Below are 144,179 nucleotides of genomic sequence, written 5' to 3'. Positions count from 1 at the left end.
TATAGCAAAAAACTCGATTGATCACTGATTTTGTCCAGAATTATACATTGTCGGCGTCAAAAGTACTTATTTTCTTGCTTGAAGAATGACCTACATGCAAATTTCACTGTTTCATGGATAAAGAAACAGTACTACTTTGGTAAAATAAGATAAAATCATTGATAAATTCTCCAATTTGTTTATAGCCGTCAATGAAAGAAGATTCGGTGTTGTTCCCTGAATGTATGCATGCTTGCTTAAATTCTGTAAAAATCCTTGCGAGTTTCGTAAAAAGACTGTATGACTGTTTGTGAGTGACTTCTTTATAAAATATCGGCGTTTCCTGTGCTTCTGTAGTACTTCTTCATAATTATAATCCGCAAACAAAGTTTGAAGGAGGGTGGAATATAGCAGTCAACATGCGGTTTGTCTGTTCGGTCTGTTTATATATGTGTCCTCATATATTTGGCTGTGTAATTACTTCAATCCTATTACACCTACCTCTCTCAAATATTACGTACAAACACCGGCAATATGTACTTAATGTCCATCTTATTATTTTCCTTTTTCTTTTTAAAGTAACACCTAGAATTTCAAACCTTTGAAACCAGTATATAATCGCAACTACAATGAATAAGGTGTAAAAATATGAACAGTGAATGGGGTGATTTGGAGTGAAACGACGCCAGACTGAATCCACTAATCCTTTGTGGATCGCTTTCTTGACAGCGTCGCGCAGTAAACAGCATTATTTTAGTTATGTCTTTGTATTTGCCAAAAACACACCAACTTTAACATTAAACTTGTCTTATTGAACTGAAAATCCCATTTTACAAGCAGAAGTGCTATTAGAGGAAAAAATGAGGGTTTATTACCTCACCTGAGCAAGAAGTGCTCAAGGTTAGCTTTTGTGATCACCCTGTGTCCGTCGACCGTTGTCCTCGTCCGTCGTCAACAATTTGACTGTTAACACCGAGAGGTCACACTTTTGGTCCAATCTTAATGAAACTTGGTCATAATGTTATCATCAATAGAATCTTGGACGAGTTTGATATTGGGTCATCTGGGCTCAAAAACTAGGTCACTAGGTCAAATCCGCAAGGACAGATTCCTGACGTGTTATCACTATCAAATGTAAATTATTTCTAACCTGAGAAATAGCAGTAAATTTTGACAGGTAGTAATCATGACGGCTGTACTACTCGCGGACGGTATTTGTAACAATAACATGTTTATGTTATTATTTAGGAAGGGGGAATCGGCAAGTTAAACCATTAGGCCATTCGTGACAAAATAGTTGTACTACTTTTGAATCATGTTTACTGGTTTACCATGAAGTAAACTCTGAATTACTATTAAGGACTTAATCGACTTTTCCGGTAATGTTTTCGTTATCCTTTTCAATTTATACGTTTATTCGCAGGATACTTGCGGGTGAAATAGTTCTTTTTTAAAAAAATCAGAGGATCATTTTGTTGCAGACAGACAGACAAACGGGGGTCAACCTATAGTCCCCTCCTGTCTCATCTCATTTATTTTAAAATCGTTAGGTAACCGTGATTTCCGTAGGGAATCGACGGTTAATTTCTTGCATGAAATAGTAGGGACCCTGTTTATACTTTCAGTTTCTAATTCGTATTTTATGATAGTATATGTTGTGACAGGATGGACGTACCGCGGACTATAACTATCAGAACAAATCAACACCCATTACAATATTTACAAATTTATTTACAAAAAATGATGATTTACAATGAATAAATGAAAAGTGAAAACAAATCTTATTATAAGAAAGAAAGAAATAAATCTGAACTCAATAACTCTTTTATGAAGTATAAAGTTCTAACATTGACTGTTCGTTGACACAGATGTTTCCGTTAACTTTGAACTTTAAGTAGCACAAAAATACAACATATCTTCAAGTAAAGTACCTTTAAACCGTGAATACGTTGACTCCGTTTTGGCTCCCTATGATGTTAGGTGATTGTATCCCTGACCTGACTTCAGTGGATCACAAAAATCATTGTCTTTGCGGTTTACGGCACAACCATGGGACAAAAGCTCTGCGCTGGGAAAATCACATTCAGGCGAGTGAAGACAAATAAACCTCGGGTATTAATTGTACTTCCGGGTCGTGACGGCATCACCAGGTAGAAGTCGTCTGGTGGAAGAAGCTAAAATATATAACATATGGTAAGTACCATAGCAAAACAAATAAATAAGGGCATAAAACTGCACCTTTGGGTACACCATACCTCCGTAGGCTCCCATAAATAATACGTGCTACTTATACAAAATATATGTGCTACTAAGTTCATACGTCACGTGATTAAAATACGTCACTTATTACTTACATTATTTCTAAAATTACTAACAAGTCTAAATTTTAAGTATGGAAAAGATATGAAAAGTTTATGATGAAAAATTATAAATACGGAAATGATATATTGCAGCTATATTATTTACAATCACAAATTAATACGATGCAATGCAAAATAATCGTAATACAAAAGCTAGCATGAATATAATATCAATTTGACGTAAATCCGTCTAATGTCGAAAGTGGTGTATACTAGGCATATCTATTCCAGTCTGTTTGTAGGTTAATGTCCCGCGAAATACTAAATTTCATGGAACTCACGGCTTATGCGTGTACTCTGACTATTTGCATTTTCACGGGAATCACGATATAGCCGGGACTATATCTGACTACTTCGGTGCGGATTGAAATTTACAATTTAAGACCTGTTATAGTGGTTTTGGGGATAAAAAACACAAATTACTGAAGTTTATCAAATACCAACTTTCTTGTTACTGAACCGAATTTAATAAAACTTACATGGAAATTTAACTTATGAAATACAGAAAAACATGAGAGGTATTTTATGCGTAAAATCTGACATTTACCTCAATAACTCAAAAATTTACAAAAAGATGATGCAATACCTGTATTTACACTAAAGATACATTGAGGCCCGTATGTCAGTTTGTGACATATGTGTGTAAAACCAATACTGAATACTTGCATGTAAATGACGCTGAAGCATTCATTTAATTATTTAATTAAGTAGGGTAGCGAGTCACAGACACTCCGTCCCCACCCCCAATGGATTAGTACAAGCATCGCACGAGGGGTTCGACATTAAATGACATTATAAACATGACGACTGATCAAAAAAGTCAATTTTGTATGCATTTCTTTTTATATTTCATTTACGCCTTTAAAGGACATAAATCGCCTACTGTACTCGCAATATGGAATACAGTATCACTCGCAAATATGCGTTCAGATCAAATATCAAAATTGGCAAGTCGGCATACAGTTAATGTTTTTACACAGACTAGATAAAAATTAATTTCTTTCAAAAACGCAATAAACACGAAACATTTAATTTATATATATTTATGGAGTATGCATACATGTTACAGAAAGCAACAAGGATAATTTGATTACAAATCAATTTGGCGTGATATTCATCAGTTTCGTGACTTGGTCGAGTGAATTTTCATGCAATGAGTGTGATCAGTCAACATTTTGTAAACATTACCTGTCAGTTTCATCTATTATATCACCATATACACATATTTATGTTAGACTTATCGTTAAACTTTAATACACATACAGTGCAAAGCAAAATAATGAATTTGAAGACGATTCTTACCTTTCGCGTGTCCGTTTATTGTTTTGATCACTCGCAAGAGGAAGAGGGGGGCTACAGTCGTTTATAGGGTGTGAAAATAGCATTGCCCTGAATGATCAAATAAAGACTTGTACCCTCCGTCTTAATAACATCATATAATATTATTATCACCTAAAAGGACTTTTGGTTTAACTTGATTTGAAGGTATCTCTACCGCCTAACGTGTCTAAATAAGGCCAATCAAATTATTGTTGTGGACTTCGAGAGTACAGATGGGCTCTAGAAAGGCGGTGTTAGAAATGAACTGAATTAATTCAGCATCTATTAAATCATCCTTCAGTAACGTTTATTTACTTTCGGTCATGATTTTATTTGTAGAAGAAACTAAATGCTACTTTGTATGCAGGTCTCTCTCAAATGCCTTAGGAGAAGATTCATAAATTTACTTTTTAACAGAATGCCAAATCATTAGTTGATCCCTTTGTTATCCCCCGCCAAAGGCGAAGGGGATATTAGAAATGCTCTCCGTCCGTGCATGCGTGCGTGCGTGCGTCCGTCCGCAACGATCTTTGTCCGGAGCATAACTCCAAAAGTACTGGAGGGATTTTCTTCAACTTCATACACTGATAGAACACATTGGGAGGAAGTGCAGTGTGCAAGAACAATAACTCTACCTTGCCTATTTTTTTAGTTATTCCCCTTTATCTTATTTTCTTAAAAAATTTTGTCCGGAGCATAACTCCAAAAGTACTGGAGGGATTTTCTTCAAACTTTATACACTGATAGAACACATTGGGAGGAAGTGCAGTGTGCAAGAACAATAACTCTACCTTGCCTATTTTTTTAGTTATTCTCCTTTATCTTATTTTCTTAAAAAATTTTGTCCGGAGTATGACTCCAAAAGTACTAGAGGGATTTTCTTCAAACTTCATACACTGATAGAACACATTGGGAGAAAGTGCAGTGTGCAAGAACAATAACTCTACCTTGCCTTTTTTGAGTTATTCCCCTTTATCATATTTTCTTAAAAAAAAATTGTCCGGAGCATTTCTTCTTCATGCATAGAGGGATTTTAATATAACTTGGCACAAATGTTCACCACCACGAGACAGAATGTCAGGCGCAAGATCCAGGTCCCTAGGTCTAAGGTCAAGGTCACACTTAGAGGCCAAAGGTAAGATACAAGAATGACGTTGTCCGAAGCATTTCTTCTTCATGCATGGAGGGATTTTGATGTAACTTGGCACAATTATACACCATCATGAGACGAAGTGTCATGCGCAGTTCCCTTCTTTAGAATTACCTCCCTTTGTTGTTACTTTAAATAGCTTTTATTGTAACTTTTTCATTACTAGTCGTAGGGAAAAATCGAGACCACTTTTCTGTAGTACAACATGCATGCTACATCCAATTTTGAGGTGTATTTTGATCAATCTCCACCTGGAAAAGTTTTTGTGTGGACTTACAATTTTTTTTTTTTTTTTTTAAAGATTAACTTCCCTTAGTTGTTACTATAAATAACTTATATTGTAACATTTTTATAATTGACCATAGGGATAAACAAGACCACTTTTCTGTGGTGAAACATGGATGTTACTATCCAATTCTAGGTGTATTTTAAGATATCTCTACCTGGTAAGGAGTTTTTTGTGGACTTAGAAAAACAAAAGACTTACAATGATTACTAAACAACCACAAAATTAAAATTCCATTTGCAAATACAGCTGCTAGAGTAAAAAAATTTGCTGTGACGGGCATATATTGTGATATTCTGGCACTCGTGTTCCCTGTTAGCTTTCCATTCCTTCTTTTTACAGTAGCCATATAGAAAAACATCATAGCTATACTGTTCATGAAAATTAATAAAATTTAGCAGTAAACCACCTCACCACTGATTTATTATTTCTTCCACATCTTTAAAACCCCTGATGCGGACCACAACTAAATGGTCCTTCAAAGCTTTCCCCGAAATTAATACTTTCAGACACTAACTTGCCAGGAACTTTAGCCTTCAATTATAATATGCCCGGCGGGGGGGGGGGGGGGGGGATTGGCCATGTCTAACATGGCTCTTGTTACGTTTTGCGTGGCTATGGTTTAAGGCAACCAATATAGTTGTACAACTGCAGTTTATTCAAACAATCAAAACCTGGGTCATGAGCAACTGTATGGCGGCCAAACAGTGTCTCCCTTTACTTGGACTTAGTGCTTGGATTATTTTCTACCAACATAAAATTTCTTTTTTGTATTCTTCGGAAATTACCTTTCAGAAAAATATTACGAAAAAGAAAACTAGATGCTAACGGGCAACATGTCGAGCCCGCCAGATGTTAAAAGGACTAACAGCACCACGTTTTAACCTTTGACCTCTAAGTATGACCTTGACCTTTGAGATAGGGGTCTGAGGGTTGCACGCGACACTCTGTCTCATTGAGGCAAACATTTATGCCAAATAAAAAAGACTGCTTTATGCATGGCAAAGTTATAGCACGGAGAAGCTCTAAAATGAGTGTGAACTTGACCTTTGAGATAGGGACCCGGGGTTTGTGCACAACACTCCGTCTCACAGTGGTGAACATTTACGCCAAAGAAAAAAAGATTGCTCCATACTTATCAAAGTTATGGCCTGGACAAGCTCTAAAATGACCTTTGATCCCTAACTGTTACCTTGACCTTTGAGATAGGAACCTGCGGTTTGCACATGGCACTCTGTCTCAATGAGGTTAAACATTTTTGCCAAATGTAAAAAAGATTCCTCAATGTATGTCAAAGTTATGGGCCGGACAAGATGTGACATGACATTTGAACTCCAACTGTGACCTTGACCTTTAAGACAGGAACCTGGGGTTTGCACATGACACTCCGTCTCAATGAGGTTAACATTCACGCCAAATATAAATAAGATTGCTCCATGCATGTCAAAGGTATGGTCCGGACAAACAAATCCGGACGCACGCACATACACCGAACAGCCTTTTGGACAGTTATGTCTTCGCATCCGCATGCGGGCACGACAAAAATGAGCAAGTTTGTTCTTGTAATACCAAGGCTGCAGAAGTAATGATGAGATACTTGTTCACCTGGTCTATATACCAGACATCGAAATTAAATCCACTTAAATGTGAACAGAAACTATTGAAAGCCAATCTTTGTAGTGGGCAGTTGGCAGGGAAACTGTTCTTACTTCATCTAAAACTTCTGCAAAATTATTTATAAAACTTGATATAGGTGCATGTGGATCCCATTATAGTTTTGGCATATGAAACTACAGGTTTTCTTCTTCGTTCACATAATTATTTTAGATATATCCTTTTTTTCTAGTGAACAGAATTTTGATGGGGTTTTTTTTTGCAGAAAGCTACTACACTAATATGATAACGAAAAGCAAAAATGAGATTGTGGGACCTGTTTTGAAAACACAGGACACTAAAATATAACATTTGTAGAATAACAATCCCGCAACAAAGCCATTTCTTATAGAGAATATGTTTAAAACGCCAAATTCGCGAATGATTACATTAAACAGTCAGAAGAAAAACCAACAAGACAAACGTAACCGAATTAATCGCCATGTTTAAAGCCTAGATTTTAGATTAACGAGTTCTATATTTTGAACATATGTTTTATATATATATTTTTTTTCGCATAGTGTGATGTTCACCACTGTTTTGCTATATCTTGTATTATGTAAATTATATGTCATCATGGGTTTTTGTAGCCTATATGAAAGTAATAAAGTTATCTATCTATGTAACTTAATTATATGAACATTGCAATATTCCGAATTTTGACACTCAGATTTTCTGAAATAAAAAATAAAATGTTGTACACAATCGTACCTGAACAAGTATTAAATAACACTCTTTCTAACCGTTAACGATTACGGCGTCCTAGAAAACTGGTATTTACGCTACAAAGACGCTCTGTCTGCAGACAGCAAGTGACTTTCATGTACTTAGAACATAAATTACAAAGTTATTAAGTTTATCTAAAACTACTTCAGCATCATGTTCTTTTTCGAAGTACACAATAAATATAGAAATGCATTGTTCATCTAATAGTACACATTATGATTAGAGTCTGATAACTCGAATATTTTACTAGTAATTTTATATATTTATAAAATATCTGTTTGTAACACATCATTTGATTTCTATTCTATAATCCTGCGCAATAGACACCTTTTTCAAAATGCCACGCATCAAAAGTTAGCCAGTCGCTGATAGAATATTTTTATTATGTGTAAGTTCCAAAACATAATAACCTATAATCTTTATCTTTGACGCTCGTGATTCACTTTAGCGTCTTTCCCGTTCCATAAATTATATTCTCCATGATAATCTTGTTCAGTTCTGATCATTGTTTGCTCGTTTAGGGCCAACCCATTTCTTTTTAACTGGGGGTCATATGCCGCTTTTCAAGGAATTGCACTCTGTGCATCATTGAAGGTTCCATGTGCATCGCCGTATGAATACATTTGCGGATGTCTCTAAATTATATCCTGGTACTTATAACATGTGTAAATGTTGAATTCTACTCAACCCGGGGCTAAAGGGCGTAGACGGTAGCTTGCATTTCCACTGCCGTCCATGAACAGTCTCAATCAAATCGAGTCTGCAACATTTTCGTTTATGTCGTGTTGGGCGACCTGTGGTTTTCCACTTTTTCTATTTCATGTATTTCAAATCCTGTAACATTATCGTTGCGTACTAAGATTTCTTTCATATGAGAAAACTTTTCGGCTTAGTTAACCAAAATTCGTATTTTTGTGCCCCAACACCCACCAAAGTCAAATGCTATCAGCTGTGAAACAACAAGGTTATGATTCGTCTGGTCAAAAATTTTATACACTCAACGTCTTTTCTAACTCCACACCTGGGTTTCTGTTAATCTCTGCCAACTTCTGACGTATCTAAATGAAAATTGGCCACTTTGTTTAATGATCAGTTCTGTTAAATAGAACGTAACAACAACAGCAACAACAACATCAATTGTACGTAGATTCATTGAGCCATGACAGTTGCAATAAATCAACCTCAAAATCGAAAGACATAAAATGAGTGCACTTTTGTGCTTGTCTCTAGGCGGCAAATAGAGCCATCTTTGGGATCAAACAATATTGGGGCCAACATTGCACTCAAGTGATAGAATATGTTCTTACCTTGATATCGGATACCATTCTGTAAGTGTGAATTACTAGATTTCCAAATGTGTATCTAGAAACATGCAGAGTTCTGCAGTGGATATTTTGCGCGACATCAGCGGTGCAGTATTATTCCGTAAAAAAAAATGATAAATTCAAATTGTACTGCTGTCATTTGAGATTTACTAATTATGTGTCTTTTGATTTAAGGGTTACTTTATTGTTACTATTACGACTGAATGAGTTTACACCCGATTTGTATCGTTGTTACGTTTTATTATAATGAAACAATCATTGAACATTGAGACCAAATTTCATTCAAATCCATCAAAATTTAGCAGAGATATACACAAAACAAACACAGATGTGGAGTTAGAAAAGCCTTTGAGTATGTAAATATCGCAATAAGCGGTGATGTTCCATTTAAAAACCACGCCGACGAAACTTTAAAATAACCGTTTTGTTGGACGTATCTCATTTATATAAATAAAGATTATTGCTTTTCAATCAAGTTCTGTGATTCAGTTTATTTTTCTAACAATTCATATGGGAAAAACATTGGGAGGATAATCTATTACAGAAGGCCACACAGAATACTAGTAAGATGTTAGAAGCGGCCAGAAACGGAAGCTTCAATGGATATCCCGTTCTATGGTTTAGAGTTCATACTAGTTTACTCATACTAGATTAAGTCAAACACACGGTTACAACCGAAATAAACTGATGGTCTGAATAAGTTCAAGTCCATTTTTACTGACACACTTCAGCTCGTCAACAATTATATAAATTGAATTACTTGACTTAAGGTTTGAATATTTAAAAGTTTTATCGATTTTTGGTCTCTACAGCTTTTTATCTCCCATAGTTCTTAACTCAACTTACAACATTGTAGTAATGTTTGTGTTACAAAGGACACATAGATTTATAATAAGTATTAATGATACTTTCTTTGTCTAACATTTTATCAATATGGTTGTGAAATTCGATAACACAACTACTTGAGTTGTATATTAGAAAAATGCACTAAAATGAAGTAGAAAACATTTACAAGCCAATCATGCACACAGTCCTGCAATGTTGAAAGTGTCATCTGTCTATTACAGACCTGAATCATATATGTCAAATTGTGGTGCTTGCACGCGATCACTGTGCAATAAAATTAATTAATTTCTGACTAATTGAGCTTCTGAATCATTAGACAATCGATTGACACCAGACTGTTCAAATTTCAGGGTACATAACAGTTTTTCATATGAGAGATTTACTTTGCTTTGCGCTTGTATCATTGCGAAAATTGAATATAATGAGTAAATAAGCGGACAAGTTGCATAGAAGTAGCAATTGATTTTTTGTCTTACAGGATGAAATGTTGTAAGTGAGATATAAACGAGGAAACAATTATCAAGCATAAAACGCATAAACTGTCATGAAGTTTACAATTTGATCTACACGACGTTTTAGAAAACGCTTTACACTATTCAATCAATCATTTTTATTATACGCACTTTCATGCACCCGGATAAGACAGGGCATGTAATACAAAGTACCAGACATCCGAAATTTGAAAATAGATTTAATTCACTTTAGCATAAACGTAGAAATACAAAGCTGCATGAAATGCAGATCGAGATACGTGACATTTGAAATACGGAATATTGAGCGAATCTTTCGTCTAAAGGAGTGAATTATGCTCCGACTCCGATAAGTTAAGCTTTCTTTCGTCCTAGACTGATCATATATTTAAGATGGTGGCACGTAATCATGAGCTCGCTCGAACAATCAAAGTGACCACATGCTTGAAATTCAAAAGTTCTGCTTATAAATGTAGGAAACAATTTGGCGTAAATTACCATTTCGTAACGTCAAGTACTTATTTGGATGGTTGCTAATTCCCGAGTTAGCTGGTGCAATTGGTTGAAGCAAGTGTTATCCCTTTTATTATTTTCAAGAAGATCAAGAGGGGATTTTTAGCTACGCCTCTTAAGTCATGTGAGGTTCAGCTGCACTTCCTGTCAACATGTTATTTGAATGGACCAAAAGTACAAAATTTAGAACAGAAAAAATATTGCTACATGTTAAATCGATAAATAAGTGTTTTAGTTCCTAACAAGACTGTTTTGCGTAATTCCCTTATTAACCATATTAGCAATATATTCTATTGACATAAAACTGTTGTTTTTCATTATTCTTTTTGTGCAGATTTCCCAAAGAGCAAATGTTCTTCCATGGTAGGTTGGTTTTACTTATGATATCATTTATTACATAATTTGTGTCTTGGGAGTGAAATAACGTTATGTCATACTTTTGTAGTGAAATAACATTTTAACGTAACGAAAAATGGAAGGTCGATATCTCAGCTGGAAAGCTAATATGTGATGAAAAGAATAATACATATGTGTCTTTCCAAATTGGATTTATATTGTATTAAACTCGTTAAATAAGATAGTAAAATACTTCGTACAGTTTCGCACTTCATTCACAGAGTTAATGACAACTATTTACAGACATAAACACATTTCATACAGTGATGTTTGCAGGCTGTCACCGTCAAATATGTATAGATATTATAATTTTCTGAATCTGTTCCTCAGACTGTCAATTTGCGACACACAAAGTGCATAATTCAATAAACACAATATCTGTATACGCGCTGTTTCAAATGGTCTATGCCTTGTACTTTGCCTGCAGTTATATCTCGTGAGAATTGTAATCCACACCCTTACCCTACAAGGGACTAAAATGAGTAACAGACAATCAAAGTAACCACATGCTTGACCAAAACAACATGGTCTATGTTCTATGTATGGTTGCAGGTTCCCGATCGAATGATGTAATACTTGTAAAGCGTTTGTATCACTTCTTAAATCACGTATGGATTGGTTTTTGCACTTACTGACCGCATGTTTCCCTTAATATGAGCAAGTAAACATTAGTGTTTTTGTGTCAAAAATGACACGATGATTTTGCTTATTTCTCTAATTAACCCAAATTGCCATGTGCCATGTATTCGATTAGCATTATATTGCGTTTCTGTTTGTGCGCAGAAGTAAACAAGTATTTTAGCGGGATAGGCTAAGGAAGGTGCTTCCATGCTGGATAGATACATCTAAGTAATTTTGGTCTTGCTCGTTATCTCGCGTAAAGCGTTGTACAATCACAAGTTTTCAACTTAAGAAATAGTCTGTCAGGTACGGCAAGGTGGGATATAAAATTGGCTTTCTGTCCATTAATATAAATCTTATCCGTCTAGACAAGATGATCAATTTTATGAAAAAAGGTGTTGATCTCATTTAAAGATATTTGAGGGTAAATGAGTACAAGCTTTGCGTAAATCGGCGTGAATATCAAAAGAAGCTCTGTTTTCTCATCAGCTTTAACGAAGCCGAACCAAACGATTGAATATACGCAGATGTTCAGGTGTGCTTCATCTTGTTTAATGCAAACAAGAAATGGCCACGAGGACTCAACAGTTTAAAAGTTTCGACCTTAGAAAAAGACAATACCCGTTACACTCAATAATGCCTGAGTAATTTACTGTGTATGAACACAGCCTATCAAATTCGAGGATATGTGTGTTGGGAAAAACTCGTGCGCGGTTATATATAAGGATTCTTTGTATCTTAAAGTAGCTCCCTTTATTTGAAAGAAAATTTAACAAGAAGCTGATAAATAAGAAATAGTTTCAACATTTGTGGAATGTTTGAAATTTTGTTCAACAGATGCTTAAATAATTGAGATTTGATATATGTGTCAATACGTCAAGTGCTGTAACTCCAAATGATTCTAAAGATCTTAATTATTACGCCTATTGTTTTACTAAAATACATCGTAATCTGTGAAATTGTAGTATTTTGCAAGTTTTAAGGAGATAAGACTGCGAATACAAACAGAAGCATTTTAAATTTGTCATAAGTAATGGTCAAAACATATCCGTCTACGCATTCGCCCATTCATAAATCCATTACTTTATCCGTCCGTGATATGCGAAAATCCTTCGTTTGTTCTGATACAAGTGTACGAGATGCTCAAGTCCCAAACATTATCTCTCGATATTTCCTGTTCTTTTTTTTCTGTGTATATTACCGTATTTCATAGTTTTATATCAGTGCCGATCTATGTTTGTAACAAAGTTCATAAAAATATCTTCTAAACGATAAAATCAGAATTCAGTTTGGCATCAAGAACAAAAATTAAGATGAAAATACCAGAAAAGTGTGGCACTGTTTAACCATTTGATGACTTTCAAAACCTTTATCGAGATATCGCGGATTTTCTAATAACGATAAGGTAAATTTCTTGATCATTGCCAGTTTACTTAGCAGAATGATTATAAACATTTTAAGCGCACAAAATTGACAGACTGTCTTTGTTGATTTGTCCTTATTCTAAACCCAACTTCAGATGAAGAATGATTATTGAAAGTTTAACTACTCACTGTCATGAATGAAAGTACCTTTTAAGCCGTATAACTGCCCGTTTCTGTCATAGCTGTACCAGGAGTGATAGTAGTTTTGGTTAGGCATATGTTCTGAGACCTTTCAATAGACTCCACTATTAACAGACTACCAAATCGGGACAGCTTGCCCATTTTAATTGTTTCCTGTTTTTGTTGGTTTTAATGACAGACCGACACAATTTAGGTCACATGACGACCTTTTCCAGCTTTTGATGGTAGAGGAAGACATTAGGTGCCCCTCCGAACATTGTTTAAGGTCTAGGCATGCACCTGGGTAGCTGACCTGGGTAGCTGGATGACTTCCTGGCACGAAGACCTTTACAGGCTAAGCCAGTATTCAGCCCAAATTGTAGAGGGGGTAGTGAATCGAAGTAACCTTAACTGCTTTCGGAATGCATATATTCCTAGGTTTTATCCCATTTATTCCTTCAAAATATTCACCCTTGATTTTCATGTACTTCCACAGTCGAAAAATCCAAGAGGTGAACGCTGCATAGTAGTCTCCCCTTAGTCTTATGTCCATCTTAATTAACTGTAAAATACCACTCCCAAGTGCTTCATTTGATAAAATTTTTGAGCCCAGTCAGCATCTTTTTAAGCATTGGAAAGAGTAAAAGTCAAAAGGACTAAGATCAGGTAAATAAACGGGACAATTGATTAGTACCACTTTTTCATCTCTCAGAAACTTTGAACGATGGCAATTTTGTGAGCCGCAGCGTTGTCATGGATCAAGATCGCGAAGACCAATCTTGAACGCATTTAATTTCTTTTCGCAATAACTGGTCTATTGTCACATTTTCGCAACCACTGTCTGTTGTCAATGCGGCGCTGTGGCTCATCAAAGTATTTCCAGGTCTAATCTCCTGTAAGGAGCTCAGACATTGTTCGATCATCTAAATTTGAGAACTTTTTTCAGAGTTTCTTTGGAACATTTGGCCCTACTTGTCTTTTGCTCGTCGGTTAACATGTGAAGCACCCATCGGGCACAAACCTTTCTAAAACCCAAGTTTCTCACGAGTTTCATGCGATTGTCATTATCATTACATGGTCCCCCTATCTAATTACCGGGTTTGTTTGTTATTAGTGATACAGATTTTCTTATATAATACGTTGATATGATAAATATTGTAGATAAACTAAAATACATGTAGTTGTTGAAATACCTATAATATGATACTCAAAACAAACTTTATGCAGAGTCATCAGATCATTTTAAATAATCAAACACATAGTCCCATAGCTCTGCAAATGACATCAAAGATCAGGAGAGTAATGTTTGAACAGAATGTTTCTCACATACGCATCCTTTCATCTTTGTACGTAAATATTGTTTTTTGATATTCATATCAATGGGAACATAATCTGTCTTACTACCATCGGCTCATCAATTCCTATGTTAATCTTAGATAGAATCCAGAAACCCGTCATTAGACCTCTGTTTCAACTCGCTTGTAAATGCTTGAAGTAATCACTGTTTTGCGTTTTTCCTTATTATGTCAAAATGCTTATATCTGATTTTATAGATTTTATGTCAGATGGAGCTTTTAGATAGATAGAACCTTTTCAATCAAAGACTATTAATAATCTATTATTATTTATGTTAGTACTCAATACTATTTAACATAGCCTTTCAACTGCTTGTGTATGTTTTGCTCTATTACACATTGTTAGTACGATAACCCAACTACAGTTTTTCCTCCCACCTTGTCATATCAAGGTTACTCGTTAGAATATATCTTATCTTTGTTTCACACATAACGGACATCTCATATCTAATACTCAGTCCAGGTCAAAAGTGAACCGAGATCATATTTCAGTGCGCTAGCCTGCTGCTTATTACTCATTTAAATGTTAAAATATAATTCCGAATTTTATCATATACGAGCAGAGATTTTCTATCCACAGTACTGTTACAAGTAGGGATTTCATCAAATTGAAACAAATTATGTACAACGATTTAAGCGTTTTCATTTTCGCTGTTACCATTTAAATACATGTCAACTAAATCGACATTAATATGTATAGCAAAGTATATATAATTCACCTCATTATCCAACCTGGTGCACCAGAAACATACAGAATGCCACGCAACATGTCCATAAATATGAAAATGAAAAAAAATGACAACATAATATTTGTAATACAGTGTCTACAATTTGATAAATGAAATTTATAAGTATCAGAGTGATAAAAATACGACCTGAGACTTCGTAGATACTAGATACAATATAAAACGCTAAAACCATTGCGGGTAAGAAAGTATGAAGTAAAATCAAAATGCTTTTCTTACAACAAACAAAGTTTAATACGCTTCATTAAAATACAATCATAAATTACAGTTCCTTTCAAAATAAAGTGTAGGCAGATCATTTGAAATCGAATACCAAATCCTTTCGCAAATTAGGACCAGCAGTTCCCCTTGCACACTATAGACTTTTGTTGAAAACAACCACTAAGTTCACCTAGACTTAATACCTCGATTCTACGATTCTACTTAAATACAAGCAAATACCAATGTTAATAATGACCATAGTTTTCCTGCCAGGAAAATGCCTAAATACATGTTTCATATCATCTTTTCTGACTGACAGTACTTCTGAAATAAAAGAAAAATGTGTTAAATACAATAAATATTTAAACAAATCAATTGTTCAGTATATCGTCCCCTGGGTTTGGGCTAACATAAAAAACTTAAATGATGAAGTTTTTGTACGTTCGGTTGCCGTTTGTAAGCCCTGTACATGCAGATATGTTGGAAATCGGTCGGACTTAAACATACATACAACTTGACATGTAACAAACATCAGAAATGCATTACTGTTATTTACACACCACTTCCATATTAATATTGATGATATTACAGCAACTGATTATATCAAATAGTAAATAAAGGTTTGATGTAATAAACCAGACAGTGCGTGCAAAGATTAATATTTACGTAAAATTGTAGGCTCCAGCTGAAACAAAAATGTAACATAAAACCTATACATAATGCAGCATTAGAACGGTATTTTTCATGATATTTGTTTCCGTTCCTATGTGTGTGATAGAGAAGCCAATAGCTACAATGGTTTACGCAATTACAGTCTCGCGGTTAGAAAACTTGACCATGATGTTATGCCATATAGGCCACCTTGGTTACGCGGACGTCACCTCTGTCAGCCCTTCTGGTGATAACTTAGTCCAACATGTGCCAGTGCTTCGATCTCGGGTGCATCCAGGTTGTTTTCTTTCTAGCTGACAGTTGGAATAGCGTGTTTGTTATAATCAGGTCGTGTGAGCTGCAAGCTTGAAGGAGGATGTGTCCATTGCTATTGCACTTCCCTATGCTGTGCTTGCCTATGATACCGTCCCATGCCTCATGATTAGACCCAACTCTGGCATTGAAGTCTCCAAGAACGAGTAGCTTGTCAGATTTGAGAACGCTTGACATCAAGGTGTCCAGAACCTGTCCTTCGCCACATCAGGATTTGTCATGGTAGGAGCATAGGCGCTGATTATGGTTGCATGCTTCTTGTCTGAAAGTGGCAGTTGCATCGACATGAGTCTGTCGTTGACACCCTTGGGTAGGTTTGCGAGGTTCCGGACTAGGTTGGATTTGATGGCAAAACCTACTCCAGCTTCACGGCTTTCCTCCTGTTTACGACCACTCCAGAAGAATGTATAGCCAGTACCCTTCTCAGTAACTTGTCTTTCCTCCGCTAGTCTGGTCTCTGACGGTGCAGCAATGTCGGCATTGTAGCGAGCTAATTCTTTAGCAACTAGTGCCGTTCTTCTATCAGGACATTCAGCCTTGGTGTTATTTAAGAGCGTACGTACGTTCCATGTACCGATGATGAGTATTGTCACCTTTGTAGATTTCTTGTGTTTTCGACCGCTAAATGGGATCCCTGCCAGCCGCGGCAAGCTGGCCCGGGTAGGTTGAAACAGGCAATGTTTAGGACACCTTTTCTAGCCCCTTCCTCATACTGCGGAGGTGAGCAGTGCGTTCCTAAAGAGAGCTGCTCAGTTACTCAGGATGCTGCCGGGTTCCACTGCTGTTTCGGTCAATGGAAGACGACCAAAGTCCTGAGTTGCTTATGTGCATGTGTGCGGCTGCAGCTGCAAGTGTATCCACACCTGCTACGTCGTCGCTCGCCTGTCGCCACAGGACTTATGTTGAAATTTCAACTGCTGGATTGAAGCCATGACATGCGCGTGACTTAGCTTAAAGTGGGGAAGACTGGCGCAGCATCATCCACACTCTCTTGTCCAGGATCATCTGGATCCAGTGGCAAGACATGGTCAAGACGGCTGGAGATGAAGCTAGATGCAGAAGTTGCCGGAGTCTAGACAGAGTTTGACTTAAAAAACCGCCTGCGGGACTTCACTCCGATATTTCTGTCAGGGTCTTTCACTTAGCCTTTTACTATCTCTAATCATCCCCAAGGTAGTGGAACTATTTAACCCATAGCTGGGGGTGGGGACCTGTGCATGGGCATCAGGGCGTGTCCCACAGCACCGGTTGGGTCTGGCATGCCGCATGTTAAAAGGGACAGGGCCTCCTCCGTGTATACTAGTTAACCCATAGCTGGCCCGGGATCTGTTGGTGGGAATCAGGGCATATCCCACACGCCGGCGGGGCCTGGCATGCCGCACCTTTGGGGTGGGGGTGGGGGGGGGTGCATATTACACCCAAGTCCTCCGTAGTCTAGCCTTTGGCCGTAAGGTGCCCAGTTGATTCGTGCCGCAAGCGGAGACGCACTACGATAGAGCTTGTTGCGGAGAGGCTATGTACTGACTGGGCAGAGACTTACACAATCTGCTCTCCCCTACAGGGAACATGCATGCCAGCGGTGAGAGCTGAAAGCGAGAAGTGACAAGCACAAACCACCCCACTAACACACTAGACGCATCACGCAACAATTTGACAAAGATCTACTCGATCATTGGCTAGGTACCACCTAAGCGGAAGACTAATTGATAAAGACAAAGGTTATCTACATCGGACTACTTTTATAGACATATCAGAAGAAAAATATTATAGAATTTATCATGATAAGCTTTTAAACAAACTAAGTTATACGAATCTTTATTTTGTAGAAATCTAAGTTATACACCTGTGCCCAAGGTCTGAAGGACCGTGGACTAATATTTTTTACTATCTACCGGCAAGTCATTAAGTGTGTTATAAAAATGACATTTAAAAGTAATTTAAAATTGCTTTTCTTAAGATTTGACTTTAGCCAAGTGAACATCTGTCGAACTATAGATCGGCCTATAGTACAAACTATGGACAGCAATTTAAACAAAGAGTCGTGTTTAATGTGGTGTAAGGAATACATCATAAAAAGCTGTGATATTACATGTAAAAATAGCTTTAGCTAAGTATAAATTACATATCAAAAGACTGTTAAATGAGCAAAACCATTATCAGTGTTCGGAATATATACGTTGGTACATATTTTGTGTCAGACACGGAAATAATATACTCCCTAAACAAAAGACGAACTATACCTTGGCACACAATTCTCTATATAAATCCATCTAAATTCTTTAATGTACACTTTAATTTGTTCAAAATGATAAATGCTTTAACACAAAAAATACAATAGGATGCTATTAAATATTTTACTTTTTTCATGTTATATTTCAGTTTGTATTCCTCATCATTAAAATGTCATGGAATTCTTTAATTAATCTTGAAAGATGACATATTAAACGGCTTCATGTGGTAATAATATTCTTAATGTCGAAAAGAAAAGGCAGGCAGGAAAACAATGATTAGAGAGTAAATAAATTCATTTTGGATAAGGTTTAAAAGATTGGAATGACGTTGGCGTAATTAAAAACGTTTATGTATTGATTTCAAAAGGCATTTCTGATATGGCAGTCTGCCTGTTATATTTTCGGTTTCTCAATCGTACGAGAACAACAGAATGGTGATTGGTCCTGTGGCATAATAACGCTCCAACGAAATATTTATTAGAAACCTTATTTCTGACAGGAATACAAATTGATTAATATTGTAACATTTATGTGCTTAATATTTTAGAAAGCTGTAAAGAAACGTTAAAGGTACGAATATATAATCATCTTCAAAATTCGACATCATTTTAAAGTTTTGAATGTAAGCTACGGATTTTGTATTACACGAATTACAACACGAGCTCCACGTGCACCGGTGACTACTAACAGTCTCGGGCGAAAATCACCATTTTAGATCAAATTTATTTAATGATGGTGTGTATCACAATTTTTGCAAATAAGTTCCGATAAGAAACATGCCCGTAAATAAAGACCCGTGGTGACATTTCAGCTTCATTATTTTACGCTTTCTGCTTCCTGATTTCACGATTACCACTTCATGAATTCACGAATTCACGATTTCTGCTTCCTGATTTCACGATGTTTACTTCACGAATTCACGATTCACGAATTCACGATTAAACTTCACGATTTCTTCATTTCACGATTTCCACTTCAAGAATTCACGATTTCACGATTAAACTTCACGACTTCATGATTTCTTGATTTCACGATTTCCACTCACGAATTCACGACTTCACGATTTCACGATTTCAAATTGGAGAATAGAGGGGCATTTTCAGTTAAACTCTCCAGCATGTCACACTAGTGCAGTGGGAATACCTAGGACTAGCAATCTGGTGATGCGGGTTCTAATCACGCCCGTGCCAGATATTTCTGGGATGCTTTTCAGTGTAGCCTGGATCCCCAAGGTACCGATGTACTTAATGAATATGTCATGCACTAAAAAATCTAAACTTCAGCTGCACAAAATAAGAACTCCACTTCTTCACCAATATCTAATCTTTGATTTTATCACAAATTAACCCTGGATGTCGACAATTTTGAAAAATCAAGACTTTTAATGTCTACAAACAAGGCCTTATTGTTAAAGTTTTCTAGGTCAACTCCATGTAATTAGGGCCGAAACGAGTACAAATTATGTACCCGGGTACCCGTTGAATAATTACCCACGGGTACCAGGGTACCCAGGCTAATACTGAAAATACGACATGTGCCTTATAATCATTGATTGTCATCCTTATTTATATGAGGATATTTGGAGCAGACAGCCATGTTTGGGAGTAGTTTATATTTCTTCCAAATAAACACCATAAAAATGTCAACTTAGATGGCATAAAAATATTCTGTACATGAGGCAGCAGGATGCAAACCTCGTCCATGTAAATTATTCTTCTTCACCCATACACTGAACTCCTAACCACAAATTAGTTGCTTTAGTCGGAGGTTCTAGAGGCCGTGAGTGGTGTTATGCATTATTTTTTTATCTTTCCTGACCAGACTCAATCAAACATATATCTCTTGAGCCATGCTTTCTGCTAAAAGATCTTCATCGACTTATTAAATAAGACGGTGTCCTCCACCGGCATGCCACCTTAATTGCATTAACGTTTGCGTCACTTGTTCCGGTAGGAGAGTTAAATTTTGTTAGCAATTTTGTGACGGTGTCCAAACCGCAGTGGACAGGCGAATTAGCTATATACAGCTCTCAGTTGTTACTGCCGTCTGAAATGGTTTGGTAAGATCTGTCATAGAATGACTTTACTTATATTGGTTTCCGTACAAGTGGGCAGGACTTCAAGAAAACAGACATGATCTGAAAAGCCTGAATTTGAAGTGAGCTGAATAAATTTAGTATTTTCTAAATTATCATTCAATGAACATTGATTCACTTTCGGTCAATATTTTGTATATAAAACTGCCGTGAGGTATATTTTACGCGAATATGTCTTTCCAAAATGATGTTTCACTTCAGGAACTGTCGATTCATCTGCAGAATTGTCTATTACATATACGTTACAAAGTGGTTCTAGAGATTTATTACAGTTTAATAACTCTCATTCACTAGTACATTGAACATTATTATCAAGGTTTGGGTCATAGGATTAGGTTTAGGTCTAGCCAAACATTTTAACTGATTCTTTAATGATATTGTTGTTTTCAGTCATTTAACTACAGCAAGAAATGTTATTTCTCAACAAAAAGAGGAAAACTGACATAATTTTGAATTAAATGTATTTATCCTGCTAATTGATATAGTACCTAAACAAATTATACTTGCTTTTCTCATACTGATTTACATAGGGTAAAAGCAGTGTACAATGCTGAGACCCTACATGACAATTTTCAGTTAAACGTATTTTGTTCTAATTTCAACCTTGAAGTAGAATAAACTTTGAGTAACAAAACTAAAGAAATTTAAAGTTGATAATTTTGCCTGATTTAGTTTTACATGTGAAATAAATGAACGTTTCTGTATTTAGGCCTTGTGAGGTCATTGGCTGACAGTTCATGAATCTCATTCCCGAGGTCGAAAGTTCGAGCACAAATTGGAATAAGATAGTGCCTTCACATATGACACGAGTACTGGTTTGTCCAGGAAGATGGTTTGAAGTAATTCAAATAAGTTTGAAACTTTGACCACCGTCGAATTAAAATGAAGGAGTATAAACTAAACTTGCTGAAATGGCCACCAGATTTCGTACTTTATTTGATATAAATTAGACAAAACTATTCATATGGGTATATGTATATATTTGACATAGTCTCTATAATTCATACGTCAATGTGCGTATTCATAATGAAATATGCCTTGTGAGACTTCAATCATCAGATGTTATTAACTATCACAACAGCAATCTTTAATCTCCCCGTACCTGGATGTCAGTGTTGTTTTATTTTCTGGTCATTTGGGATCATGGAGTTCATTAATTATATTAAACATTACAACTAAATTAAAAACAAATTATATATGTCAATGTTTAAAATTCATATAGGTTTACTTGTACTAGGTTAGTTGAAGAATTATGATTAATGCTGCATCTATGTCTTCTTTGAAATTTAGACCTGTTCATCATTTCAAACACGCATACAAACAATATCATTCACTGATTTTTTCTAGATTCTTTTTAAGGATCTAGTTTCAAGACATCAATGATTCTCAGCTGGGATACCACTGATGTACACTTATTTATATATGGTTAACTAATACATTCTATGCTCTTCGGATTTGTAATGCTATATCACATATACAGTTAGGTTTACCATGCCTTTTATTTGATCTTTTGACGATGAGCTGTTAGGCTTATGTCTTAATAAACTATATGTTCTGTTCTATTCTGTTTTGTTCTGTTCTGTTCTGTTCATAATAACAGCGTTGACACTTGCACAAATTTTATACAGATATGTTTGCACGCTGCCAGTGTCAAATACAATTATTGTATTTTCGTGTAAGTCATTAATCAAGCAACTAAAGCTATTGTTGATCGACAGTTCAAATTTCAATGTACTGAGCAGCTCCCAATATCCCAAAGAGTTCCAAATGAATAAACAGTCTTAATTTTTTTTAGTGTTCATGCATGTGTTAACCCTGTCAAATAATGAACACATTGAATATAGCATCGAAATGGTTTCATGTTAATATGTGCGTTATAAGGATAAATAATTTAACCTTTCTAATTACAAACAAACTTATATCCACCATGTTTTGTTGTTGTTTTTCAAAATTTTCATGACTTAACTCTCGTCACCGAACATTAAGAAAACAACATTTCATCAAACCAAATCAAAGATCGGATAGGAAATGACCTTACCAAGAACTTACATATTTCGTTCGAATTTTATTGCTGTCTGTCATGGCTATGATACTACACTGATATACCTCTATGAATATATAAATGATAACAAAGGGTTCTTCAAAGTATGAAATAGAAAAAGTGGAAAACAACAGGTAGCCTAATACGACATAAATGAAAATGTTGCAGACTCGGTTTGACTGAGCCTGTTCATAAACGGTAAATGGGAATGCAAGCTTCCGTCTACGCCCTCTAGCCCCGGGTTGGTCAGAATTCAACAGTTACACATGTTACAAGTACCAAACTGTAGTTAAGAAAGACTGAATTTAAACATGGTCATGACACAGGATGTTAACTCCCTATGTAGACCTAGTTATGCACAACTTCGGCAAATAGGCCACATTAGGCTGACGCTACCAATTTTCTTGTGAACTCTCTGGTTACAACGAAAGTAGAATATTGTAACTCGCTGCTGTATGGAATTTCCAAAGACACACTGCAAAAACTTCGATGTGTACCAAACACAGCGGTCCTCATCATAACCAAGACTCCGTGATACAATCACATCACACCAGTCTTGAAAGAGCTGCACTGGCTTCCGGTTCAGCACCGAATTGAGTTCAAAATCTTGACACTTATATACAAAGCTATTTACAATGAATCTCCCAAGTACATTGTCGATATGCTGGACATGTACAAGCCTCGTACAGACTTAAGTTCGGCAAACGGCCCAGTGTCTTTGGTTGGACCGAAGAGTCGAACAGTAAAGTATGGTGACAGAAGTTTCAAGCATGCAGCTCAAAAGCTTTGGAATGCCCTCCCAGCAAGCATCAGAGATTCAAGCTCACAGTCCGCATTTAAAAAATCTTTGAGAACGCATCTCTTTCACACATGTTATATAAAATAACAAAATCTGAAATACTGTTGAAAATGACGTTAAACCCAAAACAAACAAACAAAAATAACAAAATCATGCCAGGTTTGTTTCGTGTTCAGAAAGGGATTTCTCTCCTTTAATAGTGTATGTATTTGTAATTTAAAGTTGAGGTTATGGATGATCTTGTTTTAATTACTATTTCTTTTAATCTTTTACCGATGTATTTACATGTATATATTTGTATGTATGTGTTCTTTATGTCTTTGTAAAGCACTTTTGAACGCACATATTTTGTATGAAAATAGTGCTATATAAATGTGGTATAATAATAATAATAATAATAATAATAAAGAAACCCCCATAGATGTATTCATACGGCGGTGTACATTCGACCTTCAATGATACACAGAGTGCAATTCCATGAAAAGCAGCGTATGGTCCCGAGTTAAAATAATTGGTTTGTCATAAAAGAGAAACTTAACAAACTGGAATTCAGAGAGGGGATCTACAGTTATGGAGCCTGCATATCCAAGAAACTGCATCAAAAGACAACATCAAAAAGCAGGCACCATATCCTAGGAGTAATTAAACAGTACCGAAAGCTAAAAAAGCAAGAGTATTGGGACTACCAAAGCCGAGACACTAACACAACATAAATGTCGTGCTGAATGATTTGAAGAGATCGAAATATAACAGCTCTGATTGAAGATTTGGGGAACACACAGCACAAACAACGCTGGTGAGGCAATCAAATATAACATGAGGAAAACCTGAGGTCGCCCATCACGACATAAATGAAAATGTTGCATGCTCGGTTTGATGGAGCCTATCCACAGACGGTAGTTAAAATGCAACCTACCGTCCACAAGCTCGAGCTCCCGGTTGAGCAGAACTCAACATTTATACATGTCACAAGTGCAAAACACAATTAAAAAAACGCAGATGTATATATACAGCAGTGTATATGAAACTTTCAATGATTGCGATTCCATGAAAAGCGGCGTATGGTTCATGCTGTATTTCTGACCAAATTTGATAGGTAAAGGCAATATGATATGTAGAAGCTGTTAGTTTGACAATAAATATAGCTTGTTTTAGTAAAGAAAAGCAACAATACACTGAACGTACGAGGAATTCTTAATTCGGTTAGGCTATTGAAATCAGTTCAACATAATAACGAGTTTGTGATCAATCAAATTAACAACATATTCGGCATATAGGAACTTAGCGTGCCGGAAATCATTTAATTTGATGTATTAGCATTTAATAGCATTAGACACTTCTACAGACGGTTACAATTTTTGGGTTTGGGGAAGAAAGCATATTTTTAATGTTTCAAATTCTGTGTAGTTTAAGTTAACAACTTTTAAGAAAAAATACCAGCGTTTATTATGAATTATTCTAATTATTATTTGTCAAGCGACTAAATATGTTAATTTATATTTCAATTTGTTTAATTCAAAAACAAGAAATATCCACGAGGACTTTTCTTAGCAATTCGGAACCTATCTCATGTTAAGGCCACGAGTAATGTTCGAAGAAAAGATATGGAGCTCAAGGAGGACAAGTTCTGCTTCCTGCTGATTTTCTGCATAAAGTTCAACATCAAAATTCACCTAAAGTTAAACTGCTGTTTTAAGCTTATATATCTTTATATGTATATAAAAGAAGCGAGAAATGCTTGAAATTTTGTTCCACAGATAATGAAAGATTTAGATTTGATGTTTGTCAAAATTTCGTGGGGTAGATAAGAATCATTTCAAAGATCTTAATCTCTAATCACTGGATCATGAGGTTTTAAACAAAATCTACGGTTTCATCTTGACAGCTGATAGGCCTACTCTGAAATTGTTCTAGTATGTGCGGAATGGTGCATAATTTAAAACAGATAAAACTGAAAAAAGTAAAAGCATTTAAATATAAATCATAGTAATGGTCAAAACATATCCGTCTGGTCGTCCATTCTTGCATGCATCCTTGTTCTTATTGTTCGATACGTTTATTATTTCATTCGTCCGCCACTAAGATCCTTATCCTTAATTAATCCAGAAAGTATGAACAATTCTCAATGTCTGACGTCCCACATTTTACCTTCAGTCTTCAAACGCATTTACCTGTTTTAACTTTCGCTATAATATAGTATTTCATGTGTATAACTGTGCCCGTTTAACTTTGAAACAGGTCATAAAAATATCTTCACGCTGATAAAATTAGAATTCAATTTGGCATTAAGAATAACAATTACGATGAAATATACCAGAAACATGTATTATTAGCTAACCTTCACACTGACTGCTTCGGATGCTGCGTTTTACATATAACAATAACTATAAATTTCTAGATCACTGCCAAATTTTGAATTACTTTACCTTCACAGATAGATATTGATTATTCAAAAACACTATTATTTTTCTATACATTCATTTAAAAAAACGCTGTTAATTTTTCATGCTTGAGTTTAGTCATACTTGTTCTTATTTCCGAACCGGTGTAATGAAGTATTTCGACCCCCATAGAATAACGACCCCCGGTCATTATTCTATAGAAAATGTGACTCCTTTCCTGTAAAATATTGACTCCCCTTATAAAAAACTGACTCCCTTTGAAAACTCTATAGAATAACGACCCCCGGTCATTATTCTATAGAAAAACTGACCCCTCCAAGTAAAATACTGGCTCCCTAAAGATGACACCCTTCGAATCTCATAGAATAATGACCCCGGTTATTATTCTATAGAAAAAGTGACTCCTTCCATGTAAAATACTCACTGCCGAAACTCTCATACAATATCGATTCCCGGACATTATTTCATTTAAAAAAGTTACTCTTTCCGTGTACAACACCGGCTCCTAAAAAGACTCGACGATAATATCTATAAAAAAAAAGTGATCCCGACCAAACTTAACGGACAATTTTACTAGATCTACAACTCTAATACACTTCATTGCCAATAGTTAACATTTTGATTGTACTACTACTTCTGGTGCCGCTACTTCTATTGCTATCACTACATGTACTTCTTCTTCTTTTACTACTACTACTACTACTTCTACTACTACTACTACAACTGCTACTACTGATACTACTATACCTGCTTCCACTAATACGTCTTGTTCATCTACCTCTTCTTCTCCTGCTGCTGTTGTTGCTGTCACCTATTCCTCTGCTGCTACTGCTGCTGCTGCTACTGCAACTGCCACTACCACTGCCACTACTACTACTACTACTACTACTACTACTACTACTACTACTACTACTACTACTACTTTCTATTGTTGCCGCTACCGTATTTTACTGCCACTGCTAAGTATTGCAACTTCTATTAATACTAAGTTCTATTACTTCAGAATTACTTCATACCAAAGTTTGCAAGGATTATTGACACTGGTGTGTTTTGTGAACGTATTGTGAATTGTAATTTTTCTGAAAAAAAATGTATGCACCAAGATACAGCGTCTAGAAATAGAATCCCTTTTCCCGTTGCGGAATGCTCTGATTTCTGTGTCAAGTGATGGTATCTGGGGCTAATGGTCAAACGGAAGGACGGACGGACGGACGGACGGACAAGGGCAAACTTTATGCCCCCTCCCCCTAGTGGGGGCATAAAATGCAGCAATTAGGCCTTAGATACATGAGTTATTACTAAATTTGACCAATTGATAGGGGTCGTTTTTTTTATGTGAGTCAATATTCTTCGTGAGGTTCAGTTTACTTCACGTGGGGGAGTCATAGTACTATGATCTGGAGGTCATACTACTACTACTACTACTTTCTATTGTTGCCGCTACCGTACTTTACTGCCACTGCTAAGTATTGCAACTTCTATTTATACTAAGTTCTATGCTAGCAGTTTCTTGTGCAGTTTTCTTCTGAAGAATTACTTCATACCGAAGTTTGCAAGGATTATTGACACTACTGGTGTGTTTTGTGAACGTATTGTCAATTGTTATTTACCTGAAAAAAAAATGTATACACCAGGATACAGCGTCTAGAAATAGAATCCCTTTTCCCGTTGCGGAATGTTCTGATTTCTGTGTCAAGTGATGGTATCTGGGGCTAATGGTCAAACGGAAGGACGGACGGACGGACAAAGGCAAATCTATATGCCCCCTCCCCCGAGTGGGGGCATAAAATGCAGCAATAAGGCCTTAGATACATGAGTTATCACTAAATTTGACCAAATGACCGGGGGTCGTTTTTTTATGGGAGTCAATATTCTTCGTGAGGTTCAGTTTTCTTCACGTGGGGGAGTCATAGTACTATGATCTGGAGGTCATAATACTATGACCGGGGGTCACTTTTTCTATAGAATAATGACCGGGGGTCATTATTCTATGGGGGTCGAAATACTTCATTACACCGGCCCCTATGTAACTATGATATTGATGGAATTCGCAGCTGAACCTTGATATATAAAAGTAAGTGAGGTGTAATGAAAAGCGAACAGCTAAATTTATTGAATCGTCATTATTTCGAGGATGCAGTAAGAATAGACAGCAATTACGTCTTTGCATAAAGATTTAACATCAGTTGTTATAACGATGCGTTTATAAGGAATGTTGAAAAATTGTCAAGAACCGTCGCGGATTATAATAGATTGCCGAAAGTTTCCACGGATTTGTCAGGAAAAATAAAAAGATTAACTGCGATACAATGTCAGTTATTGTTGTATATACTAGCCTAAACAGCATACAATTAAAGCAATGCAGTAGTCGACTTCAAGACTCACCCTGATCTGAGAACTATCTTCCTTTCCATTTGGCTTTTTAACAGTATCTCCATCAATTCCTTCCATAGCTCTCACGAGCCATTCCGCTCAGCTCAATAGGGTGAGCGCAGATCAGTGGATTACGAGGTCGTGTGTTCGATCCCCAAGCGGGGCGTATGTTATCCGCGACGATTTGATGAAACACATTGTGTCTGAAATCACTCGTCCTCCACCTCTGATTCATGTGGGGAAGTTGGCAGTTACTCGCGGATGTTTGTACTGGTACAGAATCCAAGAACACTGGTTAGGGTAATTGCCCACCGATACAGAACTGAAATACTATGTAAAAACGGCGTTAAATCCAAAACAAACAAACACACATAACTCTAACAGTAGAAGTAGAGTTTTTGCTTGGTGTAGTTTAAGACAGTTTTCAAGAGACGTCACTATTGGCAGACATAACTAAATCGTTATGGAAAGTTTGCCAATGTAGGGATAATAAACGTTTTTTTTGTGTATCAACGTCTGCAGAAGTCCGCGGGATTGTTTGTGAGCGAGATCAAAGGTCGAGGTCACAAACATATCCAAAGGGCTTCTGCAGACGTTAATGCATAAAACAAACGTGTATTGTCGCTATTCTTGCATAAAAAAATTACACGACGACTTAATGCATTGTTTTCATATGTGATGACTTTACGATTCCGGTACATTTTTAGTTACCATTCGGTTGTTCTTGGAAACGGTAAACATGTTCTAAATATCTATAACCAGGGCACACATATCAACAACACTACCAAAAGCGTGAAATGAAGGTTTTTGAGCATCTTATTTTTATTTCTAGTTATTACAAACGTTATATTACCCATAATTTTGCATATAACTTAAAAATTTGATTAACAGGAACACAATTTTAAGAATAATAAATTTACATTCGAATTATTTTGAGTACGAACACATTTAGATTACGGATGAGTACGAGGGTAGTGACTAGCTTTCAAGGTTTATTATATGAATTCTGCGAAAAATCTGGTAAAAACATACAGACTGATACTAACAAAAATCATAAATATAATACCTAAAAACGAGCAATAGCACAAGTTACACGCGATACTTATTTATTGACAGTTATTAACAATAACTGAACAGACGCTTTGTAAAGGGATTAAACTCTAAGAGAAGCTAGTGCGTACATTGATTGGGGCAGTACGTTTGGGGTTGTAAACTGATACAGCTAAACATACTATGGATTGCATTGTATTTATAATGGTACAAGAAGAGGTTGTTATGGAAGAAACAAGACGCAGATGCCAAATATCAGTGTGCGCAAAAATACATACATATGTCCCTGGCAAAGCCTTTCAAAAATAAAAACCATGTATTAACAGCACGTGAATCGCCTTGTTTGCACACGAATTTTTCCCCGTTTATACATGAGAGGATCCAGTGAAAAAAGTAGTGTTTATGCAAGAATGCTTTCTAAACGATTTTTAACCCTAGAATGAAATTGATAAGCACAACATGTTTTGAACACTAATCCAGGATTACGTTAACTCGCATTTTAAGAAATGTCAATACTGACACTCATGTTTCGTGTACTTACCAAATAATAGTTAGGACAGTAGTTGCGATTATTTTCTGGAACAATAATAGTTTTGGGTTGTATTTTTTTTTCTTTTTGGTGGGTGGGGGCTATGGGGTAATGTGTTACTGGTTGGGTGTTGAATTGTATGTTAGGGGATACTAACTTAAGGCACAAGAAACTGAGAGTGGGTGGGGATTTTACTGTGGGGATGTTTAATGTTTCCTGCACAATTTGGATTGTTGCGTTGCGCATTTCGTCTGAGTACAACCTACTAATTCAATATGCCAAGTTCAAAGTCAATATCTTGAATGGTTAATATTTATGCTCCGGGTACGACATATGAAAAACAGTCAGAGGAAACGGACGCGCTATCAAAGGTCCGTTTTCCAAAACCGGCGTAAAAATATTTCATTGTTATTTTCGTTGGTAGTCAGCTTCATTTCCCTCAGCGAATGCTATCTTGACTGCTGGTGTATGCTTAACTCAACCGGTCATTCGTTGTATGTCAAGTCATCCAATTGACCCCCACTCCAACATTGTTATGATCTGAAATTCGTTTACTCATTCACTCACTCCTAAATGTATCACGTGATTATTTTTCGTCTTATATCTATATGTAGAAAGTGATAATCTCTTGCTTGTTTAGGCACAGCAGTTCGAAGATATTCAAAGATATTGTTTTCCTATGCTTTAAAAACAGACACAGACTGAAAAAAACCCATAGAGAACGCACGTGCACCATGCTAGTGAAACATGCAGGTAATAAAACTGTTCCATAAATATTAGAAAATTAAATTGAAGTAAAACATACACTTAAATCACGTATTCGTTAAATATAGGACATTTGAATTGTTTTTATATTTGTGTTGTATTGTTTACAATATAATGCGTGAATGAAAGATGCAAAGAGTTTTCGAAGTAATTACAGTATGAGATGATACATCATATAGAGTTAGGCACATACAGAACACTTAGTGATAATTTGTTTATCATTCCAAAGGGTTTTGGCTAACAGGAAATAAGCGAAAAAAAAATATTTCGTTTATCTACACGTTTCTGTTGCTGTTTGTAAGTTCATTAGAAAGAAACTTACTTGACTAAATTGTGTGAATCGCTGGTTAAAACAAACACTTTTAAGCAGTATTATAATAATATTTGCCACAGATGCCATAAACGTTCCATAAGGCTTTTAATTTTTTGTTAAAAACAGAAAAAGGCCCATTTCAGATAGAGAATGTGCATAATTACTTGGATAGAAAGACAAATTTCAATACTGCACATGAACGTATACAGCCAGAGCCCTAAAGGGAGACAATAGAAAACAATGTGCTAAATAATAGCTTCCATGACTAATAATCCCATGATAATAGTAAAATATTCAAACCCGTGAGAAATATATGAGAAACATATTGATCGAAAATTTACAATTACTTATTGATTTAAACAAATAACATTTTTACCGTGCAAAGGCTCGTGTACAGTTATATTCATAATGCTTTCAGTCAAGAAGTGAGAAGCACCTGGATGCTAGATTCCGTCATTATGTAAATACCAGTGGAAAAATTGTCGCGTATTTCCCATTCAGGTTTTCTGAAATAAAGACCAAGAGAAGGCAGGATAAATCAACAATTAGTTTTACTAAAATAGTCAAAATGAATGTGAATGAAAGTATCAATACTTCGCAGACAATAATGAACGTTAATGAAAGGACAAAATATGTCATATAACTGAAAAACTACTTGGGAAATGAGTTAAAATGTTTCCTATCAAAGAAAAAGAAAAAACAAACAGCTTGGAATGTACATTTATACTTTATTACAAATTTTATGACAGACACGGAAATTAAATGCTCTTCAAATAATTGATTTATTGTATCTTGCAATTCAATTCTCTAATAAATCTGTCTAACTGCGTACCAGTAGTGTATTACTTGTTTAAAATAATGAATAAATTGATATTATATATTGTTTATTGTTCATACTTTTTCTTAGTTTGTACTCATCAAATCAATAAAATGTAAAAGAATTCAGCAAATTGTTAGATGATACATTTTATGGCTTCTAGTGTTTATAATCTTATAAAAGTCAAAACAGAAAGGTAAGGAAATGTATGATAATAGATGAAATACCTTGATTTCAGAAAACTTACGAAAGTTTGAAAAACTAGATGCTGTGCACCAGCCATTTTCGATTTCTGTTGTATAAAGTATATAAGCAATAAAATTCAAATGAAATCAATTTTACAAAGGTGTAATAAATAACACCCCTGTCATTTTTATGTAATTATGGTGTGTAAGGAACATGCGAGATATATCACCAGGTATCAAGAAGAAACTCCAAACTGCATCAAAAATGCCAATAAAATATTTAAAGCAAAAGTGAACGCCGGTGCAAATAAAGATGTAATCAGTAAGAGCCATATTTGGTGAAAACCAAGATGTAAAGAACCATTTTACTTTAATGTGCATATAAATAAAACCTTAAAGTCCATATAACTTTTATAGGTTTTGGCATCTTCCAATGATTTGTTCTAGTATGTATTTAAACGTTTTCTCTTGCGTTATTTCTAAACTGTCAGAAAAGCAAGCAAATGACTATTTTCTAACATAATAGATTGAAATGTTTTGTTGTTTGCTCAAGACTCTGTGCAGTAGAAATATAATGCATAACGTATACTGCACAAATTCAAGGTGGAAGAAACGCAGCAGGTCTTGTTATCACACTTTTAACAGGCCTCATATTTTTACTTTGTGAAACGATGAAACCGGAATACTTACATTGTTGTATGAACTTACGTTTTCTTTAAATTAACAGTGTGTACGTATATATTTTCATTCTATGGTAAACGTGTGATGTAAGACATCATGACAGCGCATCCTTGGTTTTTCGAGATTTTAAAAAATTGACTTTAGCTCCAGAGCCCACCCGCTTAGCTCAATAGGGAGAGCGCAGATCTACGGATCTCGGGGTCGTGAGTTCGAGCCCTGGGCGAGATGTATGTTCTCCGTAACGATTTGTTAAAAAACATTGCGTCTGAAATCATTCGTCCTACACCTCTATTCATGTGGGAAAGTTGGCAGTTACTTGCGGAGAACAGGTTTGTACTGGACCAGGTACAGAATTCAGGAACACTGGTTAGGTTAACTGCCCGCCGTTACATAACTGAATTACTGTTAAAAACGGCGTTAAACCCAAAACAAACAAACTTTAGCTCCAGACGGCGTTTTAATGTAATTTGACTTTTGATAGAAATTTCGAGGCGTAATAAGCTTTTGTCAATCATTGCAAAAATAAGACGCATTTATTCGGAGTTTTAGAAAATGTGTCTGTTTCATTTCGAGAGATATTGTTCAATTACAGAATGTCTCAATAAATTAATTCGAGATAAATCACTGGTTGAGATTTGTTATTTCGTTCCTACCACGATATCAAGGATTTTATATACAACCTTGACGATATCCACCAGATATGTGTCTGGTATGTGTGTGAAAGATGTGTGCATTTTTTGTTATTAGGACCTTAATGATCATAATATTAAGACATATAGCCGCATAGCTTTTTTTGAATGACTTTATTTTTGTTAGAACAACAAATGTTGTGTTAACGTTCTGCTAGCTACTTCAAAACATAAAATAGCTATTACACATAGAGGTTTGTTTTAGTTTTAGAAATGTTTATAGCATACTTTCAAACTCCAAACTCTAATGCAATTGGGCCCAGTTTTAGTTCACTTCGGTTAAGTCGAACATTATAACGTTTTTAATAAAGTTTGTACATTTTAACATTTTGTAGAAACAGTTACGATCTACGCATTTTGTGCTTTTCGTATGGTGCGCAGAACTAAAACCTGTAACTCCGCTGCAATACCTACCAAGAGATATAACATGAAAAAAAATCGTGTACCGATGTTACGAGTCGGGGTTCTTACCTAAATTACATTCTCGAAACACGGTCTTGATTTATTTGTTTTTCTTCAGTTCTATAATAAATTAAGTAAACAGTTTTAAAAATTAGGACCAGTGGAAACCCTGTAAATAAAAGTATAGTACTGGGACTTCACGCCGATAAAATTAGAATTCAATTTAGCATTAAAACAACATTTACGATGAAAAATACCAGAAACATGTATTATTAGCTAACCTTCTCATTGCTTCGAAACCAATATGGAAATACCGCACAATAACCATAAATTTCTACATCACTGCCAAATGTTTAATTACTTTTGCTTCACAGATAGATTTTATCGGCGATACAATGTCAGTTATTGTTGTACATGTATATAATATTTTATTCACAGACAGTGTCATGGTTGTGTATAGCCTAACCAGCAAAAATGTGTCAACACACAATTAAAGCAATGCAGTAGTCGAATACAAGACTCATCCTGATCTGGGAACTATCTTTCGTTTCATTTGACTTCTTAACAGAATATCAATCAAATCCTTTCATAGCTCTAACAAGCACTCCCACTTAGCTCAATAGGGTGAGCGCAAATCAGTAGATCAGTGGATGGCGAGGTCCTGAGTTCGATCCAGGAGCGGGACGTATGTTCTCCGAGACGATTGGATAAACACATTGTGTCTGAAATCATTCGTCCTCCACCTTTGAATCATGTGGGTAAGTTGGCAGTTACTTGAAGATGTTTGTACTGGTACAGATCTAGGGTAATTGCACGCCTTTACATAACTGAAATACAGTTTAAAAACGGCGTTAACTCCAAAACAAATAAGCGTAACTCTAACAGTAGAGATAGTGTTTTTACTCGGTAGAGTTTATTTAAAAGAAGCGTCACTATTGACAGACGTAACTAAATCGTTATAGAAAGCTTGACAATGCTTACTAAACGATTTTAAACCTAAGAATGAAAATGATAAGTTCAGTATGTTTTGACTACTAATCCAGCATTCGAAATGTCAATAGAGACACTCATGTTTCGTGTATTTACCAAGTAATAATGGCAGTAGGAAGTGATTGCGATTATTTTCTGGAACAGTAAAAGTTTTGAGTTGTATGATATCTTTTATGAGGATAGGAGCTATGGGGTAATGTGGCATTGGGTGGATTTGGCTTGTATGTTAGGGGATACTAAGGAACAAGAAACTTAGAGTTCTTTTTTTAAGGGTGGGGATTTTACTGTGGGGATGTTTAATGTTTCCAGCACAATTTGGATTGTTGCGTTGCGCATTTCGTCTGAGTACAACCTACCAATTTAATACGCCAAGTTCAAAGTCAATATCTTGAATGGTTAATATTTATGCTCCGGGTACGACATATGAAAAACAGTCAGAACAAACGGACGCGCCATCTAAGGTCCGTTTCCAAAACGGGCGTAAAAATATTTCATTGTTATTTTCGTTGGTAATCAGCTTCATTTCCCTCAGTGAATGCTATCTCGTCTGCTCGCATATGCTAAACTCAACCGGTCATTCGTTGTAACGATTGTCAGTCTGTCAAGTCACTCCAACATTGTAATGATCTGAAAATCGCTTACTCATTCACTCACTCCTAAATATATCACGTAATTATTTTTCTTCTTAGTGTCTATGATATGATTTTGATGTAGAAAGTAACAACCTCTTGCTCGTTTAGGCACAGCAGTTCAAAGATATTCAAAAGTTTTCTTGTACTAAACAAACGGACACAGACTAATTCCACAATTGCAGGTAATAAAACTGTTCCATAAATATTAGTAAATTAAATTGAAGTAAAGCATACACTTAAATCACGTATTCGTTATATATAGGACGTATGAACTGTTTCTTTTTGTTTTAAATTTGTGTCGAATTGTTTTCAATATAATGCATGAATGAAATGTGCAAGACCATGCTTAGAATTTTCGAAGTAATTACAGTATGAACTGATACATCATATAGAGTTAAACACAGCCACAATACAAATCTAACACCTAGTGTGAATCACAGGCACTAGTATCGGACCTGGAACAAAAAATATGGCCTTGTTTTTATTCTAAATGAGTTCAAATAGAAAAATATGTTATGAAATATGTGCCCCCTTCAAAAGATACATATGTCTACTGAAGGCCAGACTCTGAATCGAGCCTGGGAGCAATGGGTTCACTTCCCGGGCCGTTGTGAAATAAATTCTCTAGACAACTGAACATTTCCTATCACTATTTAACGTGTACATTTAGCTACAAAATGAGACCGATCCCAAGTCTCTAGCCCTCCCCGTTCATAAAATATGTATCAGAAAACTTTCTGCTGTAAGTTCCAGGTAGTTAGAAATATGGCACAACGAAACGGTACGAAATCACGGACTAAAAGATGTTTTTCAGCCTAGCAAGGGTCAAATTCATTTGCCATTAATAACAAGTATTACTAAATATGTAAATTATGGCCACTCACCACCGTCAGTAGCATCTGCTACACGCGATATTTACTTTTTTATTTTTCGTTGTCTTTCAATTGTATTTTCCGACACTGAAACAGATACGATAATATCCGAGTAATTTTGTGCGAAACGTTGCTTTTCTGTCGGAGGTGTGTCGCTATTGGCCAATCAGAAATTGCGTTTAAAAATACAAACTGAATCTGTTCAATGGCGTAGCATTCAATTGAAAGACCGTGAAAAAACTTGAAACGCCAATATTGCGTGTTTGAGATGCTACTGACGATTGTGAGTGGCCCTTGATTATGTATTTATTTATACAATTTAGTATTTTTTTATTGAATTTGAGCCGTTCTCGGTGGACAACCATACTTTAGTCTATGTTTACGTACCGATTCTTTTTGTGTCGCATTTTTATCTACCAGGGACTTTCAGCAGGAAAGCACTCGTTTCCTGACAGATATTTCATGAACGGGAAGGGCTAGCGACTTGGGGTCGGTCTCATTTTGTAGCTAAATGTATACGAGGAAAAGTGATAGGTAGCAGGCTCAATTCTCGAGATTCTGGCCTTCAGTAGACATATGTATCTTTTGAAGGGGGCTCATATTTCATTACATATTTTTCATTTTGAACTCATTTAGAATGAAAACAAGGCGATATTGTTTGTCCCAGGTCCGATACTAGTGCCTGTGGTGTGAATTAGTTTATCATTCGAAAGGGTATTTGCTAACACGAAATAAGCGAAAAGACCAGAAATTATTTCGTTTATCTACACGTTTCTGTTGCTATTTGTAAGTTCATTAGCAAGAAATATGTGTTGGAAATCAGTTGACATTAGTCTTATTTCACGTGTGAAAGCCCGAAAAGCGCATTATAGTTTTTTTACACAACTTATATAATAATTTTAGTTATCAGGTTTAACATATGTTGGTAGTCAGTAGAGTACGTGCCTTTTGCAATAAACAATTATATTAAAATAATATTTGCCATTAAAGTTTCATAAGGTTTTTAAGGTTTTGTTAAAAACAGAAAAAGCAGCTTTCGAAATAGAGAATGTGCATAATTACATGGACAGAAAGACATAAATTTCAATACTGCACATGAACATATGCCGTCAGAGCCCTAAAGGGAGACAATAGAAAACAATGTACTAAATAATAATACCATGATAATAGTACAATATTCAAATGAAAAATGTATGAGAAACATATTTATCAATAATAGAATTTAACAAGAAATTAATATATTTTATGTTCAGAACAAAAATGTGGCATCTTCAGTTTACAATAGCATTATGATCCTTAAGCTACAGAGGGTCACCTTAAGAACAACTGTCCTACTTCGAGTTCTTTATATAATGCTTTAATGGAACGTTCTATTTTCTTCAGACAGCGACAAGTTATAAATGATTTACATGTTTCTGTTATTCTATTTCGGAGATTATCGGCTACAATATGTGACTGAGTGTATATAAGTTACGCTCGAGCGCAACAAAAATTAAAATGACTTATTGATTTAAAGGTCAGGCTCTGCTATTGATTTTTCTACAGACGTACATTGTAAGAAATGATTCTGCAGGTCCTCCTCAGAACTTTCGTTGACCCAAGAGGTGTCGTTTTCCCTCTCAAATACCATTTCAGACACGAATAAATATCATTTTATATGGATAAAACCAGTCCATTGTTTTCTATTTCTATTCAAAGACAAGTACCCTCAGTTGTGAACGGAATTTAGTGATGAAATTCCCACTGGTACTTACTAAATTTACTAAATTGCAAATTTCAGAATCAAATATATTGTCAGCTATATATGCAGCTATACTTCAAATTGCACAGAAAACATTACATTTCAAGATTTAAAGATATTTTCATGATTCAAGGCAACATATTTTAACCAATCAGCTGATGTCTGATTGAAAAGTACGGGTTTCCAAACACTTTTAGCTCACCTGTCACATAGTGACAAGGTGAGCTTTTGTGATCACCCTTCGTCCGTCGTCCGTCGTCAGTCAGTCCGTCCGTGCGTCCGTCAACAATTTCTTGTCTGCACAATAGTGGTTTCATTTATGATTTTATTTTAACCAAACTTGCACACAACTTGTATCACCATAAAATCTTGATTCCTTTCTTGAACTGGCCAGATCCCATTATGGATTCCAGAGTTATGGCCACTGAAAGGGCCAAATTCAGCTATTTTGACCTTGTCTGCACAATAGCAGCTTTATTTATGATTTGATTTTAACCAAACTGGCATACAACTTGTATCACCATAAGATCTTGGTTCCTTTCTTGAACTGGCCAGATCTCATTATGGGTTCCAGAGTTATGGCCCCTGAAAGGGCCAGAATTAGCTATTTTGACCTTGTCTGCACAATAGCAGCTTCATTTATGATTTTATTTTAACCAAACTTGCACACAACTTGTATCACCATAAAATCTTGATTCCTTTCTTGATCTGGCCAGATCCCGTTATGGGTTTCAGAGTTATGGCCCCTGAAAGGGCCAAAATCAGCTATTTTGACCTTGTCTGCACAATAGCAGCTTTATTTATGATTTGATTTTTACCAAACTTGCACACAACTTGTATCACCATAAGATCTTGGTTCCTTTCTTGAACTGGACAGATCCCGTTATGGGTTCCAGAGTTATGGCCCCTGAAAGGCCCAAAATCAGCTATTTTGACCTTGTCTGCACAATAGCAGCTTTATTTATGATTTGATTTTTACCAAACTGGCATACAACTTGTATCACCATAAGATCTTGGTTCCTTTCTTGAACTGGCCAGATCCCATTATGGGTTCCAGAGTTATGGCCCCTGAAAGGGCCAAAATCAGCTATTTTGACCTTGTCTGCACAATAGCAGCTTTATTTATGATTTGATTTTTACCAAACTGGCACACAACTTGTATCACCACAAGATCTTGGTTCCTTTCTTGAACTGGCCAGATCCCATTATGGGTTCCAGAGTTATGGCCCCTGAAAGAGCCAAAATTAGCTATTTTGACCTTGTCTGCACAATAGCAATTGCATTTATGATTTGACTTTAACCAAACTTGCACACAACTTGTATCACCATAAGATCTCGGTTCCTTTCTTGAATTGGCCAGATCCCATAATGGGTTCCAGAGATATGGCCCCTGAAAGGGCCAAAATTAGCTATTTTGACCTTGTCTGCACAATAGCAATTGCATTTATGATTTGACTTTAACCAAACTTGCACACAACTTGTATCACCATAAGATCTCGGTTCCTTTCTTGAACTGGCCAGATCCCATAATGGGTTCCAGAGATATGGCCCCTGAAAGGGCCAAAATTAGCTATTTTGACCTTGTCTGCACAATAGCAATTTCATTTATGATTTGATTTTAACCAGACTTGCATACAACTTGTATCACCACAAGATCTTGGTTCCTTTCTTGAACTGGCCAGATTCCATCATGGGTTCCAGAGTTATGGCCACTTAAAGGTCCAAAATTGGCTATTTTGGCTTTTGCAGCCATATAGAGACTTCATTTATGGTTTTTTTTTTGGATACAAACTTTTAAAATATCTTCAAGAACAATAAATCTTGGATTCCATGACAAATTAGATCCAATCGTAGGAGTTATTTTATATCTGATTACCTCCCTTGATTGTAGTCAAAATGGATTTATATCAGTATTAAAGTACTTATAGGACTTATTTGAAATTTCATTGTTGTCATTAGTTGGACTGAGCCAGTCAAAGTAGATAACTATGGACTGATTTTATGTCAAATTACCTCCCTTTATTTCAAATTAAAATGGGTATATCTCTGTAACTAATGAAGATATTGATCTGAAATTTCATTTATGTCAACAGATTTATTTGGCAGATCCTTCTTTTGATCACTTACAATAATTTTCTTTTTAATTACTTCCCTTTTATGCAACTATAAATAGCTTATTTTAGTAACTTTCTTATTATTGGCCTTAGGGAAAAATCGAGACCACTTTTCTGTGGTACAACATGGATGGTACCTCCAATTTTTAGGTGTATTTTGACATATCTGTACCTTGCAAGAATTTTTTTCTTTTTGGTTTAATTTCTTTCCTATGGACTTAGATATTTTTTCTGAGGACCTTCTTGTTGACCTTCTTGTCCTTAAGTGCAATGATAACAGGTGAGCGATATAGGGCCATTTTGGCCCTCTTGTTTCAAACAATCCAAAGCCAGCATTCAAAACCGACATTTGACCTAAACAAAGTTGCGAGTACATTGGACTACTTTTGCAGACCGTATTAAGGTATAACCTATCTGCAGTACCTTTATCTGATGTAACGCAATTAACGCCAAACGACGGAAAACTCAAGACTATGTGTGCATCATTGATAAAAAACCCCCCACCAAAAATAGCTGTTTGGGCCTTGCAAATGCTCATGTGTTTTGTTTGCATGTACAGTTTCATTCATAATATCAAGATGCTAGGTTTCGTCAGTATGTATGAATCAAATAAATGAAGTAAATAAAATATGAGTGGCAAAATTGTGGCACATTTCCCATCCTGCTGTTCTGGAATGAAGATTTGGATAAACAACCAAGAGAAGGCAGGATAAATCCCCATCTAGTATTATTTCATTAAGATAGTCCGTCTTTTTCCTCTGTGTTATGTGAGTGAAGTATGAATATTTCTTGGAGGAAAATGGACGACAATGAAAAGACACAACGTGTCATATATTTATAGAGCTACCTGAGACATGCGTCTTTTGAAATAAAAAGTATCGTTAAATTCTTCTTACATCACAGGCAAGTTTTGTCGGATCATCTTTGTTGTTGTATATAATTCGGGTCGTTATTGCAAGAAGACATCGATTCTTTATTTTATAAAAAATCGTAACATACAACCGTAAAACTATCTCAGCTAAATAACATATCAAAATATCAGTTCGGAATGTACAATTTTTGAACTATATACTTTATTACAAATTTTGACAGACACGGAAATTGAATGCTCTTCAAATAATTGATTTATTGTATCTTGTAATGCAATTCTCTAATAAATCCATCTAACTGATACTAGTGCTGATTACTTGTTTAAAATAATGAATAAAATGATATCTATATCGTTTATTGTTCATACTTTATCTAAGTTTGTACTCATCAAATCAATAAAATGTCAAATAATTAAGCAAATTGTGAGGTGATATATTTTATGGCTTCTTATGTTTATAATCTATTAAAAGTCTGTACAGAAAGGTAAGGAAATATATCATATCAAAGTTAATACATTGATTTTGGAGAAAGTATGAAAGTTTGAACAGTTTGGTGAAATGATTTAGACATCTGCACCGGTCTTAGCACCAGCCATTTTCAATTCTATTTTATAAAGTTTATTAGCAATAAAATTTAAATGAAATCATTTTTAAAAAGATGTAATAAATAACGCCCAACCTCCTTTTTATGTAACTGCATTGTGGTTTATGAGGAACACGTAAGTATCAGATAAATAAAAACAACCTTAAAGTTCAAGTAAGTTATAGTCGATAGCCACTTCTAAGAGTTTATACTTAGTCTAGTGTATTTAAACGTTTTCCCTTGATCTTTTTTAAGGACGCGTACGGTTGCGGCAGTTTTGGGTAAAAAATTCCCAATAGAATTTGTTCAAAATTTGTATATGAGCACAGTGTCATGTTAGAAACAGAATTTGAAAAAAATGAAGGTCACCATGCTTGTTCAAGAGTTATCTGCCCTTGAATATGCAAAATTGAAGAAAAATCCAGTTTTAAGGGCAGATAACTCATAAACAAGCACGGTGACCTATGTTTGTCTTTGCATTTTTCTGTTTCTAACATGAAACTGTGTTCATATACCAAGTGTGCACAAATTTTATTATCGGGAAATGTTTGCCCCATCTCTCATACAAGAAACTGCAGCAAGTGTTTTAATCCCTCACCATAGGGTTTTACAAAACTGTCAGCCAAACGTTCAAGTAACTATTTGTTTACATAATAAAAATGTTCTGTTGTTTGTTCCAGGTTCTACGCAGTAGCAGATATTTTAAAGGAACGGAGTTCTATGTATTAAATTGAACGTTGGTTTTGCAAGTTAGTTAGAAAAACTACATCCCAAACAGTAATCTGTCGTTGAATAAAATCATTATTTTGAGTTCAGATGTGAAGGAATTACGTCAAGAGGGAGCATCTGAACATTAATGATTTTATTCCAGAGAAATCACTGATTGAGATATCATCCCCAGCTTTTATTATATTTGACTGGCTTATCGTAGTAGGTTGTCCCCCTTGAAAATTATCTGATAATCAATATTGGTTTCCGTATTGATATTACTTTGAGCAATAGATTATATAGGAAATTTATTTTTAATGATTAATTTCAAATACGTATTTTGGTTTGTGAATATTTTATCAGATATGTAAGTAAACTTCAATTTCTTCTCTTCAATTTGATGTAAAAATATTTATTCTAACTAAACATCTTCTTGCTTCCAATTTTGTTTTAAAAGTATCACCGTCGCTTATATTGAACATATAGTGAAAAACAGTAAACTTATCAATTTCTCTTACTTTAGAGGCAAATAAATCATATTTTCCAAAGCATGACAATTTATTATCACATATGTAGGTATTCTTGACTTTATAAACAATACAATAATATAACTTTAAGTGTAAGGGGGTAAAGGCTTCTTGCTTCCATTTTACTTCAAAGTATATCAAGAAATAAAAAACTTGTGGATTTCTTAAAGTTCTGATGTAACTTAAACCGTGTTAATTTACGGAACTGCATATATCAACAACTGACGTACGATTCAATATAGTCTTTTGAAATAATAACGTTCATAATTGTCTAATTAGTCAAAAAAGAACATAATAGAACAGAGCTTTGATATTTCCCCAAACTGTTTATGAGAACAATACGAATCAACATAAATTACATAAGTTCCGACTGAAAGCTAAATATCTTTCAAATATTGAAATATTCGGCGAAAGGACAAAAACTACTTCAAAAAATAACTTTTAATGAAATAGTGGGGGCCTCCGTGGCCGAGTGGTTAAGGTCACTGACTTCAAATCTGTTGCCCCCTCATCGATGTGGGTTCGAGCCTCACTCGGAACCCTCACTAGGGGCGTTGAATTCTTCATGTGAGGAAGCCATTACGGAAGGTCGGTGGTTCTACCCAGGTGTCCGCTTGTGATGAAATAATGCACGGAAGGGTACCTGGGGTCTTCCTCCACCATTAAAGCCGGAAAGTCGCCATTTGACCTATCGTTTGTCGGTGCGACGTTAAATCCAACAAAAAATGAAATAGTGTAATTTGCAAGTTAGGCGCTCACTAAAAGCTGGTAAGAGGGGAAAGAGGATGTGTGCATTTATTTAAAGCCCTGCTTCCCGGCTATTCAAATTATTTTGTGTGTATGCAACCCATGATTACAAAAGATAACAGTTAACGGCCACGTGCCACACTTTAGCACGCAAAACCACAGATATTTCATATAGAATTTTATATAAAATAGACTCTATTTTGATAGGCGTTACTGTTCATAGTCATGGTTTACATGCTTTTTCAGTGACAATTCAAGGTTAAAATGTTTGACGGGAGCAGAGCTTTAAACAAAAGACACAGCATAGTTTCTTTGATGTTCAAAGAAAGGGTGAAATTAACAGACGCGCAATATCATGCCTATTTTAGTAATGAAATCCAAGCTTACAAAAATTTGCACGCTTTTCATGAGTTTACTCGCACAGCAGGATTATCTCTTTAGTACGACCTACATTTTTTGTCACGGTTTTGTTCGTGGAAAGCATGAAAAACAGGCACCTTTACAGCTAACGACTTTAGTTTACACGATCAATTTGATTTAATGATAAATTGTATAGTATGTACAAACACATATCTGAATGGCATATTTGATTTATGTATAATCAAGTAACTTAGACACTATAAATAAGGAGACAGGATGAATCAGAGCTAATTGTTTAACAAAATGAGTTAGGATCTCTATGATACACATACACCAATGCTGATCAGAAAAAAAATCAGAAAATTGATTCATAATACAATAGATTCTTTCTGTCTTTGATTTCTGTGGAAAACCTTGGATCACGACCAGTTAATAAAACATGTGTGTGCGTGTTTTAGTAACATGTATGTTTTTTTTAATTTGTCAAATTACTCGGGTTTTTCTTCCCCATTGCCTGTCAAATACAGTATTGCTTAGTTTATTACTTTATTTTATCATGTTTTAAAGAGTAAACATCTAGGCATGAAAGTTAAACAAAAGTACCGTTATATAGACAAGAAAAATCAGTCAAAATGGGAATACATGTTTCATCACAAAAGTTTCGTTTTTCTCGAGGAAAAGTATTATGTATGCATGTGTTTGTGGGAAAGCTCGTTTATGAAATAATTCTCAGATTTTAATGTTTGGCAGGATTCAAAGTTTCAAAAGAAAAGAAATTTATTTAAATTTTTCATTGTCTGTTACATGACAACACGAATTTCGCAATATCAGAAGCTAACATAATGTTGTGTTTTTTTTTTAAAAACGTTTTATATCTTTACATGAATAAAACTTCTATATGAATCTATAAAACATGATTTAAATCAAAAACTGGCTACATATTTTGTTGCTGTCTATGGAGTAACATGCGACCTTATTTTCCGTGTATTACGGTTACTTAAAGCAAAATATTAGATCAATGCAAAATCCATAACAAAGAATTAAATTATTGACTTAGGTCATGAATGACACGACTTTAGCTAATGAAAGGGAGGCAGTCCAGTTTGAAGAGAATAGCTTTCACACAGTCAGCTATGAAGGGAGAGAATTCTTGCAAATTCTCGTTAAAAGCTGACCATGGTTATTTCTTTCCTACCACGATATCAAGTATTTTATCTACAACCTTAGCGATATCTACCAGATATTTGTCTCGTATTTGTGTGAAAGATGTGTGCAATTTTTGTCATTCAGACCAGCTAGGACCTTGTTGATCATTCTAAAATACACCCAAGAACTTCCTCAGAAGATAGACGTGTATAACCCTTCTCAAGTATTTCTTTCTCTGTCACTTAAGACCATTCACAGCTATAAGAAATATGCGGATAAATAAATTAGGTGTTATAGTCTCAATTATGCCTGCGTTTATTCTTGTGCTTTGGATTTAAGAGACCCAAGTCGCAGGTGAAAGTAATTATGTAAGAACAAACCAGATATTATGAAGATTCGTGGAGAAATATAACATAGTTATTTCTTTGCTGAATTATGAATGTTCTAATGCTCCGGTTGATATAAACATTATATATTGGTATCAATTAAATAAATGTATTGATTGGGTTTCTTAATAGTTTCTGGTTTCATTTGACTTGAAGACTATGTGCAACACAGTCACTACCGTCTAAAGTCCAGTCAAATTATTTTTATTATAGATTAAAATGTCTTCCGTACTACTCAGTACGGCTTTCGGAAATATAGAGAAAATTAGAAAGACTTTGTAAGAAGTAAGCTAAATTAATTCAGTATCTATCGAACCTGCCTCGAATGGACACTTACTTACTTAGAGGCATAAGCAAAAAAATAAAGAAACAAAAGCAAAGAACAAGTTATACTTGAACAACCTGTGTTGATCTTATTTCAGTTTATGGTATTTCCTAACATATCATCTGGGAGAAATATTGGCATATTCATTTATAAAGAATGCCATACAGAATATATTTACCTAATACAGGTCAGAAAATCGGAAGCTTTATCGGAAATCACGAACTGTTGTCTGAAGGAGTGAGGACTAGTCCTATATACCATATTGTCTCATGTACATAAGACCACGTACTCTCATTTATCAAATAGTTTGAGTATTCAAAATGTATACTGATTTAAGGATCTTGCTCAATTGTAGATCAGATGAATACATGAACGTTAATTAGTCAAAATAATACTTACTAGCATATCAGTGTAACGCTTATTAAAAATGAATATTTGGGCGGATGGATACTTAAATATTTTACTTATAATGCATGGAGTCCTAATATGGTGAAAAATCAGTCTATCTATAGACATAAAAGAGCTTCGTCACTCATATATATTTCATACAGATACATGTACGATGATATCATCAAATAGTTAATAAATTTACATATAGCTGTTCTATTAAGCTTCTGAATCATCGACACGTTCAAACATCAGCCCCGTTACCTCAAAGGCAAAAACAAAAATAATCGATATTCAGTATATAATTTGTAAGACAGATTAGTCTACAAGTGATTGTAATAAATAAATATGCTGATAAAAACAAATAGACCGTTCACTTGACTGACAAAATAGCATGATGTTGTACAAGTAGGTGTACAGTCATAAGCAGATTACTTGCCGCTTTGGTGGACAAGATCTTTCCAGTTAATTCTTTTCATTACAGACCCACGATTCGTGTGTTCGTGTATTATAATCATCGCAGCAGCAGACCAAATTTTGAAAATAAATTAAATGTTCTTTAGCAAAACAAGCTACATATAACCACAGATAATAACAAAGTTACCTGAATTACCATCGGACACAGTTATTATTCCATCTTATTTTGCTCCTACAAGAAAGTCAATTGTAATCAATCACAAGCGTGCGATCAATCAAAGTACTGACGTGCTGGAAATTCGGAAAGGAACAAAAATAACTGCTTAGCGTGCAGGAAATCATTTTATTACACACAAAACTATTTCATGGCATCGACAACCTCTATAGTGGTTGCAGTTTCCTAGCTATTTGGTATAGTTTGTCCCAGCTGATCACGTCTCCTTAATTATTTTCAAGAAGATCACGAGATATGGACTGTCAAACTTCACATTTTACAACTGCCTTACGAGTGTTTATGTCAAAACTGCCCCACTTCAATAACGATAACTTCAATTCTTAGCTGTTAGAGTTTATTGTTTCTGCAGAAAGTAGAATTATATCCTAGTGTATCAAGTGAGGACATTTTCACCCACAACTGTGTACACCAAATTAAATACAATGTTGAAAAAAAGATGTCTCTTAGTTTAAGTAAAACCATTAGCTGTAAGGTAGGCCACTGCTGATGTTTCTGTTTACATATAGTGTATCAAGCCCATCAGAAATATAACAAACAGTGACAACGCGAACAGGCCCTCGGATATGTTAATACAGTAGGTCCCAATACAACATATCCAGTGATTTATCTTTGTTTCTGTCCGTTCAGGCACTTGTTGCTTCGGATATACAAGCAAAGATGCTGCGATCGGCGTAATTCGGTCTTTATCGAAACGATATGGCTTTTGGGCTGTTCGCATGCCATTAAGTGTTTCAGTCATGACCTCCAGAGCGCACAATTTGTCTACACTTCTGAAGAAATGAGGAGTATGCGTTACATGTATAAGAGAAGGAAGGTTGTTGTTGGAGTCATAGTACTTGAAACATTCCAGAATTTCTAGGACGCAAGGGGACACCGCTCTGTCGGTGTGATGACATCGGTAGTGGTGGAGAATCATTTCCGTTTTTATCATGTGCGAAGTAATGATCTCGCCAAAGTGGCCGGATGTACGGATCACTCTATCTAAGATTTCACCATCTCCATTGCCATTTATAAGATATTTCAATATTCTTAAGGCTTTTCTGTGTTTTGCTGACAATACATGCCTCACAAAGTCCACTTCCGTTTCAGTGACCGTAAGTTTTTCATTTACGTATAAAACACTTCCGGTCTTTCCAAGTTCTTTATTGAACTCGTGCTGAGTGGACAAGAATCTCCATTGAATCACTGGATCTATTCTTCTAACAGAAAGAACAATGTCCACATTGATTGTGTAGTTCGAGTCCCCCTTTTGGTAGAAAAAGCACAATTTTGAAGAAGAACCAAACAATCCTAGATATTTCTCGAACCTTATTTCTTTGTCATTTTCTCTCGGATCCTTGTATACAAGGCTTTGTGATACATGTTTCGATGACAATAACGTTTTTATCAGATGATGCAGATACTTGAACTTATGTGTGTAAGTGTATCCGAATTTCATATATCCATATTTTGTATCACATTCGCAGAAAAAGGTAAAAAGTGTTAGAACAAAATCGAATTCGTTTGGATATTCATTTTTTGTTTTATCATATACACTACCAACCTTTAAAACACACTCGTCGTGCTTGTCCAGGTAAATCAAACCGGGATAAGAAAATTCATAGTCACTTTTGATACTTTCGATTTCGTCTCTACCGTGAATAAAAACAAGGGTCGCAATATTTTGTACTAAATTTTCTATTCCACGTTTTATATATTTCACTTCAGATTTTTCTATTTTGTATTTAAGCTCCTCTCGATATAAGTCTTCAAAGAATTTATCTAAGTTGTTTTTGATGTATCTTCTTTCTAGAAATTCCTTTAACTCAGTCATAACGTCTTAAATCTTAGGCATTTTATTATCAGACTTAATAAAAATGAAAAAAAAATCCGGGAAATATAGTTTGCAGATTTGTCGATAGAATATAAAATAATATAATGTACCAAGCCACTTCTGCCTTAAACGTTTTGTACTAATTTATTCGGTTATTATATTAAACAGTTCAAATAGCATTTTAAATTGTAACCTTATAATACAATAATAATTATTTGGCATTTCAGACAAAGGACGATGAAACATAGGCACACATATTTGATACTTAAATATTTGATTGATATGCTCGGTTTATTGTTTTTTTAAGCATGGCTGGATTGTTGTAAATACAGGAGATGCAATTCAATATCCAGTAAACATTTAAAAATAGAATGTTGCAGTAATAATTATAAACATCTAGGTCAAGATTATTTATTACCAAGCAAACATACAGTACCTTTTAATGTTTTAAGTGAAGGACTACAAAACGAACCGAAAATGTTAGAATATAAGTTTAAAAAGATAAAAGATTCGTTGGTTTGAACAGAACATATATGCGCTATATTCACATACGCCTGCACGTAAACCTACATAACTCCTCTGTATATCTGTAAATCTTTATCTTGTAACATAGTTGTTTCAGTTTAAACATGTTTTAAAAATCCCTCATATGCTTATGCTGAAAACCAGTGGCTAAATATGTTTTGACAGTGGAAAGGGTACTGATCCCAAGTGTCGGTTGATCAACAGCCACCTTTCCCTCGCATGTGGGGTCGAGCTCATTGCAAATGCATCGGTAAACAAAATAATTATAGAGCTATTTAGTTGATAGAGACTCGGTCAATCATTATCGGAAAACATTTTAACGAACATGTAGCGTTTACAAGCAAAGTGGTACTTAATACTCAATGATATGTTGAATCTGACACATCGAAAATGAAGGTCGTACGACAAAAAAAGTAGTTCGTGCAAATGTTTGTCGAAGTTTTTGCTTGGTTTTCTTTAAGCTGACGTTTTATGAATACAAATAGGTTTGCATTAACGTGCAAGGAATTTTTCGCGTGGGTAAAATGAAAGAATTGTCTAGTAAATTCATTTCGCGTGGGTAAAACGAAAGAATTGTCTGGTAAATTCATTTCGCGTGGGTAAAACGAAAGAATTGTCTGGTAAATTCATTTCGCGTGGGTAAAACGAAAGAATTGTCTAGTAAATTCATTTCGCGTGGGTAAAACGAAAGAATTGTCTAGTAAATTCATTTCGGATTCATCTGTATTCTCCGTATTCAATTATTTATTCGAACCAAGATGTTTTGATTTAAAAAAATTAGTTGCCAGGTTTTCTCTTGTGAACATAATATACAGAGCAATATGATTATAAAATTTATAATGTTATTTATCTAATTTATGGTAATTAAATTTACGTAGCTGTATTTTTCAGTTACTTTAGATACAGTGATACAAAAAGGAGATATTCTCAAAAACCTTACAGCTAGAAATCAATAACAGTATCAAAACGGTTAACCGATAAAGGGAAGTAACACTGTGTTGGAGTGTGCCTAATATTCTCTTTCTAACTCCCCTTTTTCTTTGTGTGAGGAGGTGAGGGGACAATTAATAAAGCGGCTTGTTCTGTGATATATATAAAACTTTTCAAGGTACCTAAAAATATACTCAATGCCAATACCTAACGCATTCTCTTGCGGTATACGTTTATGAGCATAAATGGTAGGCAGATCTATTTGCACTGCAATCTGACTAAAGTACATCTCCTATTACGCTACGCATAGGATCTGACAACGAGCTATTGATAGCCTCGTTCTGACGACCCTTCCACTAGCCAATCAAGAGCTAACTTACAACATTCTGCAAGCTTTAAAAAGCCTTGGTTTTTGATATCTACAATTTTTATGTCGAAAGATGTCAGATAGCCTGTTAGCTCAGTCGGTAGGGCACTTGCTATGTAAGCCAGAGGTCCCGGTTTCGAGCCCTGGATTGACTGCAAAGTTTTCTTACTCTTTGACATTCGAACAAGTTGTCTGACTGGTTCAAATAAAAATACATTTGTGAAAATATAAATAGCAATACTGGAAATCCAAAACATACAGAAGACGTATGTGAATGGGTCGTTTTCAGAACTTCGTTAAGAAGATCAAGTACTTAAGTCAGATTGATTTGCACTGTTACCTGTCCATGACCTTTGCATTCAAGTCATTACATGTTATTTTATAATCTCTAATTTATGGTAATTTAATTTACGTGGCTGTATCTTTCAGTTAATACAACAAACACTTCGAAATTGCATTTTAGATACAGTGATACAAAAAGGAGATATTCTTAAAATGAAGCAAAATGGTGTTTGTGCACAACTAGCCAGGTGATGAAAATTAAACTCCGATTGTCATACATCAACATCATGGTTCTAGTCTTTGGCGTAGCTATATTACAGTGTCTTGTTGTATTTAGGTTTCTAACCGACTTGTACATTTCTATCCATTATATCCCTAATTTAGGCAAGGCAAAGATCATGCGGGGCCTTAAGTGTTGGTCAAAACCTTGTTCTATATTCTGTATTTTACGGGTAACCAATGCAGCTCCTGCAGTTCGGGAGTAATATGATTGTGGCTGGACATCATAGTGGTCAAGATACCGCCTCGTTTTCTATCAGCATCGACCTCTGGCGCTTTGCAATGCATGCCACCAGCAGGACATATCTTTATTCGGCGTAATGCCTCACTCCTATGACTCAAATTAAGTCGTCTGCATAGAAGTGATGAAACATTAATTATTGCACCCACGGGTTTAGTGCATGTAGCACGGCTCCGTGCGGTAACGATATCTTATTTTATGCCCTTCTACCATTAAAGAGGTAACAGGATTTCCATTAATGTACATGATTTCAGAAATGTGTATTATTTAACAGAATTAAAGAGGGCTTGACTGCTTGACTCTATATTTGCTTAAATTAAACTTGTATGTCTACTGAGGAAAATTATATTTTCATTACATTATAATTACTATTGGTCATTGCTATTTTATGTAATATAACTGTCTAAATCAAGCAAAATGATAGGGTTGTCTTTAACAAGTTCTGGATTACAGAGGAGTGTTTGTAGGGATATTGAAATGATGGGATTTCTTTCTTCCAAGTATAGGTTAGAGAACACCAATTGTTTTCCCATAGACTTCCATTATAACATTATTGCGTGTACGACCTTCCATAAATCGAAACATGTATATCCAATCAGATTTTTTTCAAGAACTATCTTAGTTCCACCAAAATATCGGACGAAAAACATATGAATAGTGATACTTTATTTAAGTAGTTTTCGTGTGATTGAGATGACCCCGTTTACATCGTTCGCATGGCGGGAGAAATTCATCGAATAAAACTTGATTTCAATACATATAAAATGTAGCAATTTTTGTCAAAATGTATAATGAAATACTGTAAATGCAGTAAAACTATTCCATTTTGAAAAAAATCACTCCTTGGGTATGTTTACATGACTGACTAATCAGAACGGACAAACATTACCTTATACCTAGGTATACACTTACCTCATCCCCAGTAAGTTCCCTGTACGTTTTTGAATTATTATTCTTTAAACTATTGTTATTATGCCACAATTATATAGCAATCTTTTCATGCAAAATATGTGCGTTCAAAAGTGCTTTACAAAGACATAAAGAATATATATACACATAAAACAAGATCATCCATAAATAATGCTTAACGTTAAATTACAAATACATACACTATTAAAGGAGAGCAATCCCTTTCTCAACACAAAACAAACCTGTCATGAGTCATGATTTTGTTATTTTTGTTTGTTTGTTTGTTTTGGGTTCAACGCCATTTTCAACAGTATTTGACTGGGCAAGTCAACTGTTCTGAATTTAATTATATCCCTTAATGCAAACTATCTCTATATATTCAATGTATCCTCGAGATCCGGTTAACTTTCAGAGAGAGAAAATATAGCTTCTCTGGTCCCAATCAGTTAAAAAGACTAAAATGTCACTATTGAATTGTGAGACATGAAAACAGAGATTTGAGTATATATATGCAAATGTTGCACCAGTACGAATGTGTAGTACAATTCGGGCTCATATAAAAAGCAGCATCGAAACTAATGTTATTGGGTTAGTGGACTTGCTGTGGCATGTACGTGTTCGTTTGTACTGCTAAGCGCTTTACCGTAATTGGTCTGGTATTTGTGGTGGTGATTTAGTTTAGTTCGTATAAATTCTACATATATATATATATACACACACACATGTAAATACAGTAATTAAAACAAGACCATCCATAAATTATGTTCAACGTTTAATTACAAATACATACACCATAAAATCCCTTTCTCAACACGAAAACAAGAGGACCATGATGGTCCTGAATCGCTCACCTCTTTCCACATGACCCAGTTTTGAGTATGACGTCGTTTTTTCTATTATTTGACATAGTGACCTAGTTTTTGAGCTCATGTGACCCAGTTTTGAACTTGACCTAGATATTATCAAGATAAAAATTCTGACCAATTTTCATGAAGATCCATTGAAAAATATGGTCTCTACAGAGGTCAAAAGATTTTAATAATTTTAGACCTACTGACCTAGTTTTTGACCGCAGTTGACCCAGTTTCAAACTTGACCTAGATATCATCAAGATGAACATTCAGACCAACTTTCATACAGATCCCATGAAAAGTATGGCCTCTAGAGAGGTCACAAGGTTTTTTTATTATTTGACCTACTGACCTAGTTTTTTTATGGCACGTGACCCAGTTTCAAACCTGACCTAGATATCATCAAGGTGAACATTCTGACCAATTTTTATGGAGATCCATTCACAAGTATGGTCTCTAGAGAGGTCACAAGGTTTTTCTATTTTTAGACCTAATGACCTAGTTTTTGATGGCACATGACCCTGTTTCGAACTTGACCTAGATATCATCAAGATGAACATTCAGACCAATTTTCATACAGATCCCATGAAAAATATGGCCTTTAGAGAGGTCACAAGGTTTTTCTATTATTTGACCTACTGACCTAGTTTTTGATGGCACGTGACCCACTTTCAAATTTGACCTAGATATCATCAAGATGAACATTCAGACCAATTTTCATACAGATCCCATGAAAAATATGGCCTTTAGAGAGGTCACAAGGTTTTTCTATTATTTGACCTACTGACCATGTTTTTGATGGCACGTGACCCACTTTCAAATTTGACCTAGATATCATCAAGATGAACATTCAGACCAATTTTCATACAGATCCCATGAAAAATATGGCCTCTAGAGAGGTCACAAGGTTTTTCTATTATTTGACCTACTGACCTAGTTTTTGACCACACATGACCCACTTTCGAACTTGACCTAGATATAATCAAGGTGAACATTCTGACTAATTTTCATGAAGATCTCATGAAATATAAGGCCTCTAGAGAGGTCACAAGGTTTTTCTATTATTTGACATACTGACCTAGTTTTTGAGGCACGTGACCCAGTTTCAAACTTGACCTAGATATTACCAAGTGAACATTCTGACCAATTTTTCATGAAGATCTTGTGAAATATATGGCCTCTAGAGAGGTCACAAGGTTTTTCTATTTTTAGACCTACTGACCTAGTTTTTGATGGCACATGACCCACTTTCAAATCTGACCTAGATATCATCAAGATGAACATTCAGACCAATTTTCATACAGATCCCATGAAAAATATGGCCTCTAGAGAGGTCACAAGGTTTTTCTATATTTGACCTACTGACCTAGTTTTTGACCGCACATGACCCACTTTCGAACTTGACCTAGATATCATCAAGGTGAACATTCTGACCAATTTTCATGAAGATCTCATGAAATATATGGCCTCTAGAGAGGTCACAAGGTTTTTCTATTTTTAGACCTACTGACCTAGTTTTTGACCGCACATGACCCAGTTTCGAACTTGACCTAGATATCATCAAGATGAACATTCAGACCAACTTTCATACAGATCCCATGAAAAATAAGGCCTCTAGAGAGGTCACAAGGTTTTTCTATTATTTGACATACTGACCTAGTTTTTGAAGGCACGTGACCCAGTTTCAAACTTGACCTAGATATTACCAAGGTGAACATTCTGACCAATTTTCATGAAGATCTTGTGAAATATATGGCCTCTAGAGAGGTCACAAGGTTTTTCTATTTTTAGACCTACTGACCTAGTTTTTGATGGCACATGACCCAGTTTTGAACTTGACCTAGATATCATCAAGGTGAACATTCTGACCAAGTTTCATGAAGATCTTGTGAAATATATGGCCTCTAGAGAGGTCACAAGGTTTTTCTATTTTTAGACCTACTGACCTAGTTTTCGAAGGCACGTGACCCAGTTTCGAACTTGATCTAGATATCATCAAGATGAACATTCTGACCAACTTTCATAAAGATCCCATGAAAAATGTGACCTCTAGAGTGGTCACAAGCAAAAGTTTACGGACGGACGGACGCACGCACGCACGGACGGACGACGGACGACGGACACCGCGCGATCACAAAAGCTCACCTTGTCACTTTGTGACAGGTGAGCTAAAAAAACCCTGCCATTGTTTTGTTTGTTTGGGATTAACGTCAATAATTGGTGGTCTCTGACCTACATGTTCATTTCCCTTACTTGAAATAGTTTAATCCTTTTTCATTTCTATCTTAAGTACATATGTTATGTACAGTGTTCCGTTAGGACAATCCTGACATTTTATTTAATACTAAACCGCGATGCACGATGGTACGATGGCGAAAGCGCGATGGCACGATGATGTAACAACGATGGTACGATGGTGAAAACGCGATGGCACGATGATGAACTCGCGAAGGTACGATGGTGAAATGTCGATGTAATATCGCGTTTTCATCATCGTACCATCGCGTTTTCATAATCGTACCATCGCGTTTTCATAATCGTACCATCGTGTTTTCACCATCGTACCATCGTGATTTCACCATCGTACCATCGCGTTTTCACCAACGTACCATCGCGTTTTCACCATCGTGCCATCGCGTTATCGTACCATCGTACGTGGTTTCACCATCGTACCATCGCGTTTTCACCATCGTACCACCGCCTTCCGATTAGAAATGCGTAGTCCCGTGCACTTGTATTTTTGTCAACAATAGATGGATGTATCTCAATACATTTTGTGAGAAGAAATTTACCATTTAGTCTCTGCTGCTTTATAAAATGTTTTACAAAATGTTCGGTGTTCAGTTCATTAAAACTATAAAATCTTCAAGGCCACGTCTTTATGCATGAAAGTAAATAAAAAGCTGGGTGTAATAGTCACATGGTATTATTCAAACTCAGCTTAGTCTTGTTAGGATGTAGAATGTACACAGTGCAATGTGAAAATGAAATTGTATCAAGCATGTATTTTACTGACACATATACTGTACCACTGCACATGACCAACGGAAGGCGATGGTACGATGGTGAAAACGCAATGGTACGATGGTGATAACGCGATGGTACGATGGTGAAAATGCGATGGTACGATGATGAAAACGCGATGATACGATGGTGAAAACGCGATGGTACGATAATACGATGGTGAAAACGCGATGGTACGATGATGAAAACGCGTATTACATCGACATTTCACCATCGTACCATCGCGATTTCATCCCAGGAAGCACAATAACGTTGTGACAATGTTGTTACAACGTTGTGCTGTACGTTGTGACAACGTTAGAAACAACGTTGTGACAACGTAAAAGTGTGGAGTCGTGTCAACGTTGCGACAACGTTGTGGCATAACGTTGTGTTGCGGTCAGATACAACGTTATGACAACGTAAAAATGTGGAGTCGTATCAACGTTGTGACAACATTGTTGGTTAACGTTGTGAAACCACCAAAATACAACCTACTTTTGACAGCTCATGTTAAAATAAAAAAGCAAAACAAAATTTCAATTACATTTTTTTAATTCAAGTCTAATTAAAAATTTTTTCAAAAATTTTCGTTAAGTTTCAAAAACAACAATAACCCAAAGCATTAAGGGGAATCGCACCCCTATAATACATACAGTTTAAGCATACGTAAAAAATTATTTAAATCCATCAAATACAAAAATTTATGTTTTTAACAATAACAAAGCAAGTCCAAAATTATAAAAAGATTATGTAGTTTAACGATAACGTAATTAAATTTTTAATTAATACAAAAAATTTTATGTAGTTTAACATAACAAAAAAAAAATTTAAATACGCCCCCAGGAAAGGTAAATAGGATTTCAGAGCGGAAATTTCAGCAAAGGGGGAACTAGAAGAGTTTTTGAAAAAAATGATTTTCCCCCCCAAAGCATGCTATAGCAAGAATCAAAGAGAAAAAGGGCAAAAGTCAAGAGAAAATGGGGTTGGCGAAAAAGGGACTCTCTTGGCATGTCCAACACCCGACAAAGTTTCAAAATCTGGGCCTAGTGGTTTTTTTTAAATTTATGAAATGGAAAATGTTCTCATGTTCAGTCCAACCCCCAAAAAAAAATAGGGGTCATAAATCTGCAGGGTGCAAATCCCATAATTTTTTAACATTCGGGAAAGGGGTTCTCAAGTTTACTGTTTGAAAAAACATCTAGTGTAACCCTAAAAGGGGCTGGTTTTTCTAAATTGGGGTCAATTATAAAAAAGTTACAATTTTAAAATTTTTATAGAAAAACAAAGGGAAGAAATTTTAAACCCCCCCCCCCCCAAAAAAAAAGTTGCAAGTCCACACCAAAAACTTTACCGGAGAGACAGGGCAAAATACATTCAGAAGGATGTATCATGATGTTGCTTTACAGAAAAGTGATCCGTTTTTCCCTACGACAGAAACAAAAAAAGTTCAATAAAACTTTTTTTAAGAAAAAAAAAGGGGAAGTAATTCAAAGAAGGGGACCTGCCAAAACACTCCGTCTCATGAGGGGTTACAATTTGCCAATTACATCAAAACCCTTTAATGCATAAGAAAAATGCCACAGTTTTTTTATCTAAATTTTTAGCCTCGTGACCTTGATTTTTGACCAGGGACCGGTTTTGCCTGAACCCGTCCTGGTGGTTAAATTTGTCCCAAATAATACAAAATCCCTCCAGCATAAAGAAGAAATGCCCAACATTTTCTTTTTTGTATCCTTTGACCTCTAATTGTGACCTTGCCCTGACCAGGGACCTGTTTTTTTTGCGCCTGACACCCCTCCTGTGGCGAAAATTTCCCAAATTTTCACAAAATCCCCCCTGCATGAGAAATATGCCCGGGACATCACCTGCCCCCGCCGGGGGTTCCTAATACCCCAAATTTTCCAAACGGGGCATAAAAAAAGGCAATAATTCTTAAAAAATCCTTGATACAGTTACCTCCTCTTGTCTAAAAATTGGGTCATCACAAAAATTATGCTATTTCATGTCAATACCATGATAAGAAAATTGGTAATGGATTAAAAAAAAACAACAACTGAAAATTAAGGTCGAAAAAGGGCAATAGCTAAACAAAAAAATCATTGAAAGTCCCTGTCAACAGAATGAGGTCACCACTGAAAAAGAAGAAAAATACCTTGTTACACTGATTGAAAATTGGGACTGAGGGACAGTAAGAGGTTTTTACTCTTAAAAACAAATCACGGGGTTTTCTGCAGCAATAAAAAAAAGAGTGCCGCCAAGCGGGGCAATATACACCCAAAGGGTTACATCAGGGGGGGCGCAAAATTTAAAAAATTTGACTGTTGAACCCAAAGGGACAGGAACAAAAAAAGAAAAAAATCCAAAAAAAATTTCCAAGTCCACAAAAAAAACTTACCAGGAAAATTGCAAAAAACACCAAAAAAATGGGGTACCATCCATGTTGTACCACAGAAAAGTGGTCTCGGCTTTTCCCTTGGCAAATAATAAGAAGTTTCAAAAAAGTATTTATAGAAACAAAAAGGGAAGAATAAAAAAAAATTTTTTGTAAGAGAACAAAAAAGGGATTCCCCAAAAAAAAAAAAAGCACTGCAATCAAGCAATATACCAAAGAAAAAGCATTAGACATTTGCCCCCCAAGTGTGCCCTTTGCCTTGAACGGTCATCTAAAAATCCCCTCTGCACGTCGCCTCAGGGGGGAACATTTGGCCAATTTCTTTGGAATCCCAAAAGCATTTCAAGAGTTAAAGGGGAAAAAAACCCCTTTAATGCCCTTAAATCCCAAGTGTGACCGACCTTGAACCTATACCAAAACACGTCGGACGCGCCCCTGGGGAAATTTTTTCAAGCTTTAAACCCAGGGGTCCAAGAGTTACAAGGGGGCACGAAATTGTTAACGAGGGACGAACACGGGGTTCGAAACAATCTCCCTTTGGGGTTAAAAATTGAAAAGTAACAATTTTTCAAGTTTAAAAAAGGTACCTTTGACGTTTTTGAGGAAAACAAAAAAAAATAACGCGACGACAAAAATTTTTTTTCTAAAAAAAAATAGCAAAAAAAAACAAAAAATGTTGAAAAAACTCCTTTTGACTTTGACCAAAGTGGACCTTGACCATGGTTATATGGGCACTTGGTGCACACTAAGGGAAAGATAGCGACAAAAAATTTAAATTCTCAAAGGGTCTCAAAAACAAAGCTGTCCAAAGACACGGCTCCACTTTTTTGGGTGATTTGACATAAAATGTTTTAATGTCTCAACAGGAACCCTTTTTAAAAAGGAAATCATCAAGGGGCAAATTTCGTCAAAACACATTTAGAGTTATTGGGATTCTACCACACAGCAGATGATGATGTAAAGGGGTCACTACTTTTTAAATTCCAAAGGTATTTCTAAAAACGAAGCTTTCCAAAAAATTTAACATGAAAAATACCCAAATTAAAAATTTTGTGCCAAAACCAAAATATAACATTTTGGTGACCTTGACCCGGGGAAAATGGGCCGACCCCCTGACAAACTTTTGTTTGTATGCGGGACAATGTTTATGTAAATTACGAAAAGATATAACAATAATAACAAAGTATGACAGAAAAAAAAGGTTCCCGAAAAACTTTAACCTTAAAAAATAACCAAAGACTCACTTAACATTTTGTGACTTTTGCCCTTGGTGCGTTATTTTAAATTTCAAAGTGTTTGCCAATTTATCATCGGACAAATCAACGATGTTACTGAAGAAAAAACTGGGTACGCCGGTGTAACATTAAATATTGACCCCTTTTTAAAAATTTAATGTTGAAATGTTGGGGGGCCTTTTCCAATGTTGAAAAGGATCTTTTGATCAAAATTTAATGCAAAAATTTGCGGGGTCATTCTCAACGTTAAAAAAGGGACCCTTTGATCAAAATTTGATGTTGAAATTGACGGGTCAATCTCAACTTGAAAAGGACTATGGGGTCAATTTTAACGGGCAGATTTAAGTTCCCCTGGCCTAAAAACCGAATCGGCCATTTTTCAACAATGTTGATTCCAGATTTTCCATCAAAAAATTCATTGCTTTTCCTGGTAGAAAATCTGTAACATTATTAAAAGGCCCCATTAGCATTACAAAAACAACAGTTTTTTATTTCAAAGCATTTGCTGACTTTAAAATTGTGATCAAATATCTTACTAAAAGGAGCCTCATTCAGTTGCCATGTGATGTTGGCGAGTTTTTGCTCTTACCCCCTTTAAGTTCCAATCTATTTTTTCTTGGGGTTAATATACAAGTTTGGAGTCATGGGTAAATATTTTAAAGGCGTGAAAAGTTTTTGATTGACTTTTAAAAGAATTTAAGTTCTAGATAATTTTTTTACTAAGACCTTTTATAAATACGGCCCAGATCTATTTTAAAACAAAAAAATTTAATTCAAATCACTACTGTTGTTTTTTTTTAGCCTTCTTTTGGTTCAAAATTCTTTCGAATCAGGATATGCAATCGACGCAGGTTTTTCATTTCACGATATAGCGGGGCCATTCCCAATACGGGATTAAAAAAAGCTCATGACGTCAACAAGACCGCTTCAAATTTCTTTGGTTTATGAGTTTGAGAAAATTGACATGCTCAATTTTAAAAACCGACATATTTTCCACCCATAAAACCCTTGTGAAAATTTTAAACACACCAAGTCCCATTAAAGACTTACAGTATACCCCCAAATCCTCTGGCTGACCGTCAAATCCTCCTTCCCGCGCAGACGCCCCCCGTACCCCTTTTCTGTAAAAATATTAAAAGTTTTTTTTTAATTAATTCATTAATATTAAGTCTTGTGTAAAAAAATGTCAAAGAAGAATGATTCTGGAGCAAAGACACTTTTTTTGTTTAAACTTTTTTCTGAAAAAAAATTTGGGGGTTTTAGCAAAATTTAAGGGATGAAGTTTTGGGTTTTTTAAATTTTTATATCAGTTAAACCATCCTGAACCCTGCAGAAAAACCTAAATCAAATTAGCTGACCTTTTAGGGCAACACCAAAAAAAAGAAGTAAACTGAAGATTATCAAGGCTCAGTTTTTTTAATTTTGTAATTTTCTGACTTACCCAAAAAAGCTCACACTGAACATGAAAAGCAATGAAATCTAAGCCTCCCTTTAAATTTCAATCCCCCTTTTTTTTTGAATGGAGCATGTTTTAAAAACAGCACCCTCAGCTTCTTTTTTGTTATGTCTTTGAGTTTTCATAAAATCTGAAAAAAAATCATTCAGTGGTGTAAATTTGTAACAAATGCCGTTATCCAAAAAGGCATCCCTTTTGGCGCCAGCTCACATGTTTTTTAAAAATCTTATATTATATAATGAAACACAAAAAAAAATTTTAAAACTTTTAAAAAATGCTATTAAAAATGGTTTTCCCGCTTGTTAGATGTTTTTAGATAAAAAACAAAAGAACTGAAAAATTTAAACATGAGGCCCAGCTGAGCTTTTTCTTTCTAAAATTTGTTCCCCAAAAAATACCTGTCGTGTGATGATTTGTTATCATATTCTAAAATTTTTGTTTTTTTTATTCCAAGCTCCTACCTCTTTCCTGGACATGAAAAAAACAAATTTATCCACACGAAACTATACAAACTACTATATTTACCTGCAGCCCGCATTGGCCTGCAGATGCCAGGGGCTTTCCCGTTCCTTTCTCCTCTTTCCTTTGGGGAATGCAAGGGGCCAAAACCTTTTTCGATCCCCTAAAAGTCATATAAGCATGTGGTTCAACCTTTGGGTCCCGAATGTTTCAAAAATAGGGACTGTAAAAAGGAACAGAACAAAATTTTAAAATATTGTAAATATGAGGTCCCAAACGTTTCTACAGCAATCTATTACAAAAATAGATCGCATTTAAAACAAGACAGTACTCATTTAAAAATTTTTTATGCCATTATGGTACAAATGATTAAATTTTAGTCTTTTAACCCTTTAAAAAATTTTTAAAAACTAGAGCATCACTGAAGGGGATGAATACCTCCATATCGTATGGCACCTAAATTTGCTTTTTTTAAAATGACTTTAAAAGTACTCAAGTCAAGGTGAAGGTAAAGTCATGTAAATGCACGTGTTCCTTGGGGCTCAGATGGTGTGTGGGATGAAATTATTTGAAAATTTAGGAGCAGTTTAGGAACAATGTACGTTAAGAATTTTAAATTTTGAAATTTTCTCATGCAAAGCTTGGTACACAGCATTTATACCTCTCTCAGTCCACTTGAATGAGTCATACCAATTTTAAGGAAATTTGCCACCTCTCCGGTGAACAGGCCCCAGACTACAAAGAAAAAAATGAGAAGCTTTCGATTTGAACTGGTTTTTCTAGTTGACAAAACTTAAATATTTTCATCAGCAAGTCTTGGTATCTACATGCATTTGACCACCCTCCTAAATTTTCCCCACTTTGGGACGAGGATCTAACATTAATTTTGCCACCCTCCATTAAACAGCCTGAGGTTGACAAAAAAACACGAGATTTAATGGTTTTTACTACGTATGCAAACTTAGGTATTTACACCTGCAAGTTTGGTATCACTGCATTTTTTTACACCTCTCCTGTCCTACTTGGCTGGGATCGGCCAATTTTTGGTATTTGCCACCTCTCCATTAAACGGCCTGAGGTTGACAAAGAAACCGAAAATCCCAGTTTTTTAAATTTGGTTTTTATATACTTTCGACTTGAAAAAGTTACAGCATATAAGTGTGACATCAAATCTTGGTACCTTCATTTGTACCACCCCTCCCGTCCTACTTTTCATGAGGGCGGACCAATTTTAAGGTATTTGCCCCTTCCCCTGAAACAGGGCCCGGGGGTTGACAAAGAAACACGAGATGTTTGGGTTTGAATTGTTTTAAAAGGACTTTCAGATTGAATTAGTTTACATGACAACTAAGACTGACACAATTTGGACTACATGATTTGTACCACCCTCCTGTCCTACTTGGGGGGATCGGACCAATTTTGGTTTCGCCACCTCCCATGTAAAAAGGCCGAGGCTGACAATGAAACACGAGATTTCTTCCAGTTTGATTGGTTTTTCTGTAGCTTTTAGACTTGGAATTATTTTACAAGACAACTAAAAAGGGACATGCAAATCTTGGTATCTACAGCATTTGTACCACCTCCCTTCCTACTGGCATGAGGGTCGACCAATTAAGGGTTTTTGCCACCCTCCATGTAAACGGCCCGAGGATTGACAAAAAACAGAGATATCTTCCAAATTTTTAATTGGTTTTTTATATGCTTTCAGACTTGAATTAGTTTACAGACTACTAAGTAGGACATGCAAATTTGTTTTACATGTTTGTACCCCCCCCCTGTCCTACTGGCATGAGGTCGGGAACCCAAAAAGGTATTTGCCCCTCTCCCTGTAAAAAAGGCCCTGGATTGACAATGAAACACGGTATCTTCCAGTTTTTAATTTGGTTTTCTATAGCTTTCAACTTGAATTTTTTACTGACAACTAAGTTGACAGCAAATTTTTATTTTTAGGGCCCTTTGTACCACCTCTCCGTCCTATTGCTGAGGATCGGACCAATTAAGGATTCGCCACCTTCCCTTAAACAGGCCCGAGGATTGACAAAGAAACACGAGAATCTTCCAGATTTTAATTGGTTCTCTAACTTTAGACTTGAATTAGTTTACTATACATCTAAGTATGACATAAAACTTGTTAAACACAGATTTTTCCCCCTCCCTGTCCCCACTTGCTGAGGGTTGGCCAAAATTAAAGGGATTTGCCCCCTCCCATGTAAACAGGCTTGAGGATTGACAAAAGAAACCTGAATTCTTCCAAATTTTTAATTTTTTTACTATGATGACGTACTTAGGTATTTACATTTAAATGCAAGTCTTGGTACACTGCATATGTACCACCTCTCCCGTCCACTGGCAGAGGGGCGAAACCTTTTTGGTTTCGCCACCTCTCCATGTTAAAAGGTCTGAGGGTTGACAAAGGAACATGAATAGCTTTAGACTTTAGTTAGTTTTTTTTGTTTGATGCCCTAAATTGACAGCAAAGTTTTTTATTTTCAGCATTTGTTGACCTCTCCTGTCCCACTTGGGATGAGGATCAAAAATTTTAAATAATCGCCCCCTCTCCAGTAAAAAGTCCGAGATTTTTTAAAGAAACCTTACTTTGCTTTTTTCCCCTAGAATATTTATAATATGACCTCTACTGACATGCAAGTTTGTACTAAAGCAGATTAAAATATTTTAGTAGTATTTCACACAAAGTTTTTTGTTGCAGACGGGGTTGACACTAATTTTTTCGTAAAAAACAGGTACATTACTTTTTCATTGGGAAAATTTTTTCCGGTTGGGGAAAAACCCTTTAGGATTTTCTAGCCGTTGGTAAAGGGATCTCAGATCGGCAAAACTCAACTTGGGATTCGGGAACCCGAGGCTAGATAATCCTTGTGTTAATTTTTTTAATTCAATCGTTTTTTTGAAAAATTTTTTTCGTAAATACCAGTTACGAAGTCTGATTTAAAACTTTTATAGTTAAAAAAAAAATATAATCGAAAAGTAGTCCCCTTTGGAACACCCAGAACAAAACATTTTTAAAAAACAGTGAAAAATTTCAGACCAGTTTTATTGGTCTGTATGAGGGGGTTTAGGAAAATGTAACACGCCCCCGCCCCCTATCACCGGCTTAAGCGTTTAAAAAAACCCAATCTTCAAATCTAAATGAGTTGAAACATTATCCCAAACCGAAAAAAACCAACACTGAGATGAAGCCGGGGCAACTTCGTAAATATAAACGAAAAGGTCCCGTGAAAGCCGAAAGACTTCGAAACAAAATTAAAGTTGCGACGCACTGGTCGAGGGGCTAAGACGCTTTCCCACAAGGCGAAGGCCCCTGGGTTCGAATCCGGCTACTCCCACGGGTTTCCTTGGGCAAGGCACTTTACACGATGCCTCAGTCCCCAACTTAAAAAATTTGGGTACCAGCGAAATTGCAGGGGGGGGAGGGAAATGGTTTTTTTGTTCTTAAAAAGGTCCCGAAAAACTCTAGAAGCTTATGTTAATTGTTTCACCAAGCGTGGTAAATAAAAACTACCTTTCCTTTACCAGTGCGAATATTTATGGAAAGTTTCTTGTTTAAAAAGAAATGGGGGGGGTTGGCAGCAATTCGATTCGTTTTTTTTTTTCTTTACAGAAAACACTTAGGGTTTTTAATGAATAAAATTTTATGTTTCTGTTAACGAAAATATTAGGCTATTTGATCTGCAACAAAATCTTTCTTTGGGCCCCAAACTTGGGGTAACTTTGCGCCAAATGAATTTTAAGAATAAACTAAGTAATAAGTATTAAATTTTTATGACTTACCTCAGTCTTACGTAAAAAAACCTAATCGATGTTAATTGAAAGGAGATTTTTTCAGTTTTTCTAAAGTTTAGAGTATCACCGAGAGACACCAAAAATAATAACGGCCTTTTTAAACAAACGGCGGCCTGCAGATATTCAGGTGTCAGTGGGCCCCATCCGAATCAACTTTCTTTTTAAGAAGGAGATACCGAAGTAAATTTTCGCAAAAAAATTTATGTTCAATGATGTTTCAGTATATTCGACAACTTAAAAAAGAAATAAACGAAATTAAAATGGCAAAAAATAGATTCAACCTATCCCCACGAAAACAGCTTTACATAATGAAAAACTACAACAACAAAAACAAAAACAACAACAACAAAAAATTGACACAAAATAGATCTAACCTAATTTATTTCAAAAACAAGCTTATTTTTCAAAGTTTGAAGTTCAGGTCATCATATTTTGATGTCCCTCATAAATTTTATAATTTTGCTTAAACGAGTCCCAGGGATAACGGGCGGGGGGTTGGGGGGGGGGCTGGGGGCCCCCCAATTAAACCTTTTAAAAATTGGCAAAACGCAGGGTTAAACTTAGAAAGCAAAGAAGGGTTTTTTTTTTTGTGATTTTCTGTCAATATTTACAAATTTGAATTTTTGGAAAATGTGAAAAAAAAAAAGTTACCATTGATGAAATAATTTCTATGTTTTTAAACACGTGTTTTAAAAGTAATGGGGAAAAATTTTATTTTTAAATTGCAGTTTTTTTAAATTGTAATTTTAACAGTTTTCAAAAAACCAGTCTATAAATTTTTTACGAAAAAAACTTCAGATTTAGGATTGTAAAAATATTTTCGAATGTCAAAAAAAAAAGAGAAAATTCTAGACCTGAAAAAGCAATGCGTACAAAATTTCCTATATAATGCAATGTTTTTTCGGCGAAAGGGGGGTGTTGGTGTTGAGATAAGGGGTCCTGCTTACCCGGGGACTGGGTTTGAACCCCAATTAAAGGGTCATGGCAGTTAACGCCTCATTAAACGCCATTCAGGTTTTTCCCCGGATTCCTCAAGCTTTTTCTTCACAATCAGGAAAAAAAATAGTATATAAGGGAGTAGCAAAGCAGTTTTACGTATGGGCAGTTGACGTGCTGAGAGGCACCTGGGAGCTCCGCAAGTAGGGAGGTTTTCTAGGCAACGTCGGTTTTGAATATACTTTATAATACTCTTTCCGAAAATTGGCAACATTTTAAAAAACGTTTAAATAACTTCCTTTAAAAACGTTGTATTCAAACTTGAGTAAAACTTGTGACGCGTTTCTTTTCAACGTTGTGAAACGTTACAGCACTGTTACGTACACAAAAAGTTGTAGCTCACGTTTCACAAGTTGTACTAAATTGTAATTTTTTCAAGATTCGATAAAAACTCAGGTGTTTTTTTTTGGTCTTTTTTAAACATTCACGCATTGCTTGCATAGGCTTTCCCTAACATTTCTAATCACTATTTTGAATAGTTCTAACGTTGTTTACAACGTGTCACAACTTGTAAAAAAACACAACTAACATACAACTTAAACACAACGTTGTCTTAACGTTGTGTGTTTGCTGGGATCATCGTGCCATCGCGTTTTCACCATCGTACCATCGTTGTTTCATCATCGTGCCATCGCACCATCGCGTTTTCGTCATCGTACTATCGTGCATCGCGGTTTAGTATTAAATAAAAAGTCACGATTGTCCAAACGGAACACCGTAGTTATGTTTTCAGAGTATTGTGTAGCAAATTTACTGTTATTTCTGGTCATCCCCGCTTTGTTTATTTCAGTTCTACATAAATTATCTACGGCCTTCAGTAACTATAAGGGGTTCCTTAGGGCTCCGCATGCTATGTGACCATTATTAAGTTTTGTCAAGATTATTTGTTGGGTTTAACATCACACCGGCACAATTATAGGTAACATTGCCATTTTCTGCATTATTCCATCACGGGCTGGCACCTGGGTAGAACCAACGTTCTTCTGTAATGAAGAAGTCAACGTCCCGAGCGAGGCTCGAACCAACATGGATAAGGGGCAAGTGATTCTAAGTCAGCGACCTGAACCACGCTGCCATGGAGGCCCCTTTATCAAGATTAAGATGTTATAATGTAAAAGTATAAAAAGATTTTCAACAGTTTTAAAGAAAACTCAATTAGGCATTATTGATTTTTCATTTTTTTCTTTTTTTTTCTTCAAATTAAAACATTGACCAACATTTTAAATGTCATTCATTTGAAACGGATTTACATGAATATGTAGCTTCATCATTATTTAGATATTGCGTGCTTGTGAATAGGTAAAACTGGAAACAGTGTTAATCTACATGATACAGGCATAGAGTGTATGTTTATATTGTGCATGTGCATGTGCATGTATATAGTTGCAAGTTTATGGTTTTCATATTGTGGTTAATATTTTGTACATGGATTGATGTCAAATCAGTTTTCACATATATGCTTAAGTAAATTTCTTTTCTCATGTTGACCAGTCACAACTATTGCGTGTAATTTGCATCTGTAATTTTATTCAGAACCTTTTTTTTTCTCAGTATCCAGTATATTTTCAGATTTTTGCTGCACACATTAGGATTTTTGCTGCACACATTAGAGATTGTCTACAATAATGGTAACTTACAATTACAAATCAATTTATTTGTTCTGCATCTATGGTTTATTGATTTACCAATTGAGTATGGGTATTTTATCTTTCTTGGTCACTACACAATGTCATCCTCATCGTTTTTAATATTCAATGTCAATAAAGTCTTACGCTTTCAAATTTTTTTTTCTTTGGTAGCAGGTAATTTTTATAGTTGTTTGTTAGTCAAATACTATCATTTTTATGCTTTACAGTGAAATACTGAAATATATCGGTGGAATGAAATTGATAATTTCTCTGTTTCAAACAGTTGGTATCGGTATCAATAAGATATCAACGAATAACCTTAAAAATTAGTAGTTTGTAACCTTAAAGTTTAGTTGTCTGTAACCTTAAAATTAGTAGTTTGTAACCTTAGAATTTAGCTGTCTGTAAGCTTAAGAATTGAATTGCCTGTAATCTTAAGAATTTTGTAGTGTGCAACCTTAAGAATTTAGTAGTGTGTAAACTTAAATTTTAGTAATATCGAACCTTTAAATATTAGTAGTTTGTAACCTCAAGAATTTACGAGTGTGTAACCAAAAAAATAGTAGCTTTTTACCTTAGAATTAAGTAGTGTGTTACCTTAGAATTAAGTACTATGTAACCTTAACAATTTAGTACTGTGTAACCTGAAAGAAATAGTAGTGTGTAACCTAAAGAATGTAGTAGTCTGTAACCGTAGAATTTGAAAGTGTGTAACCTTAGAATTTAGCGGTCTGTAACCTTGAATTTAGTACTGTGTAACCTAAAAGATATAGTAGTATGTAACCTAAAGAATTTAGCAGTCTTTAACCTTAGAATTAAGTTGTCAGTAACCTGATTAAAATAGTAGTGTGTAACCTAAAGATATTAGTAGTGTGTAACCTTAAAATTTAGTTGTCTGTAAACTTAGAATTAAGTATTCTGTAACCGTAGAATTTATTAGTGTGGTACCTAAGAAATAAGCAGTCTCTAACCTTAAGAATAAATAAGTGTTTAACTTTAAAAAAATAGTAGTGTGCAACCTGTATTTAGTGTAGTGTGTAACTTAAAAAATATGTAGTGTGAAACCTCAAGAACATAGTAGTGTGTAACCTAAAAATATAGTAGTATGTAACCCAAAGAATTTATTAGTGTTTAACCTTAAAAATTAGTTGTCTGTAACCTTAAGAATTTGAAAGTGTGTAACCTTAGAATTTAGCGGTCTGTAACCTCGAATTTAGTACTGTGTAACCTAAAAGATATAGTAGTATGTAACCTACAGAATCTAGCAGTCTTTAACCTTAGAATTAAGTTGTCAGTAACCTGATAAAAATAGTAGTGTGTAACCTAAAGATATTAGTAGTGTGTAACCTTAAAATTTAGTTGTCTGTAAACTTAGAATTAAGTATTCTGTAACCGTAGAAGTTATTAGTGTGGTACCTAAGAAATAAGCAGTCTCTAACCTTAAGAATAAATAAGTGTTTAACTTTAAAAAAATAGTAGTGTGCAACCTGTATTTAGTGTAGTGTGTAACTTAAAAAATATGTAGTGTGAAACCTCAAGAATATAGTAGTGTGTAACCTAAAAATATAGTAGTATGTAACCTTAAGAATTTATTAGTGTTTAACCTTAAAAATTAGTTGTCTGTAACCTTAAGAATTTAGTAGTGTATAACCTTAGAATTTAGAAGTCTGTAACCTTTAAGAATTTAGTACTATGTAACATTAAAAGTAGTAGTCTGTAACCTTAGAATATAACAGTCTGTGACCGATATCAGTTGTTTATTAAATTACTATTGTATTTCTAATTAAAATTTTCTTTTATTGTGACCAGGGAAAAAATTATTGTTCTCTCTTTTCTTACTATGATTCTTAAAAAGTTAATAATTGTTATTTATTATATTAAAAGGCATTGTATTTATTTTTTTTTTACTTTATTTCAGTTAACTGTTTCATATTTTCAGTATATTTTTTTAAATTATTTTAGCCAACCTAATTAATTAAAGTTAACCATTTCCAATATAACTCTGTCAAAACTCACGATTTGAAATTCCAACTTTCAAAGTCAAAGGTATTAAAGAAAAAAATGCCTCGTGTATTTTGGGGAAGAAAAGTAACCAAAAAGGGGGCGAACTGACCGAAAAGGGGACGAGTCAACCAAATTTTATCATGAAGGGGACGAAATGACAAATTTTGGGGGACGAATTGACCAAATCGGGGGACGAGTTGGCTTGATACCATTGCATAGACCGAAGCTGGTTTAAATATAAAACATTGCTCTTTGTTTTAACTGATACAGAGGATGAAATTGGAGTGGAGTGTATTTCGTCCTGTGATAAATAGTTGAATCGAACAGCAAATTTATTTACTATCGTCTTACCTACGCATGAATAGTATTGGTGGTGTATAACCTTAAGATGGCTACTTCGGACGGACTCCACTATATTGAACTGTCAAAAACACCAATTAGATTTGAACCAATCAGTAAAGTGACGAATGTGTTCTATGACGATGCGAATCAACAGGTATTTCAATTTCCGAAACAGATTTGGTTCCACCCATTACCTGTAAAAATCATAAAAGATACACTTCCTTATTTACAGTGGAAGTGTATAGAAATTCGGTTATACATTTAATTCGGGTACAGGTCCATTTGTATTGGTTAGATCTGTCTTTAAAACAGATATTTTATGACAGTAACATCTCGTGATGTACATTCGACATTTTATTAATTGACTGCCCAAGGGACTGCAAAAAAGTGATCTTTAAATGGAGTGGTCTCTTAGTGTTAATGAATTTCAGTTTAAAGGTTATATATATGGCCTATTACTCATAAATGCAGTATCGATTATGACTACAGGCAATACACTGCAGCGTATAATATACTGACTAGAGGTTAGGGTTAGGTTAAACACTGAATTAGATGCCCCACACCTGTGTCCATGCGCCTCAGTCACAATCAAATGCATACTTTTTAGGTGCTCTTTGTTATACACCCAAATTTAAAAGTGCATGTTTATATATTCTGTCTTCAGCACTTCAGGAGTTACATATCACTACCCAGTTGCAGGTAAAACTACTATCAGGTAGCTGATGTACATATAAAACGAACGCCATGCTGTCCAATAACAGAAAAAAGGCCAAAATTCAGTGTTATATTGTTTCACCTTAAAAAATGTGCTTTTTGTCTTTTCATTTTAATTATTAACCTGAACCAGCAAGACCTTTTTGTGCTGTTTGGTTTACAGGAAAATTCGTCTTCTTTCAGCTGCAAGTTATTTCAACTGTCTATGTTACCCACAACAGAAGTTATGTACTGAAGACTGACATGACCGTTTTGTTATATATTTTGCCTTTTTGCTCTTCCTCATATCAGATAATGTGATTTCATTATAAAATAATTCTTTTTTTACTGTCTTATTTGTTCTGTGTGAACTTCAGTCTACCTTCTTCTGAAAATAATAGCATTCTTTCAGGTAGAAGTTTCTTATCTCCTCAAATTTGACTCTGAACAGACAATGATAAATGCGCCAATTTTTTTGTCCTGTCCGTAGACCCTATTTTCTTTGTGAAGGATGCAATATTAGAGTTTAATCACTTGTGGTATGAAAGCTGCTAGGATAGTGTCTAAGTTGATGAACATTAGACGGAAGTAAGCTGGGTTATATAGATATAAAATAGTTGTTGATTGCAAAATGTCTTGTCCGTAGACACATGTCTTGTCCGTAGACACTAAAACAAACGAAGTTTTTTTGACAAATATCATTTATAAAATCATACTGGAGCTATTCATCAAGTTTCAATGATACACCACACTTAATGTTTTTACAAAATATAGAATAATATATTTCTAATGAAAACTTACTTCTTCCAAATGCAGAATGTTACCCATTTACTTTGTGTGTACAATCTGAATCCGAGAAGTACAATGGATATAGAATATGTTTTAAATCTTATACATGACTTATATAAATGTTAAAAGCTATCAAAAAAGGAATAATACATTTCTTTCTAACCTCCCTTTGTATTGGACAAAACAAGGATGCAGTGGAAGTGTCTACGGACAAGACATTGCACAATACTATTCAATATATTTTCTGTTTTCAATAAAAACCAGCACTGGACCTTAGAAATATATCAAGAGTTCTTGAAATAAATCAAGAGACTCTGAAATGCAAAAAAACCCAATCTTTTACAAGTTAGTAGTAAAACAGAAAGAATGAGAAGATAGAAGCAAAATCATTTGACATTTGGTCATATTCTAGTGGAGTATGGATCTGTTGTTAGACATGGTGTGGGCTGTCCACTTTCAACTTAAACATTTTGTTATAATCCACTCAAGATGGCATATTTCTGTGCTCTTCAGGGCCAAGATATAATGGTGATTGGTTTTCAAGATTTCATTCTATTTATCTGCCTATCAACTTTTATTCTGTAACTGACTGAAATCACATAAAATTGAAGCAGTTAAATCATCTTAAAAAAGAAATTACAAGCAATTTATACGTGATTACCGTAGTCTCCTTGCAGCTTTCCCCCTTTCAAAAATGAGAGCTATTTAGATTTGTTTGTTTTTGGGGGTTTAATGCCCTTTTTCAACAGAATTTCAGTTATGTAACTTAACAATTGTTAATTGATTCTGTACTGTACAAACATGTTCTCTGCAAGTAACTGCCAACTTCCCACGTGCATCAGAGGCAGAGGTCTAAAATTTTGAAATCATAGTTTGATTTACGATTTGAGTTACTAACATTTGTTCCAGTATTTTTCCAAGAAAATAATATTAATATAGGTGATAACATGAAAAATAAGAAGTAAATGTGATAAAAAGATAGTTAAAAAACTTTGTCTCCGGTCGTACTGTCTTATATAATGGAAAAAGGTCAATATTAATCAAAAATATTACTGGCTAGAAAAAGAGAATGTATCTTGGGAATTTTAAGAAAAAAGCATAATATGTAAGTCATTAGCTGACTCAAAACTAAGTGATAAAAACTTACCACAGTGAACATTTAATTATTCTGTAAACAGGTTAAAATTCACAGGAATTTTATTTTGCAGGACTACTTAAAATATTAGTACGAGTTATGGATCTCACAGAATAAATGTCATATGAGTATTTTACAACATACAGCTATTTAAGCAGTCAGCAAGGGAGTTTGTTACATTAGTTTTCCATTTAAGACACAGTTGCAATCTTTTTAAGATGTTGTTCTGAGCTATAAGTTTAACAAGTTCTTCCTACTTTTTTAATGTTTCTACTTTAATGAACATGTTTAGATGAACTCATAGAGTTCATCATGTTAAACTTTGTGTTTATACTTTTTTACCATTTCTTGATTGATATGGTTGATAACAGCATGTAAATAATTTGCCTCAACAAAGTCTAGTCAGGTGGTTTCTTCCACCATCCAATGTCAGGAAGATTGTGGTTTATTTTGTTTAGATGAGGTTAAAGTTATTACAGATAAATAAACATAGTCTAAAATGGTGTACATAACAGGCTGCAAGGTCAGTTCTTATAGCCCATTAAATGCATGAGCATTGATCAGAAACATCATTACTCTATCTGTCTTTTAGACAAAAATTTTATTTATGGTCAAATGTCTTGTCCGTAGACACAAGCTGAAGGAGAATTTTAACAGCCTATTTCAGTGAGGATCCTTCCAAGTATCATTATTTTTAGTATATAGTGAAATATGAAAACAATTAGTCCTAATTTATGTAAGCAATAGCACAGAACTTGTCACATAATGACATTTTGATTTAGTCACAGTTGTTCAAATCCTTCAATTATTCGAAGACACATTCAGAAGACTGTCAATTATACTTCTTTTCATAAATTTGTTTGTTATTTACTTGTTCTTGATCATTTTAAACATAAAAGTTCAACAGAACTAAAAGACTGTCTTCTTAAACCTATGTAGAAAGCACTTGGCGATGATGTCTTGTCCGTAGACTTTTTGGGTAAATTTCGGCTTTCATTTTAAAAATTGCGTTTATCTCTGCCAAACATAGTCGTAATCACAAAATGAGACCATTATTTAAGAGAAATGACTGAATTTTTAGAAAATAACATATCTGAGTTGAATAAATGCATTTCAAAAGGTATGCAAAAACTGAAAGCAAGTAGTAAAAAAAAATTTCTAGAATTTTGAACTTCAAAAGAAGATAATAACTACAAATCTTTGTGTAATTTATTAGTTTTTGGGGTTTTCTACATTACTTTTATGTACCTTATCATGTGGTAACAATTTTGTTGGGTCTTAAAGAGTTATTTGAATAAAACAGTCCTTTAAAAATGGTCATGTCTGTTTTATTTTTTCCCTGAAGATTCATCTTTATATCGAAAAAAAAATATTGTCGAACTATCAGACAGTGACAACTACCATTGTTTTTGTAGAACCAAGGTATATGGTAAATTAACATTTCAAAATAAAAGAGTTTTACAAACTTTTATTTTTGACCCCAATTGAAACAAAAAAATGCATTTGATTGTGACTGAGGCGATGGGTAACTAGCCCTGCTGATATATAAAGGTGAAAGGTAAAGGTAAGCTTTATTTAACGTCGCATATAATCCAACATACAACACGAGCTGCAAAGCTCTTGTGCGACAAACTAGGTATCCAGTAACAGATACTCACCTGTGCTTATTTTACCTCCTGGTACAAACCCTTTCAGTGCTGATTGCCAAGCAAGGAAGCTACCAGTACCATTTTTCACGTCTTTGGTATGACATGGCCGGGGATCGAACACCACACCTCCTGCACTCAAAGCGGACACTACCACTAGGCTATTGAGGCGGTGTAAAATGTGAGAAAGTCATCCAAATAGCTGGTTTCTGAAAAATTTCTGTGGTTCAACCTAGGTGACTGAATTTGCCAAAACTATTTCCAAGAAAGGCATCTGGTGTCTGCCTCTACCATATTTGAGGCTGTTTGGCACTATGTTGCGGGTGTACTTCCGATTTGTATGGATTGTAACCATGACATACGTGGAGCAATTTTTTTACATGTGGCAAAAATATTTGTCTCAATAAGACAAAATGCCTTGATGGAACCTCAGGCCCCTGTCTCAAAGGTGAAGGTCACAATAAGGGTCAGGTGGTCGATGTGTATTTCACAATTTAATTGCCATATGTATTTCTCTATTTGATGACTATTTGTATTTCAATATTTGATGGCTATGTGTATTTCTCTATCTGATGTCTACATGTATTTCTTTATTTGATGGCTATGTGTATTTCACTGTTTGATGGCTATATGTTTTCACTATGTGTATTTCACTATTTGATGGCTGTATGTATTTCACTATTTGATGGTTATGCGTATTTTACTTTTTGATGTCTGTATGTATTTCACTATTTGGTGGTTATGTGTATTTTACTTTTTGATGTCTGTATGTATTTCACTATTTGATGGTTATGTGTATTTTACTTTTTGATGTCAGTATGTATTTCACTATTTGATGGCTCTGTGTATTTTACTTTTTGATGTCTTTATGTATTTCACTATTTGATGGTTATGTGTATTTCTCTATTTGACAGGTGTTTGCTGTAAGGTCAGGTGGTTCTATGGGTGTCGTTGTGAAGGGACCAAATGATAAAACTGGCATCACTTTCAGGTACAGTAGATTAAAACTGTTGATGGAAAGGGCTTAATATTTTATTGTGTTAACTGATTTCTCTAAATGTTTTTATTATCATGAATTATATTTCACAAAATGACATTGAGTCACTTGTGAAAAGTTTTTGTTGTTCTCAGAAATTCTTTAGCTTTAGTTTACCAAATTGAGAAACAGATTTTTAGCTGGACTATATCGAGGGCTGACCGGGAAACTATTGTATCTGCATTTTTGTAAATTTTACAGGAGAAAGAAAAAACTGAATATTTTCTTAAAAAACACAGCTTAGTATTACCATTCTTAGTAAATCATTATCAATTGAAATAAGAAATAATATGTTGGCTTTTAAAATGTACTCAGATAATTTATTTTTAAGATTTAGCAAAAAGTGTCAGATACAATAGTTTCACGTTCAAAATGACGTTATTGAATTTAAAAAATTACAGTGAAACTATTGTATCTGCATTATTCATTAAATATTATTTATAAAATTCATAATGCTTTAAGCATAGAATTATTGTTTTACTTATAAATAACATAAATTACAAATATACAATGAAAATAGTGTTAGATACAGTATTTTCTTTCTGATGACCGGGAAAGTATTGTATCTGCACTTGAATTATTTTTTCATTTTTTATTATTATCTCATTGAATTATCGCTTATCTGTATTTATATTTTTGTATTTCCATTGATAAATTGGTAAATGAATTAAACTGAACAATACCTTAAGTCAGTAATAATGGTCAAATAAAATAAAAATATGTTTATCATTACCTTAAATTATTATTATTATTATTATTATTATTATTATTTGCAAGCGTATGCATTAATACTTGACTGTACACATTTCATTACATCCGGATATAAATTTCATACAAGAAATCAAGAAATTAATTTATGCTAAAATGAAGCTATACAAGGGGGAAATGAGCTGCAGCATGAGAAAACCAACATAGAGCATTTATGACCAGTGTGGATCCAGACCAGCCTGCACATCTGTGCAGTCTGGCCAGGATCTTTACTGATTGCTAACTGTTGTACGTTTCTCTAATTGCAATAGGGTTTGAAAGTAAACAGTATGGATCCTGACCAGACTGCGCAGATGCACAGCTATGTTGGTTTAATTTGGACCAGTTTCACCCCTCCCAAATATTCAACAAGAATTTAATTTTTCAGGACAGTCCGTGAATTCCACTGTCATTATTTCAGTAATGGTACAGCACTTTCGTGTTTTAACTTACAGCCAATATTGATGTGCAGTGGCATGGTTACAGAGTTCTGTTGCTTTTGAAGTGACTGTGTAAGGCATAAAAAATTGTTTTTTTCCATTGTTTGTTTACAGTATTCCGACCTACCTAAAATGATTGGTCCGACCCTAAAATTTTAATGTTTTTATGGCCTTAGCGAATTTTTTTTCTTCAAATTTTTGATAAAAAAATGCAGAACTGCACTTTTTATGCTTTAAACATTGTCATGGATGTTAGAAAGGAACTTATTGGTGCTCTAAAGACATAACCTCCTTATTTGTATTCATTTCTTGACATAAAAATAATTTCCGAAAAGTCTCAATAATTTTAAACAAACAAAAACATTTTCCAACCTACCTACCATAATTTATTTTGTGCATGCTACCGAAAACAAAAAAAAAAATTAAGGCCTAATTTACCTTTATGTGAACAATTTAATCTGTGATTTTGTTCTCTGAATCACCTGTGTTCCAGCTACAGTAGTATAGTGAAACTTTGGTAAAGACAGAATATTATCAAGAATCATTTTAAAAAATTGCTGAAAACAAGAGATTTCTACATGACACTGTCTCTTTTTCTTTTTTGGACAAAGGTATTCATATACACTCAAAAATTTAAATGGTTATAGTACAAATAAAAAAGGACAAAATCGACAAGATGTTTTTAACAGAACTTCAGTTTATTACAATAACTTAATCACCTTTATCAATATTTGAGGCTAAAATTTCAAAAATGACAGACAGCAAAATGAAAAGCCAGAAAGCAAGCACATGACCACACGCATGTGCGATAAATGAATAAAAACTTAGGCATTTTGTCATGTCCTTACCCTCTCCGAAGCATATACAACCCTCTCATGTGATAGAACAGCATAACCTGAGAGGAGTCACAAAGGAAACTAAGGTAATGCATCACTGACCTAATTTGGTCATTCTGCCATTTTCAAAAGTAAAAGACAAGAAAAAGCTACAAGATAAGCCATTATGTCACATAACAGAATGACACATGGCTAACTCCATCTTCTATATTTTCATAAAAGTATGTACAAAATTAAGTCATGAAGACACCTTTTTGTATGACATGGCTCAATTATGTAATAGTATTCAGCATTAATTTTTTTGGGAAATTGGCTTTGAAGCTTTCAAGCCGAGTTCTTTATGAAAAAATAGTAACAATTTTCCAACAATAAAAATAACACGAGGATCCACAGAGTCGTGAAACGCTCACCTCAGTGATACCAATTTACCAAATGTATATTAAAACTCTTGGCTTCTTGGTTTTAGACTAGATAATATTTTCAAATCTTTTCCTACATAAGTGTATGTAAAAGAAGTGATTTTAAGAACAGCTTGAAGTATCTTGGTAGAAACATCTTGGTAGAGGGTCACCTCACAAACATTTCTGGACAGGTTTTGTTTAAACAATTCATGCCTAGCAATCTGCGAATGAGGACTTTGGCAAACGCTGAAGACCAACTTCAGACGCAACAGAATGTGATGTGTGATTAGGGACTTCATTGTTTGCATGAAGGATTCACTTGTTCTAAGTAAATCAAGACCTGACACCCCCATACAAGTTTGCACGTACAACATTTTATTTCATAACCAGTGTTTTTGCAGTTACCGTGAAACTATTGTATCTGTATCACATTATGTGAAAATGTTAATGTAAACTATTATTTATTTTAGTTCTTTAATATTCACATAAAACCTGAACAACAGTAACAAGTTTTCTCCTTGTTTGGTGTTTAAATTACAGACCATAATGTCACAAATAATGTTTTTTCAAATTGAGACTGTAATAGGAAAAGTTACCGGGAAACTATTGTATATGCTTAGGAGGCAGATACAATAGTTTCCCAGTCAAAGAACTTTTAAGAAGTTGATGGTTGCAGATACAATATTTTCACATTATTAAAAAAAGAACAAGAAATTATTGGAAAGTTTTTCTAATATTTTTGCAGTAGATGTATGACAATAAAAGGCTTAAGAAAATGCAATTGAACCATTTTTGGTCAAAATGTCAGATACAATAGTTTCCCGGTCAGCCCTCGATATATATACTTTTTTCAAATAATAGAGCTATTTTGTTACACTTTTATCTGTATCAATGTCTGTGTCACAGAGTTTTGCATGTAAGCAGTTTTTAGCTCGACTATTCGTGAGCATGAGTGTCACACAAATGTTAAAATTTGCGTACCACCCCAAATATTTTCAAAGTCCATTGAGATATTGCTTTGATATTTTGCATACTTGTTTACCATCATGACCCCAGTCTGTAAAAAGGAGGAGGCAACTCTGTCAAGCATTTTGACTGAATTATGGCCCCTTTTTGACTTAGAATGAGCTTATTGTAATGTTAAAGTTTTACTCATATCTTATTAGCTCATCTGATTTTTTGAAAAAAAATGATGAGTTATTGTCATCACTTGAGCGGTTGTCGGCGTCGGCGTCGGCGTTGCCTGGTTAAGTTTTATGTTTAGGTCAGCTTTTCTCCTAAACTATCAAAGCTATTGCTTTGAAACTTAGAATACTTGTTCACCATCATAAGCTGACCCTGTATAGCAAGAAACATAACTCCATCTTGCTTTTTGCAAGATTTATGGCCCCTTTGTACTTAGAAAATATCAGATTTCTTGGTTAAGTTTTATGTTTAGGTCAACTTTTCTCCTAAACTATCAAACCTTTGCTTTGAAACTTGGAATACTTGTTCACCATCATAAGCAGACCTGTACATCAAGAAACATACTCCATCTTGCTTTTTGCAAGAATTATTGCCCCTTTTGGACTTAGAAAATCAGTTTTCTTGGTTAATTTTTATGTTTAGGTCAGCTTTTATCCTAAACTATCAAAGCTATTTCTTTAAAACTTGCAACACTTGTTCACCATCATAAGCTGACCCTGTACAGCAAGAAACATAACTCCATCCTGCTTTTTGCAAGATTTATGGCCCCTTTTGGACTTAGAAAATATCAGATTTCTTGGTTAAGTTTTATGTTTAGGTCAACTTTTTCTCTTAAACTATCAAAGCTATTGCTTTAAAACTTGCAACTCTTGTTCACCATCATAAGCTGACCCTGTACAGCAAGCAACATAACTCCATCCTGCTTTTTGCAATAATTATTGCCCCTTTTGGACTTAGAAAAATCATTTTCTTGGTTGAATATTATGTTTAAGTCAACTTTTCTCATAAACTATCAAAGCTATTGCTTTAAAACTTGCAACAGTTTTTCACCATCATAAGTGGACACTGTACATCAAGAAACATAACTCTATCCTGCTTTTTGCAAGAATGATGGCCCTTTTTAGACTTAGAAAATCATGGGTAGGACAATATTTCTATTATACAAAAAAAATCAGATGAGCGTCAGCACCCGCAAGGCGGTGCTCTTGTATTATACTATTAAGCACTGAGAATAGTAGAGCACGCTGTCCACTGACAGCTGTTGTTTTTCTTTAAAATACTAGGCCTAATGCTTTCAAACTTCATACATTTGGACCATGAGATGACCTTACAGGAAAAATTACACAGCTATAGTTTTAACTTTCAAAATGCCCCTTTGTAATAATGACTTTCGTGTAGAAGTTTTGCATGTAGGCAGGCTACTGTATGACCAAATGCCTTCACATTTCACACGTGATTTCTGCAATATGATATGACCTCATGTGGCAAGATACATAACTCTAGCTTTTATTTTGTCAAAATCGTGCCCCTTTTTAACATAAAAATTTTGTGTTAGTTTTGCATGTTAGCATGTTTTACAGGTATTACCATACCAAATGTTCTTAGAATCTGCACACGTCTTTAGCATCAAGGAGTAATTTCATATGGCAAGTCTCAAAACTCAGGCTAACATTTTAGCAAAATTTCTCTAAAGCTTTTGTGTGTTTGCAGGTATTAGATGAAAGAGCTACAAATAGTTGAGTGGACAGCTCTTGTTCAATGTTTTAGTGTTAAGGTTTCAATCAGCATGCAAAATGTACTACCAAAACCTGTGCAGAAAGAAATTGTTTTGTTTGTGTAACAACATGACCAAACAATAAGACACTATTGCACTACTTCTTTGCAATTTTAGAATGGAGGACAGAGGTGAAGTTGTTTCCATGAAATTTTCGCCAGACAGAAGAGTATTGGCTATACAGAGGTCAACAAAGTCTGTGGTATGTACTTAGTTCAGATCACCACTTGAAATAAAACATCACTTGAAGTACTTAGTTCAAATCATGACTCTAATCATCACTTGAAGTGCTTATTCGAAATCATCACTTATTAAGGGTTTAGAGGATGGTCATCTATAAACTAGTGGTTGTCAGCACATGAATACATTTAGCCCTGTCATTGCTGAGACTGAAAATGTACAGGCAAGTGATACAGTCATTGACTGTAACCACTAAGTTTAGGAGCCTTTTCTTCTCTATGAGATTATGTGAAAACATCTAAGTATCTTATTTCATTCCATTGGTCATTTAATAATTGCAGACTTTACACTGAAATGATGGCACATGATTGTAGTCCAAGTTGTCACCTGGCCTTGGTCTATAACAAGAAAATTCTGCAAGCTTAGAAAGTGTTAGTGTACGTGTGTAGTATAGTAATGAACCCACTGCCTTTTGCAGTGACCCAAGCTTTCCACTTCCAGTTAAATGTAAAAAATTGCTAATCTAAAATTAACATGTCTTGATATGTTCAATAAGAGCATCTTTTCGATACTGATCAGGGATTTTAGTCAACACCAAGGATCATTTTAGCTTTCCTTTGACATAGCTGGAGACATTTTGTTTCAAAAGTTCCATTCACTTCAATTTTGTCATGTTTTAATGTTTTTTCAGGAGTTCATAAACTTCCAGGAAGATTTGACTACCGATACTTCAGAATATTCGCAGACCTGTAAAGTAAGTTGTTTTGCTGGACGGCTTTTTTAAGTGAATATCACACAAAACTTAAGTGTTTGCTTTCTAAGTACTTAAGTAGTTTATCAGGTGAATGCCAAGAAGAAGAGTAGTTTATCATGATCAGATCAAAATTTTCTACAATGTAGAATTTGATTAAACCTTGATTTTTCAAAACTTAAGAATATACTTAGAAAATTCAGCAAATAAAAAAGATAGGGTCTTGTGCTAGATTCTTTGTTAGGTTAATTTGAAAAATTCTGACTTTACACAAGTTTTCATAATGGGACTCTATAGGGAAATCACAAGTTTGATAACATTTTCGCAGAGAGAATTTTTTCTACAATGTAGATTTCAATAAATTTATGTTGGGATTAACGTCGCACCAACACCATTATAAGCCATATGGCACCTTTCCAGCTTTGATGGTGGAGGAAGACCCCAGGTGCCCCTCTGTGCATTATTTCATCATGAGCGGGCACATTGGTAGAACCACTGACCTTACGTAAGTCAGCTGGATGGCTTCCTCACATGAAGAATTCAACCCTCCCGAGTGAGGCTCAAACCCACATTGATGAGGCGCAAGTGATTTGAAGTCAGCGACCTTAACCACTCTGTCAAGGAGGCCCCAGATTTTAATAAAACTCCACACACTGGTAAATAAACATATAGCCTATAATATGATGAAATAAAATGTATAGGTCTGTGTGCTTATTTTTGATATATTTACCCATGATTAAAGAGATCTGCGCAATTCAAGCTTATTTTAAGACATTTTTTGGAATTATTTAACATGTTAGATGATATAGTATTATATTTTAACTTTAGAAAGATAATAATGTTTTCATTGTAATAAATTTACTTACTGGTTGTCATTAATACATAAAGTGTTCTGCTTAATTCAGGCTTTATTCTATATTATCTGGATAAATGGCGTTATGCTATTACTTACAGTTTATCAAATGTGCAGAACTTCTTAAATACAAGCAACATACAGTATTGCATTCCTTAATCTACTGGATGTGTTTTATGTAGTTCTTAAAATCATTTTTCTTAGATTTAATAGTGTGGAATTAGCTATCTGTAAACAAATAGTGCAGGAGGGGAATTTAGTTTCTTAGCATTGTATTCTTCTGTTTGATGATGTCTCTTTTTTTGGTTGGGGAAATTGTTATGCCTATAATGAAATGGAATTATGATAGTACTTTTTCAGCATACATTTTGTACTCAGTTTTTATTCTCCAGTAATTTACTAATAAATGTAAACAGAATTGACTGGTTGTATTTGGTTCTGGTAACTATATCTGCCATGTAGTTTCTCTTTCACAAGACTTCGGGGATATATGGCCTTTTTGTGTCCGTTCATCGTAAAATCCTACTCACTTTCACAGGACAGGTGTAAAGTTTTTTTATGATTACCACATGTAAATTAGTAATCCAGCTTTTATGTTTTAGGGAAGGTCTAACCAGATAAAAGGCTTTGTGTGGACCAATGTGAATGAGATAGCTTTCATAACAGAACATGGTATTGAGCTTTACCAGGTAAGTGGATTTCATTTTCCAGGTAGAAGCAGATTCTGAGAAAATTGGACTTGTGCTATGGAACCCATTCCCCCAAATAGTCTTTTCAATAAAGAATGGAATTGAGGCTCCATGAAAGTGCTTTCAGCTTTGAATGTACAAAGAAGCACTGCAGAGAATTTCATGTCATTTTCAGCACTTTCTCTGAAAATCTAAAATGACAGCCCACCCATTTAGCTCAGGAGGGAGAGCTCTGATCTATAGATCATAGGGTGGTGAGTTTGATCACTGGGTGAGGCATATGTTCTTCATGATGATTTGATAAAAGATATTGTGTCTGAAGAAAATGTGTCTGCATGTGGAGAAGTTTTCAGAGACTTGCAGAATGTGTTAGTACTGGTAAACAATACACAGACACTTCTTCTGTGAATTGCCTGCTTGTTACAAACTCAAACTCTACAATGACAAACATTATTGTGTAGGGAACACATATTGATAGTACTCGTGATGGCTATGAATAAACTTTGATACACACATATAATACAAGTTTCCCTCAAAGGCACCAGAGCAGTTTTCTGTCTTGCTATGTTTAGCATCACCTCTTGTACATACTTTTAGCAAAACAATAACTGTCACCCCTACATTCTTTGAAAAAAAGATTCCAGTAGTTAATGACCTTATTCTCAGATCTTTAATAAAATTTATTGCTTAACTAGTGATTTTATTGCTTATGTGGTATATTTTATAAACAGGCCATGAAGTTATTTTAACTCGCAGCTGGCATTTTTATCTGTATCTATGATGGTGAGGAATGGAAGTCTTTTAAGTTTAAAATATAATTTGTAGCATGTTTTGATTCTTTCTTTTTTTAGATCAATCCAGATAAAAGAGTGTTGAAGAATTTGAAATCATTGAGCATCAGTATAGTATGGCATGTATGGATGGTAGGTTTTCTTTTTCTGGTTGTCTGAATTTAATGCACTTAACCTGAACCCTGCTAAATTTCTAAAATGGACTGTTCTATCATTCAGTTTGTACGGTACCATTTATTATTCGAAGGGGTGTACACTGAAAATTTACTGACTGAATAGCAAACAGTGCAGACCATGATCAGCCTGCACTTTGTCTGCACTGATCGGGAAGGCAAAATCACTTGTGGCCTGCAGGCTAAAGGTTAATATTGTATATGGTATAACATGAAATAAGGTGTTCAGATTCTGGTGTATGCTAGATCAAACTGACTTGAACAACTTCAGGTAGAAAGCACATACACTTAATGCTGGTAAAATCACTAGTTCTTTGGAAGTTTTTTTTGTCTTATGATGCTTTCAAGATGATACACTTGATTCCATATTTTTAAAATCACTTTTTTCCCATCCCCATCATGATAAATGTATAGATAATAAAAGCAGTATTTTCCCTGTCCTTCAAAGCGTAGCTTCCTGCTGACATTAATTTTGCATGAGACGTTTTTATATCATTTTAGCAAACATGTAGTGGCCAATAACTATTCAGTATTGACAGTAAATATTTATTTGACCATCATCTAGATAACAAACTGTTCAGATGTTTTAGAAATTCATGCCATAAATTTCCATGCACATTGCAGCATGCCTTAAAAAGTGTGTGAGAAAAAAACAGTTAATAGACATAATTTTATTCTCATGCAATCAGATAATGCAAGTGACAATTTTGGTTTTTGACTTCAGTCTCGAAATGACGGTGGACTTCTGTTGGTTGCGACTGGTCAGCTGGCAAATAATCTACAGCCAGTTTATTTCATGGTAAATTTTTTTCTTTCATTATTGCTGACCATGTTATATTGCCTAGGTTATTTAAAGGGAATTAGAGGCACAGCTTGGTTGAAATTTGAACCCTGTTAAAGGAAGTATTTGGTTTCCATAAACCTCTGTAGTGTATTCTGTGTATCTCTAAGGTATCTTTTAGCAGTTATGAGCATTTTTGTTTTGTCATATTTAAGAAAAACATGTAGACACAGGCATAGTGTGCCTACAGGGAACTTATACATGGAGAATGTCACAATATTTACACCAATGGAATATGTTCAATGGGTGGTGTGTCATTTAAATTATCTCCGATGTAAAAATTGAGACTGCTTTTACGATGCAATTTCATTTATGTTTTAAGCTCATCACTCTTTATGAGCATTGTATTTTTTCTTAATGGTTAAAGCTGTGGTGCCCATTTTAATTTTAAACCAATGAAAATTTTAGTTAAACAAAAATGAGACAGAACAAAACACATCTGTTTTTTGTCATAGCCAGTTTTAACCATACAACCAAAGAAACTGATGTAGTATTTTTTAAGTTAACTTAATAGTGTTTTTCTTGAATTTATTTACTTTAAGTCTGGAGCAATGACTAAGCTACCAAAGTTTGAAGTTGATCTCCCCACACTGCCAAAACAACAGAAACAACCTCTGATGGAGAGAGATGTCACCATTGCCAGTATGTAAGTATAATACTGCAGGGTTGTAGATAGTAACACATACAGATATCCCTTACCTAGGTATGGAGATTTATTTGTGTTCTTATGTTTGCAGTTTTTATATTCATTTCATTTTAACATCAACAGACATTTAAGATTTCATTTGATTACAAATAAACATACAAAAAAGATGGAGGCATATGATAAAAGGGTCATTACAATAGTAGCTAGATCTGGGATTTTGTATTTGGTGCTCGTGGATTTTGCAAGGATGGCTCATACTTGGTGCATGCGCGCCTCGTGAGATCCAGTCTTGCAAAATCCACTCGAGCCGAATATAGCATCCCAGATTGAGCTACTGTTATAATAACCCTATTGTATGAACCTATTTGGGGAAAAGAGGACATACTGTTTTTGATTGTTTTGAATGTAGGACAAAATTCCCCCTGCTCAGTTTGACCAAGGTGGACTAAATCTCCACTCATTTTGTTGAATAAAACAATTAAGATTTTAAAAAAACAGATTAAAAGGTTACTTTCTTTGAGATAATAAATTGGAATGAATTGAAAATTTGGATATTACATAATTGGAAAAATCAAAGAGGGGATTTTGTCTGCCTTGGTCAAAGTGAGCAGGGAGATTTTCTGGTGTGAGGTTGATGGGGTGGGGGAGGGAAGGGGAGATTTTGTCAACATGAAGCTTATCTTAGTAGTTTATCCCATCTTTTGGACAGTCATTTGTTTGGTTTCCAGTCAGTTACTGGAAAATTTTCATTTTTGTCTGCCTGTTTCCCATATCATTTTGGGAAACATTAGGTCAAAGGTCAATGTCAAAGTTAATTTTAGACGGACAAAGGTTTCCAGTCAGTAACTAGAGAAGATTTTGGTCTATGGCTACTAAATTGTAAAAGCCAGTGGATGACCTTCTTTGATAGTGGATATCAAAGGTCAAGGCCAATGTGACTTTTAGACTGAAAATCCTTTCTGTTCAGTAATAGGACACTTAGAGATACAATGAAAGATCTGTACTGCTTTTGGGGGTTCAGTATGTGACTTGAAACCAAATTGCATAGCCTGTCATCTTCGATAGACGATCATTAGGCTTATGTGTTTTACAAAGTGTTATTGTTAAAGTTTTTGTCAAAGAGCTCAGCACACCACTAGTCAAGGAGCTATGGCATAGATACCGAGGCCTTTAATTATGATCTTTTAGCTTGACTTTTCGAAGAAAAAGTAGAGCTATTGTACTCGCCCCGGCGTCGGCGTCGCCGTTGGTTAAAGTTTTTGATAAAGTGAAATATCTCTGTTACAATCAATGCTATTGACTTGAAACTTAAAATAGTTATTTACTATCAAAATCTACACCAGGAGAAACAATCTCCATAACTCTGATTCGAATTTTGACAGAATTATTCCCCTTTTTAACTTAGAATTTTTGGTTAAAGTTTTTGATAAAGTCAAATATCTCTGTTACTATCAAAGCTATTGACTTGAAACTGAAAATATTTGTTTACCATCAAAGTCTACACCAGGAGAAACAATCCCCATAACTCTGATTTGAATTTTGACAGAGTTATGTCCCTTTTTAACTTGGATTTTTTTTTACTGGCAAATCTCTAATTCAGAGTCAAGCACTGAGAAAAGTTGAGCGCGCTGTCTTACGGACAGCTCTTATTTCTAATACAGAACTGTTCTGTTAATCTTTCTGTAACCATGTGTCCTGTATCACAGTCACATAGGTGCCAGGTGTGAGGTCAGTGTCAGGAGCAAGGTAAACCTTTGATACAAAATCTATTCTTAAGCTGTCTGACTACAGTCTTGTTACTAAAATACTGATGAAATTAAAGTTTCTCACAGTCTTATGTTAAGAGCAAACAGTTAGCTAAATCTTGCATCTTTTGGTCAGTCTTAATAAACATTTTTAGCTCACCTGTCACGAAGTGACAAGGTGAGTTATTGTGACCGCTTGATATCCGTCGTCCTTCAACAGTTTCTAAAAAAATCTTCTTCTTGAAAACCACTGGACAGAATTACACCAACCTTCACAGGAATGATCCTTGGGTGGCCCCCTTTCAAATTTTTTCAAAGAATTGAATTCCATGCAGAACTCTGGTTGCCATGGCAACCGAAAGGAAAAACTTTAAAAATCTTCTTGTCCAAAACCACAGGGCCTAGGGCTTTGATATCTGGTGTGTAGCATCATCTAGTGGTCCTCAACCAAAATTGTTCAAATTATCCCCCTAGAGTCAAATATGGCCCCGCCCCTGGGTCACATGGTTTATATAGACTTATATAGGGAAAACTTTAAAAATCTTCTTGTCCAAAACCGCAGGGCCTAGGGCTTTGATATCTGGTGTGTAGCATCATCTAGTGGTCCTCTACCAAGAATATTCAAATTATCACCCTAGGGTCAAATATGGCCCCGCCCCGGGGGTCCCAAGTTTTACATAGACTTGTATTGGAAAAAAAGGTTTAAAAATCTTTTTGTCTGAAACCACAACACTTAGACCTTTGATATTTGGTTTGTAGCATTGTCTTATGGTCCTAAACCAAAATTGTTTAAATTGTACCCCTTGGGTGAAAAGAGGCCAGCCCTGAGGGTCCCAGGTTTTATATAGACTTATATAGGTAAAAACTTTAAAAATCTTCTTGTCTGAAACCATGGGACCTAGGCTTTTGATATTTGGTATGGTGCATTGTCTAGTAGTCCTCTACCAAAATTGTTCAAATTATGCCCCTGGGATTAAAAGAGGCCCCGCCCTGGGGTCACTTAGTTATTATGTGAGTAATATAGGAAAAATACTTAAAAAATCATCTGATCCTATTTCCTAGACTATTTAATTATAATTACCTGATGACCCCAAGTAATATGATGTCACTTGACTGTGACCGTGACCTACTGACCTACTTTCTTGTTAGCTCACCTGTCACAAAGTGACAAGGTGAGCTTTTGTGATTGTGCGGTGTCCGTCGTCCGTCGTCCGTCCGTGCGTCCGTAAACTTTTGCTTGTGACCACTCTAGAGGTCACATTTTTCATGGGATCTTTATGAAAGTTGGTCAGAATGTTCATCTTGATGATATCTAGGTCAAGTTCGAAACTGGGTCACGTGCCATCAAAAACTAGGTCAGTAGGTCTAAAAATAGAAAAACCTTGTGACCTCTCTAGAGGCCATATATTTCACAAGATCTTCATGAAAATTGGTCAGAATGTTCACCTTGATGATATCTAGGTCAAGTTCGAAACTGGGTCACGTGGGGTCAAAAACTAGGTCAGTAGGTCTAAAAATAGAAAAACCTTGTGACCTCTCTAGAGGCCATATTTTTCATGAGATCTTCATGAATATTGGTCAGAATGTTTATCTTGATGATATCTAGGTCAAGTTCGAAATTGGGTCACGTAGGGTCAAAAACTAGGTCATTAGGTCTAAAAATGGAAAAACCTTGTGACCTCTCTAGAGGCCATATTTCTCAATGCATCTTCATGAAAATTGGTCAGAATGTTCATCTTGATGATATCTAGGTCAAATTCGAAACTGGGTCACGTGGGGTTAAAAACTAGGTCAGTAGATCTAAAAACAGAAAAACCTTGTGACCTCTCTAGGGGCCATATTTTTCATGAGATCTTCATGAATATTGGTCAGAATGTTCACCTTGATATTATCTAGGTCAAGTTCGAAACTGGGTCATGTGGGGTCAAAAACTAGGTCAGTAGATCTAAAAATAGAAAAACCTTGTGACCTCTCTAGTGGCCATATTTCTCAATGGATCTTCATGAAAATTGGTCAGAATGTTCACCTTGATGATATCTAGGTCAAGTTCGAAACTGGGTCATGTGCGGTCAAAAACTAGGTCAGTAGGTATAAAAATAGGAAAACCTTGTGACCTCTCTAGAGGCGATATTTTTCAATGGATCTTCATGAAAATTGGTCAGAATGTTTACCTTGAAGATATCTAGGTCAAGTTCGAAACTGGGTCACGTGGGGTTAAAAACTAGGTCAGTAGATCTAAAAATAGAAAAACCTTGTGACCTCTCTAGAGGCCATATTTTTCATGAGATCTTCATGAATATTGGTCAGAATGTTCATCTTGATGATATCTAAGTCAAGTTCGAAACTGGGTCACGTTGGGTCAAAAACTAGGTCAGTAGGTCTAAAAATAGAAAAAACCTTGTGACCTCTCTAGAGGCCATATTTCTCAATGAATCTTCATGAAATTTGGTGAGAATGTTCAGCTTGATGATATCTAGGTCAGGTTCGTAACTGGGTCATGTGCGGTCAAAAACTAGGTCAGTAGGTCGAAAATAGAAAAACCTTGTGACCTCTCTAGAGGCCATATTTTTCATGAGATCTTCATGAAAATTGGTGAGAATGTTCACCTTGATGATATCTAGGTCAAGTTTAAAAGTGGGTCACGTGCCTTCAAAAACTAGGTCATTAGGTCAAATAATAGAAAAACCTTGTGACCTCTCTAGAGGCCATATTTTTCAATGGATCTTCATGAAAATTGGTCAGAATTTTTTATCTTGATGATATCTAGGTCACATGTGCTCAAAAACTAGGTCACTATGTCAAATAATAGAAATAACGTTGTCATACTCAGTTGAACACTGGGTCATGTGGAGATAGGTGAGCGATTCAGGACCATCATGGTCCTCTTGTTTTTAAGATACTGCCTTGAAATTTTGATGACATACAGTTTTGCACACAAATCGTAAAACTGAATTTCATTGACCATGAATGCGACCTGCTGACTTTTTAGCTCACCTGTCACAAAGTGACAAGGTGAGCTTTTGTGATCGCGCGGTGTCTGTCGTCCGTCATCTGTCCGTCCGTGCGTCCGTGTGTGCGTCCGTAAACTTTTGCTTGTGACCACTCTAGAGGTCACATTTTTCATGGGATCTTTATGAAAGTTGGTCAGAATGTTCACCTTGATGATATCTAAGTCAAGTTCGAAACTGGGTCACGTGCCGTTAAAAACTAGGTCAGTAGGTCTAAAAATAGAAAAACCTTGTGACCTCTCTAGAGGCCATAATTTTCAATGGATCTTCATGAAAATTGGTCAGAATGTTCATCTTGATGATATCTAGGCCAAGTTCGAAACTGGGTCACGTGCGGTCAAAAACTAGGTCAGTAGGTCTAAAAATAGAAAAACCTTGTGACCTCTCTAGAGGCCATATATTTCACAAGATCTTCATGAAAGTTGGTCAGAACGTTCACCTTGATGATATCTAGGTCAAGTTAGAAACTGGGTCACGTGCCTTCAAAAACTAGGTCAGTAGGTCAAATAATAGAAAAACCTTGTGACCTCTCTGAAGACCATATTTTTCATGGGATCTGTATGAAAGTTAGTCTGAATGTTCATCTTGATGATATCTAGGTCAAGTTCGAAACTGGGTCACGTGCCGTCAAAAACTAGGTCAGTAGGTCAAATAATAGAAAAACCTTGTGACCTCTCTAAAGGCCATATTTTTCATGGGATCTGTGTGAAAGTTGGTCTGAATGTTTATCTTGATGATATGTAGGTAAAGTTCGAAACTGGGTCACGTGCGGTCAAAAACTAGGTCAGTAGGTCTAAAAATAGAAAAACCTTGTGACCTCTCTAGAGGCCAAATATTTCATGAAATCTTCATAAAAATTTGTCAGAATGTTCACCTTGATGATATCTAAGTCAAGTTCGAAAGTGGGTCACGTGCCATCAAAAACTAGGTCAGTAGGTCAAATAATAGAAAAACCTTGTGACCTAACTAGAGGCCATATTTTCCATGGGATCTGTATGAAAGTTGGTCTGAATGTTCATCTTGATGATATCTAGGTCAAGTTTGAAAGTGGGTCACGTGCCTTCAAAAACTAGGTCAGTAGGTCAAATAATAGAAAAACCTTGTGACCTCTCTAAAGGCCATATTTTTCAATGGATCTTCATGAAAGTTGGTCTGAATGTTCATCTTGATGATATCTAGGTCAAATTCGAAACAGGGTCATGTGCTGTCAAAAACTAAGTCAGTAGGTCTAAAAATAGAAAAACCTTGTGACCTCTCTAGAGGCCATACTTGTGAATGGATCTCCATAAAAATTGGTCAGAATGTTCACCTTGATGATATCTAAGTCAAGTTCGAAAGTGGGTCACGTGCCATCAAAAAGTAGGTCAGTAGGTCAAATAATGAAAAAACGTTGTGACCTCTCTAGAGGCCATATTTTTCATGGGATCTGTATGAAAGTTGGTCTGAATGTTTATCTTGATGATATCTAGGTCAAGTTTGAAACTGGGTCAACTGCGATCAAAAACTAGGTCAGTAGGTCTTGAAATAGAAAACCTTGTGACCTCTCTAGAGGCCATACCCTTGAATGGATCTTCATGAAAATTGGTCAGAATGTTCACCTTGATGATATCATGATATCTAGGTCAAGTTTGAAACTGGGTCATATGCCTTAAAAAACTAGGTCAATAGGTTAAATATTAGAAAAACCTTGTGACCTCTCTAGAGACCATATTTTTCAATGGATCTTCATGAAAATTGGTCAGAATTTTTATCTTTATAATATCTAGGTCAAGTTCAAAACTGGGTCACATGAGCTCAAAAACTAGGTCACTATGTCAAATAATAGAAAAACCGACGTCATACTCAAAACTGGATCATGTGGGAAGAGGTGAGCGATTCAGGACCATCATGGTCCTCTTGTTTAATATTTTATCATAAGTTTGACATTTGAAACATGTAGCTCTTATTACTCAGGTGAGCGATCCAGGGTCATCATGACCCTCTTGTTAGTAGATAAAAGAGAAAAGAGCTTGGCATGCAAAGAATTGTTGAAATATTATCTAAAAATGAAATGTATAACACTTACATGGAAGATTAGAGAAATAAGTGCTGAGTTTTTGCCATAAATGGCTTATTACCCTGATCTGTATTTAATAACTTTTTTTTCTTTTTTTTTTGCAAATGAAAGTACAGTATGTACCATATATTCCAAAATAAGCACCTTTGTAAATTTCACTTCCTGCAAAAGGGAGATAAAGAGGGTGTAATTTTTTATGCCAGTTAAAAAGAAATTGTAGGTGATTATAGCTTTAGATCTAACAATTGTTAACCATTTAAGACTTAAACACACCTGACATAATAAGAAATATTGTTGGTAAAAAGTGAGTGGTGGCTTTTGTTAGAGGAAATGATTAATATGGTGAAATAGGGTATATATTTTTAGCTTACCTGAGCCAAAGGCTCATGGTGAGTTTTTGTGACCGCTCAATGTCTGTCGTGTGTCGTGTGTTGTCTGTCCATCAACATTGTCTAAAAATATCTTCTTCTTGAAAAACACTGGGCAGAATTACACCAAACTTCACAGGAATGATCCTGAGGTGGCCCCCTTTCAAAATTGTTCAAAGAATTGAATTCCATGCAGAACTCTGGTTGCCATGGCAACCAAAAGGAAAAACTTTAAAAATCCTCTTGTCCAAAACTGCAAGGCATAGAGCCTTGATATTTGGCATGTGACATCATCTAATGGTTCTCTATGAAGAATGTTCAAATTGTGCCCCTGGGGTGAAAAGTGGTCCTGCCCCAGGGGTCACAAGTTTTATATAGACTTATATAGGAAAAAACTTTAAAAATCTTGTCTAAAACCACAAGACCTAGGCCTTTGATATTTGGTATGTAGCATTGCCTTGTGGTCCTGTACCAAAATTGTTCAAATTATAACCCTGGGGTGAAAAGAGGCCCTGCCCAGGGGTCTCAAGTTTTATTTAGACTTATATAAGAAAAAAAAAAATCTTTTTGGCTGAAACTGCAGGGCCTATGCTTTTAATATTTGGTATGTTGCATTGCCTTGTGGTCATTTACCAGTTTTTTTTTTCAAATTATGCCCTTGGGGTGGAAAGAGGTCCCAAATTTAATATAGGGAAAACAGTATAAAAATCTTCTTGTCTGAAAGTTCAAGGCCTAGTCCTTTGATATTTGTTGTGTAGCATTGCCAAGTGGATCTCTAACAAGATTATTCAAATTATGCCCCTTGGGTGAAAAGAGGCCCCTCCCTGGGGGTCACTTGTTATATGAGTTATATAGATACTTCAAAAATTATCAGACCATATTTCCTAGACTGTTTAATTATAATTACCTGATGACCACAAACGATTAGGATCACTTAACTTTGACCTTGACCTACTGACCTACTTTCTTGTTTTTTTAAGATACAGCCTTGAAATTTGGATGACATGTACAGTTTCGCACACCGATCTTAAAACTGGCTTTCAGTGACCATGAATGTGCCCAACAGACCTCCTTTCTAATATCTTAGCATCAATTTGCCATTTTAAACATATGGTTCATATTACTCAGATGAGCGATTCAGGGTCATCATGACCCTCTTGTTAATTTTTACAGTTACTAATGACCTGTTGTTTAAATTACATAGTTTTGATTGATTTCAGATATGGCCAGTTGTACATAATTATATTACGGCATCAGCCGAGACCTGGAGTAGCCGGAGCTGAAGTTGTTCTGTATCAGATACAACAACAAAAGTAAGTCACAATGCACATTGACAGGTTACATCCAGAAATTGTCATTTGTACATTTTATGGATATGAACAATGTAAGCAAATTATGACTAGCAGTTACAGGTTGAATTTATAGTGAAGATTGTTAATTGTACTGTCACCACTTTCAGCTGGGTTTATGTACATTTTTGGTAGTGCTTAATTTTGCATTAATATGGGGCTTTCCATGAGAAAGCCTGTATTAGTGATAAAAATTTCAAAATGGAGATAACAAAATATTTATGAAGAACATAGAGGATATTTGTTTGTTTTGAGTGAATATGGAATATATCTCACTGAGAAGTGAGAACATTTCAAATATTTTCATGAGCGCGTAGAGTGAAAATGTGAAAATTTTCTCACTTTGAGGTGAGATATTCTATATTCACAAAAAACAATCTAATTTTCTTTTTATTTTATGCTTAATTTCGTTGAGATATGCATTTTGCAACATATTTTGATCTCAGCGTTGGAAACAAACGCGCGTAAATGGACATGACGTCAGACGTGTTGTGGCGTTAGAAAGACGCACACGACATAAAGTTCCATTTTATTTTGCTTTTTGCTGCATAACGTTCTGAAATTCTCAAGTAAAATAATTTGAATCGAGAAATATACTAGAAAGAACAAAGTGCGACTGCAATTTTCATCCTGTTTTAAGCAAATAATTTAAAATTTATACACAATGTACAAGTCGATCAGCATTTACAGTGAGTGATATGCAGTGAGTGATTTGGATTATAACTCACTGATAAAACACAGTATTTCATCAGTTAGCATAAAATAAATTCTTTTGCCTTTCATATCTGAAAATTTGAAGTGATTATCTTCACTATTTCAAGAGCTACAATGCTTTTAAGTAAGTCAACAAAGGCATTTTGAGACGTGACGTTAAGAACGTCATGAAAGCAGTATGACGTTGTCGTGCATGACGTGTATTTTTCAAGTCATTAATGGAACAAATTATGCGTATCACTTACTAAACATCATACATTTGAATATTTAGTTTAAAGTGATTTTACTGAAAAATAAATTAACCGTATATTTTTGGTTTCGTAACGGGCCTTTTATCTATACACCCTCTATATTTTTATGATGCATAGGTGCTTTGGAATTTCCGTTGCCATGACAACACAAGTAACATTTATATGAAAAATATGGTAGAATTTGATTTGCCTTAGATAACTGAATTACAATATATTAGTTTCTAGTTTCTGGAACAACATAAGAAAAACACTGATTTTCCAGTATTTTTAACTACTAATTATGCAATAATTATATCATGTCACTAATACAGGTTTTCTCATGGAACGGCCCATATACATTTCCATTTAAAAGTGGTAGAGTATTGTTTTGTACAGAACATGATATGCATACCTCTGTCATGAATAGGGGTAAATTGGTAATGAAAATGGTAATTACTTTATATCCAAGACATAACATTGCCCCCCACCACCCCCCCCTTCCCCACCCTGATCTTTCTGTTTCATGTACACTGTACCAATATCTTTTGTCATCTTTTTTTTGTGCAGAATTCTTGAGCTTTTTCTTCAGGGTAAATAAGTTTTCCCATAAGGTCTTCAGGATGAGTATATTTACCATTATTTTCTCATTAAGGCTTCAGTGTGAAGATATTTTCCAGTTAGGTTTCCAACGTGAAGATGTTAACCAGTTAAATTTTCAGGGAGTAGATAATTTCCCATTTGGTCTTCATGGTGAAACAGCCCACCCACTTAGCTCAATAGGGATCATTTGGTTGTGAGTGAGGTGTATGTTCTTCATGACTATTAAATTTTGATAAAAGACATTTGGTTTAAAATCATTCGTCCTCCATCTCTAATTCTTGTGCAGAAGTTGGCAGTGAATCCATGAACACTGGTTAGGTTAACTGCCTGCCAATACATAACTGAAATACTGTTGAATAATGACACTAAACCCAAAACAAACAAACTTTATGGTGAAAATATTTTCCCATCAGCTTCTAAGATGAAGACATTTTTCCATGAGGTTTTCTTTGTCATGAGCAGGTCTTTAGGGTGAAGATATTGTACTATTAGCACAAGTTTATTTCATGACTCATCCTGACTCTGGCTTGTGACAGGTGCTGTCATTTTGATGTCTGTAACACTAGCTGTATAGCTGCAACCATCTAAGTAACCTAATAAGCAGATTTGATTTTAGAATGTACAGCAAGATTCATACACCTATTTAATGTTTTATCACTTATTTTATATGACAAAAATACCACCGGACAAGAAAGTGTTAAATACAAACTAGTAGTAGTTAATTTTGTATCGGAACATTGGTGTTACCTTCATTACCTTCAGTTGTTTGTGTCTTTTGTTTTTGTATATTTTCAGAAAATATTGTTTAAATTTCTTTAAAGATTTCCTTTTTTTCAGGGAAGCACCAGCAAAGAAGACTAATATATTGAAGTTAGAAATGAGTGGGAGGTTTGCTATAAATGTTGTGGACAGTTTGGTTGTTGTACATCACCAGGCTTCAAAGGTAACCACTGTATTAGTGAATAATTATAAACCTTGTTAACCATTTCTAGGTTACCAGTAATTAGTGAATATAAACTTTGTGAAGCAGTCTGGTTCTTGTACATCATCAGGCTTCAAAGGTAACCACTGTATTAGTGGATATTAACCTTGTGAACCATTCTAGGTTACCAGTAATTAGTGAATATAAACTTTTTGAAGCAGTCTGGTTCTTGTACATCATCAGGCTTCAAAGGTAACCAGTCCTGGTTAACAGTAAATAGTAAATATAAAGTTTGTGAATTAAACTGGTTCTTGTACATTACAAGGTTTTAAAGTAACCTGAATAGGTTACCAGTAATTACTCAATACTGAATATAAACTTTGTGAACCAGTCTAGGTTACAAGTAATGTTTATGACATTTGTGAACCAGCCTGAAAGACAACTGTAATCAAAATCTTTTTAAAGTTTTTTGCTACTGAAACTTTAGTCTGTGACTTGCAAATTATTGGCATTTTACCCTGGTCATTATCATGAATTAATGTCCAGAGTTTAAAAAAATATTATTCTGAAAAAGGTATGTTTCAGAATAAGATCTACTGCCACTATACTACCAAACCTTACAAAACATAATAATTTTATGTCAGAAACATGCATCACTGCATTATTGGGAAGTATAGAGAAGAATTGTGGAATTTTTGGTAGAATGATAAAACGTAGCAGGATACATTGTTTCAAAGATTGGTATCTTTTTGTCAGTTATCTATCCACTATGGCAGCCATATTAAGAGTTTAAGAACTGGTAAACTTTTAACTTTTTACAGAATTGTTTATAGTTTATATGCTTACCATGTTTTCTGCCTCTGTTCTGTTTTACAATATTTGTCCAACTGCTTACATAATAGGAAGAGTGCAGATCTGCAGATTGCTGGGTCTTTAGTTCAATCTCTGAGCGAGGCATATGTTCTCCCTAACAAATGTCTGATATAATTCATCCTCCACCTTCTGATCCATGTGGAGAAGTTGATAGCTACTTGCAAAGAACAGGTTTGTACCAGTAAAGAATCTGGAATACTAGTTAGGCGTTGGTTAAAGTTTTTGATAAAGTCAGATATCTCTGTTACTATCAAAGCTATTGACTTGATACTTAAAACAGTTATTTACTATCAAAGTCTACAATGTACACCAGGAGAAACAATCCCCATAACTCTGATTTGAATTTTGACAGAATTATGCCTGTTTTTAACTTAGAATTTTTGGTTAAAGTTTTTGATAAAGTCAAATATCTCTGTCACTATCAAAGCTATTGACTTGAAACTCAAAATACTTATTTACCATCAAAGTCTACACCAGGAGAAACAATCCCCATAACTCTGGTTTGAATTTTGACAGAATTATGCCCTTTTTTAACTTAGAATTTTGTGTTAAAATTTTTGATAAAGTCAGATATCTCTGTTACCATTAAAGCTTTTGACTTGAAGCTGAAAATAGTTATTTACTATCAAAATCTACACCAGGAGACACAATTCACATAACTCTGGTTTGAATTTTGACAGAGTTATGCCCCTTTTTAACTTAGAATTTTTGGTTAAAGTTTTTGATAAAGTCAAATATCTCTGTTACTATCAAAGCTTTTGACTTGAAACTTAAAATACTTGTTTACCATCAAAGTCTACACCAGGAGAAACAACCCCCATAACTCTGATTTGAATTTTGACAGAATTATGTCCCTACTTAACTTAGATTTTTTTGTTAATTTTTTTTTTGATAAAGTCAAATATCTCTGTTACCAATAAAGCTTTTGACTTGAAACTCAAAATAGTTATTTACTGTCAAAGTCTATAGCAAGAGACACAATTCCCATAACTCTGATTTGAATTTTGACAGAGTAATGTCCCTTTTTAATGTAGATTTTTTTTTTACTGGCAAAGCTCTAATTCAGAGTCAAGCACTGAGAAAAGTCGAGCACGCTGTCTTACAGACAGCTCTTGTTTTGAATTTCAGACATCTGTGATATTTGACATTCACTTGGATGGAGAATCAGACGGCTATGCATTTTTCCATTACCCAGTGGTGTCACCCCTGCCAATCAAACCATTCAAGCTCCTCCTTCCAAGTATGTAGCAGTTTAATTAGATTGTTCTGTCAGTTCATACGATCACTTTAAATAACATATATTATAACATCTCTAATGAAATCATGAAGACGGTCATGATTACACTTAACAGTTATGATCCTAGTGGGTGGTAGGGTTGGACTAACAAATTAGCTTAAAATGGTGTAAAATTCTGGTTGTCATGGCAACAGAATCAGAGACTTGAAAGATCTTGTCATCTTGAATTTTGTATGATGATATTTTCAAGATGACAAAATAATTTCACAGAAATGGCATCTAATGACTATTTAACAGACAAAAAAATTGGCTTGGCTTTAATTTTTTAGAGGCATATAGTGAAAAGTTAAAAAATATTTACTAATATTGACAGCAGAGGGTTTGTTCATCTTTCACTGTATGTATGTAAAGGAAACTTTAGACATTTTCTTATCAGAAACTGACCACCATTAAGTTCATGTTATTGTTTCTTGGGTGTTCCGTTACCAAGATTGTTAAAATCATCCTGTTTTGTAAAATAAAATTTGGAAGCTACAGTTGAAAAAAGAAAGATCTCCAAACAGTATTTCCTCCTTAACAATTGGTTCGATTTTGAAAACAATTTCAGAGAAATGTCCGTAGTTAACGCTCTGCTAAATTTATGAAAAATATTCTGATTTTTCAATATGATGGTTGGCTGGGACTAGTTTTCCCTATATGTCTATATGGAAAACTTCTACGTTGTAATAGAACATTTATCCAGACATGGAGACCTACTTTAAATAAATAATTAAACTTTTTGCTGGCTGTAGGATTTGAATTTTCCAAATTGATATTTTTTAATATGAAATGTCATTTTATGTACTGTAGCTCAGAAGGACTTGATTATTTTATTATTAGCGTTTCCTCAAATTTGAAACTACCATCAACATGTTCAGTTGATTGTGTCATAAAGATTGTGCTATTTCTGTATTTTTTAGCTTTAAATATTCAAGGTCAAGAAAAGATGGAGTATAATTGTGATCTATGTATCCTTTACAGACAATATAAGGTCAGTGATACGAGGTAAATAATTGAAATCTGGTTGTAAAGGGTTTATCACAGGGCATGTCAAAATGCTCTACAGAGATTTGAGATACCTTTACCACAATCCTGATGACATAACATTTTGTCTGTCGACATTGATAATAAAGTTGTTCTCATTACATAACACAAATTTTATTCTTTTACAAAGCAAATGTTTGTCCCCACTGAGACATTTCTGAACCTAGGCCCTCCTGGCTGAGTAGTTAAGGTCACTGACTTCAGCCACTTGCTCCTCAGCAGTTAAAGCCATCCAGCTGCCTTACGGAATGTCGGTGGGTCTGCCCAGGTGCCCACCTGTGATGAAATAATTGGTAGTGTTACTTGAGTTCTTCCTCCACCATAAAAAGCTGGAAGTTGCCATGTGACCTATAATTATGTCAGTGTGACATTTATTTAACACAACAAGAAACATAATATTGCTGAACTGAATTTAAATTTGAAGAACAAAAGAAGTTCGCTTCTATTAAGTGGCATGGCTTTAAGTCATGTAAATGTGCACAGATACAGTGTAGTTATCTATACATGCTGGTTGTTCCCAAGGCATAGAAAATTTTAAACTCGCAACTAAACAAAATAAAATTCTAGAGGTACAGTGAATGGTTACTGAAGTATTTATAACTGTTAAAATTCATAAGCATAAGCTCCAGGTGCATTGTTTCATCTCATACACATACAGTTTGCTGGGGGCTCCGTGGCCGAGTGGTGAAGGCCGCTGACTTCAAATCACTTGCCCCTTAGCGATGTGGGTTCGAGCCTCTCTTGGGGCATAGAATTATTCATGTGAGGAAGCCATCCAGCTTGCTTACAGAAGGTTGGTGTGAATTATCATTTAAGAAATACCATACATCTGTTTTAGCTCAACTGTACTAAGTATGGCGAGCTGTCCTACCTGACCCGGAGTCGGCGTCTTTCCGCATCCGCACTTTGGTTAAAGTTTTGATGCACTTTCGCTTTATCTCTGTAATGACTTGACAGATTTCTTTTAAACTTAGATTAGTTATTTCTCATCTTCACCCACATCATATGGCACAAGGGCCATAACTCTCCCACCAATATTTCATGAATTATTCCCGTTTCACTTAGAATTTCAGGTTTCAAAGTTGCACTTTCACTCTATCTCATTTATTATTTAATGGATTTGATTCAGATTTAAATATATATATATCTAAATGCATCCTTAACCCAGATATAGATTCTGCAAATTGGATTGTCTTTCAACCAGACATTGTCATTGATGCCAAGCTAGGTAAGCTGATCTAGAGGCTGGTTTATTTTATAATTGTTCTGGTTTTGACTATTTCATTCTTTAAGATACATATTTACAATAATAATTAATACATGCATATTTTATGTTGACACTGGTAAATAAGGCATTCACAAAATAGTTTAAAGTTTATTGCCTATTTGTACTGAAAGAACTGCATTGAAATTTATCACATATCTGGAATAATTTATGGTTTTATAGGATGTTTGTGGCATGTGGAACGTAAACTTGTACCCCTGGTCACAATGATCCCTGATAAGGTAATGATTTTGCTTTTAACTTTACAAAGTATATAGAGAGCTGTTCTACTATGTGTCCATGGCAAAACCTTGGATAAAGTTTTCATACACTTTCACTTTATTTAGGTTATTACTTGATGGATTTGCTTCAGATTTAAAGTAGTGGTTTTTCATCATCGCACATATCATTTGACACAAAGTCCATATCTCTCACACCAATATTTCTTGAAGTATGGCCTGGTTTTCTAAAAATTTCAGTTTAAATTTTTATTTTAATTCTGTCATTATTAAAAGGATTTGATCAAAACGTGAAATAGTTTTTCTATATCATTACCATCATCATATGAGACCAGATCAACACTGATCATACTCTTTTATACATAAAATTTTGATGTACATTCACTCAATAATGTCTTGGTTATTACTGGATTGATTTGATTCAAACTTAAAATATTTGTTTCATATCATCACACAAGATACATTACTCTTACAGAAATATTTCATGACCCTATATATATTTAGAAAGTCTTGTCAATGTTTTGATACACTTTCACTTTTTATGCCCCCGAAGGGAGGCATATAGTTTTTGAACCGTCTGTCAGTCTGTCAGTCTGTCCGCAATTTTCGTGTACGGTCCATATCTTTGTCATCTATGGTTGGATTTTCAAATAACTTGGCATGAATGTGTACCAAAGTAAGACGACGTGTCGCGCGCAAGACCCAGGTCCGTAGCTTAAAGATCAAGGTCACACTTAGACGTTAAAGGTCATTTTTCATGATAGTGCATTCTTGTCCGGTCCATATCTTTGTCATCCATGGATGGATTTTCAAATAACTTGGTATGAATGTGTACCACAGTAAGACGACGTGTCGTGCGCAAGACCCAGGTCTGTAGCTCAAAGGTCAAGGTCACACTTAGACGTTAAAGGTCATATTTCATGATAGTGCATTGGTGGGCATGTCCGGTCCATATCTTTGTCATTCATGCATGGATTTTAAAATTATTGGGCATGAATGTGTACCACAGTAAGACGACGTGTCGCGCGCAAGACCCAGGTCAGTAGGTCAAAGGTCCTAAACTCTAACATCAGCCACAACTATTCATTCAAAGTGCCATCGGGGGCATGTGTCATCCTATGGAGACAGCTCTTGTTTCTGATGTAACATAATGAACAAATTGTTTAATATTAAATATCCATAGGGATTGTTTTTCATAGTTTTCATTATCACTCTTTGCAACAGTGTTTCGGCCCAGGGCCTCAAAGAGTGAAAATAATGAACGTGACTAAAACTTGAACTGTTGTCCCACATCATTATCCACATTGGTTTTTTTTTATCACTCCAGTAATAGCTTTAGTTTCCCTAGACATGCCCCATCTCACTAAAAAGTATCAAAATAGTTGAGTTCCCTGTCTCCTCTGACAGCTTCTGTTTTTTTTTTTTTTTTTTTTTTAGATTTAAACGCTACCAGTAGTTAATTAAATTTAATTCCTGGTGACTAGTATCTTTTAAATTTCCTTATTCACATAATGATATTCTTAGCTAATATTTATATTTAGTATCAGGTGATAAAGATTATATCTACTATTTCAGTGCCGCTTGATAAAATTTCTTCTTCAAAGACAGAACAGTAAAAGTGTGATCTTGGATGTTTGCAAACAGATGCTGCTACCAGGGCAACAAGCTAGGCTTCCTGTGATCTCTCGTGTTGTAGATATGCTTAATCAGGGCTATAAAACATACCTGGATGCAGAAATGCAAGCCCTTGTAAGTGAATATTTAAAGTATTAGATCCAGTGACTTCATGTTTAAATAAAATGCCCAAATACAGATGGACCTTTGAAGAGAATTGTTAAATAATGGACTTTATGTTGTCTATGAAAAAAACTTAAAAGGTCATATTATCAAATGCTAAGAATTTAACATTTATGGCAGTAATTAGCTTGACACCAAGAAAATGTGCACACCCCATCTGAATTATATTGTACAATTTGGATCACTTTTGAAATATATACAAAGTAGTGAAGGAACATAGTTTGTTGTATCACTGTATCTTTGTGCACTTTTTAAATAGTTTCCATTCATACAACCACTTGCTGAAGACTAAATCCTATGTATATAGATACTGTTGCAAACATTTTGCTTGTTTTGATGCACTTGCTTTTTAAAAAATGATTTCAGTCTATAGATATGAAAACAAATACCAACTGTTATGTATTTATTGAGAATACTTCGTATACTTTTATGATGTATTTTGTTTGTGTAGGCAAGTGATTCAGCAGCCCAGCCTGATGTTCACAGAAGGGTGATAATAGATCAATCAGACATGTACACTAATGTCTTCTCTGTTTTAGAAGATAATGCTGTAAGTCATATTTCTTACATAGTAATATAATTTGCAGAGTTGGAGAATTTTCTTTTTATGTCCCCGAAGGGAGGCATATTAGTTTTCAGCTGTCCATCCGTTAGTTCGTTCATTCGTCACAAAGTTAACTTTTTGCATGAAGGCACTTTACTTGCGAACCACTGCACCCAGGACCTTCAAACTTCACATGCTGTTAGTACTTATTGAGTACACAACCCCTACTGACTTTGGGGTCACTAGGTCAAAGGTCAAGGTCGCAGGGGCCAATGTTAACTTTTTGCCTGAAGGCCCACTGCACCCAGGACCTTCAAACTTAACATGCTGATAGTACTTATTGAATACACGACCCCTATTGACTTTGGGGTCACCAGGTCAAAGGTCAAGGTCACCAGGTCAAAGGTCAAGGCGCTGCGAGGGCATTTGTCACCATTAGTGACAGCTCTTATTTACTTGCTCAATAACTTAAGAAAGCCTCGACCTATTTTTGTCCAACTTGATTGGTACACCACTCACTGATTTTGCAGACAGTGAGTCAAGGTTCAAAACCAGTTTCCACTCAATATCTTGAGAACTCTGGCTTTTGATTCTTAAACTCAACAGACACATTGCTTATGGGCAATGTATGATCCATTATCAGGTCAAGGTCAAAGTGACTGTTGCAATTGAAAACATTTCTGCTTAATATCAGAGAATGTTTGACCTCAGATCCATAAACTTGTCAGGTACATTGCCCTTTGCTCTGTTGCACATGATTTCCACTTTATGTTACTTAATTTGTGACAACATAACAGCTAATATTTTAGGGGTCATGCAGGTAATGTTTGTTTCAACATTGTTCAACCAGATAAAATATATTATAAAAACAAACTTTCAATATAATATTGGTTTCCTTCACAACAACAGTTTCCCAGTCTATATTAGCTCTGTAAATCTCAAATATTTTCTCTCTTGTTTTCAGGAAATACCATATAAATTCAAAGTTGCCGTGTTGATAGAATATATACGTTCTTTAAGTCAGAGGGACATTCCTGTACAGGTAAACTTTCATGTTTAAGGGGCATACATTTATATCACTTTAGAAATGAAATCAGATTTTAAATACAGGAATTACAAATAGTTTTCCAAAGCTTTTTGAAACAGCTATCCATTGACTTTATGTTTCTAGTTTATTAATTAAGGCAGATACTAGTTCTTTGAAACAGTTTTTCTGTTGTTGTTGTTTGCAGCACTACCTGTATGAGTTGATCATCAATATTTTAGTACACAACAACTGTTTCTACCAGTTACATCAGTTCTTACAGTACCACGTACTTAGCGACTCTAAACCTTTGGTAAGTAATACATTGTTTTACATTCTTTTTGGGGGCCTCCATGGCCAAATGGTTAAGGTCGCTGACTTCAAATCACTTGCCCCTAACCAGTGTGGGTTCAAGCTTCACTCTTGGCATTGAATTCCTCATTTGAAGAAGCCATCCAGCTGGCTTATGGAATGTTGGTGGTTCTACCCAGGCGCCCACTCATGACAGGGCACCATAGGTCTTCCTGTACCATCAAGCCATGTGACCTATAATTGTGTCATTGCAATGTCAAACCCAACAAAAGCAAAACAAAAACATTCTTTGTTTAAATATTCTACAGTATTGTTATAATTTGATCCATGATCAACAGAAAAAAGGGTTTTCATGAATTATGGCCTTATTTTATATGACCAAGAAGGTATATTCATTCTGAGTAATGTATTTTTCTCCCTGTAAACTACTGACAATTGAAAATTAATATTCTTTCCAAATTTTCCAGACTTTACAGGGAAATGTTCTTTTTATGCTGAATAAAATAACCTGACTAATTGAGTGAAATATCCTCCTAAAATTGTTTTAACTTGAATATTCAAAGATTTTCTTTTACAGGCATGTTTAATGTTGTCATTGGAAAGTGTTTATCCACCAGCACATCAGCTCGCCCTAGATATGCTAACGGTAAGGTTCAAGGGTTTTCCCTAGATATGCTAACGGTAAGGTTCAAGGGTTTTCCCAAGATATGCTAATGGTAATGTTCAAGTGTTTTCCTTAGATATGCTAACAGTAAGGTTCAAGGGTTTGCCCCAGATATGTTAACGGTAATGTTCAAGGGTTTGCCCCAGATATGCTAACGGTAAGGTTCAAGTGTTTTCCTTAGATATGCTAACAGTAAGGTTCAAGGGTTTTCCTTAGATATGCTAACGGTAAGGTTCAAGGGTTTGCCCCAGATATGCTAACGGTAAGGTTCAAGTGTTTTCCTTAGATATGCTAACGGTAAGGTTCAAGTGTTTTCCTTAGATATGCTAACGGTAAGGTTCAAGGGTTTTCCTTAGATATGCTAATGGTAAGGTTCAAGGGTTTGCCCTAGATATGCTAACGGTAAGGTTCAAGTGTTTTCCTTAGATATGCTAACGGTAATGTTCAAGGGTTTTCCCTAGATATGCTAATGGTAAGGTTCAAGGGTTTGCCCCAGATATGCTAACGGTAAGGTTCAAGTGTTTTCCTTAGATATGCTAACGGTAAGGTTCAAGTGTTTTCCTTAGATATGCTAACGGTAAGGTTCAAGGGTTTGCCCCAGATATGTTAATGGTAATGTTCAAGGGTTTTCCCCAGATATGCTAACGGTAAGGTTCAAGTGTTTTCCTTAGATATGCTAACGGTAAGGTTCAAGGGTTTTCCTTAGATATGCTAACGGTAAGGTTCAAGGGTTTTCCCTAGATATGCTAACGGTAAGGTTCAAGGGTTTTCCCAAGATATGCTAATGGTAATGTTCAAGTGTTTTCCTTAGATATGCTAACAGTAAGGTTCAAGGGTTTGCCCCAGATATGTTAACGGTAATGTTCAAGGGTTTGCCCCAGATATGCTAACGGTAAGGTTCAAGTGTTTTCCTTAGATATGCTAACGGTAAGGTTCAAGTGTTTTCCTTAGATATGCTAACGGTAAGGTTCAAGGGTTTGCCCCAGATATGCTAACGGTAAGGTTCAAGTGTTTTCCTTAGATATGCTAACGGTAAGGTTCAAGTGTTTTCCTTAGATATGCTAACGGTAAGGTTCAAGGGTTTTCCTTAGATATGCTAATGGTAAGGTTCAAGGGTTTGCCCTAGATATGCTAACGGTAAGGTTCAAGTGTTTTCCTTAGATATGCTAACGGTAATGTTCAAGGGTTTTCCCTAGATATGCTAACGGTAAGGTTCAAGGGTTTTCCCAAGATATGCTAACGGTAATGTTCAAGTGTTTTCCTTAGATATGCTAACAGTAAGGTTCAAGGGTTTGCCCCAGATATGTTAACGGTAATGTTCAAGGGTTTGCCCCAGATATGCTAACGGTAAGGTTCAAGTGTTTTCCTTAGATATGCTAACGGTAAGGTTCAAGTGTTTTCCTTAGATATGCTAACGGTAAGGTTCAAGGGTTTGCCCCAGATATGCTAACGGTAAGGTTCAAGTGTTTTCCTTAGATATGCTAACGGTAAGGTTCAAGTGTTTTCCTTAGATATGCTAACGGTAAGGTTCAAGGGTTTTCCTTAGATATGCTAATGGTAAGGTTCAAGGGTTTGCCCTAGATATGCTAACGGTAAGGTTCAAGTGTTTTCCTTAGATATGCTAACGGTAATGTTCAAGGGTTTTCCCTAGATATGCTAATGGTAAGGTTCAAGGGTTTGCCCGAGATATGCTAATGGTAAGGTTCAAGTGTTTTCCTTAGATATGCTAACGGTAAGGTTCAAGTGTTTTCCTTAGATATGCTAACGGTAAGGTTCAAGGGTTTGCCCCAGATATGTTAATGGTAATGTTCAAGGGTTTTCCCCAGATATGCTAACGGTAAGGTTCAAGTGTTTTCCTTAGATATGCTAACGGTAAGGTTCAAGGGTTTTCCTTAGATATGCTAACGGTAAGGTTCAAGGGTTTTCTCTAGATATGCTAACAGTAAGGTTCAAGGGTTTTCCCCAGATAAGCTAACGGTAAGGTTCAAGGGTTTGCCCCAGATATGCTAATGGTAATGTTCAAGGGTTTTCCCCAGATATGCTAACATAAGGTTCAAGGGTTTTCCCCAGATATGCTAATGGTAAGGTTCAAAGGTTTGCCCCAGATATGCTAATGGTAATGTTCAAGGGTTTTCCCCAGATATGCTAATGGTAAGGTTCAAGGGTTTGCCCCAGATATGCTAATGGTAAGGTTCAAGGGTTTTCCCCAGATATGCTAATGGTAAGGTTCAAGGGTTTGCCCCAGATATACTAATGGTAAGGTTCAAGGGTTTTCCCCAGATATGCTAATGGTAAGGTTCAAGGGTTTGCCCCAGATATGCTAATGGTAAGGTTCAAGGGTTTTCCCCAGATATGCTAATGGTAAGGTTCAAGGGTTTTCCCCAGATATGCTAACGGTAAGGTTCAAGGGTTTTCCCCAGATATGCTAATGGTAATGATCAAGGGTTTTCCCCAGATATGCTAATGGTAAGGTTCAAGGGTTTTCCCCAGATATGCTAATGGTAAGGTTCAAGGGTTTTCCCGAAATATGCTAATGGTAAGGTTCAAGGGTTTGCCCCAGATATACTAATGGTAAGGTTCAAGGGTTTTCCCCAGATATGCTAATGGTAAGGTTCAAGGGTTTGCCCCAGATATGCTAACGGTAAGGTTCAAGGGTTTGCCCCAGATATGCTAATGGTAAGGTTCAAGGGTTTTCCCTAGATATGCTAACAGTAAGGTTCAAGGGTTTTCCCTAGATATGCTAACGGTAATGTTCAAGGGTTTTCTCTAGATATGCTAACGTTAAGGTTCAAGGGTTTGCCCAAGATAAGCTAACGGTAAGGTTCAAGGGTTTTCCCTAGATATGCTAACGGTAAGGTTCAAGGTTTTTCCCTAGATATGCTAACGGTAAGGTTCAAGGGTTTTCTCTAGATATGCTAACAGTAAGGTTCAAGGGTTTTCCCCAGATATGCTAATGGTAAGGTTCAAGGGTTTGCCCCAGATATGCTAATGGTAAGGTTCAAGGGTTTGCCCCAGATATACTAATGGTAAGGTTCAAGGGTTTTCCCCAGATATGCTAATGGTAAGGTTCAAGGGTTTGCCCCAGATATGCTAACGGTAAGGTTCAAGGGTTTGCCCTAGATATGCTAACGGTAAGGTTCAAGGGTTTGCCCCAGATATGCTAACGGTAAGGTTCAAGTGTTTTCCTTAGATATGCTAACGGTAAGGTTCAAGGGTTTGCCCCAGATATGTTAATGGTAATGTTCAAGGGTTTTCCCCAGATATGCTAACGGTAAGGTTCAAGTGTTTTCCTTAGATATGCTAACGGTAAGGTTCAAGGGTTTTCCTTAGATATGCTAACGGTAAGGTTCAAGGGTTTTCTCTAGATATGCTAACAGTAAGGTTCAAGGGTTTTCCCCAGATAAGCTAACGGTAAGGTTCAAGGGTTTTCCCCAGATATGCTAATGGTAATGTTCAAGGGTTTTCCCCAGATATGCTAACGGTAAGGTTCAAGGGTTTTCCCCAGATATGCTAATGGTAAGGTTCAAGGGTTTGCCCCAGATATGCTAATGGTAATGTTCAAGGGTTTTCCCCAGATATGCTAATGGTAAGGTTCAAGGGTTTTCCCCAGATATGCTAATGGTAAGGTTCAAGGGTTTTCCCCAGATATGCTAATGGTAAGGTTCAAGGGTTTGCCCCAGATATCCTAATGGTAAGGTTCAAGGGTTTTCACCAGATATGCTAATGGTAAGGTTCAAGGGTTTGCCCCAGATATGCTAATGGTAAGGTTCAAGGGTTTTCCCCAGATATGCTAATGGTAAGGTTCAAGGGTTTTCTCTAGATATGCTAACGGTAAGGTTCAAGGGTTTTCCCCAGATATGCTAACGGTAAGGTTCAAGGGTTTGCCCCAGATATGCTAATGGTAAGGTTCAAGGGTTTGCCCCAGATATACTAATGGTAAGGTTCAAGGGTTTTCCCCAGATATGCTAATGGTAAGGTTCAAGGGTTTGCCCCAGATATGCTAACGGTAAGGTTCAAGGGTTTGCCCCAGATATGCTAACGGTAATGTTCAAGGGTTTTCTCTAGATATGCTAACGGTAAGGTTCAAGGGTTTGCCCCAGATATGCTAACGGTAAGGTTCAAGGGTTTTCCCTAGATATGCTAACGGTAAGGTTCAAGGGTTTTCCCTAGATATGCTAACGGTAAGGTTCAAGGGTTTTCCCCAGATATGCTAACGGTAAGGTTCAAGGGTTTGCCCCAGATATGCTAACGGTAAGGTTCAAGGGTTTGCCCCAGATATGCTAATGGTAAGGTTCAAGGGTTTGCCCCAGATATGCTAATGGTAAGGTTCAAGGGTTTTCCCCAGATATGCTAATGGTAAGGTTCAAGGGTTTGCCCCAGATATGCTAACGGTAAGGTTCAAGGGTTTGCCCCAGATATGCTAACGGTAAGGTTCAAGGGTTTTCCCTAGATATGCTAACGGTAAGGTTCAAGGGTTTGCCCCAGATAGCTAACGGTAAGGTTCAAGGGTTTTCCCTAGATATGCTAACGGTAAGGTTCCAAGGGTTTTGCCCTAGATATGCTAACGGTAAGGTTCAAGGGTTTCTCCAGATATGCTAACGTAAGGTTCAAGGGTTTTGCCCCAGATATGCTAACGGTAAGGTTCAAGGGTTTGCCCAGATATGCTAATGGTAAGGTTCAAGGGTTTGCCCCAGATATCTAATGGTAAGGTTCAAGGGTTTTCCCCAGATATGCTAATCGGTAAGGTTCAAGGGTTTGCCCAGATATGCTAACGGTAAGGTTCAAGGGTTTCCCAGATATGCTAACGGTAATGTTCAAGGTTTTTCCCAGATATGCTAACTGGTAATGTTAAGGGTTTTTCCCCAGATATGCTAAGGTAAGGTTCAAGGGTTTTGCCCAATATGCTAATGGTAAGGTTCAAGGGTTTCCCAGATATGCTAATGGTTAAGGTTCAAGGGTTTCCACAGATATGCTAATTTGAAGGTTTCAAGGGTTTTCCCCAGATATGCTAATGTAAGGTTAGGGTTGCCCAGATATGCTAACGGTAAGGTTCAAGGGTTTGCCCTAGCATGCTACGGTAAGTCAAGGGTTTTCCCTAGATATGCTAACAGTAAGGTTCAAGTGTTTTCCCAGATATGTAACGGTAAGTTTCAAGGGTTTTCCCCAAAATATGTATGGTAAGGTTCAAGGTTGCCCCAGATATGCTGAGGTAAGGTTCAAGGGTTTTCCCCAGATATACTTATGGTAAGGTTCAAGGGTTTCCCAGATATCTAATGGTAGGTTCAAGGGTTTTCCCAGATATGCTAATGGTAAGGTTCAAGGTTTGCCCAGATATGCTAACGGTAAGGTTCAAGGGTTTGCCCAGATATGCTAACTGGTAAGGTTCAGGGTTTGCCCCATATGCTAACGGTAAGGTTCAAGGGTTTCCTAGATATGCTAACGGTAAGGTTCAAGGGTTTGCCCCAGATATGCTAACGGTAAGGTTCAAGGGTTTGCCCTAGATACGCTAACGGTAAGGTTCAAGTTTTTCTAAGGTTTTTTTTTTTGAGAGAGTAATATTTAGATTCTGTTGTAAATTCACATAGATAGAAACTAGACTGACATGTATTTGATGAAGGGTGTTTTATTTTGTTGAGCCCAAGGGCCAGCTCGGCCATTATATCAAATATTTATATTTTATTGCTACATCTGGGTTCTTTTTGGGTGCTACACACCTGGTTATCCAACTCCCAGTACACACAAAATACTGAAAGTTAAACAAAGTAATTATCTAAGATAATAATTTTTCATCAAGGCAAATTAAAAATCTGTATACATGCATTCAAATCAAGATGGCATGTGTAAATGCCTGTTGCACTTGCCATCTTGAGTGCAACAAAGAATTAACACATGCTTTCAATTATTGCAAAACAAAGAGATAGATTAAAGGTAAGTACAATTCAGGTCGGGTACAGGGTTATACAAGGGTAATTGTAATTAACATATGTAGAGTAAAGGATTATAGGATGGGAAAAGACCTATGGAGGGATTTATAAATAAGGATACTTGAGTGTAATTGTAAATAAGCATACTTTGGTGTAATTGTAACACCGAATCTTAAAAAGGTGTATTCAATTTAATTATTACAAACACTTTTAGTATAGTTTTATATTTTATTAAAGAAGGTGTAAAAACAACTAAATTCAGAACAATATCTGCTGTAATTTCATTAACTGCTCTACCTATTATCGATGCTTCCATCGTACCCTATGACATATTGTCAGTGGTATTACACTAAGCTTGTTTTCTCACCAGAGGGTTTCCTGTTAGTCTTTCTGTTTACAGGTACTTTTTTGATGAGTAAGAAACTTTATTTATTGAGGGATATATTAAAAATGTTGAAGTGTCAGCCTCCTGTATTTTATTGTAAAAGCTGCAATCTGTATATATGCTGCTATGTATTTGTAGAGGCTTGCCACAGCAAATGAAGAAATTATAGAAGTTCTGTTGTCTAAACATCAACTACTGCCAGCTGTTAGGTAGGCAATTTATAGAATTTCTCATGTGAGAATCTACAATATGCAATAAGAATGCTTTGGATACAATACAAATGTGCAGTATTTGAGTAATACCCCTTGGTTTTGTCCATCTGTCCAAAGTCATGTCATGCATATCTCAAAAAGTATTTCAGCTATAGTCATCAAACCTAATAGAAGTTATTCAGCATGTGAAGTTGGTCATCTGGCGTTTTAACAGCCAGAGTTACAGCCATGACATAGTAAAATAATTTCATACAGTGATGGGATTTGGAGCAACAGTGTCCTGTGGACACGCATCTAGTTTCTGTTAACATTTTCTCTTGCTACATCAGTGGCATATTTTGCAGTTAAATTCACTAGTGATTGGAAGACATATTTTACAAAGTTAAACTTACCTTTCTATGGTATGCTATTATAATTTGAAAACATTTAATTGATATATTGTTATTAAATGTACAACACTGTATGATGGTTTATATTATTAGACGATGTACTAATGTAGACTGCCAGTTCCAGGCCGGTTGAAAAGTCCTAAAGAAAAGATGTACCTTTGATAAGTTTATTTAGCTGTTTTTATTCTTAACAGATGCATGAAATATTTAAGTTGTCCAGATTAAACAGGTAGTAGATTTGGGTTTGGATAGCATCTCTCAAATTATGCTGAAAGCTATTCTAAATTATTTAGTTGAGATACAAGCAACTTGTCACTTATGTTAACCGATACATAATTGCCTTGTGTTTCGTTTGTCCAAATTTACATATCAGTGTTCCAAAAATGTTTGTTGACAATAATTGGTTTAACATGTACAGTCTTTAAATCTATTTCACTTCCACTCATTCAGAAATAGGAAAAAATCTTCTGAGAAAATTAGAGAAAGTTTGATTATTGGCAAGATCTGACCAGTATGGCCAGAGTTTTGGCCCCGAGCTTTGTAACAATGCGATATTTCACATTATGGACACTCTAGTCCTGTTATTTCTTGATCCATTTTAATCTTGATTGGCTGGAATATTTAGGTTGGAGATCTTTGACAAGTTTTAATTTTGGGCTAGATTATGTGCCTGCCTTTCTGAGAGTGATTCATTTTCACTTCAGGTTTATAAGGAAAGCTGGTATTACAGATACAGTGTCATCAAGAAAGTTCCTTGAAGCTGCTATGAACACAGAGGACAGTCAGTTATTTTACACAGTTTTCAAGTTCTTTCAGCAAAGAAATATTAGAATGAGGGGCAGTCCAGTTTTTCAACCAGGTAATTTTTGATACCCAGATTACTCCTGTTAAATACTTTTATATCTTTCTAGCATTCATGTGGTTTATCCGATAATCTGTAATTCTGTTAGATAACTTATTATGCCCTTACCCTGCCTCTTCAAAGAAAAGGCAGGTACTATGAAATCATTAATATTCATGGGGGACTAATTTTCGTGGATTTCGTGGTTGAGTCAATCCACAAAATTTAATCCCAACAAACAAGTAAAATTCCCATTCATTTTATGTTCAAAAGTTGAAATCCACGAATTCATATCCCCACGAAATTGCTGTTTTTACCCAAACCACGAAATTTCATGCCCACGAAATTAAATGATTTTACAGTTTATGCTTATGTCGGTTGATCAATCTGTCTGTCTCTCTGTCTTAATAAAAGTTAAGCCTGTGTCAATCAAAATTTATAAATTATTGCTTGTGGTCAATGGATGACATCTATGTTTTTGTGGGTTATGAGGTCATTGTGAAATGGAGACTGAATTAGTTTCCGACAAATAACTGAGGAAGCCTTTGGTGTATAGCTGTCTTACTTTCAGTACAGGACTGCCAGTGGCCAATATGTTACCTTGTTATATGTTGGTCAAGAGCATAGTGAACTTTTGATTTAAAATGGTTGCATTTCTGCAACTGGAGACTGTTCAATGCTTCCTGAGATGATTACCTGTAGTTATTAGATGTCCCCGCATGTGTTGGAGTCAGTAGGTCAAAGGAGAAGGTTGCAGCTGTTGGTTAAAATTCACAGTTATCCATAACTGATGAAAATACTTGATTTAGTGTAACTTAGATTTTAGGATGTTTTTTGGTTCTCTGTGACTACACCTAAATCAAAAGTTCAGGATGAGTCAGGCTGTGTCCATTGCCCTTCATCTTGTGTGAGCTTTTTACTTCAGCTACATAACTTCATGAACAACTTCACCAGATTTGGTCAGAAACATTCTTGCATCCCATAAACTTGTTAAATGGTTCCAATTGACCCCATTTTAGGACTGGGCTTCAAGGGCTAAAAACCAAAAACCCAAAAACTTTTAAAAACCTGTGCTACTTGAATCTTATCTGCTTCTTTTTATGAACAACTATATGGATCTTCACTAAACTTTGTGCATAGCATTCTTGTATGGAATGCCAATGGTTTTGCTTGTCCTAAAATGGTCTTCTAGAGTTGCATAAATGACTTATTTTCATGAATGACTATATTACAGTGTGTCATGACATACGTTCATGGTTATATTATCAGGATCAGGTGAGTGACTTAATATTACACATGGTGTTTGACTGAACTAATTTGATTCTTTTCTTCCACAGGGGAACACTGTGAGATGTACGTGAAACATTTTGAGCAGTTGTTTGGTGCTGATGCACTTATGCCTCTTACAAGCTCAACATAGCATACACTGAAAAGATTAGACTTTCTGGTATGCTCTCAAGATGAAACAGACTGTGCAAATACTTTAGATAGCATTAAAAGTGTAAGGGCCCCACTGGCTTGGGGTTAAATATTGCTTTTTAAAGAGGGCTGGTGCAATACAGTTTGAATGTTATACATTAAGTAAATTCTGTTCTTATACAAATAAGGATATTATTTAGGTCCGCATTTCATTCATTATGCCACCTGAAAATCATTATAGAGATATATGTCTTGCTTTTGTTGGTGTAACAGAATCAAGAGTTATCTTCTTGAAACTTTTTTTTTTAGTTCAAGTTTGAAACTGTGTTATCTGAGGTAAAGCACTTGACCACTAGGCTAAATTATTGAAAAGCTTGGCTTACAGTCTAGAAGCAACATTTTCTACCTTGATTTTCTTTAAAATTTTGTCAGATTGTCTTAATGAAAATCTAAATATGTTATCGTATTTGTTTTAAAAGTTGGTAATGTAAATGATCTTTTTAATTCTTTCCAGAGTAATAATTTATTTTTGTTTTATGAAATGTTTGTGTATTTGAAACTAAATAAAATTATTTTTATAAATTTCAGTTGCAGTTATTTCTTTGTCAGTGTTAGTTAGCTAATAATGAGAATGTATAACGTGAATTCATAATTGCATTTTCTCTTGATTGATCTTAATTATGATTTTTTGACCTTCTTGTCCTTAAGTGCAATGATAACAGGTGAGCGATATAGAGCCGTTTTGGCCCTCTTGTTTCTTTTTTGGTAATAAAAAAGAACCATTCAAATGCCATAGGGTCAAGCTTAAGGTCACAATTACTGAAAATAGATTTTGATCATTTTTTTCCTAGATTATTAGTCAAAAAGGTGGTTTCTTGTTTATAACTTATTTATACCATTGACATACTGTCACCAAACTTAGTGTACGGCGAGCTTAGAAGATACTAGCTTTGGAATGTATTTGGGGTCATTGTTACTAAAAAACAGGGTCACTCAAAATAGAAAACCCCTGTTAAAAAAAAGAAAAACACTTCACACTCGATAGCTCAAATTAGGAATGAGATATTGCCAAGGAACTTTATATGTAGGTAGCTTAATAGGAAAGAAAGGGTATGGGATCGTTTTTTTTGGCCAGGAGGACCGAGGTCACTGTTAGGTTAAAGTCCATGTTGTAACTAAAAAAAGATGTTTGAAAAACTTGGTTTTTAGGTATTTTCCACATCTCTTGTTCTATCACAATACATAAAATAAGACACTTTTCATGCTTTTTTTCACATGTTTTCGAGTTGTTTACTTGAAAACGAAAGTAGGGTGTTTATTCTGTGGACCACTTTCTGAAATGAGGGTACCTGACTTTAGTTGACTCGCATTTCACTGCATACTATTCAACACCCTTTTGACCTAGAACCTTCAAACTTCATAGGATGGTAGGGTTCATGGAGTAGATGACCCCTTTTGTATTTGGGGTTACTCCATCAAAGGTCAAGGTCACAGGGGCCTGAACATGGAAAACCATTTTCAATCAATAACTTGAGAACCACTTGACCCAGAATATTGTAACTTCGTAGGATAATTGGACATGCAGAGTAGATGAGCCCAATTGATTTTGGGGTCACTCTGTTAATGGTCAAGGTCATAGGGGCCTGAACATGGAAAACCATTTCCGATCAATAACTTAAGAACCACATGGCCCAGAATGTTGAAACTTCATAGGATGATAGGACTTGCAGAGTAAATGACCCCTTTTGATTTTGGTTTCACTCTATAAAAGGTCGTGGTCACAGAGACCAGAACATGGATATCCATTTCCGATCAATAACTTGAGAACCATTTGACCCAGAACCTTCAAACTTAAAACAGTGATAGGACTTACACAATAGATGACCCCTATTGTTTTTGGGGTCACGCCATGAAAGTTCAAGGTCACAGGAGCCATCTGCCTGTCACGCTTCATTTTCGTTCAATAACTGGAGAACCATTAGACCTAAACCCTTCAAACTTCATTAGGTGATAGGGTTTACAAATTAGATGGCCTCTATTATTTTTGGGGTTACTCGGTCAAAGGTCAAGGTCACATGGGCCTGAACATGGAAAACCGTTTCTGATCAATAACTTGAGAACCACTTGACCCAGAATGTTGACACTTCATAGGATGATTGGAAATGTAAATAGATGACCCCAATTGATTTTCTGGTCACTTGATCAAAGTTCAACGTCACAGGAGCCAGAAATGGAAAAACATTTCTGATCAATAACTTGAGAATCATTTAACTCAGAACCTTCAAACTTCATAGAATGATAATTATACAAAGTGGATGACCCCTATTTATTTTGCGGTCACTTGAGCGAAGGTCAAGATCACAGGGGCCAGAACATGGAAAACCATTTCCAATCCATAACCTGAGAACCACTAGGCCCAGAATGTAAAAATTTTTTTGGATGATAGGACATGCCGAGTAGATGATCACTATTGCAGCCAACCATTGGTGTCTCTTGGACTTTTGCTCCTGTCCCCTATTGACTTCTTGCCTATTACTTAACTACTATGCATAGGGGGAGACATGCGCTTTTCTACAAAAGCATCTATTGGAAAACAATAACCTCCCCTAGCAGTAATCTCTAATCGCTGTCATCAAAATTATTATAAAGTTCCAAAGAAATTGTGATGTTAGCATTCATCACTCATTTGTTTTTATGCTGAGGTGTCAAAGACCCTGGAGGCATTTAGCGTTTGAACTGCCAGTCTGTCCGTCAGTCCGTCTTTCAAACTTTAATATGTACCCATCTACAGTTTCTATCCAAATGAAGTTTAACTTGGTATACATCAACAACATGAATTGATCATCAGCATATATTATGGGGACCTTCATGTCTGATAACTGTACTCGGAGTTATGGCCCTTATTGGACTTTGAAATGTTACAACTACATTAGAACATTGTATACCCAACTTATCCTACAGTTTTCATCCAAATGTAATGAAACTTTGTATATACATGAAGTTGATATTCAAACGTTTTGAGACTTGCATGTCCAGATTGCATAAAAGTGCTCCGGGTTACTTAAGGTGAGCTATGTTCGTCGTATTTGGTCCGTCTGTCCGCACTTTTCTTCAAAGAATATCTCTTCTGAAACCATTTGATGGAAGTGGATGAAACTTGGCATGGATGGTCTACAAAGGTCTTCAAAGAATTCCATAAGTAACTGTTGTTGCCGCGGCAACAGAAAAGAAAAACTTTTAGAAATCTAAGAAACCATTTTCCGTATTTCAAAATAGTTTAATTGACAGAAATATTTTCGAGCGGGCTTGGTCACTTTACAATATATGTATACAGTGGAAGTATTAAAATCTTGTCAGAAATGCAGGTCCGGTGAGTGGTTAAAGTCGCTAACTTCATAAAATTTGCCCCTCGCTGTTGTTGGTTCAGAACCCTATAAGTTGAATTATTTCATAACAGAGAGCTTTTAGCTGCCTTACCTAAGGCCGATGGTTCTATCAAAGCACCCGTCTGTATTTTTAATAATGCCCGGAGATGCGCGTCGTGTCTTTCTGTAGTAATAGAAAAACTGGAAAGTAACGTGAATGTAATATCAGAGACTAAAAGATTGTTGATTGTGGTGTAAATCTCAACAAATATATACATAACAATAACAACGTTTCAGCATCAGTTTGGTCAGGAGCGAAGACGAATATTCACCAATTAAATTGTGTTGGATGGACAGACAGAAAAATTGACGGTCAGCATTCCTACATTTTCGGTTTCGCGATGGGGGGTGGGGGTGGGGGGCAAAGTGTTTTTACAAAGACAATAACACCAGCAGCTTAAAAAACTTCTATTAACATATTGAGGGATGTGCGACGATATAGATACTGAGCGTTGTCGCAATTTTTGCGCCTTTCCTTTTGCTGTTCATACAAAATGAACGTCATAATTTCCAGTGGAAAAGAATGGGGCGAATGCAAAGTATACAATAACTTGTTGTTAATTACAGTTGTTCTGTGTCATTTTATTAACCACTATTGGTTTGAACGCCCAAGAAAAATACAGAAATACAACATATCCACGCCATTCATTTACCCTAGTTTGTAAATATCAGCTTGCAGATTTGAATGAGTATCCGCAATGAATTTCGAAGTGTTGATCCAGTTAAACATTTACACATAGAGGATACATTGAAATCGTCAGTGGACTGTATGTTTTTATTTTTAATTTAATGTTTCTTTGCTCAGAAATCAGTTTCAGAGGATCGTCAGAAATCTTTTCGCCATGTGACTGACATCCCTGTATAGACGTGAAACAAGTAATGTACGTTTTTCAAAAAGTTTTCAGTCTGTTCAATGACAAACAAATTAACATGTGCCTATTTAATGACCATTATTCACAAACAAAAATCCTCTTGAAGTAGTATCGTATTTGTATCATATGGAAGAAGACTGTGTATTTTGTTTTTCATTACACACACCGTTCGTGAGATACACATCAGGTAATCGCGCTACTGTTTTGCATCTTAAATTCATCAAATTGGATAGTTTCATTTAAATACCGAGATAAAGCTGAATGATCACTTGAATATTCCAATGAAATCTTTCTTGAGCAACTAAATACTATAGCATACAAAGAAGGTAAGACAGCTATTACGTTCCATAGTACACTATTGATGTATTATTCCAAATTATGCCCAGTGCTGAAGGGCAGTATGCCATTCCACCATATCAGTCGTATCTGTCAAAATGAGGTCTGTTAATCTTTTATCAGGACCTTTGGAATTAAATTTGTCTATCAGAACTGAAATGCATGGAGATGTTGCTTTTGAAATATGGACATCACCTTTTGCTTGCATTTTGTGCAGTACAAGTTATCAGTGCCGTCGAAAAGCCGACACGTATGCTATTTCACTCTGAAGGCGACATGGCTGCGGAACTCATTCGGCTACGTGCCGAGTTAGCCAACACAACACAACAGCTTGGCGCAGTTCTATCAGAGGTGACAGTTCTAAAGAAGGAAATAAACTCTATCGGATCAACACAACAAAGTTTTTCCAATAGTAAGACTTTTTCAATTATACATTCGTCTTTAGGACAGGTCTATAAAGACATCTTTACATGTATATATAGTGTTAAAATGTCTCGTAATCTTATCACAAGTTTGTACGTAATTGTATCAGGGTCAAATGAAAGAAATTCATTATAGAAACAAGACTCAATGTCGCCTCAATAGGATTAGTGTGTGAGTGAGTGTGTGTGTGTGTGTGTGTGTGCACATGTGTGGTTTTTCTTTAGAAAACAGTTAGGTATAGATCTAAATTTATCTTATGTATTTAAAAAAAAAAGAAGACAATATTGACGTCACGTCGACAAATTATTCGCCGAGGATGAATTTACCTACTTTTTCAGGTAGTTCTGCACGTTCGTTTCAAAAAATTTTCTACAATGAAGAATTAAACCCTGATTTTTTCATTTTTTTTTAGAATCGGCAAATAAAACATATAGGGTCGAGTGCTCGATTTTTTGCTAGACTGATTTAAACAATTTTGAACTCACACAAGTTTTCATAGTTGGAGTCTATGGGAAAATCACAATTTTAATAATAATTTCGCAAATAGATTTTTTTCAACAATGTAAATTTTAATGAAACTTCTTACAGTCGTAAATAAATATATGGCCTATAATATGCTAAAATAAAATGTATAGATCCATGTGCTTGTTTTTGAGCTATTTGCCCAGACCGTAAAGCGATCCGAGCATTTTTTGGAATTATTTAACGTGTCAAATGTTTAAATACTATAGTATCATATTTTAACTTTAGAAAGATAGTAACGCTGCCGTTGTTTAAGAAATAATAAGTCCTCAAACGCGGTTTATCGTAGAATAACCCGAGTTTTGAGTTCTTATGCGTAAGAATATATCACGAAGGGGACTTGTTATTTCGATTCTAACACGACATACTAGCATCATCAGTGTTAGAAAAAAAATGGTTACTACTTTTTACGACCACGCTACGCACCTGGATTGGATGACGTCATTACACGCGAGTGGTTTATTGCAGAATAACCTGAGATAGATTTTGCTCTACATGTATGTATGTTATTCGCTGGTCGTGTAACTGTTAGAATATAAATTTACTCACCGGTTGCCATAACTTCATATTAAAATGATTCTCATTTCCATTATTAAATATGCAAGATTGTTTTGCAATACTTATCAATTTCAGAGCTATCAGGGTCCGTTTACGTACGTTGGGGAAAGCATAGGCCCCATCTAACGGTATCCTTATGGTATAGCATTATATAGTAAGAAAAGAAAAGGTAGGACACTTCCGAAACACCAAATCTGATTTGAAGCTAATATAGAACGTACGGTTCAAACGATACACTTAATTAATTGATATTATTGTAATAAACCTACGGCATAAGTTTAACCTTTATCACTACAGTATTTTTAAAGAAATCAGCGATTTTCCACGAACTTCAGATTTCTACATCTTCCCTGCTTGTATACATCCGGTTTGCAACGGAGTGAATTTGTAGTCCTTATTGCGGTGGTCAAAAATAAACCTTCGGTATCGAAGGTATAAAATTTCGTGAAAATAAATCGAAAAATTTATATTCTGTACCGGCTTGGCCCGATATAATAATGTTGTGGTCACGCTTAGCAGCGCTCCTTAGTTGTTCTAACTGAATTGACATTTTTGTTTATTATTGTTTGTCGCTATTTTTTCATTCAGTTCTATTGAAGTAATGATGATGAAGGTATATAGCCGAGGTATATCGATTTTCCCGGTATCTGTCAAACTATACCTATTAACCAATGAAATCGCAGAGGATATTCGCACCGTAGATCCGGAAACAGCGGAGCAAAGCAAATGTTGGACTCGATTCAAAATGTAAAACATCGATTTTATAGCTATATTAGGACTTATTTGAACACTTTTTGTGATATATTTGTTAAAATTAATATTTCCAACTAACGTTTAAATTTTATTCTATTAAAATCGATCATATATTAATGAACAAGAGAATATGGGTATTCGGAAGTGTCCTACCTTTTCTTTTTTCTTACTATATAAATGCTATACCATTTTTTCTTACTATATAAATGCTATACCATAAGGATGCGTTAGATGGGGCCTGTGGGGGAAAGAAGACATGTCCAAATGGTGCTGAAATGGTATATCATGGTAAGTGGACCTAAGTGATAGCCTTTCCATTTGAAAAATGTGATTGTTGATAGTGTCAGCCAAACATGCCAATTATATATGGTGGCTGATTTGTGCTATTTCGTTCTTTCGCCCCGCAATTCCGCTGAAAACTAAATTGACGCGGTGAAAAAAACATGATACTTGTAATTAGTGGGACGGAAACCCGGTAATAAGCGAGGGCGCCGAGCGAACGTCGAAATTTAAGAATTAAAAAACAGCACAACCTACTTAGCGTATTTTTCGCTCAGTAACCCTGCCATTCAAATTTTTAATTCTCGACACAGGTTTGTTTTGCAGCTCCGCTTGCTAAGAAAAAAGCAGTTAAATAAAATGTTTTGAAATGGCGGGGAGGGGGGAATCGGATAACACCTGATGATAAAAAAGAAAGAGTTGTTTTACATGAGAATTGAACCGCATGTAAAAACACGTATATTACTTGTTAACATTTGAAAAAGAAAGAAACATGTTTGAATTCAAGCAATGTCACTTACATTATGTATTATGTTAACGATTGATTTTGGTTAGATTTTATGATGTTTAGCAAATTTTACGAAGAACAAGACATCATTTACATTGTCCCCATTCATCCGATAGACAGACAGACAGACAGACAGATGTACTGCAGACACTTTTAACGAAACACCAATTAATGTTGTGCAAAACTAATTTGTTAATAGAATATCATTGTTTCCCCAGCTGGATCATACATTGACTGCCCATCCCCAGTCAGTCTTCTCAATGCTTTGATAATAGACGTTGTCATCTCGTATATATTTCATTTTACAGACTGATCAAAGAATTGTCCATTATGTAACCAGTTAAAACTTACAATTATTCTACTTAATGTTAGGTTATAGTGGAGGCAAACTGTACACTGACCAAGGCAGTGGATCTGACAGTCTGTGCCTACCTTCCGATCCAACATGGGGGCATTATGTTGATGGATATCAGGACTATAGGGCAGCAATTTATGGCACAGAAACAGATATGCCTACCCACCCTTTCTTCAAGTATGAAGTAAATCAGCAGGATATGCCATGTGCTGTCTGCAAGTCAAATAGATCGACAACTCTAATGATTCCAGCGCGGAAAGACTGTTACCCTGTATGGACACTAGAATACTCAGGCTACTTAGTTAGTGCTTCATCAAATCATCATGTCTCATATAACCACGCCTGCTTAGACGCCCAACCGGACTTCCTGGATCACGGCTCTGCAAACGATAATGAACATATTTTTCATTTAGTTGAAGGCCACTGTGGATCGCTCCCTTGTCCTCCATATGTCGCCGGCCGTGAACTCACGTGTGTTGTGTGTTCGAAGTGAATTGAGTTACCAATAAATTGAGCTACGTCCCTTTTCGTTATATTATAATATAAAATGCGGTAAATGTTTCTTGTCATTGTATAATATAAAATGCATATATGTTTAGTTTAAGACCTATCTACATATATTCTATGCTTCTAAAGGATCTAGATTTTATTCACTCAACTAGTGGCTAAATAACAGAAACTTGTTTAGATGGATTGCACTCTTAATAGTGTATGCTAAGTAACGACAACTGCGGGTGTAGTTTTTCCAACCAGAAGGTTTTTTTTGAAGATGTTTGCCCTAGAAAACAAAACCACGGGATTGACCTCTTTACTTATAAAGTACTGATCCTGACAGAAAGTAACAAATTAGACGTGCGTCCATTCAATTACAGCATCATTTACGAATTGCCTGAAATATAAATACATTGAATCTTATACATGGAGTTATGTTATCTGGAACATGATATTCGCCATTAGTAGTATTCATGGTACTTGAATAGTGTTCACGGCACCGTGAGTACTGCTTACTGAGTAGTGTTCACGGCACCGTGAGTACTGCTTACTGAGTAGTGTTCACGGCATGTTTAGTACTGCTCACTGAAAAGTGTTCAAATTACCGTGAGTACTGCTTACTGAGTAACATTCATGGTACTTTGAGTACTGCTCACTGAGTAGTGTTCACATTACCTTGAGTGCTGTTCACTGAGTAGTGTTCACGGCACCGTGTGTACTGCTCACTAAGTAGTGTTCACGGCACCGTGAGTACTGCTCACTGAGTAGTGTTCACGGCACCATGAGTACTGCTCACTGAGTAATGTTCACGGCACTATGAGTACTGCTCGTGAACATACATGAGTAGTGTTCACATTACCGTAAGTAGTGCTTACTGAGTAGTATTCACAGTACTGTGAGTACAGCTCACTGAATACTGTTCACGGCACTATGAGTACTGCTCACTGAATAGTGTTCACATTACCGTAAGTACTGCTTACTGAGTATTATTCACGGTACTGTGAGGACTGCTCACTGAATGGTGGTCTAGTGGTAACACGCTTGACTGCCAATCCAGAGGTCCGGGGTTCGAATCCCGGTCCAGGAACTGGAAATTTCTGAGATGCTCTTGAGTGTCTCCCACCTGACTAAGAGGCCTGTACTGGTTCTTCCCAGGAAAGCCGGCTTCTTGTGTATCGGTGCTATACACCGGGCACGTTAAAGAACCAGACTGTCTATTCGCAAAGAGCTAGGCTAAGTTAGCCGGACAGACTCTCTGTCTGTTCTGGGGGCTTTATCTCACTCTGTCCCTCTGGTCAGATCGATCTGTGTCTGTACTAGTAGAGGATGAATTTCGTGCCCTGTGTGGCTGCGTTTGCTATATGTAAAGCGCCTTTGAACGTGTTTATCATGAAAAGGGCGCTATATAAATCTGGTATTATAATAATAATGGTTTGCACGGCATTGTGAGTACTGCTCACTGAATAGTGTTCACATTACCGTGAGTACTGCTCACTGAATAGCGTTCACGGCACTGTGAGTACTGCTTACTGAGTAGTGTTCACGACACTGTGAGTACTGCTCACTGAGTAGTGTTCACATTTCCGTAATTACTGCTCACTGAGTAATATTCATTGTACTGTGAGTACTGCTCACTGAGTAGAGTTCACGGCACCCAGAATACTGCTCATTGGATAGTGTTCTCGGCACCGTGAGTACTGCTCACTGAGTTATATTCACGGTACTGCGAGTACTGCTCACTGAGTAGTATTCACGGTACTGCGAGTACTGCTCACTGAGTAGTATTCACGGTACTGTGAGTACTGCTCAACTGAGTAGTGTTCACATTACCATGAGTACGGCTCACTGAGTAGTATTCACGGTACTGTGAGTACTGCTCACCGAGTAGCATCCAGAATACTATGAGTATTGTTCACCGAGAATGAACTTAAGGACATGGTTTTGCATAAATACTTTTGAAAACTGTCCTGAAATCATATGCTAAATATATACTTTTATCTTTTTTATCTTTTTTTGAATGTTTATCTACGTTCTAGACGTTTTTGAATGTTTATGTACGACCTGATCTAGGCTTTTACGACCCAAACTTTTTCTAATGTCGGTCTACGACCTGCACTTTTTAAACGTTGATCTACGATTGCTGACCTTGGTTTGTAATGAATGTTGTCTAGATGCTGAATAATTTCAAATTTCAGTCTACTACATGGACTTTATCGAATGCCGACCTAAGATCTAGACAGTTAAGTCTATGTTGAATATCTATCTACGACTTGAATAGTTGTTGATTTACGACCTGGACTTTATCGAAAGTCGATCTATGATCTAGTCTTTCTTGAATGTGATGGTAGACCCATGCCAACGTATTCATTAAAAGGCAAGCTATATCGCAGTCCCTGTCTATGATAATCAATGTCTAACCTAACCTTATTTCTAAGATATAAATCTTTTATAATGTAGGTAGAAAGCCTAGACATGGAGATAGATCTCCGTGACATATATATGAGACAAAATGCATTAGGTTTATTTTACTATTAAACAATTTGTTAAGTGATAGTCAACTTTCAAGGCCAAATAACACAGTAATATCAAAGATTAAAACGTTTATATTTATTATACTTGTAGTATCAGATGAATAATAGAATTGAACCATAAGGTGTAATGACTTAGTGACCCTTTGATTGTATTTTGTCAATGTATCCACAGTGCATGTGGTTTTGTACTTTGAATGTTCGTTGAAAACTGTGAAATACGAAAAGTGCTAATTTTTTTTGCGTCTATTTCAACAACAGTTGCTTTCCTGGACTCTAAAGCCCTATTAGGCAATTTCACCAGCCTGATGACTGTATTGATCAAATTACTTTTGTAAAAAGCGTAATAAAGTATATTGACAAATGTCAAGTATGCTTGTCAACCAAACAATCAAATGAAAAGTTCTAAAGGTAATGTATTTTCTTTCGATTACGTGTTAATGCTATTTTGCTTGTGTTGTTCATATGGGCAGTCAACAGGAGAATGCCGACAGAGTAAACGCGATCATACGGAAAATGCCGAATGTCGGTACGGACCCAATAGTTTGTGTTAAAAGTAAGTCCTTAGTAAGTTTTAGAAAAATGAAAGTTTATTCTTTTAGTTTGTCAGAGAAAATACACCGAAGTCTACAGATAAAAGTTAATTTAAATTCAGATAAATGGTGTGTTGACAGTACAAGCTTGTGTAAAGGTGTAAAGTTAGATAAAATATATCGTTTTCATCTAAACAATGGAGATGGGGACATTTCCGCATATATTATGATGAAATAAATAACGGTGTAGAATGTCATCCACGGCAGAAAAGATCTGGAAATGTAGACGATAAGTCCGCCATACAGAAACCAGAAAATTGTTAGTATTGTTCTGCTTCTTGAATTTCTTATCCCTTGATAAATGATGGACAGTTCAGTAAACAGAAAAGCTAGAACACCGGAAACGGAAGTGACATGAAAACGAGTAAATCTCGGACGGTTAGCGAGTACATCTGGATCTTCGTTTACAATACGCAGCGTACCAAAAAGTGGTGCTATCGGAAGATCCTGTTCGGATTCTTCTCCTTCGCTTGATGACGTCACCGAATTGTCTTCTGAAGCCCCTCCATGCTCGTCTGCAAACGGCGAAGATGACTCATTTGACGTTAATTCCTGTTTCGGCAGGTTATCTAAGCTTGATTTGCCATTTATTTTGTGGAACAAAACTTCTCGATATTCTGTCTGCGAAATGTTGTTTTCGTCTGCTATAGTTGTGTCTGTTTCAGTGTCGTCTGTCACAGAATGATGTATTTTTAGGTTAAGAAATGTTTTATTGTCCTCCACCACATTACTGCTACTATCATATTCCGTCTGGCAGCTGACTGATCTTAGTTTAATGCAATGAACACTCCCAGACTGAAATATTTAAAATGAGGATTTATATGACTTAAAACTGATATATCCATTTGCCTGTACTCTTGTTCGATATTTTACTGCACTTACACGTTCGCAGAACTTTGTTGTGAAAAAATTCAGTGTTGGCATAAACAGAACCTGACAGCAAATATACCTCCGACATTGACAAAAGAAGTGAATATTTGTTCAAATCGAGACAGAATGTTGAAGTGTTCGTCATTTCAAAAAGCGTCTCGCGTTAAAACCCATCTTTTGCACGTTTTAGCTATATGAAATCGTATATGTCAGTCTCTTTATACTCAAAGCAAACATTGTTAAAACATTTCGAAGTTATAGTATTTTGAACGCATCGCGCAATGAAATAGACAGAGTCGTACACCTACCCTATCCGTGGCTTCTGAATGCAATATGACCGGGTGTGGTTTTTGTTCCTTAAGAAATCACGAAAGCAGGAATCAAAAGTTCCTATAATGCTAATTGTGAAATTATCGTCTATACAGTCGGTGTGATAAATGCAACTTCTTAAGCTCCTTCGAAAGTTTTGGTAATATGATTCTTCATTCTAACAATACATATATTTGAATAAGTCCGTACTAAGGAAGCTTATAAGGGCCATATGTCCATAGAACGTGTTATTTAGAACCAATAGGTGACTTAGAATTTAGAAGAAACAGTTTACAGACAAAAACGCATGCAGTTTGATATTTATTTTGATAAAGATCGGAAATTACAAATTTTAAAGTTATAAAGCGTATCAATTTGAAACAAAGATACCACAGTTTTCCAGTTAACAAATATGAATTGAGAACCTACAACTAGAACTCTAAAATTCAGACTCAGAAATAAGTAATAGTAAACCTGATTTACAACCATTCAAATGCATCTTCATCAAATTAAAGGTATGAGATAAGTCAATCAAATCTTCTAAGAGAATGACTTTGAATAGCCCTGTGATTCATATCACGTATCACACGTTTGAATTTGACATTAATGTATATGAATTTCTTTTTAAATTTTTGTGAAATATTAAATGTTTCTTATCTTGTAATAATCGGTCAGTGTTGCATCTTAATTCTTAATCCTAATTTCATAGTCCTGATTTCTAGGTTCTTAATTCTAGATTCTAAGTAGTTGCTTATAATTTCTAACTTCATAGCAGCAATAAGTTTCAAGCTGACAAAATACTCGCTTAACCGCAGTCCGGACTGTAAGATTGTTTTTTTTAAACTGATATTCATTTCGTTATAAGACAAAATAAATGAAAATCACCAGCGTCCAACAATCAAAATGCAGATATTTTTGTACATCAGCCGTTACTTTGAAGTTCTTAGTAAGAAATTCTAAATCATAGGCACTAAATCGTAAGCCCAAATTACCATAAACAGCTTCCGTATATTACTCATGTCATATTAAACTAATACATAATTTTATTCATTTTACAACCCGCCAGTACCCAATCTTAAAAACTCACAAAACTACAGATGATTGTTTTGTTTTTACTTAGCTAGCTAATATCAATTCTTTGGATATTCCATTTTCATGTATTTGATTAACCTTCATTACCAAAAAACGTTTCTAAGATGTGATAGGATAATTTGTGATATGATTTTCCTGCTTTATTTTGAAATCGGCTCGTTTATAAATCATAGTCATGTGTATGTATTTTTGTGACCTATTGAAATAGGGTTGTTGTCAAAAAATACTAAAACACTCGATTTTGTTGACATTTTAGCAACTCATTAACAACATATTTTTCTAAAAGTTAAGAAAAACAAATCATGAAGTTTTAGTTGATATATTTCACCAAGGTATCGGCGGGTATTAGAAGTATCGTTTTTGTAAATACAATTCAAAAAAGTTTAAAAACCCTTCATACAAACTTTGTCCTGTGCACTTACCGAGTACGGAGATTCGAACCATTCGTCCATAAGTTCTCTTAAAGCAAAGTTTATTGCAGCTTTACGGCGCAGAATAGGTCGGGCTAGATTCGCTTTTCGACAAGAAGGACACCGGAAACGCAGTCGATCTAACGGGGTCCGGTTCTTTGAGGACTGAGCTATCCGTGCTAGGTTTTGTAGACATCTGAAATGTACATCAATATCAAAACTGATTAGCTGATTACATAATTGAGCCGCACCATGAGAAAACCAACATAGTGCGTTTGCGACCAGCATGCATCCGCGCAGTCTGGTCGGGATCCATGCTGTTCGCTTTCAAAGCCTATTGCAATTAGAGAAGCCGTCAGCGAACAGTATGGATCCTGACCAGAATGCGCAGGCTGGTCTGAATCCATGCTGGTCGCAAATGCACTATGTTGGTTTTCTCATGGTGCGGCTCATTCTAACAGGCAGCCGCACGTACTTGAGGCTGCTTGTTTGGGGACCATGAAGAACCTTTTAATATGGTTCTCTGTGCATTGTTTTCTCATAGTAATATCTGAACGAGTCTATACTCTATCTCCTTAATGAAAAAATCACACTATATAAAGTTGGGTCATAAATCAAAACTACAATTTGGAGGCTCATTGTTTTTACTGAGTTAACAGTGAGTTTGTCTGAATTGAAATTTTTTCTTGGATCATACAAGATCACTATCTTTGTTTTGATTTTGATTTAGCACTGACAATGGTCTTCAAGAAATTATAAGTGACACTTAAAAAGTGTTCTAGTGTCTGTTGTAGCCACTGGAAATTTGTCAGTCTTAAAAGAGAATACAGAAGGTCAGCTGTTTTGTTAAGTTATGCCTTTAAGGGAAGACCACTGCGTTTATTTCAGTAACATTTATTCGAGTATTTTAAAAATTTTGTTTCCGAAATAACTCTGACTAGTATTAGTAGTAATTTGTTTTTAGAAAAATGTCTATTGCAATAATTTCAACACTTAAAAATACAAAAATATAACACATGAATCTCAGTCAGGAATGAGATAGTATTTTACCCCTAATCGAAATAAAACATAAAAAACAACAAGTAAACAAAATTTGGATGGATGAAAAGTTCTGTAAGGTGCAGTTACTATATTGAGATAGCGATTTTTTTTAAAACTACAGAGTCTTGCGCTATCGTACTTATTTGATATTTAAATAGAAGTCATTTTGATAAAAAAAATAATTAAATTTCCGCAGAATATCCGTTGTTTTGAATCACTTTCTTCTAGAAAATATCCGTTAGGTACTCTGTTCCATTTGATGACAAACGTTTTATTTATTAGTAGTTTTAAAGGCCCGATAATGCAGAAATGGAAAACCAATTACAGATCCATAATAAAGTACCATAAGGAAATTAAACTCCTTCTGATAGCTGTAGTGTTTTTAACCTTTTAAATTTTCTTTTTACTTCTATTATTATCATTATTATTATTATAATTATTATTATTATCATCACCATTGTTAGTTATAATTATTAACATCATCACTATTACAGATATATTATCATTGATTTAACATGCTGCATTTTTTTCCGAAGTTTATCATAAAATGTTTTAGTTACCTTAAACAAAATGTATGTCCACAGGCGAGTGTGTGCGGTCTAATGAAGTAATCCCAGCACACTGGACATTTCAAGCTTTGGATCAGTGACTGTGGCTCGGATGGTTCCCAGTTCAAATCTTTGAGCTCCAAGGCCATTCACGTCACAATGACTCGCACTTAAAACCAACCTCTTACGTTTGTATTAAATATTTAATAACTTATTGTTCCTTGTTAAGACAGAACAGAAAAAGTCATGTCACAGAATGGAACTTGGTGGGTTTGACGTTACTTTTATAAAAACCATGGCGACGACGTTATATTTGTATGACGTTTGACGTCATGATATGAATACAAGTGTAATAATAATAATAATAATAATAAATAAATAATAATAACTTTATTTAAAGAAGGTAACACATAAAGATATATAACAGTGTTAGAACATATTAAACATCTTAAGTTTCAATGTGTCCTTCTGTAATATTAATAAAACAGTTCGACACACAAAAATAGATAAAAACTGATTATCTAATTATAATATACGACAGAATATGAATGATAAACATCTAAATACAACATTCACTTTTGACAAACACTCCATTTTATTAGAAAAAAAAAATATGTATACAATCATAAAAAAGTAAAACCACTCAGATAAACATTCACCCGCAAAAAAAGAAAATAAATAAAAAAATGACAGAAAGAAAAGTTGCAGCTTATTCAGATCCTAATAGATACGTTTTTGTATTTGCTTTTGAAAGAAGTAAGTGAATCCACACAACGAATATTCTGTGGAATGATATTCCATACTTTAGCACTATTATAGCCAAATGATCTTTTCATATAATTTGTGCGACATTTAGGTATTACAATATCATTATGTACAATTGATCTAAGGCCATAAATTTCATCGCTGGAAAATGTTAAAATATCAGAAATGTAAGATGGTACAAGATTTTTTGTAGTTTGGTCTTACGTCACTCCCGTCACTTCTAGCAGTTAATTATAAACATATATCGTTTATATAAAGTTTCCAAGTCTTGACATAAACAACATCTATGCTGTTTCCATTACCATGTACCAGTGATTTACCGTAGATCAAAGGATTTTGTCAACCATCTTACTTATCAGGAAAAAATGTCATAATTCTGAATTTTCCGCACTTGAAAAGCCGATTATAATTTAAATTGTTAAAATTCTGTTTATTTTCGTATTTTGATTTTTTAATATTGTTTCTTTAAAAAATCTCGAGTATGTAAGATTATGGTTCTCTATAGAATTCGCGAAAAATCAATTTACCCGGAAAGTAAGATGATGCAGTATACCCATATATTCTTCACGGACTAATTTACGCCTATTACTGAATTGAAAATGTGATGTCTTACATGAAGATGTAAAGGATTTCTACTTGTGACCATTCCATTGACTTAGTTTGGTAATGAAGGAAAAATTGACGGGTGCTTAAAGTTAAAAAATATGTTAAAAGCCAAACAATTGCAGCTTTGATTACAACTATAGTTATTGCTTTTCATGCAATTAATTTCATACATTTAGTTTCACAAAATAATTGATTGATTGAAGACATAGAAGTTTTTATCGCAACGTACCTCTTCATAAGATTAACATAAAAACGTACTTTGTATAACATCCGCTCGCTTGGAAATGAAGCAATCAGTTATAGAAAAAAAACTTTATTTTTCTGTTGGTATATTAAACATATATTTTTTTATAGAAATATTTCGCTTTTTTAGTTATGCATTGTTTTTGTTAACCGGATTAATGTCTACATTTGTCGATATTTACGCAGTGAAACGTTTTTTACATGTTCTTCCTAAATAGTACTGAGTGCGGTAAATTTACATGATTAGCACATTGTTATGTTTAATTATTCAAATCAATATTACTTTTTCTGGACTTTCATCTTACAATTATTTAATAAATCAAAATATTAACATATTTGTGTTCATTAAAAATGTGACAACCACATTTTAGACAGTCATTATGAGCCCTTTAACCTCAAAATTTGGCTCCACAATGAATTACGACCGTAATATTTTTTTTCAGTTTTGATCTGAGATAGCACTAATTTTTTGAATGTTGGTCTACGACCTTGACTTTTTCGAATGTCAATTTTCGAATGTCAATTTACGACCTGAACAAGTTGGAATATTGATCTACGACCTTGACTTTTTCGAATGTCAGTTTACGACATGAACAATTTTGAATGTTGATCTACGACCTGGACTTTTTCGATTGTCAATTTACGACCTGAACAATTTGGAATACTGATCTACGACCTGGACTTTTTCGAATGTCAATTTACGACCTGAACAATTTTGAATGTTGATCTATGACCTGGATTTTTCCGAATGTCTTTTTACGACCTGAACACTTTTGGATATTGATCTACGACCTGGACTTTTTCGAACTGAACAATTTTGAATGTTGATATACAACTGCGGACACGGGTCTACATTGAACGTCGACCTACGATTGTCAGTCTGAAAGCTAGTTTCACACAACTAAACTATAAGGAAATTACTTTATATGACATGATATCAATACAACTATAATATTTCAAGTATGGAAAACTAGATACGCATTGATTTTAAGAATGCTTTTACAAGTAAATTTGCCAGTTTTCTTCGATGAACTGGAAAAAAATATGCAACAGCTTCTGATTTTTATGCATTTCAGAATTATTATCAGATAAAGGACAATGTGTGAAAAGGTACAGTTTTAGCCCCTAAATTTCGGAAAAGAACTCAACGGAAAGTAAAAGTCCATCTCAACGGTATGGGTTGTTTGAAAGATGAAGGATAAATCTTGCATTTTTTTAAAGAAATGAAACAATTTTCCTCGCGTGACCATCTACCAAAACCGTTAAAGCAAACTAAGTAACACAGGCGAGTGATCCAGGGCCGTCATGGGCCTCTTTTTTTCTATTTTTAGTAATAGTGACATTGACTCCAATAACTCAATATGACACCCAAACATTGGTCGTACTATAACCGACCGAAAAACCAAGTTTAATGCCAATATCTCAAATTAAACTTGGATTTTAAAAAAAATAAAATATGAAAATTTGCAATAAAAAGTAAACCGTAATCATGGTAACAAGTCGTTATTAACCATGACAATATTTAAAGTTGCAAAAAAAAAAATATGACGAATAAATGTAAATCAGTTAACATTTCTTGTCGTGTCGTGCTTTATTTTGAAAACTTAGGGAAATAAATGTTTTAATTATGTTTGACCTTACCTTACGATTATTTTGAGTAAAGAAGATTTATCACCCTTTATTATACCCCAACAAACTAAGTTTGGGTGGACGGGGGGTGGGGTGGGGGGAGGTGTATATAGGTGTGAGCTTATCTGTGATTCGATCGGTCAGTCGGTCGATCCGTTGGTTTTCATGGTTTCCGGACATTAACTCAAGAAAGGCTAGACAGATTTAAATAAGTTTTGGTACACAGGTGTAACATCATAAAATACACGTCAAGTTTGACTTTGCCTACAAACCGCATTTTCTGACGTAGTTATGGCCCCTTTCCAATTAAAAATTTGCCAAACTCATGGTTTCCGCACAACAACTCATGAAAGGCTTGTCAGATTTAGATAATTTTGGCACATAACAAAATGTAACATAATAAAGTACAAGTCAAGTTCGTCTACAAACCACCTTTCTATGTAGTTATGGCCCCTTTCCAACTTTAAATTTGCCAAGCTCGTGGTTTCCAGACAATAACTCATGAAAGGCTTGACAGATTTAAATAAGTTTTGGTACACAGGCGTAACATCATAATATACTGGTCAAGTCCGATTTTGGCTACAAACCACCAATTTTTTGACGTAGTTATGGCCCCTTTCTAACCTTAAATTTGCCAAACTCATGGTTTCCGGGCAATAACTCATGAAAGGCCCTACAAATTTGAATAAATTTTGGTACACAGTTGCATAAAATACAAGTTCGACTTTGCCTACAAACCACAATTTCTTGACGTAGTTATGGCACCTTTCCAACTTAAAATTTGCCAATCTCATGGTTTCCGGACTCATGAAAGGATTGAAAGATTGAAATAATTTTTGTTACACAGTAAAACAACTTAAATTGCATCTTCCTGTGGACACTTTTTTCTTATGGTTGCCATATTTCAGGTTGCCAGATAAACATCTAAAGACTAGAAATTAAGACTCAGACATAGTTAAAAATAATAAATAAAGCAGATTAACACAAGCTAAGGCAATACAGGTTTACTGGCAAAATGAACATGAGCAGCTCTCTCCGGTTCATGCACCAATCAAATTTTTAAAGTTATTATAATTGACCTCATCCCTAAGGTGTTGTGACAATGAGTTCCAGAGTTTAGGTGCATAGGACCGGAAGGAGTTGCTAACATAACTGGTTGTTTTTACCTGAGGAATATTAGCTACATTTGTGTACCTAAAATTGAAAGAGTGTGTTTTAATATTAACAAAGTCATGCAAATAGGTCGGTCCTTGTTTATGAATAATTTTGTGAATTTCTAGTGCCATGGTTCTAATTCTTCTTAATTTTAACGTTGGAAGTTTGGATTTGGCTAATAGTAAATCATAATCTGATATATGTTTATCATAGATGAAGCGCAGCGCTCTTTCCTGGATCTTTTCTAGTGTTTTAGTGTATACTTTACCATAAAAATGCCAAGTAAGGGGGCAATAGTTAAAATTTGATAAAATGAAAGAGTAATAGATATTTAATTTGCCTATTTACATAAGTGTTTTCCAATTCTCTTTAAAACATTTAATTGCCTTGAAGCCTTTTTACAGATGTTAGAGATGTGGGTGTCAAAGTTTAGTTTGAAGTCAAAAGTTACACCTAAAAGTTTAACATCCTCATCACAGGAAATGGTACTTCCATTTAAGTTAAAAGTTATGTTTTGATCTCTTGTTTTTTTACCAATGGCAATTGCCTGAAATTTATCTGGATTGGCTTTCATATGGTTGTCTGAGAACCATTTTATTAAAGATTGACTATCTGACTCCAAAGAGTTAACAATGTTTTCTATGTTTGTGTCACTGCAGGAAAGGGTGTTATCATCCGCATAATTATACAAATCACACTTATGAACGAAATCAAAAATGTCATTGATGAAAATATTAAAAAGTACGGGACCTAGAATGGAACCTTGAGGAACACCTTTATAAATGTCTTTGAAAGTACTTAGATGTGAACCAAGTTTGACACATTGTTTTCTGTTACTAAGATAGTTTGACAGCAGACGGTCAGAGACCACCAATTCAAAAAAGTACAGGGAACTTACTGGGAATGAGGTAAGTGTATACCTGGGAATAAGGTAATGTCTGTGCGTTCTGATTGGTCAGTCATGTAAACAAACCCAGGAAGTGATTATTTTTTCAAAATTGATATTTTTTCACTGCATATACAGCATTTTATTATACATTTTGACAAAATTTGCTACATTTTATGTGTATTGAAAAAAAGTTTTATCAAACGAATTTCTCCCGCCATGTCAATGATGTAAACAGGGGGTCATCTCATTCACACGAAAATTACTTAAATAAAGTACCACTATTCATATGTTTTTCGTCCGATATTTTGGTAGAACTAGGATAGTTCTTGAAAAACTTGTAATTAGATATACATGTTTCGATGTATGGAAGGCCGTACACGCCATAATGTTACAATGTAAGTCTATGGGAAAACAATTGGTGGTCTCTAACCAGACCTAGTGCTTCATCCGAGACACCATAACAGCTAAGTTTCATGAGTAAAAGATCATGGGAGAGGCAGTCAAAGGCATTTGACAGGTCCATTAAAATTGCTGCAACATACTTATTATCATCTAGAGACTTTTCCAGTCCTCAGTTATTTTAAGGAGGATACTTTGACAACCATAACCTGGCCTAAAAGCAGATAAGTATGAATTAAAATGTCTGTTAAAAAATTCCATTAGCTGGGTATTAACTGACCTTTCAAAGATTTTGGACATAACTGGTACAAATGTAGTATACTAACAGGCCTATAGTTGCTTTTATCAAGTGTACTATTTTTCTTAAGTTTACCATATTTGTAATGGGGTCTATAACCGAAGATTTGGAGTATTTTAAAAGTTTAGCAGATATGCCATCATGCCCAGTAGCCTTTTTTGAAGACAATTGGTCAATTTGCTTACTAGTAAAAGAATTACTGACAGGCGTAAAAGAAAATGTTTTATCTGACTTTACATTCTGAGGAACTGAATTTAAACTTGGGTGATTATCACTAATTGGAATTGAGTCCTTACCTATGTCATTAGCCACATTGACAAAGAAATCGTTGAAAATATCACAGACCTGGGTTTCATCGTTTATAAGTATATTACTTTCACAGAGAATTGTATCCTTTTTTTTACATTTGTACCTTTGTTTGTTAGAAATGGTTTGACAGTGGGCCAGAAAGACTTATTTTTGCACCCACCTACACACCTTTCTAAGAAATATCTATTAATTGATTTTCTTTTAGTGCTAGTTACCAGATTCCTTTGTTTTCGATACTTTCCCCAGTTTTTGGTCGTTTTATACTTATTAAATATATTTTGCAGCATGCGTTTTTAGCATGAAATTGCCCGTTTCAATAATTTATTCATATATGGCACTGACTGATTTAAAGGGCGTTTACGCTTTAAAGGAGCATGTTTATCTGCTACACTTACAAAAGTCTTACTAAAATTATTATAGACAGTATTTACATCATCATCATTATGACTCAGGTTTAAAAAAATGACTGCAAGTCTAAATTAAATTTTTCAGATTCAAAGTTTTTAAAAGATCTGTAGTAGCACGATTTAGTTTTTTTACTAGGTATTTCAACTGTTACCTGAAAAGCAATCATATTGTGCACATCACTGAGTCCACAATTAAAATTACATACTTTTCCAAAGCAGGAGTGACAATTTGTTAAGATAACATTTAGAAGAGAGGCTTTACCAAATTTAGTAAAACAAATTGGCTTTTTAACTAAACTAGACATATCAAAAATATCAATGATATCATTCAGAGGACTGCATTTGGTAGAATCAAGTAAATCAAAATTCAAGTCCCCTATCAAAACATAGTTGTCATATCTACTTGTGCATTTATCCAGTGTAGTCATACAGTTTGCTTGAAAAACATCATTAGACATAGAGGGGGGTTTGTAAGCACCTATCAAAAGCCATTTCTTTTTATTTAAATTTACCTCAATACAGATAGATTCAATATCATCAAATTCTAACTAAAGTTTTCTGTCCCCGGCTGATATGAGATAGGCTGCTACCCCGCCACCTTTATCATTTCTGTCAGCTCTCCAAAAGTGATAATCGTTCACCAAAAATTGGGCATCTGGAAAAGAGTCATTTAATTTAGTTTCTGAAATAAATAAAACATCAACAATATTCTTAACTAAGATTTCTTTCAGAAGGTCAAGTTTGTTCCTCAAACTGTTAATGTTTATGTGAGCACAGATGAATTTGTTTGGGTTTTCTTTTTTCATGTTTACAAGTTAATGGGTTTCGAGAATTTCCTCCTGGTGTGCTTGGTGTGGTAGAATATCTCATAGAAAATATTTATTTGGTCTGTTTGTTGCATCAAAGGAAAACTGGATTTTAATAGATCATTTTCAGCACATGCCAGGCTGTTTTTATCGTTTTTAGCTTTACTTTGAACCCATTGGTGTATAGTTGTAATGACAGCAGATATATCTGGATGGAACATATACCTTCTCCATTTGGGAAAGACCTGCTCTTCTGAAGTTACCACCAATAAAATAAAAAGTTTCAGAGCAGTTGATACTGTGATGATGTTTACAAAAGTCTATGTTTTGCAGAAGCTTTATCACATAAATATGTAATGAGCGTTTCAATGACTCGCCGGTCAAGCGTCTGGGTGATAAAGATTACAGGTAAAATCCAGGTAAAACGGGAGAGGGATAACGACAACAGGCCGCGCATGGTTGCAAAGTGCGCATGTGCAATTATCGTGTAAAAATAGCCCATCTAAAATTAGCCCGTACATGTAGGATCCCATTAGAAATATTTTTAGATAAATTGTCCGTTTCCGGTTTCGATCATCATGGAAATGGGATAGGAATTCTTTTGGAAGAGAATTCATATTATGGTTCAGTTTGTATCAATAACAGCAAGCAAAAAATTGTCATGATGACTTTGGAATATTAGGGTAAAGAGGATAGCTTGGTAAATTATATATTTAGATTGAATTATTATATAAATTTTCATATCATTCTTTACTGGCATCAAACAGACACGAACTATGACATACATTTTAAATTTTTTCATTTTGTGTTATTTACATATGTCATACAATGAAAATTGAAGCGATCCTCTACAGACTAAATCATGTGAATGTAAAAAACATCTTGATTGAAAAGTAATTGACAGAAATTTAAAAAAGCTGTAATGTTTTTGACAAGGTAATACAATATTATTCTGATTGATAGTACAAACATAGTGGGAAGTTTGTTTTAGAAGTGGATTTTAAACTTAATAATGGAGAAATACCAAAGCTATCCTGTAACCCCCCCTACATTGGCGCATATTGTAAACAATGGCTTGGAGAGAGAAAACAACTAATCTCTTTTAACAGCTGAATGTTTTGAAAAAAGAGCTGTATTCATGTCCGTAAACAGAAAAAAACTACTAAAATTCATTTCTTTGAATTGGAGAAAGGAAAATAAGTTAGCATATCCAGCTATACGCCTAAAGCACTGTAGAAAGTAAAAATATATTGTAAGAGAGCAATTTTTCAACTAGGTCCAGACCCGAACCCGCACAAGTAATAGAAGTATGTTGATAAGTGGTTATAACTGGCAATAGTGAATGCAAAGAAAAACTGCTATATAAACATTATATATAACAATTAGTAGAGTAAACAATCCACCGACTGTTTTCTCAGACGTATACAGAAACAGTAAAGCCCTCAACAGACGGTAGGTATTTGTAAATTTAACATTTAAATTAAATCCTTTAATTTAAACAATAAAATTTAACATGTACAGACCAAATATACCCATGTGTAAGATTTCGTAAATCTAAAGTCTTGACTTACAAATAAGGACATGTTCAATTTTCGAAAGTTTAAGCCTTACTTACCACCCATGTTTAACAATCAACAAATTGGTAAAAAATTAGTTGAGAGGCATTGAATTAAATTCCAGAAAATAATTTTCCCAAATAATAAACACAAATCTGAAATATAAAAATGGCTTCCAATGGCATAATGGAAAAAGGTGCCACTAAAACTTAAATGATTTGTGCCGCGCCATGAGAAAACAAACACAGTGCGTTTCCGACCACATCCGTGCAGTCTGGTCCATGTTGTTCACTAACGGTTTCTGTAAAATTGCAATAGACCTTTGAACGGAAAATATCATCGATCACTATGTTATGACTAGTTAAATCTCTCTGGATTTATATGGAAGGGAATACTGTCTGTAATGACAAATTAACAAATTTCAAATTATACATCTTTGAGATAATTAGTGTTGTACAACCTAGAACCGACCGTCTGATGAGGCCTGAAGTGCAGACAAGCATTGATTTGTATCAAAACTGTAAACAATGCTGCCCAAAGTGTTCTCGTAGTTCGATAGCTTACAACGGCTGGCGCTACCAAAGTTATCACCGCATATTTCTGCATTAAAAGCATCAGCTGGTACATGGTATAACATATAATAGATAACCATTCTCTGACTGTTGTCCTGGTTAATATTAACAGCTGGTGCATGGTATCTATCATGGCAGTGACTAGGGTCCAGAAACCGGACCGACTAGATAACCCGTGGAGGGCAGGCTAGAGTCCGCAATCCAATAAGAATACGAGAACGTATAAATTTGATAAAAGAAAGATATCGATACTTATTTTATCTTTAAAAAAAAACGATGATTTCAAAAATTTTTTATTTAAATACAATGGTTAGTCACAGGAAATAGGTATTTATTAATTTTTTTACTCATAGGGAAAAATACGATCGGCAAATTCGCAAATTAATATACCATGTACTAGCTTGTACAGTAATACCAGTGTAAGACTCTATAAGGCAAATGCTGGAAAACGTAATAATTAGTTGTCAAAATGTTTTTATTACGTTTGTCTTTGTAAATATTATATAAATACACAACAGCGTCCTGAAAAAGTTACCACTCTAATGGCCCTTTATATTTTTAAACATCGCACTGGACTGTGTTAAAAGTATAACAGGACAACATTTTTGACGCAGCTGAGTCCGTCAACTGTTGTAAAGATTTTGTCATATTCGATTAATCCATTTGAGGCACGGGCTGCACGGGCTTGCACGTGCAAAATGTCTTTTTCCAGCAATGTCGACATTACGAATTTTCTATCTCAAATCATTCATCGCACTTTGAAAGTTAGCGACAGATTCAAAGGAAAACTTTAAAAAAACAGAATATCCTTGCAAAGAATGCCACGTTTAAGGCACGAACAACGCCATCAGCCATTGGCATGGTTTGACGGGCCGAACTTTCAATGTCGCGAAAGTGCACGACGTATATGCTGTTCCTCAACCAGACAGTCATGAAATGGGTTAGAGACATGATCAGACAGGGACTATGAGTAATAGACCGCGCACAAGGCCATGAAAAGGTGACGTCCGATATGTATAAAATAGTAAAAGAGGTATATATTACGTCGTAACTTTTTCAGTGACGCTGAGTATAAAATAAGCCTCTCACTCAGTTCGACGCATATGATGAATAAGAAATTTAAACAGCGATTCCGGTATCACTGTTATTATTCATTTACTCAAAAACAGGTAAAAACGAAATTCAACAACTATTGAACAAAACTTTTTTTAAATACAGAAGAAAACGTATGGAGTTTATCATTTTTTCATCATCACGAGAAGAAAAAACACAAAAAGTGAACAATAACTCCAAGCATTCCGATCTCGGCGTACATGTTTTCTACAAATTATTTGCCGAATCTGCAATCGTTTATTTTCTCCGGGATTAAGAATTATAAATTGCTTCTGTTTCCCTGTGAGTTACCATACATCTAAAACATAAAAGCAATGAGAAAAATACGAGAAACAAACTTTTAAAATCGACAACCATATATATAGATAAAATATATGTGCTCTTTGTAATTCTCAGTATATCATATTGATTAACCAGACCTCAGCATGTCATGTGTATTGTCAAGTGGTCCGGTAACAGGACCCTCTAACTCCCGGTCTAGTTTGTCGGTAAACCGGGCCCCTAGCTACTTTCCAGAAAATCATTACTATAGATCACCATGCTCTCCAACCGTTGTCGTGAATCTGTTATATACACTGGCTTGTAAAAATCAGAAGTGTAGTTATCCATGCCAAAACTGTAGTGATGGTTCTGTAGCAACAGCTTGTGCACGGTCCATATAGGGTTCGCTAAAGTAACCATGCGCCGATACAGTTATCATGGTTTAGTACAGCAGTAGAACATCGTATTAATCCAGCACTATCGTTAAGTAGACCCAACTGTATTAAGGTTCAGCTAGCAACAGATTAAGTACGTATATAAGAGAACTATACCCTAACTTTCTCTTGGTTTTGACAAATGAAGCATTGTATATATCAATATAAATAGTTTACTATGACCCATATATAATTTGCAACAGCTTAAGCCATGTATAAATGCGTACTAAAAATAACCATGCCCCAACTATTGTCACGTAATGGTAACAACACTGGAAGCCTGATATATATCATACACTAGTTAACCATAATTTGACATTTGTCGTGTATGGAAGGAACAGCAGGAGCGCGGAATATAAGCGAACTAAAGAATAACCATGACCATCATTGTCATTGGTTTGTGTAACACAAGAAGGACATGGTATATATCAGTAATTCAGATGACCAATGTTCTGGCTGTTTTTTGTGGTCAGTACCAACATGGGACATGGTAAAATAAAAGTATGCTAAGATAACCATGTCCCTACTGATGTCAGTTTGGTAACAACAGTGGGAGCCATGGTAAATAACAGTTAAACAGATGAGCATGTTCTGGCTGTTGTTTGTGGTTCTATAACAACTGCTGAGACGGTAAATAGAGTAGTATACATACCCATGCCCTAGACAGTTTCATGGTTTGGTAAACAGCAATGAAGAGCATAGTTTATATCAGTATTACAGAATGACCATGATCTGGCTGGTTGTTGTCTTTCGATATATATGAGTAACTATAGATAACCATGCCCAGCTGTTGTCATGGTTTGGTACAACCGGAGAAGCCTGGTATATCTCATATTACAGATGACCCAAATAGGTTTATTATCCTGGCTGTTGTTGTGGTTCAGAAACAACAGTGGGATAAATGGTAAAATATGAGTACTATAGAAATTTTAAACCAGCCCAAACTGTTTTGTCATGGTTTGGTAACAACAGGAAGAGCATGGGATATAATCAGTATTACAGACGGCCGTGTTTCTGGCTGTATTTCTGTGTTCAGTCACAACAGTGGGAGCATGGTAAATATGAGTACTTTAGATAACCATGCCCCAACTGTTGTCATGGTTGGTAACAACAGTGGGAGCATTGAAATATCAGCATTTACAGAAGACCAAAATCTGGCTGTTGTTTTGTGGTTCAGTAACAACATAGGGTGCATGGTAAAGATGAGTAACTATAATAATCCATGCCCCAGCTTAGTCATGGTTGGTAACAACAGAAGAGCATGGTATATATCAGTATTAACCGAGACCATTTCCGCTGTTGTTTTGTGGTTCAGAAACAACAGTGGGAGCATGGTAAACTATGAATACTATATAATACCCATGCCCCAACTGTTGTCATGCTTAGTACGCATCAGGAAGAGCAAGGTATATATCAGTATTACAGAAGACATGTTTCTGGCCTGTTGTTGTTGGTTCTAAACAACTGCTGATCACGAAAATATGATACTAAAGATAACCATTCCCAAACTGATGTCATGGTTTGGTACCGAACAGAAGAGCATGGTAAATATCAGTATTACAGATCCATGTTCTGGCTGTTTTAGTGTTTCAGCAAACAACAGTGGGAGCAAGGTAAATATGATACTATAGATATCCATACCCCAGCTGTTGTCATGGTTTGTAACAACCGAATGAGCAAGGAAAATATCAGTAATTACAGATGACCCATGTTCTGGTCTGTTGTTGTGGTTCATAACAACAGTGGGAGCCTGGTAAATAAGAGTATTATAGATAACCATAGCCCCGCCAGTTGTCATGCTTAAGTAACCATCAGAAGAGCATGTAAGATATCAG

General features: G+C 35.3%; 3 protein-coding genes across 8 annotated transcripts; 2 read left to right on the top strand and 1 right to left on the bottom strand.

Annotated features, from left to right (window-relative positions):
• The first annotated feature begins 70,426 nt into the window (after positions 1-70,426).
• Positions 70,427-115,575, top strand: LOC123530407 (regulator of MON1-CCZ1 complex-like). 2 transcript variants are annotated; one of them, XM_053521605.1, is made up of 22 exons: positions 70,427-70,556; positions 75,580-75,656; positions 80,983-81,067; positions 81,737-81,799; positions 83,252-83,338; positions 84,190-84,261; positions 85,027-85,101; positions 85,686-85,789; positions 94,187-94,279; positions 96,697-96,802; positions 98,783-98,894; positions 99,851-99,898; positions 101,149-101,202; positions 101,422-101,480; positions 103,053-103,226; positions 103,726-103,824; positions 104,783-104,860; positions 105,051-105,155; positions 105,732-105,800; positions 112,266-112,336; positions 113,433-113,587; positions 114,907-115,575. In XM_053521605.1, exons 1-22 carry the CDS (start codon positions 70,449-70,451, stop codon positions 114,987-114,989), a joined length of 1,977 nt encoding a protein of 658 aa, XP_053377580.1. In that variant the 5' UTR covers positions 70,427-70,448; the 3' UTR covers positions 114,990-115,575. The 2 variants fall into 2 exon arrangements, with proteins under 2 accessions (XP_053377580.1, XP_053377581.1); XM_053521606.1 differs by lacking the exon at positions 114,907-115,575 and adding an exon at positions 112,822-112,880 and having other exon boundaries at positions 70,443-70,556; positions 113,433-113,571.
• A 4,141-nt stretch (positions 115,576-119,716) lies between these two features.
• On the top strand, positions 119,717-123,542 carry LOC123530193 (short-chain collagen C4-like). 3 transcript variants are annotated; one of them, XM_053521614.1, is made up of 4 exons: positions 119,717-120,033; positions 121,200-121,234; positions 122,129-122,165; positions 123,031-123,542. In XM_053521614.1, exons 1-4 carry the CDS (start codon positions 119,784-119,786, stop codon positions 123,510-123,512), a joined length of 804 nt encoding a protein of 267 aa, XP_053377589.1. In that variant the 5' UTR covers positions 119,717-119,783; the 3' UTR covers positions 123,513-123,542. The 3 variants fall into 3 exon arrangements, with proteins under 3 accessions (XP_053377589.1, XP_045166877.2, XP_053377590.1); XM_053521615.1 differs by having other exon boundaries at positions 119,719-120,033; positions 123,037-123,542; XM_045310942.2 differs by lacking the exons at positions 121,200-121,234; positions 122,129-122,165 and having other exon boundaries at positions 123,037-123,542.
• Positions 123,543-126,607: 3,065 nt separating this feature from the next.
• On the bottom strand, positions 126,608-138,753 carry LOC123528879 (uncharacterized). 3 transcript variants are annotated; one of them, XM_053521613.1, is made up of 4 exons: positions 138,634-138,753; positions 138,115-138,257; positions 129,326-129,509; positions 126,608-127,427 (listed from the first exon to the last, which is right to left on the bottom strand). In XM_053521613.1, exons 2-4 carry the CDS (start codon positions 138,138-138,140, stop codon positions 126,759-126,761), a joined length of 879 nt encoding a protein of 292 aa, XP_053377588.1. In that variant the 5' UTR covers positions 138,141-138,257; positions 138,634-138,753; the 3' UTR covers positions 126,608-126,758. The 3 variants fall into 3 exon arrangements, with proteins under 3 accessions (XP_053377588.1, XP_045164870.2, XP_045164869.2); XM_045308935.2 differs by lacking the exon at positions 138,634-138,753 and having other exon boundaries at positions 138,115-138,265; XM_045308934.2 differs by lacking the exons at positions 138,115-138,257; positions 138,634-138,753 and adding an exon at positions 130,915-131,190.
• Positions 138,754-144,179: the final 5,426 nt, after the last annotated feature.

Source organism: Mercenaria mercenaria, chromosome 13 (assembly GCF_021730395.1).
Source record: "Mercenaria mercenaria strain notata chromosome 13, MADL_Memer_1, whole genome shotgun sequence".
Lineage (NCBI taxonomy): Eukaryota > Metazoa > Mollusca > Bivalvia > Venerida > Veneridae > Mercenaria > Mercenaria mercenaria.
The sequence above is the reverse complement of the archived record's forward strand: the minus strand, read 5'-3'. Positions and strand labels throughout refer to the sequence as shown.

Coding starts and splice junctions, on each gene's coding strand:
- LOC123530407 (XM_053521605.1), top strand. CDS start 70,449: ATGGCTACTTCGGACGGACTCCACTATATTGAACTGTCAAAAACACCA. Junction 83,339..84,189: donor ATGGTATTGAGCTTTACCAG/GTAAGTGGATTT, acceptor TTCTTTTTTTAG/ATCAATCCAGATAAAAGAGT. Junction 94,280..96,696: donor TATCAGATACAACAACAAAA/GTAAGTCACAAT, acceptor CCTTTTTTTCAG/GGAAGCACCAGCAAAGAAGA.
- LOC123530193 (XM_053521614.1), top strand. CDS start 119,784: ATGGAGATGTTGCTTTTGAAATATGGACATCACCTTTTGCTTGCATTT. Junction 120,034..121,199: donor ACAACAAAGTTTTTCCAATA/GTAAGACTTTTT, acceptor TATCAATTTCAG/AGCTATCAGGGTCCGTTTAC. Junction 121,235..122,128: donor TTTACGTACGTTGGGGAAAG/CATAGGCCCCAT, acceptor TGTGGGGGAAAG/AAGACATGTCCAAATGGTGC.
- LOC123528879 (XM_045308934.2), bottom strand. CDS start 131,051: ATGGCCTTGGAGCTCAAAGATTTGAACTGGGAACCATCCGAGCCACAG. Junction 129,510..130,914: donor GGACATACATTTTGTTTAAG/GTAACTAAAACA, acceptor TGTACATTTCAG/ATGTCTACAAAACCTAGCAC. Junction 127,428..129,325: donor GGTTCGAATCTCCGTACTCG/GTAAGTGCACAG, acceptor TAAATATTTCAG/TCTGGGAGTGTTCATTGCAT.